Below are 117,684 nucleotides of genomic sequence, written 5' to 3'. Positions count from 1 at the left end.
AAGCCATTTTGGCTGAGGAGCAAGATAAAAATACTTCAAACAAACAAATCAATAAATGTATGCTGAATCAAAGTCCTCTAAGCTCCTCTATCCTTCCAATGACATCCCTAAGAGTGTGATGGGGCTTTTGTAAACCTTGGAGCCCACCGACCCCACCCAGCATGTTGCAACTTCCTGGAGGCAGAGGGGAAGGCAAAAAAGAACCCCTCCCTTATATTGAAGGGCTCTTGATGTGGAGGAGGCCCGGATCAAGGCCCTGGATACTGCCAAGCAAAAGGAGGACAAGTGCGGAGGGTTCTGAGAAATACATGTGGATCCATTTTGGATTGGCCCAGACTCCAGTGGGTCTGATCCAAAATGGATACATTAGGGTAGAGGTCATAGATCTGGTTCTGATGCCCCCCCCCCTTCAGATTTTAATGGGAACACTCTGATGGCTCAGTTTGGATATTTATTTACTTATTTATTTAATACAGGGGTGGGCAACTTGTGGCCCTCCAGATATTTTGGCCTATAATTCCCATCACCCCTAGCCAGCAAAACCAATGGTAATGGTTAATGGAAGTTGTAGGCCAAAACATCTGGAGGGCCTGAAGATGTCAACCCCTGATTTATAGGCTGCCCTATAACAGAGTTCTCAAGGTAGGTTACATCAATAGCTTGTGGTGAGATACTGGCCAATTTCTTGCTTGCCATTGCTTACGCGTGTATAAAATAAATGCATATTAGCATAAAGGGTCCCCTCTCAAGGACCTGAGAATAATTTCCCATGATGTCTCTGGCAAAGGTGCCATTCTAGCCACATAGAAGCAGTAAGGCAGGACTGTTAAGGCTTATGCGAGTCCTCTCTGGGGCCAGTCCACATTAGAGGACACACATCAGCCTCATTTGCTAATCATATTCTGAACTGTATTCACAGGTGTTTTGTTGATAAACTGCACTGTCACCTCTACTAACGTTTAGACAGCTGAACACACGAAAATGCACACATGCCGCCGCCGCCACCACCATCAGTGCTAGCACCAGGTTTTGAGGAGGCCCTGGACAAGACTTTCTCAGTTGACCTACCTGTTCCTTGTTGCCATGGTTGCCACCAACACCAGCTTATGCCCTTTCCAATCCTCACCACTGCCTAGAGCAGGGGTGGGCAACCTGTGGCCCTCCAGATGTTTTGGCCTACAACTCTCATCAGCCTTAGCCAGCATAAACAATGGTGAGAGATGATGGGAGTTGCAGGACAAATCATCTGGAGGGTCACAAGTTGATCATCCCTAGCCTAAAGGTAGAGGGGTGGCCATAAAAGCAAGTAATGACAGCAACGGTGACAACAAAGAGTAGTATTCCCTGTGGCTCACATGGTGAGGAAATGGCCTTCATGAATGTCCACTTCCCAGCATGTTCTGGGTTGCATGTACATTTTAAGGAATGCAGTACTAGGCCAAGGTAGGCATACTTGCCACACTGGAAACCTCATGGATAATTATGCCACAGCAAGGATCCCAGTATAACTGGGCCCTTATTCTGCAGGTTTCTAAGCTTAAAGAACAACCCAACCCCATTTACTGCTGTGGCTACTCATTTTTACTTACACAGGCATAATGCATTACTCACAAATGATGTTGGTGTGACATGTCAAGCATGATTAAAACCTTTTATTATGTTACAACACTATATGGTATATCACAGCCAACACATTTCCTCAGAACTACCTAGTTGCAATCATAGTCTTTAAAAGACAGCTCGACACATAGGTGACAAATAGGAAGGAAACTTCAAGTCTGGATGACACCCCCACCACCTCTCTCACACACACATACACTGAAAATCCAGCATTTTTGCCCGAGAAATTAGAAGTATAGCGGGCCCCCTTTTGCCCTAGTAGTTCAGTAGATTCTGTGTGGCTTTAAAGAGGCCAGCAGTGGGGCAGCTAATTTCCGCTCCCCTCTAACCCTCCTTCTCCTCCTCCAGCTGTGACTTTGTTGCTGGGCTCCTGTCTGGCAAGAATTTGGCTCTTCACCTTTATCCTTCAGAGTGTTTCTTCAAGAAGGTGGAAATATGTGGTGGTTTGCTCCCCTCCCTCCTCATGCTTCTCCAGTGTAATGAGCCCTTCTTCTCTTCAGTAGGAAGATAAAATGCTTTGGCTGAAAAAGAAAATGCTTCAGCAAGTAGCACAACAGCTCCTGTTTCTCTGTTCCAGTCCTGTCCACACCCTTTCCCTAGTCAAACACTCAGATGCTTATGGTCAGATAGTAACCAGGAAGTTTTTCTGAGGGCCTTGAAAAACAGGCAGAGGAAAAGGTAGCAGGCTCTTCCCTCTGTATCCAAGTAAACCCTGCCCAGTCAGAGACCCAGCAAGACAAAAACACTGAATGATACCCATGAATGAAGAGGCCTGATATAGAAGAGAGGGTCCACATCTCTTTAAAGCAAACTGGCATGGGGAGTTTTCACAGCTATGCTGCTTAGCTTGTCCAAATCTAGTTGCCTACAATGGCAGGCAACTAGATTTGCTTGTGGACAGTCTAGGGTGGATCACAGGGCAGAGGGCCTACACTGGTTTCCCTCTCCCCTAATATCAGGGGCGCAGAACCTCAGGCTCAGGGACCAAATACAGACCACCAGTGGTCCCAAAACAGCCCTTCAGGGGGTTCCCAAATGGCCCCACCCTTTCCTCTGGTTCCACCCCTTTTCCTCCAACCATCAATTGTTTGGTGGTTTCCCAGCTTTTGTGCCATTCCCCCCCACCCCCATTCTTAAAGGTTGAAATGCCTCTCCTAAAGCTTAATTGCTAGCAATGAGAGCTTTAAGCTACAATATGCTGGTGTTTTTTGGCATTAGCCCTGCCCCCTTTGCCCTGCCCACATAGGGATAGGGCCCCTGAGAGAATTCTACAAAATGGAATTTGGACCCTGGACTGAAAGAGGTTCAACAACACCCCTGCTTTACATGCTGTATTGCTCAGTACAGTGATGTCACAGGCATTGTCCTATCCAATAGGTGCTCACAATGCTGGTACAACATTCCAAAATAGGCACAAACCAGCTTAGCTGAACAACCACTATTTACCAAGAAGCAGTGTGAGGAGAGTCCTGGGGGAACAGCTGAGCCATGTGGACATGCCTAAGGGAAAAAGGGTGACCAGAAGACATGCAGAGGGTGCACTGGGAAACCTTAGAGGAGTCACATTGTGTTACGTGTCCTGTTTCATCACCTCTGGGAAGATCAGTAAAATCCAAGGGCAATGAACATGGAACAAAAGGCCGCCAGCAGGAGACTGCGTATCCAGTAGCAGAGAGCAGGATCCCAGGGAGCTGGTCAGAATTAGATAATATACAGGACCTGGGAGAGCTCCCAAGGAAGCAGATGTTGTCCCAATTAAGTATATAGTCATAACAACTTGCACTGGAGATAAATAGGTAGATAGACAGACGGACAGATAGATAGATATTCTTGGCTGCCACTGCTTCCCTTTTTATAAAAGGAGCTTATAAAAAGTTGTCTCATACACACACACACACACACACACGACATAAGTATTTGATAAATGATTATGAAATATATATGGTAATGTTTACTTCAGGTTTTGTCTCATGTATTGCATGTCTACTTAAAAGCAAATCCCACTGAATTGAATGGGATTTATTCCTAGGTAAGGGTGTATAGGATTGCAGCTTAAACCAGCTATGGGGGAAGCTGCATCTGAACAAGCCCATAGACATGAATGGTGTAAGGTGTAGCCTTTGTAACTGGCACCTCTAGCCTGCCCCGCCCCCTGCAAAAAAAATGTTACCAGATTTTGCATAGCTGAAGGCTCTGTCTGCTTTAAGCATTAGAGTATTAAATGAATTGTACCCTATACAAATAATAATAATAATTTGAAGATAACTGGTTTATTTAATAGAGGCCTATACTGGAAGAACTTTCAGTTTATAATGCCTCCAACAGAAAGAGTCAATGAATTTCCTGCCAGGTAGTGCATTTCCCCATTCTCCAACACATTTTTGTGGTGTGTGTATTGCTGTTTGCTAAGTGGATTAGGAGCTAGGACATAGTATTTACTTTTATCTGAATTGCATCAAGAATAGCTGGCCCCCTACCTGAAAGGAATGTCCCAATTAAATTACAAATGACATGTCCTAAGTGTAAGGACTGAAGACTGGTAGAGACAAACAAAGCATTCAGCCCCCTACTCAAGATTGGTGCATAGGGACACCTAGTGGATAAAACATGTTGGCTGAAGGTCTTTTAAAAATAACAACAGGTTTTTGTATGTCACCAATTTCTTGCTGCGCTTGTAAAATCTCTAAAATGTCATCCAGTCTGCCTTTCTTATGCAACAAGGAAGCAAGGCTTACAGGCTTCAAAAAGCTATGAATTGCTTAGTCATATTATGTCATCTGTTTGGATACATGAGGATAATTTTGAGCCATGTTTTTCTTTATTCAGTGTTTAGAACTGAGATTCTAGATAATGCTTTCTTTTCTTTGCCCTAAGCATCCAAACATCTCTGCACCTCAAGAAAACAACTGCAGAAAGAGAATTGTCAAGAGGAAACTTTTTGAGGATGGTGTGCTGATGTGAACTCCTGAAATGAGAGAGAATGTCTAGGGACTTATTCCCATCTCCACATGCAGGGATTATAGCGTTCAGCTCCATTTAATAATAATTGGCTTAATGTGAGTCAGCTATATCTGTGCAACAAGTTGGGACCCAAATGGTCCTTTAACTGCCCATTTTATATCTAGACCAGAAGAAACAGCTTGCAGAGTACAATATTAATTAATACCCTTCTAATGTAGTGTGGCATCTTCCAAGAAATGTTACGTAGGTAAAGCGTATGTGTTTGTAACGTGTGTACAATACAGTCTCATCCCCTGTGAGAAACAAACTAAGAGCCAGAATGGTGTAGTGGTTAGAGTGTTGGACTAGGATGTGGGAGATCTGGGTTCTAGTCCCCACTTGGCCATGAAGCTCACTGGATGACTTTAGGCCTCTCCCTGACTCAGCCTAACAGCATTGTTGTGAGGATAAAATGGAGAGAAGGATTATGTATGCTACTTTAGGTTCCTTGGAGGCCAGGTGGGATATAAATGTAGTAAATAATTCAGCTGCCTCTACTTTTACTTTAAAATGGGTTATTTCCACAGATCTTTGTAGATCTAGAGGCATTTTCACAGGTGACACCTATGTTAAACATGGCAGTGCCACTTGCTTTCCAAGGAATGATGTGTAGGATCTGGCTGCACTTAGGCACTCTGCTCCTCTGCATGTTTGCTTAGAAGTAAGTCCCACTGAGTTCAGAAGCACTTGCTCACAAATAAGTGTGCACAGGTTTGGACTGCTAGTTGAGAATGCAGCTCTTGTGACAGTTGTTGTTGTTCAGTCGTTCAGTTGTGTCCGACTCTTCGTGACCCCATGGACCATAGCACGCCAGGCCTTCCTGTCCTGCGCTCTCTCCCGGAGTGTGCTCAAGTTCATATTCATCGCATCGGTGATGCTATCTAGCCATCTCACCCTCTGCCGTCCCATTCTCCTTTTGCCTTCAGTCTTTCCCAGCATCAGGGTCTTTTCCAGTGAGTTTTCTCTTCGCATTAGGTGGCCAAAATATTGGAGCTTCAGCTTCATTATCTGTCCTTCAAATGAGCACTCAGGGTTGATTTCCTTTAGGATGGACTGATTTGACCTCCTTGCAGTCCAGGGGACTCGTAAGAGTCTTCTCCAGCACCACAGTTCGAAAGCATCAATTCTTCGGCGCTCAGCCTTCCTTATAGTCCAGCTCTCACAGCCATGCATTACTACTGGGAAAACCATAGCTTTGATTAGACGGACCTTTGTCGGCAAGGTGATGTCTCTGCTTCTTACTATGCTGTCTAGGTTGGCCATAGCTTTCCTCCCAAGGAGCAAGCGTCTTTTAATTTCATGGCTACAGTCACCGTCTGCGGTGATCTTGGAGCCCAAGAAAGTAAAATCTGTCACTGCTTCCATTTCTTCCCCTTCTATATGCCAGGAAGTGATGGGGCCAGATGCCATGATCTTCGTTTTTTTAATGTTGAGTTTCAAACCAGCTTTTGCACTCTCCTCTTTCACCCTCAACAAGAGGCTCTTGAGATCCTCTTCGCTTTCTGCCATTAGGGTGGTATCGTCTGCATATCGGAGGTTGTTGATAATTCTCCCAGCAATCTTAATTCCGACCTGTGATTCATCCAACCCGGCATTTCTCATGATGTACTCTGCATATAAGTTAAATAAGCAAGGTGACAATATGCAGCCTTGTCGTACTCCTTTCCCAATTTTGAACCAATCGGTTGTTCCATGTCTGGTTCTTACTGTTGCTTCTTGACCCTCGTACAGGTTTCTCAGGAGACAGGTAAGGTGGTCTGGTACTCCCATCACTTTAAGAATTTGCCACAGTTTGTTGTGATCCACACAATCAAAGGCTTTAGCGTAGTCAATGAAGCAGAAATAGACGTTTTTCTGGAATTCTCTTGCTTTCTCCATGATGCAGCGAATGTTGGCGATTTGATCTCTAGTTCCTCTGCCTCTTCTAAACCCAGCTTGTACTTCCGGTAGTTCTCGGTTCGCATACTGCTGAAGCCTAGCTTGTAGGATTTTGAGCATCACCTTGCTGGCATGTGAAATGAGCGCAATTGTGCGGTAGTTTGAACACTCTTTGGCGTTGCCCTTCTTTGGAATTGGAATGTAAACTGACCTTTTCCAGTCTTGTGGCCACTGTTGAGTGTTCCAGATTTGTTGGCATATTGAATGCAGCACTTGAACAGCATCATCTTTTAGGATTTTAAATAGCTCGGCTGGAATACTGTCATCTCCGCTAGCTTTGTTGTTACTAATGCTTCCTAAGGCCCACTTGACTTCACTCTCTAGGATGTCCGGCTCAAGTTCAGTGACTGCACTATCATGGCTATCAGGGACATTCAGATCTTTCCTGTATAGTTCTTCTGTGTATTCTTTCCACCTCTTCTTAATCTCATCTGCTTCTGTTAGGTCCCTGCCTTCTTTGTCCTTTATCATGCCCGTCTTTGCACAAAACGTTCCCTTGAGATCTCCAATTTTCTTGAAGAGATCTCTAGTCTTTCCCATTCTGTTGTTTTCCTCGATTTCTTTGCATTGTTCATTTAAGAAGGCCTTCTTGTCTCTCCTTGCTATTCTCTGGAAATCTGCATTCAGTTGGGTATATCTTCCCCTTTCTCCCTTGCTTTTCTCTGCCCTTCTTTCGTGAGCTACTTGTAAAGCCTCATCAGACAGCCACTTTGCTTTCTTGCATTTCTTTTTCTTTGGGATGGATTTCGTTGCTGCCTCCTGAACAATGTTACGGACCTCTGTCCATAGTTCCTCAGGCACTCTGTCTATCAGGTCTAATCCCTGAAATCTATTCCTCACCTCCACTGTATATTCATCAGGGATATGATTTAGGTCATACCTGAACAGTTTAGTGGTTTCCCCGACGTTCTTCAATTTAAGCCGAAATTTTGCAAGAAGCAGCTCATGATCTGAGCCACAGTCAGCTCCAGGTCTTGTTTTTACTGACTGTATGGAGCTTCTCCATCTTTGGCTGCAAAGGACATAATCAATCTGATTTCGATATTGCAAAAAGGAAACAAGACAGAACTGGATTCTTGAGACATACCCTTCAGCATCTGATGGGGGGAAAATAGAAATATTTCTGTAAGTAATGTGAACCAAGTATTATCAGGTAGTAATGAACAAGTTCCATCTTTAAGATCTAGTAGCATGCCCTTCTGAATAATTTTTGAAAATTATGTGTGAACATACTGGAAAGCTCATTTTTGCATTTAGATATTGTCTATAGTGTATAATTCTATTTTCATTCACCTTACAAATTACAAAATCCTTCACACTTTCAAAATACAGCACACACTAGCAATGTTCTGACATTATGTTCCCAAGTAATCTTATGGCACAATTCTATGCACGTTTAGACAGAAAAATAGTTCAACTCCCAGCATTCCCCAGGTTGGCTGGGAATGCTAGGAGTTGTAGGACTTCTTTCTGACAAAACATGCATAGGGCTGCACCCTTAACATATCTGTGATAGAGGTCATAGCCCTTTCTAGAATGCAAAGAGCTTTTAATATTTATATGGGTGGTATTTCCTCCAGGCAAATTGTTACAATTGCCAAAGAAGTCCAGGAACAAGGGGTGCTTCCAGAAGAGGTTTTTGTTGCGCCATTATCCTGCCACACTCACAGAAATCTACAGGGCGTCCAGACATTATCATTTCCCACTCATAACCCACCTGTGTTTTCCTGCTGCTGCTTCCGTTCTTTTTCTTACTGCAGACAATCCATTAAGGTAAGAAAGACTGAAATAGCTTCACAGTGCCTTCCAGTTGTTAGCGCTGGGCGCCCTCCATCTGGAAGGACTCAAGGCAGAATATAGGCAAACCTATATATAAGTCATGAACGTGAGAAAACAGGATCTGCATTTGTTAAATTACTTCAGTTAGAGGATATTCTTAAACCAGTGTACTCTGGTTTAAGAATTTAATTACAGTTGAGTAATTAAATATGGCTACAATCCTATACACATTTACCTAGGGGTAAGTCCCACTGATTTCAATGGGGCTTATTTCTGAGTAGACAGGTATAAGATTTCTCTGTAAATGCCTTGTATATCTTATCTGGCAGGTACACACACACTAAACCAAGGATGCTTTAAGTCTCGATGGCTGAAAGTGACTCAGGTTGCACAACCCCAGCCACAACTAGCTCCGCCCGTTTAGCGCCGTAACAAGCCGCCGCCGCCGCCATGGAGTGCCTCCCTCTCACGGCATCACACCTCCGCCCGAGATTCCTAAACTCGGCGGCGTTAGATGCCCCTCCCAATATGGCCGAAGTCTGAGGGTCTCCGGTTTGCCACATTCAAAAGAATCGCCGGCGTGCTAGAATACGCATGCGCGCTCCATCGTCCTTTTGTATTGCCGGGGCTTCGCGCATTCTCGACCCGCTCGAGAGGGCGCCTCTTCCGGTTTCAGGAGCTGCCGCTCCCAAGATGGCGGCCTTACCACATCGAGGAGGGCGGGGAATGAGGCGGAAGTGAAGGTGGGAAGTATTGACAGGAGCTAGAAGTGGGCGGCGGTGGCCTTTCCCGGGGAGTTGTTAGGGGGGTCTCTCTGGTGTCAGGATGATTCCCACGGAGGAGGCGTCTGCCCGGAGGAGGGAAATAGAAGAGAAGCTCAAGCAGGTGGGGTGGCGTTGGCTGGCTGGGTGGGTGGTGGTACGGCATTCTCTCCCGCTTCCCCCAGGACATTTTCCAGCACGCTGTTTTTCTGCCTCTGCTGTCGCCATCCTTTGGTCCCCCGTAATCTTATTTTTGGGGGGCGGGCGGACACCGGCAGCCGTGGGCGCCCCCTGCCTGGTTCACTGTCTTCATCAGAGATCACGAAATGGCGAAAGCTGCAATCCTATGCAGGTTTACCTGGGAGTGAACTCAGTGGGGCGCGCTTCCAAGTAAACACAGGATTGGGCCGCGAGTTCTTCCCCAAAAGGGGGAGAGGATGGGCTTGTTATAGCTTAAGACTGCCACTTTAAAAATACATACTAGCCCTATAAACCGCCTGCCTGCGTGACACATAGAAATATGGCAGATGAAGCTTTTCCTGATAGGATAAGCGAGGAGAAATTCTTCATCTACTCATTTTCTTCATGGTGGGCTACAGGAGCAGGACTGGAAATAAAGGTGGCAAACCCACTGTAGTGCTTCACTGATGTCCTCTGAAATGTTTGGAGGTAGCCCCAGGAGGCAGGGGAGCAGCCTCACACCCTGACAGGAGAGCATGCCTGTGCATTCTCCATAAGCTCTAGGGATGTTTAGCACAGAAAGCTTGCTTGGGTGGTCCTTGGTCTTTCTGGGGCTTCCTGTAACAGGTAATCCTGTCTTAACATTCTTGAATAGTTAGAGGGACACTGAACTCTAGAGAGTCTTATTTAAAGGGTGTCCTCCCCACCTCTGGAGTCCTCTTGAATCTCTCCTCGCTCTACAGAAAACTTTGCATTTATGGCCCTGAGTATATAGGGCCTACAATACTTTTTTCCCTGTAACCATTTGCGTCCTCTCTCTACTCAAGATGGCTAGAACTTCAATTCATTAATAACAAGACTATCTTGTTTAGCTTTTGCTGTTCTACAAGTGGTGTGATCTAAGGAGAGATTTGGAGGAAGTAAGAGAGGTGGCATCATGCAAGTGTTCTGGGAGGCAGTTCCAAGTATGTGGGATAGCAAGGGGAGGTCATTTGAGGGACCAGGAGACCTTGGAATGGTAGAGGATTGTGGAGGTGGAGGAACAAAGATAAGAGGGGGCAAGGCCACGGGGGGCTTTGAACATAAGGATCTTGGAGCAGACAGGAAGCTATTGTATGGTTTTAAGGGGGGTGTCACCTTGTCAGAGTGACAGGAAAGGTGAATTATTTTGGCAACAGAGTGGTGGATGGACATGAGAGGACCAAGGTGAGAAAATAAAACACTAGAGAAGAAAAGGTTGCGGTAGTCTAGGGGAGAGATGACCAGGGCATAGACCATTTTCTACTGGCATCTGGGATTGTTCTGAAATAGGTTTCTATTGGTGCTGAAAACTGTGGATTCATAGAATCATAGAATAGTAGGGTCGGAAGGGGCCTACAAAGCCATTGAGTCCAACCCCCTGCTCAATGCAGGAATCCAAGTCAGAGCATCCCTGACAGATGGCTGTCCAGCCTTGTCTTGAATGCCTCCAGTGTGGGACAGCCCACCACCTCCCTAGGTAATTGGTTCCATTGTCGTATTGCTCTAACAGTCAGGAAGTTTTTCCTGATGTTCAGCCGGAATCTGGCTTCCTGCAACTTGAGCCCATTATTCTGTGTCCTGCACTCTGGGATGATCAAGAAGAGATCCTGGCCTCCTTCTCTGGGAAAACCTTTCAAGTACTTGAAGAGTGCTATCCTATCTCTCCTCAGTCTTCTCAAGGCGAAACATGCCCACTTCTTTCAGTCTCTCTCCATAGGGCTTTGTTTCCAGCCCTCTGATCATCTTTGTTACCCTCCTCTGAACCCTCTCCAGCTTGTCTGCATCCTTCTTAAAGTGTGGTGCCCAGAACTGGACACAGTACTCCAGATGAGGCCTAACCAGTGCTGAGTAGAGGGGAACTAGTACTTCCCGGGATTTGGAAGCTATGCTTCTATTATTGCAGCCCAAAAGAGCATTTGCCTTTTTTGCAGCCACATCACATTGTTGGCTCATATTCAGCTTGTGATCGACAACAATTCCAAGATGTTTTTCGCTTGTCGTGTTGTTGAGCCACGTATCCCCCATCTTGTAACTGTGCATTTGGTTTCTTTTTCCTAGGTGCAGAACTTGGCATTTATCCCTGTTAAATGTCATTCTGTTGTTTTCTGCCCAGCGCTCCAGTCTATCCAGATCACTTTGAATTTTGTTTCTGTCTTCCAAAGTATTAGCTATCCCGCCCAATTTTGTGTCATCTGCAAATTTGATCAGCATTCCCTGCACCTCCTCCTCCAAGTCATTAATAAAAATGTTGAAGAGCACTGGGCCCAGGACTGAGCCCTGCAGTACCCCACTCGTTACCTCTCCCCAGTTTGAGTTTCAAAGGAAAGGAGTTTCAGTTTGAAACTGAAAGGAGTTTCAGTTTGAGATTCAAAGGAATTGTTTAGTGTGCTGGGGTTCAGCCCAAACCTCTGCCTTGTACTTAGTCTTTTGGGCAGGTTACTTTCCTTTGCCTGACTTCCCATGGCAGCCATTTTGTAGTGGTGCCCAGGACAGTTTATGAAATTGTCAGATGTGCCCACTACCAAAAAGGTTGTCTACCCCTGGTGTAATATGTCTTTCTCTCGCCCTTTCCCCAGATAGCCAAATCTGGGCTGTTAGATCCCCATCCAAGCTTCTGAGAGTTTATAGAAAATGCCACTACATTTACTGCTTATATAAACTGTATTATAAGTCAACATACGTTGGTTTTATAAATAATTACAGTTTACTGATAATATTGGTAAGTGTCTAATTAAGCCAAAAAATCTTGTACCATACTGAAAATACTTTACAACGGTATGAGAAATTATCCAGTTTAAAAGCTGCTTTTTAATTTTGTTTAAATGTAATGTCCAGATCTTGAAAACTTTAATTTACATTAAAATATTTGCAAATAATACATAGGGAGCAATCCTGTGTCCTCTAGGAGGGTGGCTGAGGGGCTGTAACAGGCTGTGGACCTCCCTCTCCATAGGCAGTGAAGGAGGTCGACAGGCAGAGGCCTCCCCATGTGCCAGTGGAAAGTTCTGCTGCCATCACTGTTCCAATGGCAATAGGGCCAGGAATAGGACATTCCAGGGGGGTGTTGGGGTCTTGGAGGAGACAGTGGATCCCTGGAATCCTGTCCCCTTGGTCTCCTTGACATGCCCAAAACAAAGCCCAGGAACTATGCCAGTGCATGAGTGGATATTTTTCCTCCTGTTGGTGTCAATGGGAGGGAAACAAAGAAGAAAGCCATGTGTGTGTCGGAAGGGGAAACACCCCCCCCACACACACACACACACACTGCTCTGGCCAGTGAGAGTTGGGAAGGCTTAGGAAATGGTTTTTGCTCTGGTAGGGATCCCCCACCTCCTCTCATAGGGTTGCTCAATTAAATAGTTAAAATTTTTCTGGGAGCTTACAAGTTTGGTAAGTATCTAGGAAAGTAAGTTTTGAAACTGATCAGTTCAGGGAACAGTGTGATTGATGTTGTGTTTTTCCCCCTTGCAATGACAGGAAGAAGAAACATTGTCTTTCATTAGAGAGAGTTTAGAAAAAAGTGACCAGCTCACAAAGAACATGGTAAGTTTATATAACCTATGCATTTTCTTTTAAACTGCAACAGAAGTCTCAGTTATTGTATTTTGGTTGATGGAACTGCAGACTAAAATACGTCAATGCAGGTAGTCTGTGCTGAAGGAAATGATTCTCGTTATCTGCATCAAATATTTCTGACTTTGATGTTTAGGTTTCCATTCTCTCGTCCTTTGAAAGCCGTCTGATGAAGCTGGAGAATTCAATTATCCCTGTACATAAGCAGACTGAAAATCTTCAGCGCCTGCAGGAGAATGTTGAAAAGACACTGTTCTGCTTGGATCACGTTATAAGTTACTACCATGTAGCAAAAGACACAGAGAAGATAGTAAAGGAAGGGTGAGTTGATCTGGTTCGCTCATAATGATAACCCCGGTTTTTTTAAAAAAACCCTGAGCTGTCGTGAACAAGCCGGCATGCTAGTTTATGCTACGTGATTGCTCCTGCTGCCAGTGGGAGCGGCTAAACAGCCCGGGGTTCCAACTCTGGCTTGTCAGGGGAACATCCCTGGGTTGCTTAGCCAGTCCTGCTGGCAGGAGAGCCAAGTGAGAGCAATTGAGTAGTGCAAACTAGTATGCTGGCTCATTCACAACACAACCAGGCATTCAGGATGCTCAAGATCTTTGTTAGGTCAGTTCTTCTTTTATTGTGTTTCTCTCTTGGTTTTACAAATGGTGGATGAAATAGAGAAATTAAGTGGAGACAGAATATAACAAAGATGGTATTGCCTTTATTAGGGAAGTAAACTTGGCAATAGTAAGGCTTTTACAGTTGTCTCTCAGCTTTAGAATGTTCTCTCTGAGCGGATACATCAGTGCACATCCTTCTAAAATTTGCGGGAGAAGTAGGGCACATCTTAAATACCACTGTTGCGGTCTAAAATAGATTATGATTTTTAAGCATTGTTATTTTATATATGTGTTTATTTTTAACAAGGTTTTATAGCTTGGATTGTTTTATGTTGTTTAGTGTTATTGTAAGCCCTGTGGAGCATAGGATGAAACAGGATAAAAATATATAAATAAAATTGTCAAGATATTTTGTTAGAGCCAAGTGAAATGGTAACCTGTTTTTTTGTGAGAACTTCAAATGGATGCTGTTATTTATTTTAGTCTTTGCCTACCACCTATCCATGCCCGTTGGTTGGATCCAGACTCAGTTGTGCTTAGAATATACCCACTTAAATAAATGAGACAAGTTAGTCATGATTAATGTAACCCCCTTTGATTTCAATGGGTCTGCTCTATAAGCATAACTAAACCTGGACCCAGCCAAATGTCTCAAAGGAAAGTTGGCAACCAAAGCTCATCACAAGGCAAGTAATGGTAAGCCATGAGTTAAATGTTGCTTGTTTGCTAACTGTGAGCTACAATGTATGCTGGCCATCCTTTCACTTCTGTACTTAAAACTCAGTGAGAGAAGTGCCAAATTATCTGTAGGCAAAAAAGGGAAATTACAGAATTATTTAGTGGTCTCTGCGGGGGAGAGGTGGTAAGCAGTTGCTTGTTCACGTAGCTTTTCTCAAGCCAGATGTATTTTGAATTGCAGCCCTACAGGGAGACTGGAAGAATATTTGGGCTGCATGGCTAAAATCCAGAAGGCTGTGGAATATTTCCAAGACAACAATCCTGATAGCCCAGAACTGAATAGAGTGGTATGTAATGTATTTGAGTGTCAGACTACTGACTAGAGCTTTATCTCTCTTCACACTTTCCTTGCTTTTTTAAATTTAGTTCACAGTAGACTTTGTTCCATCTGGAAGCAAATATCAATGCATCATAATGACCTAGTTCACACGTAATGATAACCTGGAGTACGGGTTGACAATTGGTTGAATTGTAGGTTGTCATTACATGCGAACCCTGCACTATGGTTTAACTATGGGTTGTTAACCACAAACAACTCAGAGTTCACAACCGAACAACAAACCATTGGTTCTCTTCCTGGGTTGTTCATGATTAAGAACTTATAGGTAAACAATAGTTCAGGGTTTGCATGTAATGACAACCCATACTCTGGGTTGTTGTTACAAGCGAACCAAGCCAATGGCTTTGAGGGTCATGATCTAAAAGAGTGTGTGTATATATCCTCATTTTTGAGAGCTTTTCTTGCAGAAAGGCCTCTGCAGATGCCACAAATTGTCTTTAAAACCCTGAGTTTTTAAAAAATGGTTTTGTACAAAAGCCTTTTAAATGGGAAATAGCACTCATGCACTATTTTATGAAGTACATGCAGTGTTTCCGTTCCCTTAAAAAAGCTCTTTGTGGCAAATACCCCAAATGCATTTTAAAGCAATTATTTTGAAGGAAAAATACTGCATATGCACCTGTGCCATTTCTCTTTATAAAGCTAAAAGCCCTCATGCCAAATCCCTAAACTGTTTTTGAAATTGCAAGGCGAAAGAGCAGTTTGGTCCTGTGGGAGCACCTTCTGAGAGGGAAGCAGACGGATTTGGATGCATGTGTAGATGGTGCAGTCGTGCTTCTGGACTGCAGCCAAACAGTGGAGCTGTGTCCTGGTATTTTATCATCTTCAAAGCATCTAATGTCTTTCCTATGTGTCATTTCAACCAGAAATCGTTGTTTGAAAGGGGGAAGGAGTCACTGGAATCTGAATTTCGTAGCCTAATGACCAGACATTCCAAACCAGTTCCACCAATCCTCATCCTGGATCTCATCACTATGGATGATGAATTGGAAACCCAGGAAGATGTGACTTTAGAACACCTCCCTGAAAGCGTCCTGCAGGACATAGTCCGCATATCTGGTTGGCTGGTGGAGTATGGGAGGAACCAAGGTAAATTGACTGAGAAACTTCTTATCCTTTTGTTTTAAGCTTCAGTTGAATGGCTAAGACCTTTTTATTTTTCCAGACTTTTAGCATGGATTAAACCTTAACCATTAAAGTTCTGTTTCTGTGGTTTTTATGCAGAATTTTTTTTATTCTGTTCTTGGTTTTACTGTATGAAACCAATCTTGGTAATTCAGGCTGTTTTTACTGTATTCTATATATTTTATGAACTTTTAAAAAAAGCTGCGTTGAGCTTATTTTATAAAGGAAAGTGGGCTATACATTTCTAAATTAAATAGATACATTTCATTGTTGCAAAACTGGGCCACCTGTAGCACCAATGGGCCATAAAGCATATGTCTTTTGCCTGTGCGCCCTTGTTAGATCCATAAACAACCCAGTTTTCATATTCCATTTCTAAACTTTATGGCAAGAAGACCATGTTTTTAAAAAGATGGTGGCAAAAAAGTTACACAACAAGAAACATGTTAAAAAGCCTTGAATTATGGACCAGCAACATCCTGTTCTGCGAGTGAAAGGGGAAACCGGTAAAATAGATTCCTTTTTGCCCTTCCCCGTTTTTCTTGTGGCCTTTTCTGTTGCCACTAGATAGAAATCTTTTTTTCTCTCCAGCTAACCTAATCAGACTGCATCCCTATTTTATCTAGGTCAATTATCCAAGCAATATCTTGCTGTGATTGGTTCAGCTCTCTTAGTCAGTTCTCCAGTTCCAGCTGCTCTGACCCTTTCTTTCCTCTAGGACTCTGGATGTTTTTCTGTCCTCTCCTTTCGCTCTGCTTTTCTTTCTCTTTGCCTTTGGTTAATGGGTAGGCAAACTTTCTGGGCTGTGAACGCATGTTGCAATTTGATAAACTGTCCTGGGCACCATCACAAAATGGCTGCCATCAGAGGTGTGGCAAAGGACAAGTAACCCACCCAAAAGACGGAGTACAAAGCAAAGGTGGGGTCTGAGCGCCAACACACTAAACAATTCCTTTGAACCCACAGTTTTAAACATCAGCAGAAACCTATCTCACAGCAATCCCAGCTGCTGGTAAGAAAACATGTTAATTTTTAAAAATCTGGGACTACTTTGTGTGCATGTGTGCATACACACACGTGCGCGCTTGCGAAATATCTAATCCCATAATATCCTAAAACCAAAACTAAATACAACAATGTAGAATAGTTCTGTCCCTTCACACCTGGATTCTTTATGGTCAAAGTTCATATACCATGATTATTTAATGGCTGATAATAGGTGCTTGCCATTTAACTGCTACAGGTGTGCAGTGCAATCCTATGCATGTGTACTCAGAATGAATTCCAACTATGTTCAATGGGACTTACTTGCCGGTAAATTTGCATAGGATTGCAGCTTTAGAATGCAATTGCTGCAGAATTAGTATGACCTATCCATGTGTAGTCAATGAAAGCCATGTTAATGAAATACATTCTATTATAATATTTGAATAAATCACGGTTATCATACTCATCAACCTACTTCTATTTATTTATTTCCCCAGGTGGTTCAGTTTGCTTGGGATAGTACATATGTAATGATAGTTATAATAGTTGATAGTTACAATAATGATATAATAATGCTAGTTCATATAATGAACTTCAGAAGTTCCTTATGAGAAAATGAGGTTGAATTTTTGGACGCTACTTTTTAAGAAGTATGTCATCTTCTACCTTCCAAAAGGTTCAGGACAATAACATGTTAAGGCACGCATGTTAAAATTAGGCTCATATTAACTTTCTAAAAAGCTAAGTGCTGTAGTGGTGGCTAAAGGCACAGTCCAAAGATGTGTGCACAAATCTGTTGTAATTTTAGCTGAGACTTCCTTGAAGCACCTAATCCCACTAAAATGGTCTTTTAAGCTCATCTTAAAGAGAAATTGTGATTTGGGAATTAAGCGCAATGGAGAGTTGCTTCAAGGGAATCTTGCCAAATTACTCTTATGGGTGTTTGGATGGCATATGTACATGTCTCTGGATTGTCTCTGAGTAAATATAATCCTCACTTGAATGAAAATGGCAAGGCTTCATGAATTCAATCATTCCATAGATTCTCACTGTTGTCAGAAGAAGGCAGAATTTTTGGAAATAAGGGTCTCTCACGTTTTGCTGAAGCAAGATAAAGTCTCCTGCTTTCTGGAACAAGAAGATGGTGACCTGCAGATAGCCATCAGCTTCTAAAAGCAAATACCTTTGTCAGGAAATGGGACTCTCACCCTTGTTAAAGCGAATGAGGGTTTTATGCATGATACCTTTGGTGCTTCTATCCAGTTCCTCTCAGGTTTTATTTTGTTTGTTCATGCTGGCCTTCCCCCATCCCCCGTTTGCCGTACAATGTGGTGGTTAAAGGGTGTAATGAAGTAACTAACATTTATTAATGTAACTGTAGAAATCTTAAGTGGACAAGCAAACATTTACAAGATTAGAGATTTTGAGTACAATCCTATTTAGTCCATTTACAAGTAAGTGCCATTAATTTCAATGGGGCTTACTCCCATGTATGTGTGTATAGGATTGCATCCTCAGGAAGTCACTGTCCACCAGCCGCTGAAGTCAGTGGGCCAGTTCACACAACTCGACAGCCTATCATGGATCAATTTACCCTTGAGGAGCTGTGGTGTGTGCCAGCCACCATTATGAATATGCAACCGCTGACCAGGGGTTGTCATATCATGTAAACCCAGCTGCCAGGGTTTATTTGAGGGCTAAACAACCCTTGTATAACCCACAGTCTGTCTTGGGGTTATGCAGGTTGTTTAGCCCTCAAATAACCCTTCACCCCACTCCACCCCGCATTGGGGGTTGCATATTCAGAACGGTGGGCAGCACGCACCACAGCGGCTCGAGGGTAAATTAGCCCATGATGTTGTGCAAACCAGGTCAGTGTAGCTAATGAGCTGCAATGTAGCTGCAGTTTAGCTAGCTAATTCTTTTTGAAGACAGTGCAACTTGCCAGCTTTTAAGTGCAATTGTGCCTATTTAATTTGCTTGTAGATCACACCATCTGGCAGGAATTTTCAAAGCGCTTGGAATCTAAGGCTTGGATTCAAGTAACTAGAAATCCACATGTATTATAAAAACCTGACAACCTAATACTTAGATCACTTATGGTGTCTATAGCAAAGCTACATTTTTTTAAAGCCTAGATCTTGTTTGTTTTTTGTAGCAGACAAGTATACCCATCTGGACAAGTTAATTTTTTTTCCTAGGTCTCATCTGTTGTTTTCCATCTGCAGTTATAATTCTATTGTGCACACTCTTGTGCGCTGAGCATGATATAGCCTCATTGATTTTTTCACCTCACTGGTTTGCAACCTTCATAATCCTCTATTCCCTGGGTGTTCTCGACTCCCATCTGAGTGAAGGATGGTTATTTCTCAGGTGATACTGCAAGCAGATGCAGGCTACGGTGAAATAAAAAATGAAAATGTGCTCTCTGTCCTGTGTAAAACTCCAGGTGAAACATTGGTGTGTGTCACTTCTTCATAATTGTAAACAGTATGTACTGTTCTTGAGTATTAATTGTGTTTATCTATACTATCTTGTAATAAAAGGGATGCAGAACCTCTTTCAGTTCAGGGGCCAAATTCCACTTTGGAGAAGCTTTCAGGGGCCACAGTCCAGTGATGGGCGGGGCCAAGGACAAAAGAGGCAGGGACAAAACATACCAGCCTATTTTAGCTTAAGGCCTATTTTAGCTATTAAAGCAACATCTCCAGCATCAGTGGCAAAGACGTGGGGTTGTGGTTAATTATGATGATCGCAACGTTTGTTTTTATGTGGTGTCGCTTTATGATGAATGGTAGTCATTATTGAGGTACCTGGCATATGATTAAAGCAGAAATTGATGTGTTCTCATGTTTGAACCTGGATTCAAATGTTGGCTCAGGTATTAGTGGCCTAGCGAATGGTCTGTTAGTACATGACATGGGTATTCTTTTTGGCCTCCAGCAGTGCCTAGATAAGAGGCCACCTTAGATCCATATATAGGCTGCCCTGAGCTCTTTAGATGAAGAGTGGAATACAAGTGTACGCTGGGGTAGGCCATGTATTCTCAGCCTCTTTTCCATTTTCAGAAAAGAAATATTAGCAATCTTGGCAGGGTTGTTATGAGAATGAATGAGATAAGAACTATAAAGCATTTGATTTCTTAAGGGGCTAGTTACACATTTAATGGAAGCACAGTGTTACAGAGGCCTGTAACACTTTTATCCAAAAGGAAAGTGGCTTTTGGAAGGAGAAGCCAGTTAAGGAAAAGAGGGGATGCTTAACCCTTCATATGCCTGCTCTTCCTCCACTCTAAATTTCCTTTATCCACAATGCTTTTCTTTTACAAAACCAGTATCAGGGCTCTGATATGCACAATTGCATGTAATATGTAGTTTGGCTATAAATTATAGAGTAAAATGTATTCTCTTTGAAATCACAGGTAGCTCATGGAAGCTTCTCATTGATCTGAAATAGGAACATGTAAAAACTATAAAGAATTTAAAATATGTTCCTCTGCCCCTGAACTCACTGAAACTCATTTACATGCATCATTCAAAGGTGAAATGTGTGCAAGACAAGTCAAAGGCCTTGGGAAGAATCCAGAGATCTTTCATCACCTTTCTTATCCTGGAATACATGTGTAAACAGTGCATGATCAGGTCTTTAGGTAGAAGGAGCCTATTGGCGGCTTCCAGGCATCCCTGTATCCCTTGCATGCTTTCCGGGCATCAGCTCTTTATCTTTCTCTGTCCCCAGCAGTCCAGCAGCAGGAGCAGCAGGAGCTGATGGTATCTTCAAGTCCAGTTTGGAGTGAGTAGGGGAGAGGGCAACTAGGAAAGTAGGAATAGGTAGAAATAGGGAAGAGGAAGCGTAGCTGAAAATGGGCGCAACTCTCTAGTGGGTGGAGAGACTGGGAATGAGGGTCAGGAGGGGAGACTGGTATGTGTTTATGGTTGTCATCGGAGGCAAGGGGAGGCTTTACATTTATATCCCGCCTTTTTCCTCCTTAAGGAACCCAAGGTGGCGTACATAATCCTCCTCCATTTTATCCTCACAACAACAACAACCTTGTGAGGTGGATTGGGCTGAGAGTCTGTGACTGGCCCAAAGTCACCCAGTGAGCTTCCATGGCTGAGTGGGGACTAGAAGCCAAATATCCTGACTCCCAGTTTAACACCCTAGCCACTACACCAAACTGGATGGTCCACGATTTCCCTACAACTTTATGGTTTCTTACTTGATCAGAGATCAAAAGACTAAGTTCACAGATGCAGTCGTAAATGAATACTCTCATTACACCCTGGAATTCTGCAGGAGGTGTAAGGTACAAAGGGGTAAGGCTGTTTCTAGGCTGACAGGTGACTCTTGAGTAAAAGATACATTCTGTTTGTGAGTTCTCAGTAAAAGGTAAACTGCTTTTTGCGGACTGCAGACTGATTTACCTCCAAAACCATATAGTTCCTAGGGTTTTGTTGCCTACAGCAACCCATTTCGCATATAACAGTGGCAAATCATGGGTTAATTAATCCATAATTTCCTGCAGCATTCCAGGCCATTTTAAATATTCAACCCCCGATCTGGTCAATCAGAGCTTTGTGCCATGACTTCCGGATCTGGACATTGTAGTTTAAGCATGGGTTAAAACCCCCACAGTTAACCTAAAAGCAAACCATGGGTTGTTTAACCCACAATTAACCTATAGTGTCTGGTTTGGATGTCATGTAGCAACGCCCAATCAGCCTGATTAGGGTTGAATATTCAAAAAGACTGCGGAACATGCCTGGCACATGCTGTGGCAAATTGTGGGTTAATTAACCCGCAAATTGTGGGTTAATTAACCCACAATTTGTTGCTTTTATATGCGAACACCCCCAATGAGAGTTATTCAGCTCTGGCCTGTAAACAAAAGAATTATTAAATGTATTTTTAAAAACATAGACATTTTGGCACACATTTTATCCTTAAAGCAGGTAGAACACATGCTTTTCATTCAGAAGATTCCCAGGTTCAGTCCTTTGGGGAACAAGCATGCAAGACCCATGAACTTGGAGAGCTGTCACCAGATGGGTAGACAGTATTCAGCTATATGGGCCAATTATCTGAACTGACTTTCTCTTTTAGAAATGAAGTACTGTGCCCATCTTCCCTTGGAGAATTTGTAAAGCATATAGCTTATGGAGCTGTGCCTGGACTGTGAGAGGGAGGTGTTCACTGGAGGGAGGGGGGTTGTGTCTAGAAGGGGGAGAGTTGTGGGGATGTATGCTTTTGATCAGGGGTGGTCAGAAGATACAGTTCCAGATGTTTGCTGGGTGACTGGCCAGATGGGCGATTAATACATTTAATAAATAAATAAAATGTTTGGACTTCAACTCCCAGGATCCCCTGCCACCATGGCCAATGGTCAAGAATGCTGGGAGTTGATGTTCCAGGCATCTGGATATCTACTTTCGGCCCACCCCTGCTCTAGAATATTTGTCAAGGGGATATACTCTAGAAAATTAGGGTAAGGAGAAATGGAAATGGTGTACAGTGCAATGAAACCATAGTCGGTTGCATGAACAAATCTGAAGAGAGACTATTGTTTTTATTCTGGTTTTATTATCATTCCAGAGAAGCAAGTGGCTAAACCAGAGCCTTCCATAGAATTATCCAGTTTGTTGTCATTGGAAAAAACACAGGGTCTTGTAGCACCTTAAAGACTAACACATTGTGGCATAAGCTTTTGTGGGATAGACCTATTTAGTCAGATGCATCCAGCAAAGTGGGTTTTGGCCCTCAAAAGCTTATGACCCTTTGGTTCTGCTACAGAAGACTAATAACACTAGCTTCCGGAATGTATCACTGGCAATACACCCAAACTGCTCTGGTGCTGCCTTCAGGGGCAAACTAGGCATTATGTGGGAGTTCCATGACTGGCACTCCCCATCTCTCTCTCTCTCCGCCCCCCTCTCAGAAATCAGCCATTGGTGAGCATGATTTGGGTAGGGGAATGGCAGAAGGGTTAGCCAGTTGCCTTTGTGCCATGGCCCCAATCCAGATTGTGTCTCCCCTGCCCCCTCCCTCAGCTGCTATTAATTGTGAGGGTGGGGGGAAATTAAGAACACAACGGTGTTTTTCTTTGTTAAAGCAGTGTGAAGTTTGGGACCATGGCAACTTAAGTTGGGGACTTGTCATCCCCTGCTCCACAGCCCCAATCCCTGTACTGCTTTTTAAGAAAGGGGTGGGGGGAGTGGGGAATTCCAGTCACAGAACTCCCACATAATGTGTAGCTTGACCATAATTCCTGGACGTACTGGTTTATTTGACCTGAGCTTTGTGAAGGTAGCAACCTGCTTGATCAGTTCAGTTGCATTGGATGAAGTAGGTTGTTTACATAAGCTCAGAAAAGTCAGTTTACTTCTAAGGTACCCCAGCAGTTAAGTATGCCTGCTGCTACAAAATTAACACAGTTGGCTACTATTCAGTGTGCCTGCTGCTACAAAATTAACACAGTTGGCTTCTGTTCTGAAATTACTACTATGAAATGGTAATTGCTGTATGTGATTATTCCAGTTTTTTTAACACAGGCAACAATTGGTGTCACATATTCAGGCAGCTGCATTTCCCTTACTCCAATAACTTACTTGGATCCTAAACTAGGAAGCCTCTCATAGTCTGAACTGAACCGTATGGACCTCTGCTGTGTGACTTGGTTTGTCCTTATTTTTCTTGTGGTGCAGGTTTTAACTGTCTATGTGAGGAGAAGCAGCTGCCAGCAGGAGCCCAGAGAGGAAGCCTAAAGAGAGAGCACAGAGCTACTTCCTACACCAGCATAGCTTCTAGGGAGAGCATTGTAGAGTGGTCATTCAGAGAATTAGGACACAACTGTAGTAAGTGCAGGAGACTCAAATTCAGAAAGCATCAGGGAGTACTGTAGAAGGCAAAATTACCTTTATGTTACCTGAAAAGAATTCTAGAGCTTTTTATGTAAAGTAAGTAGTCTTTAGAAATGGCAATTGCACTACAGTAGTAATCTTTAAAAACAAACACAACTCTTAGCCTCAAATGATTATTATTGGCTACTATTGTGATTTTCAATAATCTTTTCTTTCCTCTTTTTCTCTCTTTTTCCTTTCCTTTTATAAGCAGGGTTTTTACTGATGCAGTATCTACTGGTGGAGCCTCATGCTCACATGCATAAACCTTAAGATGCTTCAAGCATGCATTTTGGTGTATTGAAGACTGCTCTCTTTTCTTCTTGAATAACATTTATTTCAATTAAGTTAATACAGACAAGTTACCTGGCACAATACAACATTTATAATCTTATTGTTTGAGAGTATGATTTGTTTTTACAGTCAATAAGTGCTATCCAGTTTTGAAACAAAATTATTGAATGGTTTTTCTGTCATGTTATCTTTGTTCATATCAAAGGCGGTGGGAACTAAAAGAGTGTAAAGTTCGCTGCTTCATGTTGCGTGTGTTTCTCTTCCTAGACTTTATGAATGTTTACTACCAGATCCGTTCCAGCCAGTTGGACCGTTCTATCAAAGGGTTGAAGGAACATTTCCGGAAGAACAGCTCTTCCTCAGGAGTCCCATACTCCCCTGCCATTCAGAACAAGAGGAAAGACACGCCAACCAAAAAACCCATCAAAAGACCAGGTTAGTTCAGGATTTTAGGCACCAGTTCCTTGTCATGGCCTTGAAGATCCAAGCCTGGAAGCTTCACTTGCTTTTTAATCAGTCTGTTGCTCTGGGAGAGGGTTTCTCTTGGTTTTGTGATTGTTGTTTGATCCCACATTAGGTGGTCCTTCTAGAAGTTTCAATTTTAGTAGAATGCCAATAATCTTGTCATGCAGGTAGCCATGAAAAGCCCCTTACATAAAAGCCACGCGTTCACTGCTTTTTGTTTTTTTTAAATGAAGTCGTTGTATGGAAAATGATGGGTCGAGGAACACTCATTCCCTGGGCTAGTGCTAGCCAAGACTGATGCATTTCACGGGCCCTCATGGCCAGACTTGCTGTGTCTATTCCTGTCCTGACCAGGACCCCAGAAAGCTCTAGATCTTTGCTCTATGGGCACAGACAGAAGGGTTTTTTATTGCACAAAAAAACCTTGTACGACCAGTCCCAGTCAAAGTGTCTAGGACTCCCTAAGGGAAAATGGGCTCTGTTGTGATCATTGCTATGAACAAGCTATTTCCTCTACTTTCAGAGACTCTGCTGGCTAAAGAACATTAAGTTTCACCAAGCTCTCCTCTCCTCTCCTCTCCTCTCCTCTCCTCTCCCTCTCTGACTTCAGAGTTGTAGGTGTGTCTTGAGTGTGTTGCCACCTGTTGGTGATGTGGATCCACAATATAATGTCCCCCCGCTAAAAAAAACACTTAGCTGAGTTTTCTTCACAATAATTGCTCTGTGGAACATTTTATTTTAAGAGTTCCTGGATTTTCAGGTCTTATAGTATCTAAATGATTCTCCCACCAAAACAGTTCTCTTCAAACCTCCTTTTTCCAGAGTCTTGACTTTCTGTTAAGATTCTATTGCCATTTAGCTTCTGATCATTTTTTAATACAATGGGTGTAGAGCATAGCTCTTTACTGAACAGAAATGGTAAGCATTGGGCGGAGAGAGCAGTAATTACTGCAGCTATTTTATAGAAGCATCTTCCTGTATTTCAGCCAAATGAGTTCACAACATTGCTTGTAGTGTGCGGGGAAAAAATGAACTAATTTACAGGATGAAATTGAGAATTGTAAATGCTCTTATGCATAGAAGAAACAGACAAGTAGAAGGGTTGTAGAACAGTCAGAGATTGAGTTATAAGGCATGAAAATGGCATGTTGTAATTGTTTTGTGTCTTTTTTATTTTTTATTCTTCTGTGAATGACAGTCCTCATCCCAGGTAAAGTGTGTGTTCTGTGTGTCCCTTCTGCAGCTTTACAGTACTTTCTAAACTTCTGTGCACTAAGATGCCACTGCAGGCCTATTACTACTGCTAGCTAAAGGTGTGCTTGGCGTATTCCAAGGGGATATCTGCCCATGGAAGCCTCTAATGCTATGCAGGTGCATACAGGATTGCTACCGTGTCCTGGAGTTCTTCCTGAAAGCTGACCAGTACTGAGAGAAAGGGCAAGAAGATTTAGGCCAGATTTTTCAATTAAAATAATCTCCACTATCCATATGTGTGTACCTTGGTTAGACTATTGGACTTTCCCAAGCAAACAACCTATGCATGTTCAGACAGAAAAAAGGCCTTCAACTGCCAGCATTCACCAGCCAGCCAGGCTGAGAGTTGTAGGACTTTTTTCTGTCTAAATATGCATAGGATTGCACCCTTAATTTACTGAGCTAAAGATTTCCCTTTCCACTAAAGGCCTTTGTCTCTTTCCAAACCTGGGCTTGAAAGTGCTGCTTTGGCTAAGGTATACCAGTCTCTCTGGTATGTCAGGCAGTAGATTCAGTGAATTCAGCACCATTTGACTGCCTTTGACATTTCTGAGCTGGTAAATCATTATGGAAGGGTGAAGTGGAGGCGCAATTCAGTGGACCAAATGAAACTAATTCACATCCTTACAGAATTTTGTCAGGTGTGCTAACCCACTTGCTCATAGAACCTGTGATGCCAAATTGAATGAAACAATTGCTTCCCACATGCTGGATGTACTAAGTCTCCTAGTTATTTGAATTGGTGTGTTGGGCAGAAATCTGGGAAGTGATCAATCGGAACTAACAGTATGTGTCTGAAATAGACCTGCAGTGAAGCAAATCTTACAAAATAATGGCAAATAATTGTGCCTTCATAATTCTTTGGTAGATGGTTTTATTTCCCAGAAACTATTCAGCTTTCAAGGGCAGCTCTAATGGTGAAGTTCTAACATCTCCGTCAAAATTGCCACTCTTGGTTTCTTTTGTTGCAGTGTAATCATACCTTATTTTTTCTTTTTTTCTGTCTTGAATGATGGGCAAGGAAATAACTTCCATTTTCTGTGCCACTGCTTGACAAATTCATGTTAACTCCCACCCTCCTAGCCAGTTTTAAGTTTCTAGGTTGAGTTCCATGGTTTTAAAGGAAGGATATGTCAGCACTACGTATCTCATGCAGTGAGTGAGTTAAATTGACATAATTGCACAACTTGTAGGCCAAAACATCTGAAGGACCATAACTCCCATGATCCCTCACCATTGGCTATATTGGCTAGGGATGATAGGAGTTGTAGGTCAAAGCATCTGTAGGGCCACAGGTTGCCCACCCCTGATTTAAAACTACCCTCAGAGTCCCAGGAAGCAAATATCTGCGGGAGGGGGGAACGCTACAAAACTATTATATTCAAGGATGCAAATGATAAATCCCCACCCAAACATAGCTGGGTTTGGGCATAATTTACCTTTTTAATATATGGACAAAGCTGTTGTGCCCCATACCTCTGTACCCTGCTTATGGTCAAAGTAGGTACTTAAAAGGCTCTTCTAGCACTCCAAACAAAATATCCTTCTTGTTGTTGAGGCATTAATCTCATCAAGGACAGTTTCTAATGTAAATAAATTACAAGCTGACACATTCAGCACCTTCAAGGAACTCGGTCAATGTATAACTACGTTATCAACTCAGGAATAGTGCCATCAAAGAGGTTAGATGCATTTTTTTGTTTGTTTCATACCAGGAACAAAGCTGACAGGTGGGCCCCAAGTAAAGAGAGAACTTTGCAGTGGAGTGACTCTTACAATAAAAGCCTTCTAGGTCATTGTACTAATAGAATTCTCTGCTGATCCATTCTGAAAATACATTTCTTCCTGAAGAAATGAGCTAGAGCAGGGGTGCAGAACCTTAGGCCTGCGGGGCAAATCTGGCCTGCCAAGGTTGTCCAGAAGGCCACACCCCCTTCCACATGCCCCATTTCCTTTCCACCAACCACAGATCATTTGGTGGTTTCCCAGTTTTTGTGCATTCTCCCCACCCTCCAACCCCAGTCATTCTAAAAGGTTGGAATGCCTCTCCTAAGGCTTAGTTTCTGGCAGTAAAGGCTTTAAGCTAAAATATGCTGGTGTTTGGGGTATTCTGTCCCCACCCCTTTTGCTTCTGGCCCTGCCCACCAGTGGAATGTGGCCCACGAGAGTTTCTCCAAAATGGAATTTGGCCCTCAGGCAGAAAGAGGTTCTGCATCCCTGAATTAGAGTTTCCTTTCTCGCTGAGCTGGCAACAAGTAGTCTAGATGTTTCCAAGTCCATCTTTTGGCCGCTAACCCACAATACAAGCAACACTGGGTTAATATCTTCCAGGATGCTTGCAATGAGATAGTGCTGTAAGTTTAGAAGCAACAGCCTGTTCCTCTTCTCCCTGTTTGATCACTGCCTCTACCTTTGAATGTGATGCCTTCATTAGTAACCACCATGCTGTCCCACTTGGTTCACAAGCGCCTAATCAGGAGAAATAAATCTAGAACAAAGGCATTTGGCTTCGAATAGAATCCATCAAGGCCTAATTAGGATGCTAAGTACTCTGCTGTTCAGTTGCACTGAATTAATACCCAGCAGCACTTGGTGCCTCTGGAGGTAAACATGGTTAATTGTTCTTATGCAAATTGGAAGAGGATGTTGAGACGTGCAGGGTCCTTATCTGTAGAGAGCATGGAGGACTAACATTGTAGTCTTGCATTGGGAATAGCTCACACTAATGCTTGCTGCATACATAGTAGCTAAACCCATATTGATGTTACCCACAGAAATAAGGATGCTAATTTCAATTATGCCTGAGTTCCTCAGAACCTGGGTGGCTTTTCATGTAACCTTTTACAGTGGCAAAGCTCAATGAAGTAGCATTGGTAACTTGGTTTTGGGAATTCTAGAAGCGTGGGTCTTTTACATGGTTCAGAAAACTTTAAAATTGTTTCATAGCTTGAAGGGTTTCTTCAAAGTTTAATTTAGTGAAACCTGCTAGCATTGCTTTCAGGTGCAAAGCTTATCAAGACATCTTCTGGACAGTTTGTGGTCTTGATACTGTTCCACTGTAATAATCCAAACCTCAAGCAATGTTTAAGAATGGAGGAAATGAAGAAGTGTTTGGATTTTTTAATTCCCCGCAACCACTTGCAAAATGTAGATTATAGCATTGTTTAAAGTGCTCTAAATATTTTTCCCATGATTATGACAACCCATTTATGATTTCCCCCAAAATACTGTTTTAAAATTTATTTTATATGGCTCCAAATTCCATTTGGCTAAGTATAGGTTCAGCATAGATTCTACACTATCTATTAATTTTCTTGCTGCTAACCAATTAACTTCAAGATTTTTAAGTATCTGATGGCTATCAAAAGGCATCTTCTTTGCACTACTGTCATTATCTGTCATTGCGATTAAGAAGAGGTGGAAAGAATACACAGAAGAACTATACAGGAAAGATCTGAATGTCCCTGATAGCCATGATAGTGCGGTCACTGAACTTGAGCCGGACATCCTAGAGAGTGAAGTCAAGCGGGCCTTAGGAAGCATTACTAACAACAAAGCTAGCGGACATGACAGTATTCCAGCTGAGCTATTTAAAATCCTAAAAGATGATGCTGTTAAAGTGCTGCACTCAATATGCCAACAGATTTGGAACACTCCACAGTGGCAACAAGACTGGAAAAGGTCAGTTTACATTCCAATTCCAAAGAAGGGCAATGCCAAAGAGTGTTCGAACTACCGTACAATTGCACTCATTTCACATGCCAGCAAGGTTATGCTCAAAATCCTACAAGCTAGGCTTCAGCAGTATGTGTACCAAGAACTACTGCAAGTACAAGCTGGGTTTCAAAGAGGCAGAGGAACTAGAGGTCAAATCACCAACATTCGCTGGATCATGGAGAAAGCAAGAGAATTCCAGAAAAACATCTATTTCTGCTTCATTGACTACGCTAAAGCCTTTGATTGTGTGGATCACAACAAACTGTGGCCAATTCTTAAAGAGATGGGAGTACCAGACCACCTTACCTGTCTCCTGAGAAACCTGTACAAGGGTCAAGAAGCAACAGTAAGAACTGGACATGGAACAACTGATTGGTTCAAAATTGGGAAAGGAGTACGACAAGGCTGCATACTGTCGCCCTGCTTATTTAACTTATATGCAGAGTACATCATGAGAAACACCGGGTTGGATGAATCACAGGTCGGAATTAAGATTGCCGGGAGAATTATCAACAACCTCAGATATGCAGACGATACCACCCTAATGGCAGAAAGCGAAGAAGACCTAAAGAGCCTGTTGTTGAGGGTGAAAGTGGAGAGTGCCAAAGCTGGTTTGAAACTCAGCATTAAAAAAACGAAGATCATGGCATCTGGCCCCATCACTTCCTGGCATATAGAAGGGGAAGAAATGGAAGCAGTGACAGATTTTATTTTCTTGGGCTCCAAGATCACCACAGACGGTGACTGTAGCCATGAAATTAAAAGACGCTTGCTCCTTGGGAGGAAAGCTATGGCCAACCTAGACAGCATAGTAAGAAGCAGAGACATCACCTTGCCGACAAAGGTCCGTATAATGAAAGCTATGGTTTTCCCAGTAGTAACGTATGGCTGAGAGAGCTGGACTATAAGGAAGGCTGAGCGCCGAAGAATCGATGCTTTCGAACTGTGGTGCTGGAGAAGACTCGAGTCCCCTGGACTGCAAGGAGGTCCAGTCAGTCAATCCTAAAGGAAATCAACCCTGACTGCTCATTGGAAGGACAGATACTGAAGCTGAAGCTCAAATATTTTGGCCACCGAATGCGAAGAGAAAACTCCCTGGAAAAGACCCTGATCCTGGGAAAGACTGAAGGCAAAAGGAGAAGGGGACAGCAGAGGATGAGATGGCTAGATAGCATCACCGATGCAATGAATATGAACTTGAGCACACTCCAGAGGACAAGAAGGTCCATGGAGTCATGAAGAGTCGGACACGACTTAATGACTGAACAACAATAACATTATCTGTCCATATGTTGGCATTGGTTGAATCATGCAATGATATTCTTGCCACATTGACGCAACTTGTTTGGGGAGATTTCTGCTGCCCTAGTTCTTTTCCTGAATACCATTATGTCGAATTGCCATCTGTAGCACATATCAGAGGCTACATTGCCTTCTGTGGGATATGCTGTGCATGTATGCCCCATTGTAGGCTTACAAAATTTTAGGTGAACCTTGGGGCCAAATACTCTCACGTTTAGTAAAGTGCATTCCATTGGTACAAGGGACGCTTAGTACTATCAGCAACGTAATCGCTTGCAGTAGTGACAAGGGTGCCTGTTCCACCACTATTCTATTGCAGCACATAAAGTGCAATTGCACCATAGTACCTGTTCTAAATGGGGTATGCTGTAACTGTGAACTTTTAAATCAGCAATAGCACATACGATGTTGCAACCTCAGGAAGGTCTGGGTGTCCGGGTTGGGCTATTTGGTTGTTTTTTGAGCAAAACTGCAGGGTGTTTTAGTGATCTATTTTTTAAAAAATCAGTTTGTCTATTTTTTCCTATTGGAAAGGTCATAGAGCTCTTTATACCTTTCCAGTTTTTTTTTTCCTGTTCCTTGGTTGTGTCTACAGTGGTTGTATGTCTGATGTGCTGAAGCAACAGTTACACTCTTGGTGTATGTATGTGGGGTTTGTGTACTCCTGATTCTATTATTTTGCTTTGTTGCATGTTCACTAATACTTTCTCATGTAAAACTGAGGTTTGTTTGTGGACCGACATTTTAACGCTTTCTCTTGTGCTTTTTTCAGTGTTTCTTAGTTGCAGCATCCTGCTTCAGCTACAGTTTAATGCTGTCTTTTTCTTTCTTTTTTTAATCCACTTTTGTGGTGTAATTGATGTGTATTCAGAAGTACAGAGCCCTAGGGTGGGGGAGGGAAATAGATTGACCTTTAGTCCTTCTTTCATTTTACTGTTCAGAAAGGGGGTTGGAACAGAGATGGGCTGTGCAATTAGCTCCTTGCTTCTCTTGTCTTTGGCTCTAACTGTTCTACAAAGATAGAGCTTTCTCTTTGCTTTACCTTCTTGTTAGAATCCTGATCTAGCTGTGGTGAGAATGCTCAGAAATAACACACAGTCTGTAATTATTTCTGTGGTCTACGGATCCCTTACGTGCCCATTGAAGATAAACCACTGTGGAATCTGGTGGATTTCGAGGATTCAGTAGGTAGTGATCTCTCATATAAAACAAGGCTATATACCCTCTCTATTCTTCTCAGTACTGATTTAGAATGTCAAGGCTAAACATTTCACATTTCATAACAATTGGAAAAAACATTCTAAAAAACCCCCACATACAATAATGGAAGATGTCTGAATTTGCCTAACTTCAGACAGTGAATACAATGTGGATGGTGCAGAAACAACAACCCCTTTTGTGTGACAGGGGCTCTCTTCTATTTGTAAAGGACAGCCATGAGGAATAGGTAGATTATATCCCATGCTTGCGCTCACAGACCTTGGGGCAGGTGGAATGGGTAATCTCCGTGATGTAAGTAGTTCCTGCTTTCAGACATTTGTATCCTGCGTTTTCTCAAGATTCAAAGCAACTAACAAGAACATAAAAACAATACCCCCACACACAAAATAACTAAACAAAATAAAGATAGAAAATATATATTAAGAACAAAAATAATCGGCAGGGAATAAAAATCAACAGAAACAGGAAAGAGCAAGGATTAATCCTTCAGTCGATGCAGTCTTGTCGGCCTCCCCCAACAGCCTCCCTGAAGTGCCACATCTTAATGCAATAGTGAGACCAACTTCAAGATTGGGGGAGGGGGGTTTGGACTCGATGGTCTTGTAGGCCCCTTCCAACCCTACTGTTCTATGATTCTCTGAAGCCAAGCTGGCTTCCCTGGGAAGGACGCTCCATGATATCAGCATCCCAGGAAAAAGGCCCTGCCCTTTGGATTCACCTGTGTAATCTCAGCTGGTGGTAAAGGAACCCAGCGAGGACCTCTGATGTTGATCGGAGTACACAGGAGCCTGCATGGAACCCACACCACACTGTTGTTTTCTGTGGCAATCATGCTGCTTCTCTAATGTGTGAAGGTCACCTTTATTCAGAATTTATGTATTTATTTATATATCCTTTTTCATATATCCTCTGTTATCCCAGGCCTTGGTGGTTTGCAAAACATACAAATAACGTACAAAATAAAATCAATTTATCACCAAAATAGATTTAAAACAATATTAGTACAACCAGCATTATGTATTATTACTTTGCATGGAATTCTAGGTCCATGTGACTGTTAATTGCCTATATTCCTTAAAAAAATATGAATATACCATGTTACTATTCATTACTAAAGCTTGACAAAAATAATACTGTCAAAATGATTATTCCATGATTTGTATTTATTGATCTGGAAAATCTTAAATATATAATTGAAATAGAGGATTTTGGTGGCCTCAGCAGCATTTGAAAGCAAATTAACATGGCTAGAGTTCTTCAGTCTCTCAAAGGGAATCAGTGACTACATTACAGGGCACACAACTGGGCATTTCTGAGTGTGTGTATATACAGAGCATTCTCACTTTGGGGCAGCACTACTGTGCTAGGTTTGATTGACAAGGCACTGGTGGAGGGTTGCTTGGTGTTTTGTTTCTCATTCATTTCCAAGGTCTCTTTGTCTCTTCTCTCTTGTGGCTCTGGTGACAGGCACGATCCGTAAGGCTCAGAATCTTCTGAAACAGTATTCTCAGCAATGTCTAGATGGGAAAAAGGGGGCCTCTAACCTCATTCCTATGGAAGGTAATCACTTCTCTCTCACTATCACTCTTGGGTTCTAATTTGGGTATTGGTCTTCCTTTCATATCCAAGGTTTCTGTTAGCCTTTAGCCCCACTGCTGATATCTATTCAGGTTGTACAAGAAATAACCTGGGTTTTTTGGGACTCAAAACAGCATGAAGAGCAAAGAGATGGATACAAAAGATAGGCTAACTCATACTAACTCATTACATTTATTTATTTATTTATTCATTCATTCATTCATTCATTTTATTAACATTTATATACTGTCTTATTTGTTAAAAAGCTATCAAGGCTGTGTACAGCAATTTAAAACAATAAACCCTTAAAATAATTTTAAAAAACCAAGAACATTAAAAACAGCAAAGCATCAAAATATTTAAACTACATAATTTAAAAGGCTACATTAAAATGTTATATAGTTCCGAAGAGTTGTGGGCCACCTAAATTAAGGGCAGTCTTATCTGTGATGCAGTTTGACTGGCTAACAGAAGTTATGTGGTAGCTTGGTGACCTGTCCTTCCATGTTCTGTCCTTGTTCACTTCCATCTTGGAAGGTAGTAGCCCTTTCAACCTTGATCAGATTGGAATTGTTAACCTGAGGTACAACATCCTGCTGTCCCTTCCTCCTTTTAGGGGAGTACATATGGAAATAAAGGCAGCAGTGTCAAAATGATGGTTGCACTTGCTTTTGACTCTCAGCCATGCATTATGTCCATAACTTTATCCTGCTTGAAACTGCTACTACTGCTGTGGTGTTCAAAGAAGGGGTGCTAGATTGGGTTGCCAGGAAAATGCTTGTAAAGGTCTGTCGAGCAAATAAAACCCGAAGTGACAAGCACTCGTGCTGTGATGGTCCCGGAAAAACCACTCCTTCTGTTAATGCCCGCTGACATCTCGCTAGGTCACGAGCATGATTTACGAGTTAAGCACCTTTCCGATGCCCTGGCTGACAAGCACGGGCCAGCTTCTGGTAAGTACCATATCAAAACGTAAGCTGGCTAATTTAACTCTTTCTTTCTTTTTAGTGTTTCTTGCGCTATTCTCTTAAGACACTTTCAGATGAAGAATTTTTTCCGGAACCTGTGTGCCTAACACCTGCAAGCCACACAGTGACTGTGCTGATCCCTGTGCGCATCCCTGCCAGTCTAAAAGACATCCTGGGGGCTAGCAGGGTCAACGTGGATGGTACAATGCCAATGAGCAACCACTGTCTATATTTGTTGGGGCCTCTTTCTCCTTGGGTCACTCTTGTCTCCTTCCCCCAGCCAAGTTTAATCTTACAGTCCTAAACTACTAAAGGGGAGACTGCTACCTGGACACCTTCTTAGGTAGTTCCTTCCTGCTTGGGGATTCCAGAATCTTGGGTATTAATATTTTCCACTCTTCATTTCAGTGAAGCCTATTCCTGGTGTTTTACACATGGCTATCTCTAATGTGTAATTTCTCCAAATATCCACCTTGGGGTGAGCGGTGGATGGATATACATGGCTTCTCAGTTGCACATAGAACTGAGCAGATTCTAGGTTCCCACAGTGCCAGTAGGAAGATATAAGAAGAATTGGAACAAAACATCTCCGCCCTGCCTAGTGTCTTCAAAGCCCATATTTTAATAGTATTTGTGAGCATTCCTTTTTCAAACTCAAGTTGTAACTTCCCTCAGAATGCAGCCTAGTGGCTAGCAGAGACTATCTGGGGAAGATGGTAATATGCTGTCCAGAATTGGGCATGATGATATGCTGAAGACATGAAATGCTCTAGCAGAGCAAGGTTTTTGAGAAGCTTTCTGCTGGTGTTAACTGAAAGCCTGTCCTTGTCCCCATCCCACAATGTCATAAAGTTTCAGTGTCATTGTACTGAGGGATGGTGCCCCTGAAGTCCTAAGTTTCCAGGTCCATCACCAGGTAAAGCCAGTTGTCCCTCAGTCCAAAATATAGTATAGCCCGATGATGTGGACAGGACCCTTTGAGAAGTGTGTACTGGAGCCTTGAACTTCCTAACTTATAAAAACAGCCAGAGCGGACTGGCTCAATGGAAAGGTGGAGTGGTGAATGCCTTTTTACAACAAAGTATGATCCCATCTTGTCTAAAAGAAGCAGTGGTGAGACCTTTGTTTAAAAAACAAAACAAAAAAACCACTCCCTGAATCCCACTGAATTGGATAATTTCCTGCCAGTCTCCAATATTCCATTTTTAGGCAAGGTGTTAGAATATGGGTTGGCATGTCAGGTCCAAGGGTTTCTGGATGAGGTGGATTATCTAGATCCATTTAAATTTGGCTTCAGACCTGGTTATGGGATAGAGACTGCTTTAGCTGCCTTGGTGGACAATCAGTGTCAGAAACTGGATAGCAGGAGCCTGTCCCTGTTGGTTCTGCTGGACCTCTGTCGTCAACCATAGCATCCTTCTGAAGCAACATTCTGGGATGGGACTTAGACGTACTGTAGTGCAATGGTTCCAGTCCTTGGGGGTGTGATTTCAGAAGGTAGTGCTGGGGGACTCCTGTTTGACACCCTGGCCATTAGCCTGTGATGTCCCTCAGGGTTCCATTGTGTCCCCCATGCTATTTAGCATATACCAGAAACCCCTGGGAGAAGTGTCCAGAGTTTGGGGGTTTGGTGCCTTCTCAGTGGCTGCTCCCAAGCTCTGAAACTCACTTCCAAGGGAGGCTAGATTAGCTTCCTCTCTGTTGTCCCACCTCCATCAGTCAAATATCTTTTTATATAGGTGGGACTTTGACATGAAAGCTGGTCTGCTGCTGGAGGAATTTTTAATGGATTGGGTGCTGTTTATTTCTTTTATTGTTGTGGTTTTAATGCATTTGTTTTTATATTTTTAATTACATTTTTGTTTTAATCTCAGTTTTATTATTGTTAGCCACCTTGAGTGCCATTTTTGGTGGACAGTCGGGATATAAATTTAATACATAAAATAAATAGCCCGCTCTCAGCTGAAAGACTGGTTATTCCAGCACTTTGAAGACATACTGAGTTCTTGTGGCATGAAGAAATTTTAAGGCATTGTCTTGGTTATTAGCTAAAGTATGGTTTTTATTCCTGTACCTCATTGGGCATCATTGTGGGAATGGAGTGTGCTACTAAATCAAGGCTATCCGAGACCCTATTCTGTGTCACAGATGATGTTGCACTGTTAATTTTAGAAATGGGATGCTGGGTTAGGATACTCAATAAGGGTGTCTTTATAGAGAGCTCACAAATGATAAGGCAATTTAAGTTTTTTAACTAGCACTTTCAGCTTATTAAACAAATGTTGATTGATACTCCTTAATCAAATTGAACGTTTTAATTCCTAAATGTTAAACTAGATGAGCAAGAGGACAGATTCTTTGCAAGTTGGAATACTTTAGCAGAAAGCCTTTTAAACAAAGACACAAGTTAATCAACAGTATGGACATTTACTCTAATTGAAGAAGGTGCAAGTGAATGTGCGTTGAATCATTCACATTCCTCCTTCCTTTCCACACCTGCACGTAGGTGCTTAGAACACTTACCCCTTTTCTACTACCTACTAAATGTTGACCTAGTTGTATCCTGTCAAGAAGAGTGTGAAATTCCTCATTTGTACCCCCAGATGCAAAATGTATTTACTTTGGCAAATTTACTCTATGGGCAGGCATATGGTATTTTGTACAGTGTGAAGACAATGTGCCAGGTGCAAGCTGTTCCACTCCATATGAAAGCCACAGGTGTGTTTATAAGTCATGTAGCTAAAGGAAACTGACATACTATATTCATATGCAATCCCCACAGGGAGGGATGACATGTTGGACATGGAGATTGATGCATACATTCACTGTGTTAGTGCCTTCATCAAACTGGCCCAGAGCGAGTACCAGCTTCTGACGGAAATCATCCCAGAACACCACCAGAAGAAGACATTTGACTCTCTCATCCAGGTCCTTTTAAAACTTAGCATGGCTCCTTCCTTTGGCTGTTGTGCAAAATCCAATGGTCACTTCTCTAACTCACCCAAAAATTTGTTTTGCTGTAGGAGTCTTTAGACAATCTGATGATAGAGGGTGACAACATTGTCTCGGCAGCCCGGAAAGCCATCATACGTCATGATTACTCAGCTGTGCTCACTATCTTCCCCATCCTGAGGCACTTGAAGCAGACAAAGCCAGAGTTTGATCAAGTTTTACAGGTAACTGGTCAGCAATAAAAACTCGGTGTTGCAAAACTTGGCCATGTACAATCGAGGTGCAGAACCCCATTATTTGTGGCAGGAACAAGGCCTCAGAGAGGGTTTGGTAGCAGCTGGAAATTGTGGCAGGGTGAAGACCAATTCACAACACAGATGTCTGGAAGCGAAAGAGAAGTAGCTAAGACTAAAATGGAAATGGACACTCAAGACTAGTAAATGGAACAGAAGATCAAAGGAGACAGTCCACAGGAAGCAGGAGCTGAAGTCAAGCAAGAGCTCTGGTTGGTGTGGGATGAGACCTCTGGACAGATCTGAGAGTTGGTAAGGTGAAGGTTACACAAAGATGCACAGAATTTGATAGAGATCTCTTATTCTTCAGAACTCTTCTTCAAACGCTCCAACAATATGGTCATTCAAGATAGCTCACAATAAAACACTAGACCTACCAAAATCAGCATAAAACAGAACTCATGTGCCAACCTGAATTTTAAAAAGTTTTGACGTACTACCTAAAAGAGTATGAAGAGGGTGTCCTAGGAGAGGTATAACTCCACAGCAGAGATGACCCTATTCTGGGTCTCATTTAGACTGACTTAATGAACAGACAGAAACTGGGGAAAGGCTGCCTCTGCAAATCTTCAAGGTCAGTATAAGTATAGGCAGCGCCTTGAATTGTGGCCACAAGACAATAGGTGATCAGGGCAAATTTAGGAATACTGGTGGTATGCTTTCTCCTGCTCACAGGGGCACAGCTATACTTTTCACTATCTGAAACTTCCATACAGTTTTTATAGATATTCTATATAGAGCACACTGCAATAATCAATCTAATCACGACATTACAAAGGCAGGTATGAGAGTAGCATGAACCTTATTGAGGGTACATTTCAACACAAATTTATTTATTTATTTATTTATTAGATTTATTAGCCACCCATCTTGCTGGATACTCAGCCACTCTAGGCGGCATACAATACTAATAACATGAAATACAATGAATTTACATGATCCACTGAACAAAACAACACTACTCTAAAAAACCCTAACCAACCCCAAATGCCTTCCTGAACAGCCAGGTTTTTAAAGCCCGGCAGAAGCTCATCAAAGAGGGGGCATGACAGAGGTCACTAGGGAGGGAATTCCACAGAGTGGAGGCCACCACAGAAAAGGCCTTCTCCCTAGTCCTTACCAGCCTAGCTGCCCTGGCTGATGGGACAGAAAGAAGGCCTACCGAGGCTGATCTCATTGAGTGGCATCCCTGGTGTTGTTGGAGGAGCTCCTTAAGATAGGTCGGGCCGGAACTATATAGGGTTTAAAAGGTCAATGCCAACACCTTGAATTGGGCCCAGAAAACAACTGGTAACCAGTGCAACACCTTCAGCACTAGAGTGATGTGATGGCTGCCTTTAATGAGGCGGGCCACTGTGTTCTGCACCAGCTGCAACTTCCAAACCATCTTCAAGGGTAACCCCACAAAGACCGCATTACAGTAGTCTAGGCAAGAGGAGACCAGGACATGAACTACTGATGGGAGCAGATGGTTAGGGAGATAGGGGCGCATCCGCCATATCAGATGGAGTTGGCACAGCGCTGCCTGGCTCATGGCTGACATCTGAGCCTCCATGGACAGCTAGGAGTCTAAAATGACCCTCAGACTGCTGACCTGGTCCTTCAGGGGTAGCTGCACCCCATTAAACACCAGGTCATAGAATCATAGAATAGTAGGGTTGGAAGGGGCCTACAAGGCCATCGAGTCCAACCCCCTGCTCAATGCAGGAATCCAAGTCAGAGCATCCCTGACAGATGGCTGTCCAGCCTCGTCTTGAATGCCTGCAGTGTGGGAGAGCCCGCCACCTCCCTAGGTAATTGGTTCCATTGTCGTATTGCTCTAACAGGAAGTTTTTCCTAATGTTCGGCTGGAATCTGGCTTTCTGTAACTTGAGCCCATTATTCCGTGTCCTGCACTCTGGGGTGATGGAGAAGAGATCCTGGCCTTCCTCTCTGTGACAGCCTTTCAAGTACTTGAAGAGCGCTATCATCTCTCCCCTCAGTCTTCTCTTCTCAAGGCTAAACATGCCCACTTCTTTCAGTCTCTCTCCATAGGGCTTTGTTTCCAGCCCTCTGATCATCTTTGTTGCCCTCCTCTGAACCCTCTCCAGTTTGTCTGCATCCTTCTTAAAGTGTGGTGCCCAGAACTGGACACAGTACTCCAGATGAGGCCTAACCAGTGCTGAGTAGAGGGGAACTAGTACTTCCCGGGATTTGGAAGCTATGCTTCTATTAATGCAGCCCAAAAGAGCATTTGCCTTTTTTGCAGCCACATCACATTGTTGGCTCATATTCAGCTTGTGATCGACAACAATTCCAAGATCTTTCTCGCTTGTAGTGTTGTTGAGCCACGTATCCCCCATCTTGTAACTGTGCATTTGGTTTCTTTTTCCTAGGTGCAGAACTTGGCATTTATCCCTGTTAAATGTCATTCTGTTGTTTTCTGCCCAGCGCTCCAGTCTATCCAGATCACTTTGAATTTTGTTTCTGTCTTCCAAAGTATTAGCTATCCCGCCCAATTTTGTGTCATCTGCAAATCTGATCAGCATTCCCTGCACCTCCTCCTCCAAGTCATTAATACAAATGTTGAAGAGCATTTTTGAAGACTGAGCCCTGCGGTACCCCACTCGTTACCTCTCCCCAGTTGGAGAAGGTCCCATTAATAAGCACTCTTTGAGTCCGTTTCTGCAGCCAACTGTAGATCCACCAGATCGTTGTTTCATCTCGCCCACTTTGAGCTAGTTTGCTCATCAGGATATCATGGGGCACTTTGTCGAAAGCTTTGCTGAAGTCGAGGTATATGATGTCTACAGCATTCCCACGGTCTACAAGGGAGGCTACTTGATCAAAAAATGAGATCAGATTTGTCTAGCAGGACTTGTTTTTGACAAATCCATGTTGGCTTCGAGTAATCACGGCATTGTTGTCAAGGTGCTTCCAGATGGATTGCTTTATGATCTGCTCCAGAATTTTCCGAGGGATTGATGTCAGACTGACTGGTCTGTAGTTCCCAGGTTCCTCCCTCTTACCCTTTTTGAAGATAGGGACAACATTAGCCCTCCTCCAGTCATCTGGCACTTCCCCCGTCCTCCATGATTTCTCAAAGAGAATAGACAGCGGTTCTGAGAGTTCTTCTGCCAGTTCCTTTATTACTCTAGGATATTTTTATTTTATTTTAGGATTTATTACTCTAGGATGCAGGTCATCTGGCCCTGGAGATTTGAACTCATTCAAAGTCATTAGGTGTTCCTTGACCATATGCCTATTGATCTCAATCTGCAATCCTGCCCCTTCAGCCTGCACTTCGCCTTTGCCAGGGGGTCATAGACCCTCTTTTGGGAGAAGAAGATCAACATCCCTCAATCTCCCCTTGAGATTGGGGAATTTGTGCATGACCAGTTGGGAATAGACAAAAGACAGGAACAGCTGCTTAATTAGATTTGTCCCTAGCCAGTAGCAGGAAGGCTCTCTTGAGTCTCAGGTTACTAAATTAGTGGGGGTGGACTGGGGAGCCCAAATAGCATAATGGGAAGTGCATTAATGCACTCACATTAACAGCTCAGGCAGGAAGTTTAGCAACTCAGAGGATTGTACCTTAGCTCTTGAGCAGCCGGAAAACATGGACAATGTCGCTTGAAGCAACAACCTCTATGTCTGGCAACTGTCATTGCACACAACTGCAGATTTTGTTACAACTGGAGATGGGACAGCTCAGCTGGATCTTACATTCTGGCATTCCCATGGCTTTGTTTGGTGTGTGCTTGAAAAAATCAGTTTATTATCAGATTTGAAGATTATAATCCTTCTGGACAGCAAGTTTTGTTCCCTCTGTCAAGAGCACACACTGTGCCCAGCAGTGTGTTCAGGAGGGAAGGTTGAGTTTTACTTGGCTAACAGAATTGTGAGTGATTTCCTGTGTGTTCAGTGGCGATAGTAGCCAGCTTTCTTTCCCTCTTGGGCTTGTCTCATGTGCTGTACTGGGTATTTCAGGGCACTGCAGCCAGCACTAAGAACAAGCTGCCAAGCCTCATAACTTCAATGGAGACCACAGGAGCCAAGGCTCTGGAGGATTTTGCAGACAACATCAAGGTAACTTGTCTCTCTGCTGGTTATCTCTGTAGTCACTCAGAGTAGTTCAAGAGACCTGTGCAAATGTCCCATTAATTAATACTTTTTTTAGGATGTAGAATCCTAGAAGGTGTTGTGGGAAGAAGGAAGAAAGAACTGACCTCCTTGCATTTAGAATGTGTGTTCCTAACTAAACTGATTTGATCATATGTCTTAACAGGGAATATTGCCAGCCATATAGGAGAGTCCACAGAATGTTTGGAAATGTTCACAAATCATTTGGTTGAGAAAGAGCACTAGTTATTGATGGACCAAATACAATGGCAATGGAGACTGCTTAAAATTTGCTTTTGTCCAACCATCTGTTTTTGCAGTCACCAGTAGGTGGTGCTTTTGGCCTTCAGGGCTGTGGAAGTACACATGTTGTTCAGAAAACATAACAACAAGATGTGGATAGTTATATGCCATACACATTTTTAACCATCCACCAGATCTGTTTTTTCTCCCTAGAACAATCCTGACAAGGAGTACAATATGCCAAAAGATGGAACAGTGCACGAACTCACCAGCAATGTATGTAAAGCCAATTCAGAATGTTCCTTGGTAAAATCAATCCAGTGACTTCACCTGCCTTTTGTTTTTCTTTGTCATAAAAGGGTCGTAGTCCTCAGGGCCAGCCCTGTCATTAGACAGAGTGAAGCAGCTACTTCAGATGGCTGATCTTCGGTGTCCAAATGGCTAGTTATTTAATTTATTGTATTTTTACAGCCAGGCAGGGCCACCTTGAGAAGGGAGTTGAGTAGGGCAGCTGCACTGGGTGCCAAATGGTGGGGACCCCAAATGATCCCAAGGTGGTGGTGGCTCCACCTCCTCCTCATAGCTGGTGCTGGAAGGGCCATATCCACATGCCCCACCATTGCTGGCGGGAGGGCCACGTGTGCCCTGCCACTCCAGTTCTCTGGAGCAGCGGACCTATGCCTAGCTCTGAGGGGTTCTTACAGCGAGGCATTGGCCTCTCCAGTGCTCCAGAGAGGAAATGTACAGCAGGAGAGCACCTGGCACAGCTCTCTGGAGTGCCACCCACCTGATGCCTAACTCTGTGAACCAGTACTTGGCTGAGAACAGGTTAGAAGAGACAGAAGAACAGTTCTGCCTGCCCCTCCAGATGCTATGTTGGCTAGGGAGGAGGAAACACAGCCAAAATAGAAGCTGCCCCATCCCTTCTCTTTTCTTCCCATGTGACCACTTTTCATATGTACAGTCTCTGAGCCGTATAGTTCAGAATATATGGGTATCTGTCAGGCTTCTGGAGACTGCTGTAGCTAGGTGTCACATGGAATTTTCTCTTGGGAGTCCCTCCTTTTGCAGCATTTTCTGCATTTTCTATCCTCTGATTACATTGCAAGCCAAGCGACCTCAGAAAAGCACACTCTGGGGGGCAGGTTGCTGGCTCTGTACCTGTTTGTACAACAATCTAGGGCTCAGTCACAAGCAGTTTTCTGGGGTTTTCCAAAGTTTCAACCACGTATCTCAAAGACCTAGCCTACTGATCAACATGGGACTATGCATGCTCAGGCCTTGAAGCCCTCTTCAGGCACAGAAGGGGTAAGAGTATACAACGTCAGCCTGTTTTGATTGGCAACCTTGGAATTGGGCAGGCCTGGTATAAATACTAGGAGCCCTTGCATTCAACCTTTGCTTGCTCTTCAGAGTGGTGCCTTCTGCTTGCTGTGCTTCAGGCTACAGATGCCAGTTTTTCCATCTCAAATTCCCAGCTCCAGCAAATGTCCTGAGGGGTGGGGGAGCACACATCCTCCAGGACCAGATTTGAGTAAGGCTGCTGCCTTATCTTGATGGGGCTTGCCTCTGAGCAGTAACCTCCCTCTCTTGTTGCTTGTCACCTTGCCTAGCATTGCCAGGTCTTCATCAGAGATGGTGCTTGTCAATTTAAACATTCAGAAGCTCTGAGAAAGGGATGCAGCTGCTTCCCTGCCTGCTCTATGCACCTGCTGTGGGGCAAAACTAGTGCAGCAGGAGAGGAAGGTGAGCAAAGCACTAGTGGATCCAGAAGGGGTAGGAATCACAGTGGCTATATTGTTTCTCAGTGTCTGAGTTTTTAAAAGGGCAGGCACCATTTCCAAATGAAGACCTGGCAACTTGAGAGAAGACTACCGTGGAGGTGACATGATAGGCAAGTAGTATCGAAGCAAACGCTCATGGAGGATTGTCCCTGAGCAGTTGTGCTCACACTTGAGTGGAGGATGGGTGACTGACCTGTTGCTTGGGGGACAGTCAAGAATGTAAACAGACCCTTTAACCTCAGTTGCTTGCCATAGAGAAAGCCATTTCTGCTTTATATCGAGTCCAGAACTATGTGGCATTCATGACTGCACTCATAAAGGGCTGTTTTTAGGTGATACTAATATATCTTCGAGGCCAAGTACTATATATTTTCTGTTTTCCCAGGGAACTTATATCCTTGCATAGTGGTCTGGTGAAGAATATCTGGACTATTTTAAACAAAATGGAGGGTAACCAATGGATTTCCTTTTTTAATTCTCCCTCCTCTTTATAGGCCATTCTCTTCCTGCAGCAGTTGCTGGATTTTCAGGAAACTGCAGGTGCCATGCTGGCATCCCAAGGTACTCATATAGGGCTCCTTCAATACAAGAACGCCTTCCTGGGCACACTTGCTTTGCTTGCTTTGCAGTCAAACCTCCTTAACAAGGGTGTAACTCGTTCATGACTCACTGCCTCAGCAGTCTACTTTGATCTGGCCCAGCAAAAAGCCACAGCCATCTAAGGAGTTATAAAGTAGCTCAGAGGGATGCCTCTGGCTTTCTTATCAGCCTGTATGTGTGCTGTGAGCTCTGTGGTCCTTGAAACCTACAGACAAAGGGTGGATTGTGAAATAGTTCATCTCCAAAGAGCAATAGCTTTCAGTGAGAAGAGAAGTTCTCAAGTGCTTATCCTCGTATGAATGGGTTGTTTACTGGCTTCATGACCCAATCATCGTCATAATATGGAGTATTCATTTGATTCTGGGCCAGCTTCTTTTGGTGGAAGAGTGTAAGCTTATGAAATCCAGAGAGCTTTTACTTCTGATAAAATGAGAAGCAACTTCTCTGATTTTACTTTATGTGAAGTCTGAAGTACACAGACCAGTTACTTCACATCACAGACTGAAGGTATATAATGCAGCTGTTGATAATAATCTAGGAAGAGGGTTTTTACCTAATAATTACAATGTTTATGTTCCCAGGCCTATCTAGGTATGCAGTGACATATCAATGTAAGGCAGTCAAATTTTCTGTGTTGATGTTACTTTTAAAAAGGTAACACAATTTTTGAGATGATTGTCTTGAAAGGGAGCACCAGTTTGTCCAGTCAGGTCCATGCTAAGAAGGTTTAACTGTGCAAACTGCATCTTGCATGTGTTCATCTGTCCTTAACCGCTGCCTGAATAGTACTCGAAACATGGCCCATTTCTGTGGCTGACTTGTTGGCGGCCCTTCTTCATGCCTCCTTTGCCTGCTAAAACTGGTTATGGGCAAAGACAGTGGTGGAGCGAACTCTTTCATTGGCCAAAGGAGTGGCAATTCATTGCCACTGGAGATAGCAAAGAAGCTATCTCACATCTGCAATTCAGTTTTGTGACTTTTCGGCAGCAAAACCTAGCAGCAGCCATTGCACCCAAGTGGTAGTCAACTGTGGACATACTCAATTTTAACATCCAGGCTACAATCCTATACCCACCTACTTGGGAGTAAACCCCACTGAACTCAGTGGGACTTACTTCTGAGTAGACACATGTAGGCTTGCACTGCCTAAGCAGGAGTGGCTCCTGTCTGCTGAACCCATAGTGCTCTGTGTTGGTATCTTCTGCTTTGTTCTTGAAGGTATGGTTGTCTCTAACCTGTCTTTTTGCACTTTGCATTTCTTTCCTTCTCTCTCTCTCTTTTCTTCCTATCCTTTTATCTCAACTCTGCCTTAAATTTTATAGTTCTTGGGGACACATACAATATTCCTTTAGATCCCAGAGGTAAGCAGTAGTAAAACTTGTACTACCCACATGCATAGCTAATACTGCTCTCTTTTTTGCATCTGGTTATGTATTCGTTTGTTTTTAACCATACTCAATAAAAGCCTGCCTGTTTCAATTATGTGAAAATATCTGGATGTAAAGTATCAGTGATAGTGGTTGGTTTTCCCCCCTAAGCTTATAACTGGTATACCTGTTCATTTCCATGGAGGCTAGATGTTTGTAAAGCAGCACAAAGCTCTCAGTGGTTCTTGATGACAATGGTAGACCACTCATTCGTGATCTTAATAGTTGCTTCTCGTAATGTGGTTTGCCCTTGGGCAAACTACATATTACACACACATGTATATAAAGATGCCCCAAGAGCCATTTTTGTTCTAAGAAATAAACTGTGATTTTGAACAGGAAAGTGGGGAGGTTGTTGCCATTTTTCTGCTCCAGATTGCTCACCCTCCAGCTGTCTTTCTCCCTGAGGGGTACTAGTTATGTGCCTTCAACTGGAACCCCACAAAATGAGGCGAGCAAAGTGCTGTGTAACAACCATACATGCCTGAATCAGCTGACACATGAGCAGATCTAGATGTGTCTGTAAGCAAGGCAATTGGAAGTTCACTGTATCAAGAATCCATTGTTCAAAACAGTATTTTAGTTGTGTCTTAGCTCTCAGAAAAGCAGAGCTCCTTCTGTATCCCAAGGGTTAAAGAATTCTGCTCCCCAGTCCCCACCCTCAGCCAGGACACTTCTCCGGAGCGCAGGGAAATAACTGATACTGAGGTGGTTGTGCTCAGATGTGAAGCCTGTGTTCACTGGTTCTCAAGGGCGACTGTGCAGAAGGTGCATCTGCTGGCTTGGTCTTTAAAAATACAGAAACCTACTTTGGCCCAGGAATTGGTGATTCTCTGTAGGAGACATTTTGTAGTTGAACAGGCTTAGTTGGTATTGCTTGCCAACACAGATATTAGCATTCATACAAGTCAAATCTTTTGAGAACCTATCTTGTTCATGTGATGGAAACCTTTGATATTCTCTTCCTACCCTAGAAAGCTTTACCTGATGCCCACTGAAGTTGAATGACTGATTGCATTAACATTGAAATAACAGCACAAATAATTTTCATGGTTCTCAAAAAGGATATTTTAGTTTATCCTAATGAGAATATCTCATTCTGAAACAGATTTGGGGATGGGGGTTAACTGGTCACTTTCTGTGAAACAATGCTCACAATATCTGAACTTGGTAAGATTTCTGTGGAGTAGTTCGTAAGGGTAAGATACCCCTACTCTGCAGTTCAGGGAGACAAAGGTTCAAACTGAAAGTAATTCTATTCTCATTTGCACAAAATATTCAGAGATAAATTTAGGGCAGCCTTTCTCAACCTTGGGTCCCAAGATGTTGTTGGATTACAAACAACTCTCTTCATCCCTAGCCAACAACATCTGGGGATCTAAGGTTGGGAAAGGCTGTTCTAGAATGAAACAGAGATGATGATTTGCTCTCATGGTAAGTCCAAGATCAAATATTTTAGCTGATCTTATAGAAACAAAAGTTGCTTGAGCAGGAGACAAACTAGCCACATATAGACTATAAAATGGTATATATTAACTGATTTTATCCTCATTCACTTTCAGAGACCAGCTCTTCAGCCAGTAGCTACAGTTCTGAATTCAGTAGACGGCTACTCAGCACTTACATCTGTGAGTAACCCTTCACAAAGTTACTAGCTATTTCCTTCTGGTAGGCTACAATCCTGTGCACACTTACCCGGGAGTAAGCCCATTGGATACAGTGCGATTTACTTTGCAGTAAACATGCATAAGATTGTGCTCATTGTTGCTTATTCTGCTAATGGTGTTGAGAAGTGGGGAAGTGTTTCATTTTACTACAATGTGCTACAGGGAATGCCCATTGAAACCTAGTTTAGATCATATTATTCAGAGATTGCCCTAAAATTGGATTGGATTATTAGAATTATTATTAGAATATATCTGTATTATTAGACTATATCTAGGACTTTTATAGTAGATTTTTCCATAATTTCTTTTTAAAGCAACATAAAACAAACTGAGCAAATCTCGGGCTTCGTTTGATCCACTATATAGTCTTAGTTAGATGGCAAACACAGTGGGTTACTGCTGCTTAAAAACTGACAATTCATCTCTCATTATGTGTGGAATAACTCCCTCAATCAAGGAAAAGAAAATGTAAGCAGCTGTCTTTAAAAAATATGTGGTAATTTTTGTTAATTAAATGTTAAAGTTATCCCACAGTTGAGAAACTGTTTTTCAGGATCATCTTCATTAAGATTTTGGGTGCTTCCAGACAAGGTTTTTATTGTGCAATCACCCTGTCTCATTTGAGGAATTTTGCAGGGGTCCACATGACCTCACCTTCCACTTGTAACCCTCCCGTGTTTTCCCACTGCTTCTTCCATCTTTTTTTTCTTTCCACAAAAAATGTGTTGAGGAGAAGACAGAATAGCTGCACAATGTCTTTTGATAGTTAGTACAAAGGGTACTCAAGAAATACCCTTTGTAAGATGTAAATGAATTAAAATTTAACCAACCAGTTAAAGTGAGTTGCATAGGTAAACTATGTATAGCTTTAATATCTCCGTCAAACCGGAGATCTTTAGAGTTGTCTCTTTCCTCCTATTCATGCATTCTTTCTATTAAGGCAAAGTTCTGGGCAACTTACAACTAAACCTTCTCAGTAAGTCCAAGGTTTACGAAGACCCAGCTTTAAGTGCCATCTTCCTGCATAACAACTACAATTATATTCTCAAGTCCCTTGAAAAGTAAGTACATGAATGTCGCTCACATTCGCAGTGTATGCTGGGAGTCTGGAATTTCTGCCAATGCAGCTCTGACTTGTGCTCATAAGCTTCTCATTTCTTCTGCAGAGCATAGTTTATACGCTATTTTATCTACTTTCATGCTTTGTTCCACTTCAGAAAGGGCCCTTTGAAGTCAGTCATTCCTTCTATAAACATTGTCTTGCATAAGGCAATGGAAAATAAAAGCAACCTGGAGGGCTGTATTAGGCTGTTTCATCTTGTCAGCAGGCTCTTCCTCTGGAGAGCACTTCCCAATAAATCCAGGGAGTCATTTCCTCCTGGCTGCTTTTGTGCATTCAAAGGCTAGTCTCTCACAAACTCAGGAAAACAGCTATCGAAATGACTCCGTTATAGTTTTACATTTCTGTGGATTGTCTAGCCTAGTACTTTATACTTGAACTTTTCTACTTGACTGGGCCATAGAATGATATGCAGTTAATGGTAATTCAGAGTATAGTGTGCCACAAGAGGCCAAAGCACACTACCATAGGGGAGGTGCACAGGACACCTTTGTTCAGACAAAACCAGCTGGTCCAGGTGGAAATGGATGAATACCACATGCTGCAGGGGAAAGTGAAAAATGCCAGCCAGTCTGCCCTTGTAATTGTAGTGGCAGGGTCCTCCTAACCTGCAGTCTGGTAATCAGATGGGCCAAGGTGCTCAAAATTCCAAGGCCTTGGAGCCCTGTACTCAAATTTTTGTATATGGACACACAACCTATTACTTCTGCATCCCCCAAAACTGCCTCTCTGGCCGTGAACTTCCATAGCCCTTGTTGCTATTGATTCTCCTTTGCCTTGGTCACCAACTGAGTCTTCTCCCACTGCCCCAAATGTACCCAGATAACCACTTCTTTCCCATCTATCTCCTGCCACATTCCCAGTGCCGTCAGCTCTTGGGGTGCTTTGATCCCAGTGTGTCTGGGGGATGAAAAGTTGAGTCTCTTGAGATCCTAGTGTACAAGCACGCCTGCATTAATTTTTAATGTTCTGTTAATTTTTTTAAACCTGCCTGGAAGTCACAGCTTCACAATTTTACACCTAAGTTACTTATTTATGATATTTAAGATTTAAAACCATCTTAGGTTAATCCCCGAGTACGCACGCAAACGCATCCATCAAAAACACTGAAGGAAAATATCCTTAGCAATTCAACAGCAGCCCATATTTTATCCCATATGGTATTCCGCCTTCACTATTAATACTCTCTTCAGGGGAGAAAAAAGTTGTGTGTTAGGGTGTAGCTTGGTCAGCTTGATCCTGACCAGAAAGAGGCTACTACTGAAACACTGGATGATAATGAATGATACCCCATATTTTTATCCAGCTGAGTGTAATTGTTTTTTCAGATAAAGGTCCACATATGGCAACTGGATTTTTTTTCTGGTGAGATCCTTTGCTGTTCTCCATAGCACAGAGAAAGCGAAGATCTCCCAGACCTTGTGCTGACTTTGGAAAGACTAAAAAAGCAGTGAGACATCTTGGTGCTTTCCAAGTCTTTCTGAAGTCAATGCAAAGTCTGATTGCTCCCACACCCTGGTCCATGCTTGGGGGATGGAGAGGAACCCCTCTGACCTTGTGATAAGCCTTGGAGAGGCTTGGGAAAGTAGTGAGACACATAGTTGCTTCCTAGTCCTTTCTGATGCTGAGAATGGCAGGGACATACCCACAGCTCAAAGCTGGGGAGGAGAGCTGGAACTTCCACCCTCAGTTGCACTGGCTCTCAGAGATGCTTGGAGCACCTGTGAAGCTCAGCATAATGTCATGGCCAAGAGCCCTCCCCTTCCCCATGGGACAGCGTCAGCAGCAAGAACAAATTTTGGCTGGCTTCCAAGGCCAGCCCAAATGTGCAAACTAAAAAAAGACTTCTTTTTTTTTTAACGACTTGAAACTGCATCCTACTGTATAGGCAGAAAGGTGGTGCTGCTGCTTTATGGACTCACTGTTTAGTTAGCACTCCTTCTCCTTCGTCTTAGGTCTGAACTAATCCAGTTGGTGGCTGTGACGCAGAAGACAGCAGAAAGGTCATACAGAGAACACATTGAGCACCAGATCCTGACATATCAGCACAGGTCAGAAGAACCCACCTGGTCATTTCCCACTAGAGTCCACATTTCAGTGCTATAATCAAACTCCAATGCTCACGTGAAGAGGGTTTATAGCAGAAGTTGATAAAAGCAGGCAAAGTCAATTTGTCCTTCTTGAAAATGTTCTTCCAGAAAAAGGATTTAGTTGGATTCTAGTTCTGATTTTAAGCAACAAATTCTTTTCCTACAGCTTGCGTTCTGTAGGGCATACTATCCTTTCTAGAGTTCAGCTCAGCACAATCACTGCCTAAGGTATTTACTGAGAGCAGAATATGCTGACAAAAAGGGAGGCTAACCTGAGGCACATTCTCCATGTTGTTTAATTGAAAATGTCTGTTATGTATATCTGTGTACATATCAAATGTCTATTGAGAAGTAGCAAAGAGGCTACCTTTGCATATGAAGTGGGTGTTCAGGAGGTGGGGAGCTGAAATGAGATCTACACTCTGCATAATGAGCAGATTTTGAAGACCAGCTGCAAGTTTGGAGATGCAAACCAAACCTAGCATGCAGCAATGTTTCTGACCCAATTTGCAGTTGGTTTTAAGGAACAGAAGTGGCAAAAGCCAGTCCCTGCCCTTTTTCTGCATCCATATTAGGGCTGCCATGTAGGAAATAGCCTAACACAGGGGTAGGCATTGTGCCCCCAGACACCTTTATTGGCACTTGCCAATGTACCCTACCTCACTCACTTAAAAATAATAAGAATTAACACTTTTTCTTACCGGCAGCTGGGATTGCTGTGTAATAAATTTCTGTTGGTTCTGAAAACTGTGGGTTCCAATGAGTTGTTTGGGGTCTTAGAACTGAGACCCCACCCCTGCCTTGTACTCAGTCTTTTGGGCAGGTGAATTGTCCTTTTGCCACACCTCCCATGCCACCCACTTTTCAGCTATTCCTGGTGGTGGCGAGGCGAGTTTCTCAAATTGCCAAATGTGCCCCATCCCAAAAAGGTTGCCTACCCTTTGCCGAGCAAAGAACATGGGCTGCTTAAAGGCGCACATTCTCCTGTACCCCGGATGTACAAATGGAGTAGTGCTTGAAGCAAAACATACTGGGGGAGAGAGAGTTAGATCTGGTCCATTTGGATTCGCTGATCTGATCTTGGAACATATAGCACAGAAATTTCTCATTTGGAATTTTACTTTTTATTTGTTTAATGCTGATGGAGATCCTGTCTAGTTTGCCTACCCTTCTTCATGTCTATTTCAGCTGGCTAAAAGTAACAGATTACATCTCAGACAAAAACTTCCCTGTTTTCCAACCTGGAGTCAAGGTGAGAATGCTTGAAATGTAGCTATATTTGTTGGGAAATTGGAAAGTATATTCACCCCCCCAAACTCAGGTTAGGCCCAAACTACATGCGGCACTGAATGTGTGTAATCATTTAGTGTGTACATTTTGTTCTTTAAATATCAGCTGGGAAGGTGCAAGTGCGCAGAGATGCATTGACTATAATCTTTAGCTGCTGCTGGGTTGTTGCTGTTTTGAAAAATGTATTTTTCATATGTTCTGTAAATGTATAAGTCACCTTATGAGGGCAATACACCCTGAAAAGTGAGTTAAAAATCGTTTAAATAATATTATTACAGAAGCGTGAGTACTGTTTGATTGCTTGCTAAGCAAGTGCATGTCTGTAAGGCCTGTATAGCCTTCCGAGGAATGTGTAGGGCTCAGCACCTATCAAAGTGCTCCCAATTGGTCAAGAAGCAATTTGAACAACATCACTGGCAATTAGTCTGAGAGGAAGAAAATAACCAGGAGATCTCCTTTTTCTTAATCTTCCACAGCTCAAAGACAAGGAGAGGCAGATGATCAAGGAACGCTTTAAGGTAATTGGCTATCCGATACCAGGCAAATGTTCTTGCTCCTGGCTGGCTGGCTGGCTGGCTGGCTGGCTGGCTGGCTGTCTTCCTTCCTTCCTTCCTTCCTTCCTTCCTTCCTTCCTTCCTTTTCTATTTGCTATTCAGCTTCAGATGTGCTTAAAATAATCTTCTCTTTGGGAAAGGGCTTTAATGATGGCCTGGAGGAGCTGTGTAAAATCCAGAAGGCTTGGGCTATCCCCGACACAGAACAGAGGGACAAAATCCGGCAAGCTCAGAAAACCATTGTGCAAGAGACGTACGCTGCCTTCCTAAGCAGGTGATGTCTTGTACTGCAAAGACCTCTTCTATTTGTTCAGAGAGAGCTTGGACAGGCAGGCAAAGCTTTCAAAGGTGTCTTCCTGAGCTCCGGTTTTCAAAGCCATCCCTGTTGTCTGGGAAACATACTATTTGGTTACACGTGTCTTTGGGTGGGTCAAAGAGCCAGAGTTTTGTGCACAAAACATTTTTAAAAATTATTATTATTTTATTTATATCCCGCCTTTTTTCCTCTTGCAAGGAACCCAACCATATATTCTGTGGTTGTAGTTTAGCCTGCATCATACCAATCTCTCAGTGCTTGGGATAAACACAGTGATTCCTTTTCTCTTTGGCCTTGCTGTGTGGTAGACTTTCAAATGCTTATAGTGATTGGATAGAGATGGTGACAGAACTGGAATGGATGATATTGCACAAGCGGGATATGCAAGAAAATGGTGCAGTGTGGAGTGCTGCTGTTCAAGATTCCAGCCACTCCATATCATTGCCCTTCCCTGGTTTTCTGGGGTTCCCCCCCCCCATTACCCCAACAATCAGTCAGCATTCTGCTCCCACTGAGCATGCTCAGTCCTCATTGGGTTGTTTTGGAGGGATTGGAGGGCAGAAGTGTTCTTAAGGTTTTTTGTACTTCTGCAAATGTAGAGGTTTCCCTGAGGATGCTGATACCACTGCCTTGTGCATGGCTGGGGTGCTTTGGGCTACATACGGCTCAGCACCTGGAGGACTGAGATGGCTCTTGGTATAAATGCTATTGTGAGGATGATGCTCTGGTGGTTGGTGAAGAAGGGGAGGGCAGCTGTGGAGTGAGACATCCTCTCTGTGCTCATCACACACGACTTCGCTTTGTTTTTGCCTTGGCAGATATGGCAATGTGCCCTTTACCAAGAACCCTGAGAAATACATTAAATATAGAGTGGAGCAGGTGGGTGAGATGATTGAGAAGCTGTTCGACACGTCAGCATGACCTGCCTGCCTGCATATTGGTGCTTTCATAGTCCTCTTTCCCAGTCCGCTGTTGAAGGCCATGGGTTATGCTTGTATTTATCAAATTTATAAACTCCTAAGAACATGATTTATGGTTTGTCCAATTTTTTCCAAGATCATAGGTAACAGCTGAAATCTCCCTTGGTGTAGTGCAAGTTTGTGTGGGTTTGTATGTGTGTGTGTTTCTGAAATAGTGATATGTGAGAAATTCTGTCTGCATAGGGTTACATCCTTTTGTATAATGTGCACACAAACTGACCTTATGACAAAGGATAAGCTATGTGCTCTGCACTGTTTCTGACCTGTTTTAGTGTTTTGTTAACCATCCAGAGAGCTTCAGCTATTGAACAGTATAGAAATGTAATAAATAAATACAATAAATCCTGTGTAAGCTTACCCCCACCCCTAGCTTTCATTTTTAAAATTAATTTTAAACTTATAAAACTATGCAAACACAAGTAACAATCCAGCAACTGATCAGATGGATATTCTTTTCAGTCTGGTACAATTAGTGAATTCCTTATTGTTTAAAAACCTGTCTCATCATTTTGCTCTGTTTCTTCCAGCCCAATGTATATTTCCATAAATTATCATGTATTGTTGGTGGTTTCAGTCTGTTGTTCTTTTCATTTACATATCAGCTTTCATTTTTTTAAAAACAAGTGCTGGCCCAATTTCTTTGTCTTTTTTGCCTTTTTTTAATCTAAAGACTCTTGCATGCCCCATTAAAATTAATGGTTCAAGAGGGGAAAGCTGAGAGAAGAACAATGTCTTATCTACCTCAGGCTTGCTTCAACTGTACAGGGAAATAAAAGGAAAGATTCCATTTTGGTTGATGCTGCTGGAGACTTAAACGGAGTATATTCCTGAAGGGCAAATAATTGAAAGGAGAAGAGAGGGTAATTGGACACCCCATCCCTTCTTCATGGAGGCCGTTGCGAAGACTCTTCCTCGTATCCCATCTCTGGGGCAAGGAGCCAGGGTAGGTCTGTTTAGGCTGCCTGGAGGCAATCATGTGTATTGCACATCAATTTCTGTACATTTATTTAAAGCGAGATCCTGCAGTTCATCTTCAAAGCCTTGGGGGGCTGTGATGTATCATCATTTCCCCTCCTGTGACTACTATAACATCACCACTCCTCATAAATATCAGTACAACACCAAATACTAATTCTAGCTCCAGAGTTTCACTACCTCTATATTCTCTCAACTTCTTCCTTGAGGTAATACCTTAGATCAAGTGTGTGTGTGGAAGGAATACATCAACTTAACCTAAGCAACCACTTTATTAGGATGCTGCCACCACCTTCCTCCTCACAAGGAGAGAACCTTCAATTTCTGTGTGGGTATAGATCCCTAGACTTTGGCCTATTTCTTTCATAGTTCCATTTAACTATCTGGTAACAAATGAGACCAAGAATGGCATGCTTTGAAAGAACAAATTAAAAACAAAACTTTATTTGCATGGTATAAGATGTTTCAATGCAGTTTGAGGTTTATGTGGTAAAAATTCTTGTTTCAAGTTTTTATTAATTTCTTACCTACTCTACCCTTTCTAATAATAATAATAATAATAATAATAATACATCAAAATAATCAATATACCTCCCTCCACCTCCCAGGGGAATCTAACCACTCGTAAAGCTAGAGCCCACCACCCCAATCCTACCCCTCAGAAAGCCCATCCCTATCTAACCTCTAAAGAAAAACCAAGTGCCTGTTATTTCCTCTTTCTCCCAACTGAAAAAGCAACAGCCAATCAGGAGACACCATTTAAATCTGAGCACTCTAACTCCCCCTCCCCCCTACTTGCCACAGCCTCTACGAGAAAATATATGTTAGAATCAAGCAAATAAACATTAAAATACCATTTCATAACAGGGCCTTTTTTTTTTGCAAAGGAACTTCTATACCTGGTTCAGCATTTAAGTACTGATCCAAAAGCACCTGGAAACTTTCCTGATGTAAGGAGATCTAATATTGTGTCAGACAATTATGTGTTGATAGTATCTTGATTCATGCTAATGCGACAGCCCAGGTCTGTCCCTTTTTTATTTCCATTTTCCCTGTAGACAAGTGAAGGTTGTGTATGGGCTTGGCTCAGAATACTGTATATGTAGTCCATAGAGTGCTCATAAAGCATGTCTGATTCTCTGAAAAATGTCCCATGGAGACATGCCTTAAGATGTATCCAAGGGTACCTGGGTAGTAGTGATTTGTATCATAATCTCTGTTGGGATCACTACATGGGAAGTATATAGTCTTCCCCAATATGGTGCCCTCCAGATGTTTTGGACTTCAACTCCCATCATCCCCAGCTAGTGGTCAGGAATGTGGGAGTTGTAGTCCCAAATTTCTGGAGGGCACCACATTGGGAAAGGCTGGTATATGGCTTTCTACTTCAGTTACAGCTCTTTGCTCCACAGAGTAATTTATCAGTGGGAGATTCAAGAGTATTCTTTTCACAATCTTCTTTGCAGTGCAGTTGCTCCTGAGTGCCTGGAGATTCAAGATAACTGTTAACTGTAGGGTTGTTTTAATGGCATTCACTGAAGGATTGGAAAGGTCCACAGGCAGTTTCTGTAGATGCTGAGTGTTTTTACTGGAAATGGTAATGCATCTTCAAATGGCAAGCTACAGGTATGGGAATTTTATTGGATTGTTCTTTTTAAACTGATGGATTATAATGCTCTGTTTCTTGAAAAAAAAAAGTCCAGTCAATTGATTTCTCTAAATGGCATCAGGAGCATGAATGCCACCAAAGCAGGGGGGCTTTTAGCAACAGTCTGGTTTTCCTATACGTTTAGGACAGTTATTCAAGCACAACCTGTGAAACCTTCTTGAGGAGAAACAAAGTTTCTACCTCTCTCTTCAGATAACTCAGATTTGGTAGAGTCCTGGTTTTTCATCTTTGTGTACCTCTGCATTGCTCTCAGTATTTGCTCTAGCTAGCTCCTGAGTCATGGCTGCTCAGTTTTCTTTTGGACAGGTGAGCTAAGATCAAATTGTTCACTTAATCCCTCTTGCTATTCTATCAGAGCATCAATTAAAGGCATCACCTGTACTCTTTATTCTTCTTTTAGTGTACACTGCCCTTTTATTAGAAAAGGCAGATCAGGGATGGGTAGGGGAAATAGTACACACACAAGTTAAACTGTAATTGGAGAGCCACGAAGGCTGAAAAGGAGCACATATTCCAGTACCTGTATTTTAATTTCAGCTGCTGGTGGGAGACCAGTATTACCAAGTGAGTATAAGCTGGCTGAGTTTGTTGGGAATAGGATAGCACTTAGTCTCCTTGAAGAGAGTAATCCTGGCTGCTGTTCTGCAGGGCTAGGATTTGACTAATTCTGAAACACAAATACTTCTAGTTTAAAAAGTTCCTGCCATGGCATGTAAGAATGAAGGGGTGGATGCTTGAATATCTAATCAGCCCTGACCGTTGTCTTGGCCCTAAAGTTTGCCCTCAGCCTAAACTCTTACATCCCTTGTGATCCCAAGGCTTATGCAGCTCCTAGAGATAAAAGCCAAAATGTTAAATAACAGCACTGGCAGAGGTGTCCAGAATCAATCCCTGTTAGCTACAGGTGATGGCCAAAAGCATTTATTTATGTGCAATAGTTACAGACTTTGTTCCTATAGAAAATTATGCGTAGATGATTTACAATTTAAAATAAAAACATAACCCACACACAATAGAAAAACCATACCATAGAACAGAATCTAAAATGACATAAAACAATATCTCCTGTAATCCCTGAATGCCTGACAGAATGAAACCATTTTCACTAATCAGCAAAATAAGATTAGGGTAAATCACCCACCGGAAAACATTTGCTCTCAGATAGGAACTGGTCAATTGATCTCTGCATTAATCGGGAGGAGTGGTTATTTGTGTAATGTGCACTAGTCCTGAGCCATTAGAGAACAAAATCTATTTTCCACAAATATTTAAATCAAAGCAAATTATGCTAATAGAGGATGGCCAAACAGAGGATGATGGCCAAGTATGAAACCAAACCATTATCCTCCTTGTCCCCATTTGATTCCTTTTAAATGGTCTTCTCCAGGAGGCTTCTCAGATGCACATTTCCAAAAGAACCAGAGTGCTGCAAACAGGAAATGAAATATAACAACCAGTCCTAAGTATATGAAGAAGAAGAGCCTGTCCAAAGCCGCAGAAGCTTGCTTGTGATGTGATAACTCTTCATTTGCCCCACAGTCTACAGAGTAAAGAAGGAAAATGTAACAAATGAATTCTAAGCTTGTAGGTTCTATAGGGTGAACAGTATTTGAGCAGAAATTCAAATGATCTCTTACACAAACATGCATGGGTGATAAGTCACAGAAGACCAAATAAATAGAATCTGAGATCCAACCAAAAGGTATATCTGAAATATTATTGCAGAAATAGGCATCTTGGTGCTCTCCAGATGTTTTGGACTGCAGCTCTCATAAACCATGCCCATTGGCCATACTGGCTGGGGCTTATGGAGCTATAGTCCAAAACAACTGGAAGGCATCAGGTTGCTTATTCCTGTATTATTGAGTGACCTTGACAGAATACACAGGTGCTATTTGATGAGCTGAGTTCAAACCACTTTAAGGTATTTGTTAATATGTTCTTAATTCTGTTTAGTGTGGATTCAAAACCTTTTTCAAGCACTGATGTTTGGGCCCAAATTCTGCAATAAAGAAATTGTGCCTGTAATCAGAATTCAGAAATGAATGGGCTTGAAAAATTCTGAATGTAGGAGTCCTCTTGCTTGAAGTGTTTTTTCCCCCTCTTTGTTGGGGTAGAAGTTTGCTTGGGGAGATAATTAAAAGAGAGCTGTCATATCTTCAGGCTTCAAGGTAAGAACAGGGTGTATATTTGGGACTGTCACAGGCCACATCTGTCTTCTGTTGACATTCAGAAACACTTTCGCAGTATTATGGCAAAGTTTGGAGTGAGGAGAGTAGTCCAGCTAACAATTAATTACAAATAGTTGTCACCCCACTCTTTGGGCCAAGGACTTGTGGCTTACATTCAAACCATAAACCACATCATTAAAAATAAAACAGCAACACCAGAACAGAGTGAGCATAAAAAGAAAAAAGATAAGGCTTCAGGTTTTTAACAAAGTATTTGACAGTAGACTGCCTTCCTCCCAAACAGCTTTAAGTGGACCATCGCCTTTTCTGCATCAGGATTTTGTGTCGCTAGACTGAAAGTGTCTTAATAGTCACCTTGCTTCAAAATGTCACACTTCTAGCTTATTCATTCCTCTTCACTTACCACTCATTGCAGGATCTTTTGTATCTTCTGGATGATAGCGTTGGTCTTTAGGTAATGTAATGGCAATTTTAGCCTTTTTCCCTCGAAATCTACAGGTCAGCCAGAGATCGATGTTGTCAGCAACCAGCTTTGTCACCAATATGGTCTCAATTGCACTAAGGAATAGTAACACCAGGAGACCAGTATAATAATAACCTGGAGGTTGGAAGAAGGAAGAAATTAACTGTTGTTCACCAGTTGCCAAAAATACTAGTATATTTTAGTTTAAAGCCATTACTATCGGTAACTAAGCCTTAGGAAAGGCATTTCAACCTTTTACAATGAGGAAAAACTTGCAAAGCTGGGGAACCATCAAATGATTGGCCATTGGGGAAAGCGGTGGGGCCAGGGGAAGCAGCCAGAGCCATCTCAGGAACCCTGGTGGGCCAGATTTGGCTCACAGGTGGGGGTTCCGCACCCCTGCATTACAGTGACTGAGCTCACTTGACACAACAACCCATAATGGGCAGCCAGCTATGATGGGTTGTCGTGTTGTTTGAACCTGGCACGCTTTGTGCGGGGTGACTTAATTTTCATGAACAAGCCACCCTAACAACCCATGGGTTGTTCAGACCATGATGGGTTGTCGTGACATCCCAACCCAGGACAGCAATTTTATCATGGGCTGCCGGGATTGGCTAGAGAGTCACTCAGCAAGAACAGCAAAAAACCCTGCAGCTCTTCGCAGTCTTGCCCGTGCTGCTTACAGCCTCCCTTGCCAGCGACTGCCCCCCCACTGATGCCCAAATGGCCCTTTGGAGGGATCGTCACTTGTTTGCCACCATTTTTTCTCCAGTCCCCCAGAATTGCGCAAATTTGTTTGTCATTTCCCCCCCAGGTTTATCACAAGTGTGCAAGAGAAGGTATGTGTGGCCGACTGGCCAGACTACACATATCGGTCAATTTCCTTGTATGTTTCAGCAGTCAAAGGGAGCACCTAAGGGGAGCAGGAAACATACAAAGAAACTCATATGGTGAGACTGCATATAGGCAAATTTGCGCACAGTTGCCAAGGGTCAGGGAAGAAATAATACTAAGGGAGAGGAGAAACCCATTTGCATAATTGAGAAGTACCGAAAAAGGGGGGGGGAAGCAAAAGTGCACCAAGAGGGGGGAACACAATATCTCCCACTTAGCAATGTAGTCATCTCACTTTTAAGAGTTGACCTGACACTTGTCAGTATCCTGCTCCCATTCACCACTACCCCAAATCTCCAGCAAGTCCAGAAAGGAGAGATATTGGCTCCCCCCACCCCACTTTTTGTGGCTCCTTTTCAGAGCAGTTACTGCTGCGGTTACTGCATTTTTCCCTGATAGTTTTTAAAAAAACCCTTAGAAGCCAGCTGCATGGGATGGAGTGAATGGGCCCTGGGGGGGGGGTATTTACTGCTGGTGCAGGCAGCCCATTTGCTCTGTCCCATTCAGCCACCCCCAAGTTTTTTTTTGTTTTTTTTTAACTGTAGGAAATATTTGCGCAAATTAAAAGGCTGGGAAGTAAATGGAGGGGAACTTGGTGCAAATGTAGAAGCTTGGCAGTAAAAGGAGAAATTTGCACAGCTGCAGTAACTCCTGTGACAAGGAGACACGAAAAGGGGAAGAGCCAATGTTTCCCCTTTCTGGACTTGCTGGAGACTTGGGGGAGTGTTGAATGGGAGCAGGACATTGACAAGTGCCAGTTCAACACTTAGAAGCAAGAGTACTAGTATTGTTCCCCCCCCCCCCGCCGCCTTTGGCAACCGTGCGCAAATTAGCCTATCTGCAGTCTCGCCTTGTCAATTTCCTTGTATGTTCCCTACTCTACTTTGGTGTGCCTTTTGACAGCTGAAACACACAAGGAAATTGACTAGGCAAGACTACACATACCAGACAGCTGCAAGTGCACTCTTGCACACTTGTGATAGACCAGGCAAAATAATAATAATTTTAAAATTATGAACACACTTCTGCAATTCTGAGGGACAGAATAAAAAAAGCAAACACATTTGTATAGTCCCAAAGCACTGGGGGAGGGGGGGAATGATGGTGAATGAAAGGAGTAGTACTTGGAGCAGGGAGGGGGCCAGGACAAGGAGACAAGATGGGTTCTGCTGCAAAGGACACTGGGATACATGCTGAAGCAGGCTGGTGGGGGGAAGAAAGGGAAGAATAAGCCACAGTAAGCCCAATTGTATGTTGGGCATACAATGGGTTCCGCAAACAACTCACCCAGTGTGGCTTATTCACAGGGTGGCTTAGCACGATGTGTGAACCATCCCATTATGTGTTTTTCCACCCCACATAACTGGCTGCCACTATTACAGAGAATAGTTGTATTGGGGAGGAATCTCAACACAGGTGGCAGCCCCCTGTTTGCAATGTGATTCTGCTGCTTGATGCTTTTTGGCATAATTGACTTACTGAGCAGAGGACTGCAGGAAGATGACCCTGGTAGGGAGCCAACCACTGAGGAGTGGAACACCAGGTATGCAAGTAACAAGGTGATCATGTATGACAGCCTGTTCTGGAGTGGGATAAGGAAGCCACAGAGATCAGCTAGTACAAGTGCAATACTCGGCACGATCAGAGAAAGGATGGTTCGCATTCCTGTGTTTTCTAGATTTATCTGGAAAAAAATACCAGAGTTCATGGTAAAAGGAAAGAGTATTTGAGCCTCTATGGGTTCCACTTGGACATTGGTAGGACACATTGTATTTCTTTCATCAGTCTCCCTATAATGAATACCAAATTAAACAAACAAGCTTTTGCACTTGCTAACTGTCATGAAAGACACCCTATTATCAAAGAAAGAAGTCTAAAGTGACATTAGGAAAGTTGAACAAAATTAAAACATAATTTCCACAAGTCAAGTGAATAAACATTCTCTCTGATCATTCTGATCAAATCTGATCATTCACTCCAATAAATACAGAAAGAAAGAAAGTTGACTAAAAGCAGACATATGCCCAGGCCTGCCCTGAATGGTCACAGATGAACATTTTTGTCATGAAAATGAGGCCCTAGAAAGGCTGCAATAGTGTACTTTTTGGCACACCAGTTCGCCTCCTATTTGTTACCCCTCTGGGTAAGCTGCTTCAGTGCCATTCTTCTTTGCAACGTGATTGCAGCTGATCATGATGTGAACGTGACTGAGAGCATTTGTATACCAGCCTAAAATCACACGACTTTACCAGAGCTTTCTGCTTCCTTTTTAAACGCAGGATCACGAAAGGCTCCCTTTACACATGCGTCCCTTCCTCCTCCCCCCCCCCCGTTATCTGCATATCCTATGTGTTTCATTATACAGCCACTAGATGGTGCTGTGGTCTAGCTCCTCTTATTGCAGGATTTCCTCTTTTCACAAGGGAACTCATTATAGGGATGTACGAAACCCACTTACCTTTTCGCGGAATCTTTCGCGGTGGGGGGGGATGGGGGGGAGGCGATCCAGTCCTCCCCCCCGGAATCCTTGATGGCCGGCTCCGCTCCGCAGCCAGGCCGCAGAGCAGCCAGCCAAGGCCGGCCACAGCTGGATTTCTGGCCCCAGATGGGCTGCTGAGGATGCAAATGGCAGCCGCTGTAGCGGCCGCCATTTGCATCCAGCCAGGCAGCTATGATAGGCTCTGTAAGAATTTACATAGCCTATCATGGCTAACCCCCCCACCAAAAAAAACCCAGCGTACGCAAATGGCGGCGGCTATGGCGGCCGCCATTTGCGTTCCCTATTTTTCGCCTATTTATCTTACGTAAATATTTACGTAAGATAAAACGGCGAAAAAAAGGGGAACGCAAATCGCATAGTGGGCACTATTTGCGTTCCTTCATTTTTCTCCGTTCTAGCCTACATAAATATTTACGTAGGCTAAAACAGCGAATAAAAAAGGAATGCAAATAGCGCCCACTGTGCTATTTGCGTTCTCCTTTTTTTCCACCATAATAGTCTACCTAAATATTTACGTTGACTAAAACGGCAAAAAATAAGGAACGCAAATGGTGGCCGCCATAGCCGCCACCATTTGCGTACGCCGGTGTTTTTTTTTTTACCCAGATGTGATAGTCTATGTAAGTGTTTATGTAGCCTATCACATCTGAGTAAAAAAAAAAAAGACCAGACTGCAAATGGTGGCCGCAGCAGCTGGTTGAAAGACCAGCCGCTGCTGCCATCCGGAACATCCGTCCCAGCTAAGTCTCATCCCGGGGGGGATCCGTGGGGGGGTGGGGGGGTGGCAGGCCATTCCGCCATGGATTTCGGGGGGCCAAATGCCAGTGCATTCGGCCTCACTGAAATCCATAGCGGAATTCTCCGCCATTCCTAGAACTCAACATGCTGTAATTTGATAGCTCATTATCTCCAATCTTTTAAAAAATGGGATAAAGGTCATTTAGTGCAGGAGATGCCCGGGAGGTTGATGTCATGTAAAGGACCTGCAGACTTCTGTGAGTAACCAGTCTCAATCACAGGATAAAAGCCCTGTGTGGAGAAGCCCAGAGTATCAAATAGCCAATCAGATTTGGCATTGTGACAGTATCACTGAAGGCCGATGTAGCAAATTCAGAGTGAGGGCAAGGCTTCCTCTGTCACACTGAAATCAATTTGGATAGGCCACAGGTGGAACGCAACTGCCAATATAGTCGCAGCCACCATCTAGACACCACCCAGGCAAGTTGGTGGGCAAGGGAGAGAGACGCTCCTGTCAGTTAAGTAAGATGGCCAAAACTTTGTTTCTGTTCAGAGCCCCCTAAAATTGCCAAAAGTTGGGGGGGGGGACTTTTTTACTGCTTGCAAACAGGACTGCCATGTCAGGGGTTAGTTTTAACTCATCCCTAGATATAACTGGCAGAATAGATAAAATGGAAATAATGCAGTGTAGTGCTAAGAAACAGAGATGGGAATCAAAGTCCTGATTCAAGTCTTCCCTCTGTGATGAATGCAGCAGGTAGCCTTAGGTAAGCCACACCCTCTCAGCCTCAGCCTTACATCTGCAAATACAGGGACAATAATATAGACTTGCCATACAAGATTATTCTAAGTACTGGCAAAGGTGTATGTGACGTGCTTAGATAGCCCTCAAATGCCAAGTTTGTATGACAATGACAATAATAGAAAGAAGTTCCTTAAATAAAGTTAACCTTCTCAAGTAGGCCATTGGATCCTTGGGTAGGTGAGCCCCTTTTCAGTAGCTTACACTGGTTCACTTGCCCTCTCCCTTGCCCACACTATCATGATGGGCAGGTACATGAGGAGGAGAAGGAAGCGGGGCAACCTGCCTTGTGGGACAGGTGGATGCACACCTCACGTTTTGAGGAATAAGCCCTGGGTCCCTCCTGTGACTGTAAGATAACTCTTTGAGCTTAGTCTAGGTTATCTTCATGGATCAGAACTTTCATTTCCATCTACTCATCCCAGGGACAGGGAGGCTGTGGACCTCTTGAACCAATGTTTGGAATGGATGAGCTTGGGAATGGATGAGAGCAAACATGCTAAAACTTAATCCAGACAAGATGGAGCTACTGTATGTAAGGAAACCAACTACTCTGGATGGAGGCTTGCAGGTGGTCCTAGACAGGGTTGTACAGTTTGGGAGTTCTCCTGGACTTGGCACTAACTGGGGAAGTTCAGTTGGTGGTGGCAGCCAGGTATGTTTTTTACCAGCTTAAGCTTGTATGTCAACCATGACGCTCTCTGGAGAAGATGGGCCTTCTTTCAGTTATCCATGCTTTAGTACAGGGATGGGCCCTCCAGATGTTTTGGCCTACTACTACCACCAGCCCTCACCACTGGCTGTTCTGGCTAGGGCTGATGAGAGTTGTAGACAAAAATATCTGGAGGGCCACATATTTCCCACCCCTGCTGTAGTGGCAATCTATAATCTCTTCTACGCAGGCTTGTCTTCAAAGACTTTTTGAAAATGACAGCTGGCACAAAATGCAGCTACTCAAGTATTGGTATGTCTCTGTATGCCAGTTGCTGGGGAACATGAGAGGAGGGTGCTGTTGTACTCCTGCTTGCAGGCTTCCCATGGACATCTGGTTGGCCACTGTGGGAATAGCACATTGGACTAGATAGGCCTTGGTCTGATCCAGCTTGGCTGGATCCTTCTGTTCTTAGTAGGTGCTAGGAGCTCAGGTCATACGACACATGTATTGTACCAATGGCACGGTTTGCCAGTGTGTTTTTGGGTCCAATTTAAAGTGCTGGTATTAGCCTTTAAAGCCCTAAACAGTTTGGGTCCAGGTTAAAGGGCTATCTTTACCACTACCAACCAGCCTACTCTGAGGCCAACATTGTGCTCGCCTGTTAAGAGCAATTAGGCTGGTGGCCATGAGGGGAAGGGCCTTCTTGGTAGTGGCCCCTAATTGTGGAAGTCTTTTCCAATTGATGTCCACCAGACCACATCATTATAGGCCTTCCAGCAGGTCCTAAAACCTCCCATTTACCTTGACTTATAAGTATATGATTCTACTGGGGCTACTGTGCATCTGGCAATGTCTGGTTTTAACAATTAGTTTTGATTATTATAGTTTTGTTATGTGTTTTACTTTTAAATTTTGTTATGTGCTGCTTTGGGAGGGTTTACCCTAAAAGGCACCTTATAAACCTTTTAAATACTTTTTTTTAAATTCCTTTTGCTCTGGCTAAGCAACCCCATAGTATTTTATATGACCCACCAGACATTCACTTTATCATTTCCAGTTCAACAGGGTTGAAGCATATGTTGTGAAACTGCCACCCACAACCAATCAGCTGGGAGGACAGGACCCAGCAAAGAAACCATTCATGCACTTGCCTGAATTATAGTCCAAGTCATCTCCTTACCATCACTATGAAGCAAGGCTGTGGGCTATTCCTTTGGCTTGTGATGTTTACACCCATGACGAGATATTCACGCTTTACATTCAGAATTTCATTTACAACGGAGACCTTGAATTCCAGCTCACTGACTTGAAAGAGTCATTAAAAAAAAATTAAGACACATTCTTGGGACATTTCAGCAAAAGAGACCTTTTAGGAGTGTTATTAATTAGCTACCCACGCTCCAATGGAAGAAATTGTTGCTAAGCTGAAAAGAGACTGAAGAGCCATTGAAGTGTTGAGAGACCAGGGCCTCATCTACACAGTCGATTTAGTGCAGCGTGAGAGCACATAAGGGTTGTTTGCAACAGATGACGCTGTCGCCAATGCACAGCAACCTGGCAGCTTCCCTCTGGAAAAGTCCTTTTCGTGCATCTTTTCCTCTTAAATGCGGCTCCCATGCGGTTCCGCTGCAGTGTGCCCCTTCCCCTCATATTAAATCTGGGCATGCCTCTGTGACCTGGCTGTGACCTGTCAGTGACATGGCCAAGGGGTGGGGCCACCCCTTCCCCCCCTTCGCCCCCTTCCCTCTTTTTCTCCATTCGCAGTAGGGCACTTTTGGACACAAGCTTTCTTTCCCACTTAGCACTACTTCGCGCCACTTCATCCTATCGCAGTAGTACTGTTTTCCCATTCACAATATGTATATTCACAAATCTGTAAGCCGCTTTACCCATTCACATAGCGCAGTAGCTGCTTCACCCATTTAGATTATATATATCCTGTTTTTCCCATTCATAATAATGCAGTAGCAGTTTCAATAATTCAGAATAGCGCAGTAGCTGCTTTACCCTTTCACAATACTTTGCCTGTTTTTCCCATTCATAATAGTTCAGTGGCACTGTTTCTATCATTCAGAAAAGTGAAGCAGCTGCTTTACCCATTCAGATTGTGTAGCCTGTTTTTCCCATTCACAATAGTGCAGTTTCAAGCACTGACAGTACTGCAGTAGCTGTTTACCCAGTCATAGTATGTAGCCTGTTTTACCCATTCATAATAGTGCAGTAGTGCTGTTTCAAGTATTCACAGTAGCGCAGTAGCTGCTTCACCCATTCAGATTATATAGCCTGTTTTTCCCATTCACAATAGCACCATGTCTTTTAATCTTTCACAATATTCCTATGTTGGATGAGAGAGGAGAGGTGTGGAGTAAACTGGAAAGATAGGAAAGATTCCTCCTGTGCAAGCACCAGGTCATTACTGACCCCTAGAGGGACGCCGCTTGTGCTGGCGTTTTCGTGGCAGACTATAGCGGGGTGGTTTGCCACTGCCTGCCCCAGTCGTGACTACCTTTCCCCCCAGCAAGCTGGGTACTCATTTTACCGACCTCGGAAGGATGGAGGACTGAGTTGACCTGAGTCGGCTACCTGGGACCCAGCTTCCGCTGGGATCGATCTCAGGTCGTGGGGAGAGTTTTGGTTGCAACACTGCCACCTACCACTCTGCGCCACATGAGGCTCAATCGGAGTAAACTACAGGAGCTTAATTCAATGCTTCCAGTAAACTTCCTGTGCAGGGGACCACGGACAGGGGTAGGGAACAAGCTTCTCTCATTTGCAGAGCAGCACTTATGGGGTTGATGATATTCAGTTCTACTCCACCCACCCAATCCTGAAGTATGGGGGTTTCAAGTGCTGCATGACCCATGAAAGCAGGTTTTTAGGTAGTGTATAAGGACAAGGGCTCTGCTTTTCTTGCTTCATGTGCACCTGACAGACCAAAGCGATTTCATGAAAATCCAGATAGAACCAGAAAGTGCTTCTCATTCCGTTTCCATATAGATTGGGCCCAGCTCTTTTCCATGACAGAATGCCTTAAATCCAAGCCATCCCTAACGTATACTTTTCTTAGGCCTAACTTCATACATTTCTATCAGAGGCTGTGAAAATTCTCATATGGGATGTGTGTGTTTTTTACTTGGTAACTGGCAATTTCAAACAAAACCTTTCTAAATTAAAAAGAGGTGACATAAGTGCTGTGTGGGAACTTCAAACTAAATATGTGAACCAGCACCTGTTAAGGGCCATTCCGCAGGCTGACTAGAAGGACAAGGGCTATGGAGGGAGGAGCTGGGATTTGGGGGTGAGGAAGTGATTCCGCAGGTTGTAGTAGCAGCAATGTTGCTACTTTCTTCCAGGGAACTCAGGTTTGTGGCCACTGTAACTTAGCAACCTGTCTGGTCTTCCCAAATGCTGGTAGCAACTTCTTGGTCTAACTTGCTGCTGCCAGCATAAGCGCCAACATAGAGATGACCCTGAGCAGGTTGCGAAGCCTACGGCTTGAAAGGCTCCATTTGCATTCTAAATGGTGGTTCTCCCGTGCCCAAATCTGTAAGTTGTGGAGAATGTGCATAAACTGACAGCATGAGAAGGACATTTTGTACATAGCCCAACTGACAGGCAGTCCTTCCAAGCGATGCTAAAGAATGTACACAAGCCAACAATGTCAGCTGCGAATGATGAACAGTGGCTGGTCAATGTGCGTATTCTTCACTTGAGAGATATGCACATTGCCTGGGCAATGGATAAACTTTATGTGTAAACCACTTGGCAGTTGTCCATATTAGCAGCCAGTGTGTGACAAAGTCTGTCAGTGCTGTCAGCTCGTGCACTTCCTTCATGCCTTCACCACCAGCCAACTTGAATTCAGCCCAGCAAACAAGCGTAACCCTTGTTAGCCTGGGATGGAGACTGCGTGGCCCTGCAGATGTTGTCGCAACTCCCACATCCTTCACCATTGGCTATGCTGCTTGGGACTGATGGGAGTTGCAGTCTAACAAAATCTGGAGGGCCACATGTTCCCCACGCCTGTTGTAAGCCCAAACTGGTACTGTGTGCAGTGGCAGCAGGAATAAAGTGAAAGACCTCCGAAGGACCTTGGACCTGTACCAGTATCCAAAATGTATCTAAGAAGGGACACTTCGAGAGTTTGGCTTGCGGGACTTGAACAGAGTGCTGTTCTGTGCATGAGAACTAGCTTCCTTGCATTGTCCTGTATATGCAGACATCTTGCCTACCTTTGTTGGCCAGAGAGAAGAAGCTCAAAATGCAGTCGGTGCTATCACGAGGATAGTAAAAGAGATCAAAGTTGCAGTTGCTGTCAATGCGCAGAGGGAGCTGAAACTCTGCTTTCCCATCACTGTACAGCACCACATAAGGTGATTCAGTCTGCCATTGAACGTCAAACCTTCAGTAGGAGAAAGGTGGTGTGAGAGAAGAGTGTTGCTTGTCGCAACGTTATACTCTTCTCTGCAATTTTGAAACCTCACCATGGAGTTATCAGGCCAGAGAAGGTGCTTGTACTTCCTTCTCAAGGCCCTTGGAAGCTCTTTACCAAGGAGGGTCCTCAGACCTCTGTTGTTTGCTGATGCTGCTCTGGCATCTGATGGGGCATCTACTAGGAAGACTACCTGCACTCTCCCTTAGCAATAGGGACAAAGGAAGGGTGACCGTAATTGCTTGCAACTGCGCCATGCATGTGTGCCATCCAATTGCTGGAGGCTCCAAGGGACAATTTCATGCTTCATAAACCACATACTCAGAAGCGAGGACAGTAAGAACATTTTGAAGACCCCACAATACTGCTGTTTCACACTTGAATCCAATCAGGCTTTGCAAATGAAGTGGAGAACTGAACACTGTATAAAACTGTCTCGAATACAGAGTCTTACAGTTCACTAATACTCAACTGCAGCAGACCTGTGACTTCAAATACAGGTTAGTCCTGATCATGCTTTAAGCTAGGGGTGGGGTGCCATGATGGGCGCCCTTTGCCACTTTAACGTGTACCTCCACATTAGAGATGATTGGGGCACACTGATGTTTGGGTCCGCCATGGGTCTGTTGACATCACACCTAGTTTGGGTCTAAGGGCCAAACTACATATTACGTGGTTGATGCTTTTTCTTTTTTTTAAGGTGTGCTTTAAACTGCCATGCCATCCTTTACTTTGAATTAAACGCAGCTGTGGGGCCCCAAGCTAGCCATGCTCCTGATCCCTATCAGAGCCCCACACAGGTTTCCTGCTGAAAATCACCACCTCCCCCAGCTGCTATTTCCCCCCAGAGGAGCTGTTTGCAGCTCCTTTGGAGGCAAGTGGCATTTGGGGTGGACGTTTGACAGGAAACCAACTTGGCCCTCCATCTGGGTCAGGAGTATGTCAGGGCCCCCTGCAGCTGCTTTTTCTTCAAAATAAAAGTGTCCCATATAAGCAGGCTCTTTTTTTCCATTCTATGTCTGGAAAAGGGATGGCATACAGGTAGCAGGCTGCGGAAATCGAATTAGCTCCAATTAAGTATCTATTTATTGGGTAATTAATAGGTCCTTTAGCAGTGATAAAAGCATAGCTCCAATTAGCTATCTTAATTTTGCTGCTTCCTTTTCTGAGAGCAGGTCCACTCCCCCACCTCCACCTTTGCCTCTGAAAAGTGAGCATTTTGGTCACCTGGGGAAGTGAATACAGGGTCACGGACAGCACTAGACCCCCCAGGCCAAGTCCAGGGCCCAACAGCCCAGAGGGAGCAATGGGCCCCCAAACACTTTGACTCGGGTGGTAGTGGCAGAAGCGTTGGATGGGTGAGGGGGGCAGCAGAAAGGAGAAGACAGGAGAAGTGGGGGGGTCGCAGAGAAGAAGATGGGAGAAGAGGCCAGTGTGGGTGGGGGAAGGAAATCTCGAGGGAGAGGAGCAAGAGAAAAGGAAATACAGGTAGTGAGAGGAGGAAAGGATGATGAAATCTCCCCAAAATGGCAAAAATTACATCTGCACCCCCAGACCTGGGGGAAAAATTACGAATGCGCCTGTGAATACGAAAAGGTTGCCTACCCCTGGTCTAACTGAAGCGCCATTTATTTCAATGGGTCTACTCTAGTTAGGATTAACATTGGATACAGCCCTGGTGTCAGGATTGAGCCCAGGCAGTCTGGTTTGAGTTTGGACTCTGATTCATATTCGGAGACGGAGCTAGAAGAAGCCCAGCAGAGACAGGGTGTAGTGGAGGAAATTCCCCAAGACTCCCCAGGAACCAGCGAAGAATGTGCCCGGGGGCTTTTTGAGGAGGAGGGCCAGGCTCAGAGACCATCTCCCCACCCCACGCCCATAGGAGCCCAGCCCCTGTCGAGGGCAGGGTGAACATCGGGATTGACAGATGCCAGAGCCTGCCACAGAGTTAAGTGTTTGGAGCTGGGACAAGGTGGGAAGGATCTCATCTGATTGGCTGCCTGTCAGAAGTTGGGCCAGGAGGGACCTTCATGAAGGGAGGAGACCAGAAAGAGCCAGCCGAGCAGGACGGGAAACCCATCCCTTTGAGCTGAAAGGCAACTGCCCTGCCTTCAGTAGCTCTCTTACCAAAAGATTTATTTTGCTAATTAGGCCTAGAGGACAGCTCCTAGCTTTTGTAGTTGCTTCAGAAGAGGTGCTATTGGCTGAATAAAGAGTTTATTCAGGAGTCTCGGTTGCCTAGGGCTTGGAATCCCTGACACCTGTGTGGCTGAACAAGGATGGCATGGTCAGCTTTCTAGTACTTAGACCAGCTTCTCCTCACTCACCTTTGATAATATCTCTCCCTCTCTCTAAGTATGGTAAGAGCATAAAGTGTGAAAGGGGGAGGAGTGGAATCCAGACAAGGCATTTATGTTTAGGTTACGGTTTTTCAGTATGTTATTACACTCTTCTGTGTTCACAGAGAATGAGACTCTTGTCAGTGGGTACGTGGGCCAAGACAGAGATGGTGTGACAGCTGCTCTATGTACAAAGCTATACAGCTTCCTGCCTTGGTGAAGATGGATGCTTTATGGAGGGATTAGGCAAATTTATGGAAGGGGGCACATTCAGAACATTCCATATTCAGAAGCAGCAATGCCTCTGCTGACTTGCTGGGGAGGCAAGTCTCGGGATGGCTTTGGCCCTCTTGCTCTGCAGGTGAGCTTCCCGGGGCCATCTGCCAGGCTACTGCTGGAGATAAGAGTGCTGGACAAGACAGGCCTTTGGTAGGGCAGCCACTTACACATCACCAAAAAAGAGGACAGCAATTTGTATAACTTTTGCATATGCCAATTTATATGTACAAACCACAAATTGAGAAATAATAATTACAATTTAAATAGAAATACAATACATCTCACCATGGGGGGGGGGAAGACTGTGACCAGGTGACCTGTGTGCCTGCTCAGTCTGCTGTCAGGTGCTAACTCTTGATGGGCAGTTTCAAAGCCCCTGCTCTCCCTTCACATGGTTCTTTGACTTTAAACCAGACTTTGATTGGGGAGACCATCAAAGAGAGGACACCTTCAAACAAAAGACTCTCCTCTATAACATAGGACAGCTGGCCACTCTAGCCTTTGGTCTGGTCCAGCATAAGCTGCTCTTTTCATATTCCCTATGCCTTTGCAGGGGCAGACACTAGGGAAACCCTCAGAACAGCCCAACAGTTTCTTTCCCTTACCTTTTATGTGTATGTTTTCCGGTGCTACTTACGCTTCTTGAACTGTGTGGGATGGAGTCCACACTGAACTCCAGGGCACGGTGATGGTGCTGAAGGGGAACTCTGTGTCATCCCAAACCAGCCCTTGATTGTACCATGACTGAGAAATTCAGTAAAAGAAAGCATTACTCTTGTCTCTCCCCACCCAAGCCCTTTCCAAGCTCAGGTCTAAGTGAAACTAACCATCTCACGGATATGGCCACGCTGTGTTAGCCGCTAAGTGGCTCAGATAAAGTAAGCTCAGCACGGCTGTTACACCATGCTCTATGCCATTGATCTTCAACATGTGGGTTGAGATCAACAACTGGTTTGCAGGCAGACCCAAGGTGAGCTGCACTACAACATTTTATTTTTTAAAAAAGTGGGGAAAGATGGGGAGAAGGAGAAAATGAGGTTATTATAGGTTTATAGATGTTTCACTGTCATAGCTTCTCCCCACATATCCTAGGAATAGTAATTCACAGTGCTAAGATTGACGTTAGAGAGCTCTTACTCCTACCCTAACTACAGTTTCCAGGATTCCCCAGGGAGAAGGAATTACTATTAAACCGGTGCATTTGCAGTCTAGATCTACCTTGAGAGAGACAGTAAGTAGGAAGAGGATCATGTCTATTAAAAAATTGAAACTGGTCCCATGTTGGAGGTTGGGGTTATATGTGGGTCCTGAGTCTGAAAAAAAAAAAAAAAGATTACTGACCTAGCCAGAGGGTGGGGGTAGGGGGCACAGACACATTATTTGTGCATTTGACTGTGACAATGGAGCCTCTCTCCCTTCCTTCAAAGCCCCTCCATCTCTTATTATTTCCCAGTTAACTGATAAGACCAAGCAATACCTGATGCAAGACCAAGACAGATGAGATAGTGTATTTCAAGATGTCCTATGGAAAAATAATTCAAGATCACTTTTCCTTCCAAGCTTTATTCGTTCTCTCATGCACGGGCGTGCACACACGCGCATGCATACACAATTTATTCCTTTATAAAAATCCACATTGTAAAATTCATACAATAGCATACAAGAAATCTCAAGGCAGACGGTCCCCCCACCAAACCCATCCTTTTTATATAGGCTAAGAAGCCCTGTTGTTGCTACGTTGTTATTATTTATTTTATTTATAAACCACCCTTCCTCTCAATGGAGCCCAGGATGGTACACAACATAATAAAATTACAGAATTTATACATAATTGAAAACACCAACCATAATAATAAACTAAAAATATAGGTCAACACAGCTCTGGTCCCCTAATTCTTTCCATAGCAGAACCTGGGAGCAATCGAAACTCAGTTTCATCTTGGCTTTATTTATTTATTTATTTATTTATTTGCTTGCTATATTTTTGAGCATAGTCCTTGCTTTGGGGCAGAATGGCAGTTTGTATGTGTTTAAAAGCTATCATACATACCACATTTAGCACATTGGACATCACCACTGTGATATTCACCAGAAGGGGATTGGTCCCATTTCTGGGCATCTGGTACAGGGTGTATGTATCCAGCAGTGATTCTAAAAGCTTCTTTCCCAAAGATGTGGAGGAATTTTGCCAAGTTGTCTGAGGCATGGCTGCTAAAAGCAAAACACAGAATACCCCATTTCAGGGCAAATCGCTTTCACAATATTCTCCAGCTCAAACCAAATATTGATATGTTTGAGCTGTAAATGTGGAGGATATTTGCATCAATTATAAGTTTAATCAATATTACACTCCCAGTTCTAAGATAGGAGTAACGGTTTTCCTATACTGGGGCTATTTGCTTTCTCCACAGTTCTTTTTAACTTGCCTATAGGTCAAGCCGTACCCTAACCCCAGTTGTCTTTTTTGTTGTCCTTTTCAAGAGCTAAGCTTTTCACATTCATATTTAGTCTTTCTGTGACTAACATTTTTAACAACTAAAATATCTAAACAACTTAGGGCACAATCCTATGCATGTCTAGACAGAAAAAAAGTCCTACAACTCCCAGCATTCCCCACACAGCCATTTCTGTCTAAACATGCATAGGATTGTGCTTTTAATTATTAAAAATGGCTCTATAGTTAGACTAGTTGAATGGAAAGCAGACGCCCATCCATTAGACTGTATATGTCTTCAAGGTAAAGGGGAGATTCATCCTACCTACAAACAAGAGGAGGAAGTTCAGACAGGTTCTCATCAAGTTCATTTTTTTTTTTTTTTGTTAGGCCCTGCAACATGAAGGCAGGAGAACAGGCCTTAATATAATTCAATTCAAGGTGCTGAGGTAAAGTCGGTACTGGAACGTCAGAAGAACTCTCTAACCGCACAGCTTGACATTATACTTCATTCCCTTCTTCGTAATTTATTGCTGTGAAGTTTGATAGTTGCTTGCCTTGTATATGAAATAACATTCAAAGCAACTTAGAAAATACTAAATAATAAAGTATAACAATGAATAAAAAAACAACAAAACATCTAAAACCTTAAAACATTAGTATAGTAAAGTATCCAAAGAAGCACAAAAGACAGAAAATCATTTAACAAGTCATCACGAATGCTAAGAAATAGGCTTGCCAGCCAAGAAGCTGAATATATCTCCTGCTGGATCTCCTGGGCAAGAGTATATTATACGGTACATCCCCACACAGGGGGAAAAAATTACTCTGTGCTCCATAGATCTCACCTCAGTAAATGGGAGAATACTGATCAAGTACTTTCTTCCTACATCATCCAGAAATATGCAGCTCTTGGAAATAGCATGTGAAGTGGGCAAGGGAGAAAACTCCAGCTATTCTCTGATCCACCCTGTCCCTTGAAGGTAAGAAGGTCCTATTTATTTTATGTATATCCTGCCTTTCTACCAAAAAATGATACTCAAGGAGGCTAACAATAAAATCCACATTAAAAAACAAAATCTTAATTAAAATATAACATAAAAACAATTACATTTTTGATAGGGCCTAACTGAAGCTCAGACTTGAGGCTTAACCACAGGCATATAGTTCAGCAAAAGCTGCTCCATTCTATAAATGCTTTGCAGCCACAGACTCTACCAGGCAATAGGGCCACCCAGGGAAGCTGCTATCAACATGCCGTGATCTGCCCTACCTGCAGAAGATGCCACTGTATTTGGATCAGGCACAGCATGAGGTAAGGAAGGACCCAAGAGTTGCAGAACATGTTTTCTATATAGTCTGGTTACAGTAATGTCATCCCCCATGCTTCACAGTCATTTGCATATAACCAAACAGTACACCGTGGTTATCTTTTTACCCAACAGCTGTCCCTTGAAAGTTAACTTCCTGGGCTTTCATTGCCTTCCCAACAATAACAGCCCATTATTAAATACACAATAATGTGTGTGTGTGTGTGTGTGTGTGTGAGAGAGAGAGAGAGAGAGAGAGAGAGAGAGAGAGAGTTTGTTTAAAGGGCAAATTATCATAAAGGAAACTATAGTCTGAATTCTCTGCATCACTAATCAAACAAGCCAACACCTCATTCATTGTTTGTTTAGATGGTGCTCCCCGTACCCGGCTTCAGACACCAGCTACTTTGGGGGAAATAAAGTACAGTTTACATCTCAGTGGTTATTTCCAGCCAGTGAAGGGTTAAACATTGACTCAGTTGGCTACAAGGACCTGTTCTGATTTAGAACAGCTTTAAAATGTTTAGAAAAAGTGGAGCAATTCTAGTGAGTGTGAAACTATGTGTAATTAAAATAGACACATGTTTGTTTTTTATTTAAAAGATTTACAACCCAGTTTGCAAAAACCCAAGGTGGTGAAGAAATCATGCAAACGTAAAACCATTATAGAACAAAACAATAACAATTAAAAAACAGCACAATACAAAATTTGTTCATAGAACAAAAGAAAAAGTCTACCAAATGCTGGCTTAAAAAAAAAAAAAAACCCAGCAAAGATGTGGATTTCCGCATGTCATGGGAAGCTGCCTTATACCGCGTCAGACTGCTGGTCCATCTAGCCCAGTACTGTTGACACTAACTGAAAATGAACAACTCTTTCCTAACTCTGCCTGGAGAAGCTGGGGATCGAACCTGGGACTTCCTGCATACAAAGCAAGTGCTCTACCACTGAGCTATGGCCCCTCAATTCCAGAGCTTAGGAACTGCCTGCCATAAGGGCTGCTGCTATTCTTGCTTGTCTCAAAAAAAGGGGCAATAAGCAGTGCCAGTGACCAAACCGCAGTTGGCACCTGCATAGTTGGCAACTGTGCAGTTGGTGCCTGGGGATGTGTTGGACAAAACAACCTTGTTTGAGCAGGAGATTGTCTTAGGTTCTTGGTCCTGCTTTAGGAGGCACAGTATGTTACTTGAGGGAAGTTGTAAGTCTTATCTCACCACTGAGGAGGAATGTGATAGCACTTTTCAAGTACTTAAAAGGGTTATCACACAGAAGAAGGCCAAAGCCTGTTCTCTATTATCCAAGTCTGTAGGACACAAAATAATGGGCTTAAGTTACTGGAAGGCAGATTTCAGTTGAACATCAGGAAAAACTTCCTCACAAATAATAGAACCAACTGCCTAGGGAATTCTTGGTCTCTGTTGCTGGAGCTATTCAAGTACAGACTGGACAGCCATCTCTCAGGGATGCTTTGAACTGGACTCCTGCGTGGAGCAGGGGGTTGGACTCAAAGACCTAAATGGCCCCTTCCAACTCTTACAGTTCTATGATTCTATGGAAGATCCAGTTTCAAAACTCAGGTGTGTGAGAACATGTTAGTGAGAGAGAAGAGGCTTAGCATAGATGGCTACCTACCCGGGATGGCTTAATTCAGATCCCTTCTCCCCTCCCTCACACCATTGCTCTGATAATACTTAGCATTTATATAGCGCTTTAGATAACAAATGGGGTATCTTATTCTGCCCCTTACAACCATCCAAGGTAGGTTAGTATTATTATCTCTACACTGCAGATAGGAGGACTGAGGCTGGGACAGTGACTTGCTTAAGTCTGCTTAGCAAGTTCATGGCAGAGGCAAGATGTGAACCAGGGATCTTTCTGATTCACAGCTCAGTCACCAAGGCTGCAAAGCTGGGCACACGTCCCTGGGAAGAAGACTCCATTGCACACGACTGAACAGTTCTGAGTAAACAGGCATAGGATTGCTCTGTCAGGCAGGATGTTACTCTAGCGCTACAGCACAATGCAAATCTACACAACACTGGTTTTGCAATAGCCAAACCCAAGCACTGAGAAATTGTTTTGCAAAAGGTTTTGTTCAAACCCAGTACTAGCTAATAAACGAGGAACAGCTTGATGCAGAGCAAAAGCCAAAGGTGCAGGGTTGTATCACGGACGGAAGGCCCAGCGCCAATGGGAAATAATTAGCAGACTATTCTGCTGCTTTCCATACTGTGTGAGGAGACAGTACATTGCAGAATAAATGGAGAGCTCTTGGAGAAAATGGATTTCGGTAGTTGCTGAAGACGGCCATTATCTAGCTGTGCCCAATCAACAAAGAGCACTCGTAAACATCCTGTGATGCTGTCATATTTCTCACTTTTAGGACTCTCATTTTATGCCCTCCTAATTGTTTAGCAGTTGCACAAAGGCAAGGTTATCTCTTTTATGAGACTATCATCAGTTGGTAGAAGGGCATTAAGGGCATGCAGGCTGAGCAAAAAGAATGCCCCCCTCCCCACAAAGTGTCCGCTTCTGGCTTGAGTATTTTACAAGACTCATGAGAAATATCAACAGATCTTGTGTGTGGATGATTGATACTGCCTATTTTGTCATGAATTCAAAATGTTGTAATGTTATTGAAATGAACCATTTATTTGGATTGCTATATTATGCCTTGAGATAAACTGGTATGAGAGTTTCTATTGTAATGATGCTTTGATATATGTATTCCTGTTCTTGTATTGCTGTTCTCATCTTGTGAGCCACTGTGGGCACACTTGTGTGGAAACTGACATACAAATTTAATAATAATAATAATAATAATAATAATAATAATTTCTTTTTGAGATTGGGAAGCATCTTTCTCAGTTTTGTAGGTGTTTTTCTGTTTAATAATTACTGATGTCATTGCAGGCACATTCCAAGTAGCACTTTGCTGCAGGCTTATTGCTGGAGGAATCCTCAGTATGAAATTCCCATTTTCTCTGCTGTCATTTCAAGTTCAAGCCACTTCGGGTATTGCTGGAAGCGTTAGCAATAGTCATGAATAAAAGGGGACTAATATTAAAAGGGGGAGGGAAGTGCGTTCAGTTGCAGGATTAGCAATTATATTTGCCCTCTTGGACACAAATGGCTTGCTAAGCATGGCCTTATTGAGTGTAGGGTCCCACACATGCCTTTTCTAACATTCCCTGTTCAGAGTATGAAGTAGGAGAGGTGGGTATCATTACTCTGGGAGAGTGTATATTGGGGAAATAAGAGGGCCACCAGGAACACAGTAAAGCAGTGCTCCAAAATCTGCATTGGCTTCCTATAGTCTTCCGAGTATGATTAAAGTTCTGGATAACCTACGGTCATGGCCCCTAACCCTGGATCACACAGTGCTCTGAAGAAGACTCAGATGAGGATGAAGTTCAGGTCATTTTCCATGGGGGAGAACCTTCAGTAGTTTCTCTTGTGCCCTCCTGGCACATGGACATGGCCCTACCACCATTCTTGGGCTCCAAGGACAAGCCCGCAGCAGCCCTTGAATCTCCAGGTTGCCTACCTCTGTCCTAGGCCTTACAGCAGCCAAAGATGCAAAATCAGACAAGGAAAATAGCTGGCTCCTCCAAAGAGGTGGGGCCTAATATAAGGCCCCTGATAGCTTCAGCTCCTTGTGGAAGCAGCATCTTTCCGTAGCTCAGCCAGTAGGACCTACGGGGAGATTTCCACGGTCCTGATTTCTTTTTCAAGTGACCTGCCTTTTTTGTTGCTATTTTGCTTTGACCTGCAAGCCCCAGCAGAACAGCATACCTGCAAATCCTGGGCCTCTTCTCCCAGCGAGTCTTATATACTGCCTCTTCCACTTATGACCCACAAAGTACCATCTCTTCATGATACCATCCATCAGCATGCCAGGTTCAGTCAGCAAGGATATATAGAGAAGAACATAGTCTGTATAAGGCAGCTCCATATTAGACCATGTAACCTTATATTGTCGACTCTGGATAACAGCAGCTCTCCAGAGACCCAACCTGAGGTCTTTCCCCATCCTCTGCTACGTGACCCTTGTAACTGGAGATGCTATGGATGGAAGCTGAGGCCTTCCGCATGCAAGGCTGGTGCTCTACCACTGTGCTACCCCTGCAACCCCCAGCATCTGCCTCTCCAACTATGGAGCTCCCTCCTGCTACAGACTTGTCAAAGTTCCTGTCTGAGCATTTTTTGGATGCACTGAAAGACCTCAGCTTTCAGGTTGGACTGGCCTTTGGGTCAGAAAAGTATGGGGAAATTTCACCCAGCTACTTGAAATCTTACTCCTTTTTGTTGCAGGTTTTTGCATTTGTTATTCACTCCAGGCCTTTGGAATGGGGTGAGCTATAAATTTAAATGAATGTATAAAAGCTGAAGCAGAGTAGCTAACCATGGAAGTACAATCTGATGTCATTACAGTGGTGGAATTAACATAAATATGAAAGCAAAATACTGGAAAAGAGCCCATTTACCGACAGCTGATGAACACTACAGAAAAATTGGGTACGTGATATTCATGCCAAACACTTCAGCCATGTTAAAAGTTCACCATGGGGATGATGGCAGGTTGAATTTAAAGAAGTTGGGGGAATTCGGGGGCAAGTGAACATTAAATATCCTACAGAATGCAATGAACTTTGATTATAGGAGGACATTGTTTTGCCAAGATACAGAATTTTGGGATGATTTATTTACTAAAAAATATTTTTGGATATACATACATTTATATACCTATACTTTTGTGATGAGCTATGTTTGTGGTCTTTCTTTGGAGTGTGTGGTGAGGAGGAGACCACCTGGAGTATGGAATGTTAAGGTAAGTGGTGGAGGGAGTTGGAGGGGGCATGAAATGACAGTTGGGGGGAATTTTGTCAGTTGCGGGGGGAGGGAATCAACTGGATAGGAATGAGTTTAAAGTAGGAGATTACTAGTTCTAATCCCAAATTAGATTTACTGTGAAATAGTTTTCATTGTTCCACAAATAAATCCTGCATCATTGTCGATCAAGCCCACTCTTAAAGAGTTGAAACACCTACTTTGATGCCTCCACCTAGGCAGTGTTGTTAGCATAGTAAGACTGTGTCATTTCTTTTCACATGCATTGCTAGCAAAGTCTTTTTGTGATTTTTGGTATTTGTAAAAAAAACAATCACCACCACAATAAAATGAATGCATCTAAAAGAAAAATGGATTCTTCAGGTTTCTACTTGTCATACATGTGTTGAAGGCACAGAAGCCCTTCCAGAAAACGGCTGAGAACCCCGTGCCACCTAAGGAGGCCATGTGCAAAGGAGGACAAGGTGCCTTCTCCTTAAATAACTGTGTGGCTGTAGAAATTTCAGCAGCTGCAGCCTGCAGCTCTCCTCACCCCATATAACAAGTTGCATTGACCAGAATTCCTCCTCTTCACACATCCATTCAAGAAGCAGGAGCCCTGTTCTCTTTTGCATCTGGCTCAGCCTATATTTACACCCAGGTCCCCATTTCCAGCCAAGTCCAGCTTTTGCAGCCAGGGACTGGCTTGGAATCTCCCATATTCTGACTATGGCTTCCTCTGACCTAGACATTTCAACTTTGGCCTCCTGGTCTATCATTTGCTTATCCCTTTAGCTGATTCTTCCAGACCCTTCACTACTATTGGATCTGCTTTTGTCCACAGTGGTGCAATTAGGTAATTTTAGACTCTGGACTTGGAGGTCTTATGTGCCTGTGTTTTAGATCAGGAGTGCAGAACCTTTTAAAGGTGGGGAGTGAATTGCCAGGTCCACTGCAAGCTGGGTGGTGTCAGTGGGTGTGCCCATGCCCGCAACATTTTTATCCCATCCCTTTTTTTTCCTGTTTCCCACCTTGGTGTTGGGAGAGGCACAGAATTCCATGCTTCTCCCAGCACGGAGAAAGGGACTTGGCTGGCACTGGGAGGAGCTGAGTCTTCCTGGAGCTTCGCATGGTGCCCCATGAATCTACTCTTCCAGGAATAACAGCTGTTCTTCCTACCACCAGCAGAGTCCCTGCATCCCAGCTGTTATCTCAGCTCTCAGGTTGGAGATAACAGTGGGGAAACCTGGGGGGGGATTCCTACAGGGGGCGGGGGTTCCTGGAGGAACCTTAGGCGGCTTCATGGGCCATATGGTGGAGCCCATCAGCCCAGATTAGACCCCTGGGCTTGGGGTTTTATACCCCTGCTTTATATGTATTATATCCCTTACTTCAAAATGTGGTAAGTCAGCCCTGCTGCTGCATTTGCCGGCCCACCAGCTGATTCTGCTGACTGGGGCCCTGGGCTTCTGCCTCAAAGGTATGCTCTGACAGCACCATTGCCTGCTCAAAAATATATCAGGCCTTTCTCCATCAGAGAATTGTTCACACGCCAGTCCTCAGATCTATTGATGCAACTCCATTGTTATTAATTCTGTTGCTAAGTGTTTATTAATTTTAGATGTGTTTATAACAAAGAGAAGGAAACAAGCCTCCTTCCAATTTTCCTCTCTAGAGGGCTCAATAGTCAGGTAAATTGTTTCTGCACTAAACTGGCACTTCAGACCAGTCCCACATGGAACATCTGGCGAAGAACAGATAATGAATTATTGTTTGGTGTGAGCTGTTTAGGATGGATTGCAGCTGGGCAAGCAGAGAGCATGTGCGGCCCTTTTTTTTAAGCTCTGCAGCAGTGGAAGGCAATTAAGCCGCAGTTTTCCTGGCCTTGGTCCCCTTTCCTTAACCTCATGTGGTGCAAAACAACAATCCTGCATATTCCATATTCCGGTAGGAGACGGTGATTCCGGTAGGAGACAGTGACACGGTGTCATCCCTTGCCGCCGGAGAGCCACTCGTGAGGAGCTCCTGTGGTTGCTGCAACTGGGAATCCCTGCCTGTGAATCATTAGGGACAATTCTGCTTCAAGCAGGCATATTCGCAGCACAGAGCCACCACCCCGGGGCGATCAGCTCATCCTAATCTCTTCCAGCTGGTGGGTTGACAGGTGAACACGCTGGCCTTTCACAGCTAGGCTCTGCTCCCCCAGCACAGCCAGCAAGATGCTATGCCTCTCTCCCTCTCTTTCATCAGTTAGCCTTGACTACAGCAGCAGTTGCTTATTTAGGGGTTTTGCCTGATCATCTATGTGGGGGAAGGCTCACCCTTCCCTGGCCAATCTTAGGGTGTAATATTTAAAAAAAAATAAAAATAAATGGCCACTGATGATTCCAGAGCAGGAGGTGTTCCGAGTGAAGCTTTGCCACCATGCAGAGGTGAGCAACATGTGGTCCTCCAGATGTTTTGGCCCACACCCCCCATCAGTCCTAGCCAAAATAGGTAGTGGAGAGGGATCGTGGGGGTTGTAAGCCAAAACATCTGGAGGGCCCCAAGTTGCCCAGCCCTGCCATCAAAAATGTATTTCTGATTATGTCAAAGAGTTTATTTTCGTCCCTGGTGCGGATTAAGCTAGAACAGCCATCCCTGCATGTTGTTTTCATCTCTCACATTATTGCTCCTTCTTCTTAGCCACTTATTTTCTCCCTTTGTGAATCTCTGAATGTTATTTTCCATTTTGGACAATTATTTTGCATTATGAAGAGGTGGGACAGAATTGTTCACAGGCCTTGAAATCATGTTTTGGCTGGATAGCACTGTTTCCCCTTGGCTTAACTCCACAGTCCTGTTTTTTTTTTTTCTGGAGCAACAGGTATGTGCGTGTGTGAGATGCGTGCGTTTTCTGGCCAGTGTGGCTGTCCAGTGCACGTTCCTGGCACCACATCTGGCTCATGTCCATTGGTCAAAGAAGGGAGCCTTTTAGTATTTTGTCCAAACAATATTTTTACTGGAAGCCTTTCATTTCAGGGGACATCAGTTTCCTTCTAAATATATATTTAATAATGCTTTTTGTGGTTGCAATTAAACAAAGTGGGACCTGTCACGGGTAGAAATGTTTAGATTCAGAACCAGTTGAATTGCTTCCAGAACATGCATTCACTAAGTATTGCTGGGCTTTGAAATATGAAACACTAGCAAACAATGCACAGAAGGCCATGGTGGTTGGGGATGATGGGAATTATAGTCCAGCACATTTAGATGGTACCAGGTTGGGGAAGGCTGCTTTACACTTTTGCTGAGAATATCCTGGAAAAGAGAGACTAACAGCACAATCCTGTCTGTGTCGGCTCCGAAGGACGTTCCATTGAGTTCAATGGGGCACACTTCCATGTAAGTCCGTATGAGATTGCAGCCTAAACCGAGGGCACTGAGCAAAGACCCTGCTTGTCAAATACACCCAGAGAAAATGCTTTGCCTACAGCTCAGGATGGTTTTCCTAGCTCAAAGCAACAGATGGGCCACTGACTGGCATTTAATCCCATTGCTCCACTCTGTGTTCAAGGCAGAAGTCTGTCTGCACATTAAGCTCCAAGCCATTGGGGAAGGCTCTGGAAATTGGCAATGAGCTTCGGCACCTTGATTCTTCACTACCTTTAATTGGACATTAAGCATTGGAAAGAGCATTAATGGCAGGTCAGTGAGCTGCATGACAATGTTTTGCTTTGTGGCACCTGGTGTCTCTTATCCCTGTTTCTTCACATATTAGCTAAGGCTGTTTACACCAAGAAAATGCTCACCTGGTGGAACACGATTTCCCTTGGAGGATAGAAATGTGGAAGAGGCCTAGGGTGCTTAATACCTTCCCAGGGTTAGCTGTTACATTCTCTAAGTAGCTAACCATGTAATACAGTGGATTCACATTCAGTCCTTAGGCCGAAGTTGATCTATGCTTGAAACAAAGCCCTCAAAGTATTTCTACACTCTGGCCTGGGTAGTGTGGAGTTGCATGGCCTCAAGTTGCTATGGGTGGTGGCAGGAGCTCCTCAAAAGGATCAGGGCTGTGGTTGAGTGTCAGACATGAAGGGATTTAAGCACATTTGGGGCCAGTTCAAATATTCACCAGCTGACAAGGGTTCCCTTTTAGAAGAAACCTGAAAAGAGAGAGTTTCTAGGTACCCTGAAGAGCTCAAATCAACAAACTCAGATGTGTAAAGTGAAATATGGAAGAAGAAGAAGAAGAAGAAGAAGGATTATTATTATTATTATTATTATTATTATAAACAATATTAACATATTTAAAATGTGTTAATATTTTTTATAATAATAATATTAATAATTTTAAAAATCATCAGGATTCTTCTCCCAGGGCAGTTGGTGAAAGATGGCCCCGATGGCAGGGCTGGAAGAGAAGGTGTCTTGTATCATCCTCATCTCCCTCCCTCTCTCTCCAGGGGCTGTCTCCATGAGTGATTTACTCCGAGCTGGCTGTGTTTGGAGGTCATTAGGGATACATGATGTCATGGCCATCCAGCAGCCACCCCGGAGCTTATCATGGAAAACCAGATTTCCTGAGACTGCTTGAAGTCCGATTCTTTTCCTTAAGTCGGGTTCTCTTTGGTATAGTTGCTGAGTGCCCCAACCCCCGCATTGACCTCAGGTATGCTAGCCCCGCCCAGGGGTGTGCCTTTCACCGTGACCCCAGTCAAGGGGTGTTTTCTGTGTGTTTCCCGTCCATTCACAAACCAATTAGTGTCTACTCAGAAGTACTCATTGTGATCAATGAGGCTTGTCCTCTGAATGCCCACATCAGGATTCACAGAGATCCCCGTCAATTGAAATGGCAGTTTAAAGCATAAATCCCCTAAAGTCTGTAAAGCAGAATCTCGAGGCTCCGATTCTCAGTTGTTTGGTTTATTGCCTTAGGAAGTAACTACCTCACACCTTCATTATAGAGATCCTGCGCAGCATCGTGTTAGAAAGGGGCCTGGTTTCTCATTCCTATGGGCCCCCCCATCTTTCCCAGCACAAGCATATGTGTGTCTACTCAGAAGTAACCCCCATTGTGCTCATTGAGCCTTGTTCCTGAAATGCAGGTGCATCTGGAGCTTCCGGGGAAAGGAGAAAGGTAGTGGGCGGGGGGAGCCTCTCCTATTGATTGAGCAGCCCCTGCCAGTCAGATGACATTCACTCCAACCCCACCAGGAAGTATGTTCTGTGAAGCAATTTTTACTGGTGTGGAGCCCTCGGTTGTGGAGCCCTGCATGGACCAAAGTGCAGCAAAGCTGATTCCTTTAAAAAAATCCATTACTCCTCCATTCACTTCTCCTTGCATTGTCGTGGAGACAGGGTCCCTTCACAAACCAATTAGTGTCTACTACTAATCCTTTGCACGGGGCAGTTGATAGTAGAGGGCCCTGTGGCGGGGGCGGGGAAGTACAGCTGGGGCTGGCTCTGAGGTCTTCTCCCTCTGCCTCCCCCTAACTGCAAATAGCGTACTAACAGATTTTACTTTGTATAGGTATTGTAGTTGGAATTGTTTTTAATAATGTATTTAAATGTGATTTTAACATTTATACATGAACCGCTTAGAGATTTTATTAGATTAACGGTATAGAAGCATCACTAATAGGAAAGGACCAAGTTCAAAACAAATTGCAGTTTAAATATCAAATAATCTGGCTTCTGTTTTCTTTTGTTCTTTAACTTGTGTCAGTCTTCCCCAACGCAGAACCCTCCAGACTACAATCCCCATCATCCTGAGCCAGCATTGCCAAAGACCAAAGGGATTCTCTTGGGAGTTGTAGCCCAGCACATCTGCAGGGCACCTAGTTGGGGAAGGCTGACTTTTGTAGGCAAAATCCTTCCATTGCTTTTGTGAAGACTTCTTAACTTTTTTGGCTCTGTCCTGCTTTTAATCCCCCCGTTTTAAGCTTTGCTCGCAGTGCAAATAGCAACTGGGGAGGTGGTTTTTGTTGGGATCATGGCAAAGGGGCCAGGGTTAAGCTCTCCCTCTCCACCTCATGGTCCAGTTGCAGCTCGCCTCTTCCCCTTCCACAGCTGCTATTTACATTTTTAAATGTGCACATTAAGTAATTAACAATATTTATATACTGCTCCACCTCAAAAGATTTTGAAGCAGTGAACAGCAAAGATTGTAACTGTACTTCAGGGTGAGAGTGTCCCTGTCTTGCCTGTAATAATTGTATTCAGAGTGAGAGTGTCCCTGTCCTGCTTTTCTCAACCTTGAACATTTTGGACTGGAGGAAAGGAGATTACCAGTTAATGTGGACCAATCAATATCTCAATGGCTATATTGGCTAGGGATGATGGGAGTTGTAATTCAACACCACTGGATGGCACCAGGTTGGGGACAGTTGGTCTAGAGCAAGTGAGAACTGGTGATATAAAACAAGGAAAATTATTACTCAGGTTATTTGTAAGTTTTACTCAAGGCTTGCTCATAGTCTGTTTATTTACAGATTGATCGTATGGGAAATGAGCACACACACAAATACAAAGTCTGGGCTCTGGACCAAAATGGGCCTGTGTGAGGAATGGAGGTGGACTCTCTAACGCCGGCCCTCCCCATATTTTACTGACTTCAGTGGAATCTCTAGGTCAAGGGTGGGCACCTTCTAGGCCTGGGGAGCTGCATTGCACCCCTCCCTTGAAATCCCACTGATTCTGCTAGGAAACCAGGCAGGCAGGGAGCGTGTGCCTGCTTTCCCAGCAAATTGGGCTCCTGACAGCCTGCCAAACAGCTCTTTGGCGAACTGTCAGGAGCACCATTCTGCAGAAAGACAGCATACATGCGGGGAGCCATCACTACACATCCTGTTTCTCTGCAGAAACAGTGATTGTGCTGGGAAACCTAGTGTGTGGGAGTGCGTGCCCTCCTTCCCGGCACAATCGGGCTCTTGGCAGCCCAGCAAAGGGCAGTTTGGCAGGCAGCTGGGAGACTAATTCTGCTGGAAGAGAGGGTGTCCACCTCCCCACACACCCTGTCTCCCAGCAGAATCGCTGGGGTTTGAGGGGATGGCAGCAACGGCAGCAGAGACCAGGTGGGGGCTGCACAAACAGCCATGGCGGGCTGCATTTTGCCCACCCCTGCTCAGACATGTGTGATTTTCCGTCATGATGGGGTGCACAGGCATATGCGTTTCTTTTTGCCTGTATCGACTGTACCATTGGGATTGTGGGGGTGAGGGTGAGGGTGAAGGTGAGGGTGAGCGTGGCAGTGCCATGTCTGCGGACGTCAAGTTTTCACTTGCCCCTTAGCAGGGAGTTACTAGCACTCCCTGAGCACCAACGAGTGCATGTTAACCTGGCTCCCCTCACGATGGCAGCTGATACAACCATCTCGGCTTCTGAGGTTCACCCACTCTTTTTCTAGCTGCACCAGTAGGTCTGATCGTTCTGCACAACAGTGGGATGCTAAATGAGCAGCAGCCTTCAATGACACAGAGGCAGAGAAGCACTTCAGGAGAACAGCACTGCAAAGTGGCTTCCTGGGGTGTGTCTGATTGTTGAGCATATGTCACCGGCAGGAGGTCATAGAAACATTAATCCAATCCCTCTGTTTCTTTTTGGTGACCAAAGTGAGCAAAATGCCAGTCCTTCCAGTCCAGTCCAGGTGGCTTGAAGCAGCCATTTCCTGCAAGGTGTACTTTAGTTACAGATGCTTTGGAGGGGGACATCTAGCTCATTTTCCTCCAAATAATATTTGGATAGGTCAGAATAAGTTCATCAAACAATGCCTATACTCTGGCTAACAGTGTCATCCTGTCCTCAACTTGTGCTGGCTGGGACGTGCTGGGAGTTGTAGGACTTTTTCGTCTAAACATGCATAGGGGCGCGCTGTAAGTCACTTTACACTGCCAGGGCCTGAAGATGCATTAGTACCAAGGAGTGCAGAGGAACCTGACCACATTATGCCAAGGTTGTACCAACATTATGCTGATGCTAGTGACTACTGCCACAGTAGAACTATTAGACTGCCGTGCCCATCGAGAAAAATCCATATTTTAACATCTGTAATGGCACCAGTAACAGTAGACCTTGCTTCATCTTTTTAATTGTTTTAAGAATTGTACAATAAAACAATCTAATAAACCCTACCCAAGCTATAATCTCTGAATCTATATTTTGTTCATTCATTCATCCATCCATCCATCCATCCATCTCTCTCTCTCTCTCTCTCTCTTTACATTTATACATGCCTTCCCACACTTGTGTGGTTATTGAATTTGCCAAGAAACGTTTCCAGAGCTATGCATTCATTCCTAGATATACAGAGAGGGGAAAAAAGATAAGGGTATCTCACAGTTATCACCAATGAATTCAAGACATAGCTTGCCACTATATTTTAGACCCTTTTAAAACTACAAAATCCACCCAGTGGAAGGCATTTTTGTTGTTCTGGATTAACTGTCTCCTGACTCTGGGTTCTGCTCAGAACCTGTCTACACTTTGTAACACTGATCTATCAGCTAAATTGCTTTTCTGTGTTTGTCCGTTGATAGCCCCCGGAACATGTGAGCATTCTCAAGCCCCGGACACCACATAGATAATGTAATTTCAAAGTGCTTGCATCTAAGTCCACTTATTCACAGTTTAGTCCATCCCCCCACCCCTCACCAGGATGTGCTTTTAATCTCTTTTAAGTCTTAGTCCCTAGAAAGAAGTACCAAAGTACCATCGCCCCTGTATATGGGGCCTATGTTACCAACAGGAAGATATCCCTCTTTCTCTCCCCTTCCTCACCAAGGGAAACTTTGAACTTGAATGGGAGAAAATAAGTGGGTGGCATTTAAGACCACAGTGGCATTTCACACACTGGAGTTCCAATGTGAGTTTTTTTTTTAAAGTTGATTCTGCAAGCCTGGATGCCCAAAACATTAAGTGCTTTTGAGGATCAGAGCCTAAATAACCTGACAAATCTTTTGTACAGATTTGTACAGCTGTGTGCAACTACCATAATAAATGCAAAAAAGAAAAAAAAGAAACCCAGCCAGAGCATTAACCTCCATATAATGGGCTTGTCATTGCACATGTTACTCCCACAACATAATCAGCAGATTAATTCCATCACATCAGATGACCAAGGTAACGTTTGATGTGTCTGTTTGCTACTGAGATTAATGAAGGCCCATTTGTTGATAAAAGCATTTCAGAGATGTGAATGCCTTTTGAGTTCAGGAGCAACCAGCAAAACCTTTTTTTTTAAAAAAATGCTTCTAATAAATGGATTCTTTTTTTGGTATAATAATGCTTTTTAGTACTACCCATGGCAGAAAGATAACAAAGCTTGTCAAAAGGTTTGGGAGATGTTATCCACATATTTACAGTAGCATCTCATAGTGTTTTCTTTCCATCTAGCAGTACCACTAAAAGGATGGTCATTTACACTGAGAGCACTGTAATGATTCTGCTAAATCATTTTAAAAATTAATTTAAGTTATGAAACATTAACAGAGCTGTGGGTCTGACTCAGTGTGTAAGGCAGTTTCCTTGTTTTTGTTTTAGGAACCAATCCATAATATAACTAGAATTCATTATCATGGGATATTATAGTCCAAATATGAGGGTCCCGGACCTCATGACTTGTTAGCAAGGGCAGCCTATAACCAGCAAGAGCAGGTCTCCTAGCTGCTCAGACCAGTGAGGAAGTATGATCCAGAAGCTTTTATAGAGGTTGAGAAACACCATCTGGCCTCCTGACGCAAAGAAGCCTCAGTGGGTGGTCTCTCTGCTGTTTCCTCCGTTCACCAGAATGAGTGGTGCGCACAGGTTGAATCCTTGCCTGTCATCTAGTTCAAGGCAGGTTGCAGTCATGAGTCCTGATAATGATAATGGTGGTGGTCATGGTGATGGGAGTCTCAATGCTGGTTTCTTTCACACACATGTGAGCTCTCTCTTTTCCATCATGTCAAACTGTGGATAAATGAAGTGCACTCCTTATATTATGCTTGATTTCCCATTTGTGTGTTGATGGAAGGAAAGCTAAACAGAAATAAGGTAAATCCAGTTCACTAAGTGTTCCCTTTGCTTTTAATGGATGCATGCCATTGTCTGTCTATTTGTTTTATATCCCTCTTTCTATCAAGACAGCGAACAAAATAAAAATAGCACAAAATGCTTTCAAAACAAAAAATATTCTAATATATATAAGACATTGCATAAGTTCTGATGTAAGCATCACACCATGAAAACTCAAATCTCAACTACTGTGAAAATGTAAACTTCCAAAAAGCTTTTAATCTAGGACTTTTCTACATGAGGCTTTTAATCTGCCACTTTACTGAGGCCTCTGCTTCTGGATTCTTTGTGGGTTTAAGACTGAATCCTCTACACATGTTTTTTTCCCAGGGGTTTTCCTTCTCTGCCTTTCTATATGTTCCACTACATAACCTCTAGGTGGTGCTGTGGTACAGGAAATTGCGCAATACACTAGGATTTCATGCTGCTATTCCCAGACTTTCCCTGATAGGAACACCCCCCCCCCCACTAAAATGGTTGCAAAGAACGGGAGAACCCCTGGAGGAGGATGGCATCATGTAAAGCACCTGCAAGCTACCATAAGTGAGGAATCATGAGTGCACAATACATGTCTCCTGTAAAAAGGCTCATAAGCCTGGTCTGAAAGCTGGATACCTTTTAAGGCGTGAGGATGCAGGCCAGGGTCATGTCCCAGAGGGCCTGGCCCCTCAGGGTCATTCCATGCCCTCTCCCTGAGTTCCAAGGCCTGCCCTTCCTTCCTCAACAAGCTGGGTTGGGATTCAGACCATAGGGGTCCTAGGTGACACTCCCTGAAGCTTCCCAACAATATGGTATTTTCTTGTGGCCGCATGAAATGATGACAAGCACTGCAAGCGCCCAAAGGTGAAACCCCCACGCACTGTGCTGTATCCTGGTGAAGGGGAATGCTCTAGCGATAAAGTTTGATCACATGAAACCATCTTTTTCAACACAGACGTTTCTTCAATGAAAAGCTAATCTCACTTTTTCACTCCGTATCTCCAAATTTCTGCTGGATGTATATGAACTAAGCCAGATTACATGCAGCTAACATAGTCATATCAAATGTTTGTGCATGTGCATTAGTGTCTATTTAATCCAGACAGACAGCCATCCCTTTAGCCACATTTCAGCACTACTGTGTTCCCAAGATGGCTTACAGCATAAAAACATGAACTGATTTTTTTTTAATAAACAGTGGTCTTCTTTCATATACAAGTCACATTATTTCAATTGGCTGAGCATGCACATGCACGTGCAATACCACATGCCCCCATATCTGAAAATGACCAATATGTATTTGTTCATATGGGGATTGGGTGCCCATGTGAAAAGTGCAAAACAGTATGTTGCCACTGCACCACGATGCAGGCAGGCTGGAAATACCACCCATGAGGAAGAAATGGCAACACAAACAAAGGGGGGTAAGTGCAAGAGAGCACCTCAGTTCATGGGTGGTGGAGAGAGCTCAGGGGAGCGGATGATGACAACTGTGGCAAAGGAGAAATTTGTTTGAAAATACATCAATAGATTCTGCCTTGGAGCTGGCAACCTCTTAAGGCAGCTGTTTCCTTGGATACTAAGACTCAGTGCAGGGCCCACTCATCAGCAATTTACCACCAGCTTTTCTATTGGTTTCTTGGCTCCTTTTTATTTAGAGCTTAAGGAACATTAATCAACACTCCTGGTTTCCATGATGCAGCCACTTAGGTCCTGTCAGGCATGCTCTTCTGAAATCAGAACCCAACCTCTAAATTGGTGTGCTTTCGTGAAATCACAACCCACCCACAACTCCTTTTCCCCAGCCAGCTCCGGGGCCTGATTGAGCTTCTCAGGCTGTGACTCAGTCCTGGGGTGACTTTTAATACACAAGGGCAGAAGTAGATTATCCAGCTTTCAAGTTGCCATCTTAACTCCAGCTGCCTCCAGGCCTGCCTCTCAACTTTCGGTCTGGAAATGTCAACTAATCCAGAATGTGGCAGGGATTCTTGACTAGATCCATGGAGCATTGGGAGCACATGACTCCCCTGGTGGAACAGTTTTGTTGGCTTCCAGTTAGGGTGGCCGTGTCCTACTTTACAGAGAACAGTCACTGTTTGAAGGGCTTTCAGTGGCTAATTTGCTCCCTTGCTGTTGGCCTGCCCCATTGTTTGTAGGAAGCTACTTTTAATCCTTCCCTGGTATGGATGACTCTTCTGGAAAATTTATTTTGGCTCGGAAGCTGTTCTGCAGGAAGCTGTCTTAAAACATTTTTGTGCTCATTTGTCTGACCAACTCTCTGTGACATTTCTGATTTTTAGCTGTGTGACTGTATTGCCTGTTTTTGCTCTCTCGATAATAGTGTTGATAAGAAGTTGCATCCAACTTCTTTGTTGCACCTACGGAACATATACTGCTGGTGAAACTTGACTTCTGTGTCCTCCCCTCCCCCACCCACAACAGCTCCCCACATGCCCTCCAAGTCTCCTCTGGAGGGTCCCTAACCCTCTGGAGCACTTTTGGAGGGTGCATTGGGTGCTGTTTCACCAGTGGTATCCTTCCAATGGTGAAATAATGATTCTGGATCCAAGCTGTTATTGTTTGCATTTGTCTGAAATCTTGTCAGCTGTTTCAGACATTTTATGTTTAAATAAATAAATAGCTTCTATCATTTCATCAAACCAGGCAAAGGTCCAGAGTATGAGCGGTGGGCCACAATCCTCAAAGAAGCATGTCCACATCTTCAGGTTGCACAAGCTGAAAAGCATCCAAGAAAACCTAATCAGATAGTGTCCTGGTTGCATCCATCTCTGATGGTCAAGCATATGGTGTTCTCATTGGAAAGAATGAGAATTATTTTATCTGCAAAACACAATGCAAACTGGCCGCAGTTTGGCCCTTGGAGGGATTTATCAGTTGGTTATCCAAACTTCTTGCAACAGACTCTTTGCTACTCAAAAGAACTCTACTGGCTGGCATACTGCAGACACAACGGTGACAAAGTAGTAGTCTCACCACGGCCATCATACTTTAGAGTAAGCCCTATAATGGTTTCCTACCTGCGTTCAGTCATGCTCATCATGACTCTTCTGTCATGTGTACTCTACTCATCAGTCCAATCATTTCATGGCCCACAGCTCTATGGCATACCAGGGAGCTGACGTGGCTCTATGACTGGGGTGAGGACATTTGGGAGCAGTTGTATCAACAGCAGGCTAGGCTGGTGGATCCCATTTCAGTAGGGCAGAGCTTCTATTTTGGGTTTTAGTTACAACCAGCCAGAAGTCTAAAGGAGCTATCCAAGGTTCTGAACCCTATTCCCAAAATGGGTCCAGTACCTTGGATAGCTCCATCAGACTCCTGGCTGGTTGAAACTAAAACCCAGAATGGAAATCCACCCCACCAAAACAGGATCCGCCAGCCTCCCATGATCAACAGTCCAAGTAATCTCCCCTTCCCATGCAGAGGTCAGGGTCTCTGCAAAACTGCTGACTAAAGCTGCAGGAAAATCCCCCAAGACCTGAGGAAACCTTCAGGGTCTATCAGTCTCTGGGGGCAGACTGTAAGAACTGGTCCTCTACCCCTGTGGGAGTTACAGGTAGTAACATGATCAATCTGAAACAGGTAATAATCTCTCCATGATAATGGAGTCTTCACTAGCTCTTCTATCAACAGATCATTTCCCCCTAACTCAGTACAGAAGACACAATTGATGGGAGACAATTCATTCAAAAATTACACAACAATTCAATGCATCATTTCCCAATCCTTAATCTGCAAATTGGTCTGCCAACAAAGCCCCCCCTCAAAATCAATTAAGAGAGCAAAAATTATTCCCTTCCCCCCCAACCCATTACTCTTCCAATCCCCAAAGAGACAAACTAGCCCAACAGCCTTTCAACCTCCAAATGATTAACCAAATAACAGCCTCTCAATTTCCAATAATCCATATAACACCAATACCTACAAACATGTATGTTACCTTATGTACGATCAAGTACACGTTGTTTGGCCCTTGTTCTGCCCTGAAGTCATGACCCTGCACCAGCCCGTAGGTGAGTAACATAGCCGTGGAAGCCATGCCCCTGCTCTCACTAGCTTTGTTGGGCGGACCTGTTTTGGGCTGCTCTGGACACTGGTGTTGCAGTCTCTATGGTGATATCATTGGCTGGCTGATCCTGCAAACACTTGTGGGCAAACGGGAAGCCTGGGGAAGCTGCTGTTTTCAAAGCGTCTTTGTCCTGTTCCTGCCCATGCTGTTTCCTCCTACTGCTCTTCAATCAATTGGTGACTGACTTATGCAATTTGTCTTGCACTTCACTTCAGCTCTACTCTGTGGTCTGGAATGATCACAAAGGCAATTATTATCAAAGGTTCTACATGATTTCAAGAGCAAATCTGGCACTGGATTTTCCCACATGATCACACTATTCCCCTGGCTTTCAAGGTACCTCACTTACCTCCCATCTACCTCCAGTCCAGATGTGTCATCCCCGGGGCAGCAAGAGTGCAAACAAAACCTAAGACTGGTGCAATATTATCTGTTCTTCAGAAAACTGGGACTTGCTTCCTGTCCAGTTTTGAACCAGCTCTGTTCCTTTCAAACCAGTTCAACACCAGTTTGGTGTTTGGAGCTTTGGGGTCTGTTTGCTCTTTTTCCACCTTATGATAGCCAACGAATCCTATAAAATTATGATGTAACACTGAAGTAAAACTGATTGATTGATTGATTTGCTGTACCATGCAATAGCCGAAGCTCTCTGGGTGGTTCACAACAATTCAACAAAAAATACAAACAACATGATACAACATTACATAATAAACATTATGATAAAACATAGTCTAAAAAATTTAACATTCAAAATCAGAAACAATTTAAACAGCTAAAAACAATTCCAATAAATAATTTCAATAGCAGACCCACTCCAGATCTAGACCTTGATAACAGACCTGTTCAATAACAGACCTGCTCAAGCCCCATCATATGCCATTAAATGCCTGGGAGCAGAAATGAAACAGTCGGTTAAGTATCGTGCAAGTGAGCAGTGTTTTGTTCTCCCAACTCTCTTGGAGAAGTTACACCTCTGCAAGCAGCCCCCTTGTGAAGCAGCAGGAAGGGAGACAGGGGAATGAAAGTTCAGCTGTAAGGAACATTTTTGAGAGACTCAAGTACTTTTACTTCATGGTACTTGAAAAAATCAGTTCCTTCTGAAGAGGTTCTGAGCAGTCGAATTGCTACGTGGAATTATGGTCCCAAGGTTTGGCCCAATTGCTCATCAGAATTGCAAAGCTGGGTCAAACTGACATGTTGCCCATTCCACTCAAGTGTGTGCAAATTCCCCAGTTGCGTCCCCAAGGGAATCAATGCCCCCTGAGCAATGCCAAGTTCCATAATCCTCCAAAAAGAAAAAAAGAAGGCTAAGGATAGAATGTTAATTATAGATATACCAAAGCCATAAGATACGATGAGAGTTCCCTTATTATATCAGATTAAGGCCATTTTGCAGGGGTGGGCAACATAAGAAGAGCCCTGCTGGAGCAGACCAAGGGTCCATCTAGTCCAGCATTCTGTTCACACAGCGGCCGACCAGCTGCCCACAGGACCCCACAAGCAGGGCATGAGCACAACAGCGCCCTCCCACCCATGTTCCCCAGCAACTGGTGTACGTAGGCTCACTGCCTCTGGTACTGGAGGTAGCACGCAGCCCTCAGGCCGAGCAGCCATCGATAGCCTTCTCCTCCAGGAATTTGTCCAGCCCCCTTTTAAAGCCATCCAAGGTGGTGGCCATCACTGCATCCTGTAGTAGCGAGTTCCATAGTTTGACTGTGTGAAGAAGCACTCCATTGTTGGACGGCAATTCCCATCATCCCTCACCATTGGCTGGGGCCCTCCAGAAGCTGGGTAAAGAACTTTTTATTTCCCCAGGCTTTTTAGTCTTTCCCGTTAAAAAAAAAAAAAGCATCCGTGCGTTTTAACTGCACTGCTGCTGACTTTTCCCTTGGCTTAGCTGGCAGCGGGAGGAGCAGCGGCTCCTCTCTGTGCCAGTCGAGCCCCTGGCTTCATGTGGCGCATGTTGTCCCCATGGTGGCTGTGTGCACTCCAGGGGGCCACGTGCACCGGCCAAGTCCACCACTGCCTGCTTTCCTGCTGCTATCTCTGAGCTCAGGTCAGTGGGGGTTCTTTCAGGGGGTGGGGCTCAGAGGTCAAGCCCTGGAGGAACCCAAGGAGGCTCCATGGGTGGAAACAGAGCCTCCATGGGCCAGATTACCTCCATAGGCTGGAGGTTCTGCATTCCTGGCATCAGTCGTGCCCTGTGGAGGTCGCCAAGGCCCAAGGCCCTGGTTTCTGCCGTTCCTGGCATTGTAGAGGCGAGCTTGGAGGTCTGGCCTGTGGATCCAGGTCCTGTCCCAGTTCCTGTACATGAGCCATCATCTGAGGGCAGGTTCACACCAGAGTCCTGTGATGGGGCTGGCAACAGCTCATGATACCTGGGAACACCAGACCATGATACCAATTCCCCATCAACTCTCAGTCCATGCAATACAGGAGACTGTGTGCCCCTTCTTTGTGTTGCTGAACAGTGCTGGGAAGGGAAAGACAGGAGAATGCGACAACACGACAACCCACTGTTTTTTACACATTTTTTTTCTTCTGAATATGATTATGAATATAATATAATTATATAATTATATAATATATATATATATATATATATATATAAATATATATATATATATATATATATATATATATATAATATAATTATCTGTTCCCACGTTCCCTTGCTTCTCTTCTTTGGAGGCTGAGAGCAGGCTCATTTGTCATATGATAAAAGTCCTTTATCAAATCTATTACATCAAGATGATATTGGCTACTTGAGTTGCCATAACGATCATGAACAGAGAAGCTAAACTACTGCTAGAACAGTTCCCCCCAACTTGGCGCCCTCCCAGATGTGTGGGACTACAGCTCCCATAATCCCCAGCCAAGATAGCCCATGACAGTGCTGGTTTTTATTCATTCATTCATTCATTCATTCATCCATCCATTCATTCATTACATTTCCATACCACTCAGTAGCTGAAGCTCATTGGGGAGTTCAGAAAAAAAACGTAAATCCATAATATACAATAGCATAATAGAATGTAATATGCAAACATTAAAAAGTCTAAGACAGAATAAATCTAGAGTAATAAGCGGACTATGACTAGATGGTACTTCTGTGCAGACATTGCTATGTTGGAGGACTGAGGCCTACTACCTCCTCTTTAGATCCTTGTTCATCGTGGCTTATGAAATCAGCCAGAATTGGGCTGGATACATGGACCTCCAAGGTGGTTAATGCCTTCTTGAGGGACGGTGAGGTTCTGGAAGTGGTGAAACCCTTACTAAAGAAAGCAAATCTAGATTCTTTTGGATATCTACCGCCCTGTGTCTAATTTGCCCTTCTTGGGCAAGGTGCTGGAGTGTGTGGTGTCTTCACAACTCCAAGCAGTGTTGATAGGGATGGCGGAGAATTTCTCCACGAATCTCGGGGAGGCCGAATGCCAATGCATTCGGCCCCCCGAAATTGGTGAAATTCTCCGCCACCCGCCCGCCACCCCACCCCCGGGATGGGACTTACCTCCTTCAAATGTCCCTCTCGGTGGCGGGTCCCGGCGGCGGTTCAGCGGGTGCGGGGGCGGCGGCCGGTCTTTCGACTGGCCGCCGCCGCCATTACAAAGTAAATGTAAAAAAAAACCCAAAACCACACACGTGATAGGCTATGTAACGATTTACGTAGCCTATCACGGCTAGATTTGCAAAGTCAGCCATGATAGGTTACGTAAATTGTTACGTAGCCTATCACGGGTGACTTTGGGGGGGGGAAAGCACGTACGCAAATGGCGGCGCCCATGGGCGCCGCCATTGCGTTCCTTATTTGGGCCCGGGTAGTCTACGTAAAGATTTACGTAGACTACTGCGAAAATAAGGGCAACGCTATTTGCGTTGCCCTTATTTTCACCGTAGTCTACGTAAATCTTTACGTAGACTACCCGGGCCCAAATAAGGAACGCAAATGGCGGCGCCCATGGGCGCCGCCATTTGCGTACGTGCTTTTTTTTTTTCAGAGTCACCCGTGATAGGCTACGTAACGATTTACGTAGCCTATCACGGCTGACTTTGCAAATCTAGCCGTGATAGGCTACGTAAATCATTACGTAGCCTATCACGTGTGTGTGTGGTTTTTTTTTTTACATTTACTTTTTTATTTCGTGGCCTGGGAGATGGGGCGCTTCTCCCCAGCCTGAATTTCAGCAGCGAGGGATGGGGCGCCTCCCCCTCGGCCCGAATTTCGGCCGGGCGAGGCGGGGCGCCTCCCCCCTGGCCTGAACTTCGGGGGGAGAACCGAAGCGCCTCCCCCCCACCGCGAAGCAAGCTGCGGAACCAGGTAAGGGACTTTCGTCCATCCTTAGTGTTGGATGATATTGATTACTTAGATCCATTCCAGTCAGGTTTCAAACCTAGTTATGGGACAGAAACAGCCTTGGTCATCCTGGCTGATGATTTACACTGGGGAATGGATGGGGGGAGTGCAATCCTGTTGGTTCTTCTTGACTTCTCAGCTGCATTTGATACCATTGACCATTATATCCTTCTAGATTGCTTATCTGGGTTGGGCTTGGGAGGCACAGTTTTAGATCATCTCTACACCAGCCTAAAATTTCGCATTAAAAATGCAGCTTTGTGCTTCTGTTTTAAATGCAGGATCACAACGGACTCCCTTTACATGCGCTTCCTCCCCCACTTCCCTCCCGTTTTCCCTTTATCTGAGTCTTCCATATGTTTCATTGGTCTTGCTCCTCTAATTGCAGCTTTTCCTTATTCATGGAGGGAACTCAAGCAGGCTAATTTGATAGCTAATTCTCTCCGAACTATTTAAAAACAGAATAAAAGTCATTTAGTGTTATTGATAGGAAGCATTATAAACGTAGACACAGGAACAACCGGCTCTGGTTACAAGAGGGTTTAATGGGGGAGATTAGCTGATGCAGAGAGACATTAGTTTCTCAGAACCTCAGAAGAGGAGGTGGAATCAAAGAGACAAGGACTGTAAGGGGCTTTTACTTATGGGGTGTAGATGAGAGATTTTGCTGATCATTAGTTCATATAGACATCTGGTATGTCTCCAACTAACAAAACTGTTCCATGAAATTGTACTGCAAAAATAATGTTGGGGGGAAATGTTTCGGAGAGACTTGCTGCTAGAATCCACAATAGTAATTTGCTAGGTTTACATACAGAGTATGAGCATTTCTACATGAGGCTTTTATCCCGCACCTTTACCGGGGCTTCTGTTTCCTGATTGGGGGGGGGGGATTATGCTCGGCTCCTTTACATGTGCTTTTTTCTGGCGGGTTTCTTTCTCTGACATTCTATATGTTTCATTATACAGCCACTAGATAGTGCTGTGGTATAGTGGAATTGTGCAAATATACGAGAGCTTCATAGCACTGTTCAGGATATACCAGACTTTCCTCGATCCAAAAAACCCTGTGATAATGGTTGCAAAGCATGGGAGGGGCCCTGGAAGATGACAAGGTTGTGTAATGGCCCCGCAAGCTACCATGAGTGAGCAACTACCAAGCGCACAATAAAAGCCTTGTGTAGAAAGGCTGTGTGGCGCTTTGAGTGAACTAGGAACATAGGAAGCTGCTTTATACTGAATCAGATGATTGGTCCATCTAGCTCAATATTGTTGACACTGACTGGCGAACCCAATGCTATTGTGGAAACAGGTCAGTAATGGAGCTGAAGTAAGCTGAAAAAGTCGGACTATAACCAGTCTCAGAAAAAGTGGTTCTTCCCTGATAAAATGCGGGGCTGGTGCCGAATGGCCATGATGTTATGGAAACACAGAGACCTCACCACACAACCAGGTTGGAGTAAATAGCTGGTGGAAACACAGCCCTGGAGATGCCAGGGATCAAACCTGGGACCTTCTGCATGCGAAGCAGGTGCTCTACCATTGAGCTACAGAACTGTTTCTGCATTTATTGCCATCCATCAGATACTGTAGGTATAGTCTCTCCAAATAAGGAGCAAGGCAGGTCTTGAATATTCTTGCTTATTCCTTTCCACCTAGAAGAAAAAATCTCAAAATAGGGACTTTGCTGCCAATCTTGCTTTTATTGATAAAATTCAGCAAACCGCTCCTGCTACTGTTAAACACAATGCAAAAATAAACAGATGACTAGTATTTGCTCTAGCATCTCCAACGTGACAATTGGATATATTTCTGAATGTTAAGCATAAATGGAGATTTCAGTTCATTGAACCTCAAGTCCAAAACATACTGAGAATTACCTTCTGCCGCAAATTGCACAAATGGCATCATGGTGAAAATGAAATATGTCCACCAGGCATGCCCTGGTGGCCTCATGATTCATAAAAAGAGTTATGCAAATTGTATTATCTCTGTAAATAAAATATACAAATTCGTTGTAACATACCACTACATTATTATTTGTGTCCAATGACCCCAGAGGGCTGAAAATTTGTTCAGATGTCCTCATGAGCCCAGCCATATCAAAAAGTTACCCTATGCACTAACGACATTGCCCAAGTAATTGGAATCATGGGATTGGATCCAGATTTGGTCACACTTAGAGTAGACCCATTAAAATCAATGAGAAATTAGTCATGAGTAGGTCAAGTCCCATTTATTTCAGTGGTTCTACTCTAATTTAGTGGTATGACTAAATTTGGATCCAACCCCTAATGTTGTCCTAGAAACCTTTATTTTCTTTTAACACCAAAGGCCCCAACCAAATCTACTCTGATAGTGCTAGGCTCTGTACAATTCTATCCCAAAACATGGATTTTGTCCCCAGTAAACTCACATTCCCAAAGACAGAAGATGTTGGGATTATACTGCGTTATATGACATAGACAGAACTCTTATTATACAAACTTCAGTTATAACCAAAGGCTTGTTATCCAAATACTTCATGATATATATTGAATTTTATGTCATATCCCAGTGTTTACGGTCTTCAGATTATCAAAATGCCTTACATGTTTTCTCAGCCATTTGGGTGAATGAGGTTGACTGTACACACAATTTCAGTAAACACGTAATACACGTTGGCAACATCTTATTATACAAAATCAAAAAGCACCAGCCATCCACCTGCATTCTTTCAGTCTCTGCCATTATAACATGATTGATTTCTTGTAGACATTATGGCAGAAGTAGGGCCTGTGGAGAAAACAACCTGAAACTCCAGGAAAGCAAATCCAGCAAACAAATGAGCAAATCCATTGACTGGCTGTTGCTGCTGCTGCTGTCAGTGGGGAGCACATCACCAAACACAATTTTTTTGGAAGCCTAATCCTGTGTGATTAAAAGCACAATCATGTGCATGTATACTCAGAAATAAATCCCATTGGGTTCAACTGGGCTAACTCCTGACTAAGTGTACACAGGGTGCAGCCCAAGGTAACACAGATGGGCAATGCAAATAGGTTTTATGGACAAATCACTGTGATCTTTTAGATGGAGAAACTAAGCATAAAATAGAGGATTCCTAAACCCAACTATGGACTTTATTCCAAACCTGCCAGAGCCAGACTGGGGGCCTGAGTGGTGGGGCCTGAATCTAGATCTGTAGAGTGCACTCCTAGTTCAGCTTATTGCCCACAGTCAGCAGCTTATGCTAGAGGATGGAAGCTGGAACCTACAGCAAGCAAAATACCTAGCTCTTGATGTATATAGAGGCCTAGCCTATCTAGAGGATTCACCCTGCCTGCAATCAAAAGGGCTGATATTGCATACTCCTGTTCCCTTCTACACCTGATGGGATCTCTGAGGCTTGAGCACAGACAGTCCATGGTAATTCATCTAGCTGCTATCTCAGATTCTGAGATTCCTGACTCAAGCCCCAAAGTCCCTCACACAGTCCCATTCTCTGGTATGGTTGCCATCCTCATCTCAGAATCTTAGAGTTGGAAGAGACATTGGGGGTCAACTACTCTAACCCCCTGCTCAGTGTATCCCATAAGCCACATAGCTGCCTTGGGCCACACAGATCCAGGTTCTTGCCAACAACCTGGTGACCAATTCCTAGGGCTTCCTATAACAAACTGGTGAGTCCAGATCCACAATATGGTGGTTGCTTGGCTTGTTGTTGTTCAGTCATTCAGTCGTGTCCGACTCTTCGTGACCCCATGGACCATAGCACGCCAGGCCTTCCTGTCCTGCGCTCTCTCCCGGAGTGTGCTCAAGTTCATATTCATTGCATCGGTGATGCTATCTAGCCATCTCATCCTCTGCCGTCCCCTTCTCCTTTTGCCTTCAGTCTTTCCCAGCGTCAGGGTCTTTTCCAGAGAGTTTTCTCTTCGCATTAGGTGGCCAAAATATTTGAGCTTCAGCTTCAGTATCTGTCCTTCCAATGAGCACTCAGGGTTGATTTCCTTTAGGATTGACTGATTTGACCTCCTTGCAGTCTGCACTAACATCACCTCATGCTCAGTGTGGTGTGAGCTTTGCCACATAGAGTTTTCCGCAGCACATTAGCTTCTGGCATATAGGCTACTTTGGGAGCAACGAATAGAATATATGGATCATTGGCTTGAACCATCGGTCAGTTCTTACATTTTTAAATCCCATCTTATGTTCTTAAAACCAAACATCCTTAGGTCCAAATCCTCACTGTGTTCCAGGAATTCATCCTTCGACTAGAGCCTCCTGCGCAGAGAAAAAGCACTGCTCTAAGTGACATTGAAAGTGATGAAAGATTTGGCAACTTTCTCTTGGCGACTCAGCTGTTCTGTCTCTCCCCATGTCTGGATTGGGATCTGACAGCAGCTGGAAGCCCTGGCGTGGGTGGGCTCACTGACATGGATCACCTCCGTCAGATCGGCCTCCAAGGTACTAGCTGTGTGGGTCACCTGCGCCACATGGACCTTGTTGGCCACTCTTTTGTGCAAGAGGCAACTGAAGATCTTCTTGAATCCCTTGCGAAAATGCTTGGATACCAGAGCATAGACAATGGGGTTGACACAAGAGTTGGCATATGAAATCAGGTGAGAGAGAATCCTAAGTACATAGGTAGCATTGTTCAGTGGGAAATAGCCAAACCAAAAACAGAGGATGACCAGGTGATGGGGCAGCCAGCAAAGGCAGAACAGAACAGCCACAATGATGATCATCCGGGTGACCTTGCGCTTGCCCTTCTTGGAATCAGACATGTCTTTAATGGGGTCCACCGAAGTCCAGAGGTAACAGATGGTCCTCAGGTAGGTGAGGCTCAGAATCAACACTGGAATGACATAGCTGAAGACGAAAGTGCAAAGGTCCATAATCTTGCGTTGAGGGATTTTCCAGATGGGATGGCAGACAGTAACATTGGCTATCTGGAACTCCTGATAGTAACTGATGTAAGGTCCAGAGAAGATCAAGGAAAGGCCCCAGATGAGACAAATGGCTGTGACAGCATTTCTAGGAGTTCTTAGTTCTCTTGAATGCAAAGGGTACCGTATAGCCAAATACCTAGGAAGACAAAAGGAAAAGCAAGACAAGGCCATGATACTGAGGTTGTGATACTATTTTTTTTAAATCTGGAAAAGCTGTATCTGAGGAGAATCCTAAGTTAGCAGGCAGCAATTACAATGATAAATGCAATTGTTAGAGTAACATCTTGAATGAAGGAGTTATGGCTGGTGGTTTTTCATTGTGAGAATGGGAAGATGCTTGTGATGATTGCAGAGTTTGCCATCATACAACCAAGCTCCTTAACAAGCCCCTTCCTTCTGGAGAAGCTGCTTAAGTAACTTGGAATATTGCATGGGGAAAAGAAGTGATGATGCAGTGAGGAGGAGCAGTGGGGAAAAGTCTTAGGGAGGAGAGAACAGCAGAGATGTTGCGCCTCAGGGTTGAAGGCGAAATCCAGCCTGCCTGTGATCCCAGTCTGGCCTTTCAGGATTCCCCATATGGCCATGTCCCCTTCCTCTGGCTCCATCTGTCCCCTGAACATATATCGTATGTTTTTTCCCGGGTTTTGTGTGTGTCATCCCCCCACTCATTCTGAAAGGTTGATCTGCCTCTCCTAAGGCTTGATTACTAGCAGTAAGGGCGTTGAGATAAAGTATGCTGGCATTTGGGGCCTGTCTTTTTTGCCTTTGGCCCTGCCCCATTTTGCCTTCAGCCCCACCCACCATTGGAATGCAGCCCCCCCCCCCCGCTGCCCCCAAGCTCCTCTGAAATGGAATTCATCCCTCGGGCTGAAAGAGCGTCAGCGTCAAAGGGTGTGGGCAGAGGCCTCTTGTAAGACAAACTTTCATGCCATGCTGGGAGAGGCCCTGCTTCTCTCAAAGTGCTGCCTCATGTGCTGCATCTGGCCTGGGCGGCACCTCTTCCTAAGCAAGTCACAGTGAGGCAGAGGTTTCTGGGGTTTGTCTCCTTCTGCCCTGGGAAGCGGGTCTGTCAACATCTTCAGTGGCTGGGGGGAACCTTCTCTGGCTAAGCTTCTGGCATGCATATGCTGAGAACTTGCTGGGGGTGGGAGAATCTGGCTCCCAGTTATTGGAAGCTGGGCTGGGGAAGTCAGCCCCCCCACACACACACATGTAGGAAAAGCCAGTTTGTCCAACCTTGAATTCAAAACATAGTTGCTGTCATATTTTTTGTTTGTTGTTGTCAGCCACCTGGAGAACGTATTGCCATAGGGTGAGATATATTTTTAATAAATGAATGAATGAATGAATGAATGAATGAAATCAATGAATAAGGGAGACTAGAGAGACTGCATATCAGAGGGGGGAGATGGATTGCAGCACAGCCCTTCCCTCTACTTACACTGGCTGGTGCCAGGGGTACACACTAGCATAGCAGCACCACAGCGATGTCTACGCCACTCTGCCACCGGAGAGTGCAAGAGTGAGGGTGACAAGGGTTTTGTGGAGGAAGAGCAGGACGTAGTCAGAATCCTACATTCTCCCAGATCGTGCCGTTGGTGACAGCATAACTTCCGGTGGTATAACAACTCACACCAAAAGAAGTGGTGTAAGTTAAAGCACTCCCACTGAAGTCAACGGAGAAGCAAAAAAGTACTGCGTCCCCACTCCTCTGGCTGCATTTCCACAGCTGAAACAGAGCAGAGGATTCCTCCTAACTCAGCAGCCAATGACGGCAGGCCAAGAGCAGGATTTAAATAACAGGGAACACATCTCAGAAAACAGGCTGTTCCACATGGGGCTACATCACTTTGTAATCATGCCTGGAGAACTTAAGAGCATTGAAATGGGAACTTTGGTGGTGAAAAGGCACTTGGCACTCAAAGGGAGAACACTACATGCAAACAACAAACTCCAGCACTTGTCTTCTCAGAACCCGTAGAGCTTCATAGCACTGTGGTGCCTTTCTGTCTGCTGGGTGATGCTTTTTATGTGAGGCAGGACAGTGAGACATCACAAGTCCTGTTCAGACAACAGTGCTCCTACAGTGAACAGGCTCACGTATATGATGGGACCAGGCTTCACCCTCTGCTACATGTGTGTTCAAGCGCATGTCTGCAGTGTGCCTACGAGTACAAGTGTACTTATACAGACAATGCTGCAAACAATCAGGAATCCTGAAAAAGCAGATTTCTCTGTCATGTGAAACACTGCGAACTCTCATACACTTGCATGCGTGTAGTCACCCTGCCCTTGTTTGCATGAATGCATGTGCGCTGCAGTGTGTGTGGGGGGAGGGGGGTGCCTACCACCTCCCCATCATCATTTGTACATTCATTGTACAAGCCCTGTTGCCTGAACAAGGCTATGGAGTGGTGTTGTGCTCTTGCCATACATGGACTGGTTCTTTCTCTGCCTGGCTACACTGTGTACATTGGTGGTGCACCATGCTGTGGGTATTGGTGGTGTTGCTGTGCATAGTCTGGTCATGCCTGTCAGTCACGTTGCTCTCTTCTCTGTTGTTTAAAGCCATATCGTTTTGCTGTTGACTTTGCTTATTGGGAGCGCACAGAATCCCATCTACGGATGCTTCCAGATGAGAGTTTTACTGGGCAATCGCCTGCCTCCTTCATGGAATTTTATAGGGGTCCAAACATCGTTGTAACCTTCCCATATTTTCCCACTGCGTCTTCTGTCTGTCTGGTTTTTTTTTTACCACAGAAAATCCATTAAGGAAGAAAAGAGGCAATAACTGCACTATGTCTTTTGACAGTTGGCATTCAGAGCACAGTGGAAGCACCCTGTATCACACAGATGTTACATCCATGGCAATTGGGTTGCTCCGTTAGTTTTAGAAACTTGCCAAGCCACTTGGCAATTTTTAAGATAAAAGATCTTATAGCCTTATCTGAAAATACTTTATGGCCACTTAGCACAGATGCCCATGGATATTCAGAGAGGGTGGGAGGGGAGTTCTCCCATTTCTGCAGGGGAATGCAGTTGGTACTATTTTTGTGTTCTCTTTGGCCTGGTCACCTGAATTTAAAGGAATTTGTTTTTCTCTTATCAAAAAATGTAGTACTGCTTATTCCATTCATTTTATCCAAAAGCTTTCCCTTCTTAATGTGTTAAGTTTTATTATGGCAGACAAATATCTCTACTCTATCACTTTATTTGTATGCCTATAATATGATTTGATTATTTGGTTTGACCTGGGACTTTGTGAAGCACAAAAGTATCTTAATTTTTCTGTTGCTCTCTTCTTATCCCTGTTCTGTCTTAAACTGGTTCCTCCTGCTCTCTGGTTGGGACACACACTATAATGTCTGGACATTGTGTGAGACATATATTGTTCTTTATTTATATCCATTTATAATATGAATGTAAAACCTACATCGGCCCATATGCACGTGTGCCTTGCACATGCCTCTTCTACTTTCTGTCCACATTAACAATGGTCACAAGTTTGCCTGAGCAGCATGACAGGTGCTCCAAGGAAATTTCAGCCACATTCAGTTTGTCTCCTCCTGCAGAGTAGCACAGCTACTTTGCTGTAATGTGTCCCTCTAAATTTAATGGTATGAAATGTGGTTTATGAATGCGTTTCTATTCTGTGATAATACATCAGTTTCCTATACTGTCAGATATATAGTCTCATACTAAACCATAAGTGCGGGAAGCATAAACAATACAAAGATTCTGTAGGAGAATCCTTTTACAATCTGTTGGTGTTTTTTTAGCACACACAAACATGTAATATATATGGATGATACTGACATATTTGCATGAGCATGCATCATACAGCTACAGTTGCCAGACAACTAGGACTAGCTGAGGCTCTCCGTTGAGTACACTTGTAATGGCAAATACAGGCTTGCCCCCACATGATGTGTGAAGCTACTCTAAGTAAAGCAGCATCCTACACTGGACCAACTATAGCTATTTTTTAATGTTTCAAACACACTCATCCCAATGCAGCAACATAGATCTGCAAGCAGAAATAAGTTTCTAATCACTGATTCCTTGGCTGAATTAGAAACTGCATGTGCAGACTGGATATGCATCTGGATACACATCTGTGATGCATGTCAAGATGTGATACAGCTAACGCAAATCCTACCTGCATTGCAGGGTGTAAATGGGGGTCTGTCTTCCCATCTCTCTTGCAATGTGGGTGAGCGGAAATTTGCATCCCCACCATCTCAGGCTTCTTGTTGTGCATAACTACCTATGGGTTGGGATTGCCCATTTCTTCATTCTTCTCTTTCTTCTTCAGAGAAAAACAAAAAAAGAGTTTGTTCTATGTCCAACATAGCGGTTATCCATCTGGGAATTCTTAGTAACCTAGAAGCAAAATCAATTTTGGTTTTTGCTCTACATACCTATATAGGTATGGGTACATTTTGCAACAACTACTTGGTTCAATAAAAGCCGTAATAAAAATGCTTAGCATTGATATAGTGTTGTTGTTTTTTAATATTCAAAGCGCTTCACAATGCACTATATAATCCTTACAACAACCCCAGAAAGTAAGGCAGTATTATTATCATAATCCCTATATTGCCAATGGAGAGTTGCGGCTAAGAGAAAGTGGCTTGCCTTAAAGCCACCTAGTGAGTTCATGGCTGAGGTGAGTCTCGAACACAGAACTTCTGGGCACGCCACAGCCTCACATTCTTAACCACTCCATTGTTTCACCTGTCCTCTGACACTCATTCTATAATATTGCTATGGCTACAGACACTCCGATGCTGACAATATTCACATTTCAGTTCATCTGGACTTATTTGTTCCAGATGCACCTTTCTAGAACGCACCTGTCTCTGGTTTGGGACATGATCCATCAGGAAGAGGCTATATGGACAATTCTTCCATACTGCAGGGTATTTGACTAGATAGCCCCTCTAATGGTATCATTCTGTTACCTTCCTTTGTCTGGGCAAAGTTTTCTTTCAGGATCTGTCATCTTGAATTTATGAAATGTCAGGTATATTGATGGAATAATGACAACAACAATACCTTCAGTTTAATGGAGTCATTCAGGACTTTTATGCTCTCCCTACAGTGCTATAAGACAAAGTTTTGCATACATGCCGGGAAGTGGGAGAGATGGAATTATTACAGGTTGCAGAGTAATTTGTGAGACTCTGAAATTACATGATGATGCTTAGTTAAAGTCCAAACTCCCTCCCCTCCCCACTTGCCTGCTCACCTGTCTAGGGATACGGTTGTGAGGGTGAAGCTGCTGGCATACATAGTCAGGTAGATGAAAAAGTGCACAGCTTTGCACATGAGGGGCCCAAAGATCCAGTCATCCAGGGTGTAGATAGTGGCCTGGAAGGGCACGCAGAAGACAATAAAACACAGGTCGGCCACTCCCAGGTTGAGAATGAAGAGGTTGGTGGTATTGTTAACTTGCCCATTCCTCAGCAGCACAGCCAGCACCAAAGAGTTACCCACTGTGCCTACCAGGAACATCAAAGAATACACCAGGGGAATGATGATAGATACTAGCTGCCAACTGTTGCTCTCACTGCTACCTGAAGAGTTTAGCTGGGGCAATGATCTGTTCATCTTGGAAGCAAGATGCATCCTCTAGTTCGGGAAGAGAAGATGGAGAAAGGATTCTTTACCAGACTGGGTTAGTCAGGAGTAGGCAAATCACCTCCATGTACAGATCGCTTCCAGAGAAAACTTCTTTTCTGAGAAGTGGTCGCCTTCATAGCAGATCGTTTGGGCAGCCGCAATCCTGCCTGTAATCCTTCAAGTCAACTCAGGTTCCATTCACAGACTCTGGGCTTCTGTCCGTCAGCAAGTTTAAAATGTCCTGTTGAAACTCTGCGTTTCTTTTCCTTGGTAGCAAACAGTGCTGGAATGTCTTTCAGGCTGCTGCCTGTTCTCCAACAGAAAACACTGTCCACCGTCACCCTGGGAGGTGCACGAAGCCAAAGGACTAAACTTCTTCTCACTTGCACTTACTGGCAGTTTAATAGCCCCGTGCTGAGCCCATCGTGCTTGGTGTGCTCTGAATCCTACTTCATGGTATTCACAAGGAACGACTGATATAGTCAAGCCTGCCCCTTGTTTCCAGGGAGACAAACAGCCAAAATAAAAGTAGCGGTGTCTATGGAAACACAGTCCCCTCCCCACGTACAAACGACACATGTTGACCACTTTGGATTGTTTCAAAGCCTGGGGTTTGCCCATGTGCTTTAAGTGAGAAGAAAAGGATTGCTTTGGTTTAGTGAATTTTTTCAGAGGATAAATGATCGTTCTTCACTGATAACTTCATACGGGAGTGGGATGAACAGTAGCTTGCCCCACCTCTAGTGAGTCAGGAAAGGAGCAAAAAGCGGAGAGTTCTCTCTTCCCAGACACTTTAAGACCTTCTGAGCTGGAGCAGGTCTTAAAATATGTTAACAGGCCCCCAAATATTTCAGCAGGCCCCTACCACATGGGGCCTATTTAAATATTTTCCACATTGCTCCACTGTGGTGATTCCTATGAGTGTGGCAGATGAAAAATGTGTCCTTGTGCTCGTGCTAATCTCCCTCAGCAGTGGGACATGTGCTCCCAGGAACACAGGCTGCAGGAGGTATGGGGCCCACTGGGATGCGGCTGGAGTGCAGCGTTTCAGGGGCGGGGGGAGAGATTCTGAAGAAACCTAGCAGGGAGGTGGGCAGAAAGAATCCAGCCAATAAAGCTGGATTAGCCTGGAAAGCCTTACATGCAAGTTCTCTGCTGCTTAGGCAAAGGCACAGGCCAGACTGGGAAGCTTTTATAGAGTACCTAGGCCAAGGGGAACCAACAGAATGCCCAGGAGGGTGAACTGTACTGGAATGTGAAAGGACATGAGAACTGTCCCAGTATTCTCTCTGCAGCTGTATCTGGGGACCTGCCAGGTGAGGTCATACGTTCCTCCAAGTAGCTGTCCCCCCCGGGGGGGGGCAGTAAATGCCTGGGCTGGCCCATGGAGACTACCTGAAGTTGCTTGAACACAGCTTAAATATACATATATTTAAGAAGTATTCCATATCCACAAGTAGGCTTGAAGTTGCTCCACACGGCAGCAGTCTTCATGGAGCGATTTCCTCCACTTCATCACAGATGGAGGTTTTTGTCCATTTCTCATGGTGAGCCTCTGAACGTGAGCTGCTCACTATGCAGAGACAGCTGCTACACGGAGCAACTTAAAGCAGCCTCCAAATGGTGGCTGTAACATGAGCATCAATCTTAGCCAGGACTACAATGTAGACAAAAATGTTCCAAAGGGACAAACATGGAATTTCTTCCACCCAATTAGGTATCATTCTTAAGGTGTGAACTGGCTGGTGCTTGTTCAGGGTTCCCAAGACTTCCAAGCCATATAATGCCCATGACAGACCACTTTGATCCATTGCCAACCCACGCAGCACATACAGGGAATGCAGTGCTATGAGAAACCCAATGCCATGTCATGATGTCACATCTTTTTCCAAGCAGTGCTTATTGTGCATAGGACACTGCCTTCGGTCTAATTGTCCATCTAATTCAGTATTGTCTACACACTGATTGGCAGTGATTCTCCAGAGTCTCTGGTAGGGGAGGGTCTTTCTGATCCCCCACTACCTTTTCCTTTGAATTGGGAGATGCCAGGCACTGAACCTGGACTTCCTTCATGCAAGGCAAGTGTTTTACCATTGAGCTATGGTCCCTCCATATGCACGCCCTTCTTATATCCCAAAGCACCAAACCAGAAGCATGGGGAAGTCCCATACAGATACACAGGGCCGTCCCAAAACATTTTGCTGTCTGACACAGAGCAGCAAATGGCTCCCCCACCCACCCAAGAGTCATAGTATCCAAAGCCAGTCAAGTTATTTTGGTACATGAGGCAGAACATCCCATAAACATCTCTCCCCATCCCTGGCAGTAGAAATACAACAATAACAAAGCAAATAACTAACGATTGGCTGCCCTTTTATGACACCCCAAATCTGCTGCCTGAGGTGACTGCCTCACTCTGCCTCATGGTAGGGCCGGTTCTGCAGATGCATCCTCATATCAGTCTTGCCTCTGTTTAGACAGGGTGAGGCTGCCCTACAGCTGCTAATGTCCACTGGTCTGGTGCAGGGTGCTATCTACTTTGTGGAGAGAAGGAAGTTAATGCTGTTGGCTCATAGAATGGAAGAAAGGAAAGGCCAGCTCTAGCCAAGGATAGCTACTTGGACTCTCACAGAATGCAACTGGCACTTCCTGCCTCAGTCCTTGCTTCCTAAACCAGACCAAAACGTCTGGCAATGTCATGTCAGCAGTGCCACTGGACAGGCCCACTTTCCAATCTGGCAGGTACTCCTTCCAGCAAAAAATTTACAGGGCTCCCTGGAAGCTCTGAAGCTTTTTTGTACTTCATTTTCAATTATCTTAATTTTTGTGCTGAGAGAAGTGCCTGAACTGCAGTTGGCAGGCCCCAGTTCCTGAGCAAACCCTCTGGGGAAACTGTGTTGGTCAGACCAAAAGCAGCACACAAGGCACTGTTCCTCCCATTTACAGGCACTCCTCTCAGCCTTTTGTTCCACTCTGGGAGGGGTGTCAATGGGCTCATTATCACCTTGAGAAGCTGGACCTCCCTCCAGTCAAGCTATTCAGGAGCCCTAAGAGCAGCAATGTCACAGCTGGCTGGGTAGGAACATTTGAAACTGCCTTGGTCCATCTAGCCCAGTACTGTCGACACTGACTGGCAGCAGCTCTCCAAGATTTCGGACAGGAGTTTTTCCCAGCCCTACCTGGAGACATCGGGGGAGGGGAGGTTGAACCTGGGACTTTCTGCACACAAGGATGAGTTTTACCACTAAGCTATGACCCTGAAGTATAGGCAGTGCTCTGGCCTACAAACAGCTTGGCCAGAAAGGAATCGATCTCTGAAGCTGAAGAAGTTGGCCTGCACTTCTTTCTTCTTAAGGTGCCGTCTCCTATTGGAGGTTAGCTATCATTGCAACTACTTTCATTTTTTACCCCACTGCTCTGAATAATTATATAGAAGTACAGCTAAACCTAAACCTTAATTCCCTCAAATTCTTTAACCATGATGTTAATCTTCCCATTGATCTTTTTCCTTCAATTTTCCCTTGCATAATAAGTTGTGAGTATGGTGTATTTTTCACCACTGATAATATGACCAAGTTATGGTAATTTTCTTCTCTTGATGGTATTTATTAGTTCTATTTATTTGCTTACTCTGCATAGTATGTTCTCAGGCCACTAAATAAGCATACCCCTGACACAGGGCAGCAGATGGGTCAGTACAGGTATGAGGCAGAGAAATGGATTTCGAATGGCTCAGCTGAAGAAAATCATGGGCATTAGTCAGGTAGTGGCTATAGCGGTCATGATACTGCAGTGAGGAAGGCACTGGGAAACCACCGCATTAAATATCCCTAGTACAATCATTATGGCTAGAATGTGGCTTGCACTGACATATTGCGAACTTTTATTGAACTGCGGATAGCCAGTGTGGTACAGTGGATAGAGGCATGTAATACTTGATTGTGGAAGACATATTCAGATTCCTGGTTTGGCTATAAAGTTGCCTGGATCTCCTAATCTAACCTAAGACATACTGTTATTATGAGGCTATGGTTTCATCCAATTCTTCTTTGAATCTAGCAGGGAAATATATGTCAGCTCCATGCACTTCTAAAAGAAATATTGCACAAGTACCTTATGGGCCATGGAACATGAAATCACAAAGGGAACATTCATGGAGGAAGCAATCCTTTCGCTCCCATCATCCAACAATACGGTATCAAGGGTTTGCAGATATCCACGGTGCAGCATGCATCCATCTTCTTTTATAGGATCTATAAAAGCGAAAAGGTTCTCAGGAACAGCAGCAAAGGCCCTTGTGGATTTAGAGGAGCTGCATAGAAACAAGAGAAGTGATACAAGACAAATGAGCTGGAGCAGAATTTTAATAATTCTTTATTAATATTAAAGTGCATTTCCTCCAGGCAGAAGAAAGGAATGGATGCGTGTGATGTGCCACTCTCATTTTGAAATGAAATGTACACAGTCTTCCAAACATATTAATCAAAGCAGCAATTATGTGTGCGGGATGCATTTTACTGGGCAGAATAAAATCCCTCCCATCAGCTCAAAAAATGAAGATCAGATTAAAAAAATACATCTTGTGAAAAAAAATACAGGAAGACTCATGAGGCGAAAAGCTGATGAAAATAAGATGAACAATTGGGGGTCTGTGAACATTTGTGAGGGGAGCAATCCCCCCTGATGGTTTTAGTAGCAAAGGGGTACTGAAAAAAAATTTTTTGAAGGGAGAATGGGGCTCCAGTGATATATGCCACTGAGCACACATCCTTGGAGCTTTTTGGCAGTGAAGGGGCAGACCTCTTCGCTACCAAAAGGGTCCTTTTGCAGGGAACTGCCCACTGGGAAGACTGCTGCAATAGCCCAAGAACTGTCAGAATGCAGTAATGCCTCTCTCCATAGGAGTCATTCTGTCTGGCAGCCCCTTGTGTTGGCTGTTACTCAGGTCCCTTTCGGGGTTCAAATGCTGGGAGCAGAGGGCTTATAAGGAAGCCATGGAATGGAATGGTTCACAACCAGGCCTGTCTATCCTTGAGGGCAGAATGTTTTGCTGCCTGGAGTCTGAGATGCAGGCACTTGTGCTGACAAAGCAGAGGTCAAGCCATGAAACAATGAACCAGTATGAGGAAGTTACAACATTTGTTACTCCTTCAGCCAGCAGCTCCATGAGTCTGGAATGTTCGCTCGTATCTTGATAAGACCTAGGGTAACATCACCTACCTAAAACAATGAGAAACTGTCCCTGCAGGTTTCTGCCCCCTCCCCGCAACATGTTGTTCACCAGTCCAGAACCAAATTTCCAGTTAGCAACTAGGGAAAAGACCCAATCAAAAAGCAGAAAAATTGAGGGGTGTCAGAGGATTAAAGAAAGCAACTGCACCCTGTTCGGGAAAAAAAACAACAGGCTGCGGTTGCTTTCTTTGATCCCCTGACAACCCTCCATTTTTCTGCTTTTTGATTGGCTCTTTTGAGAAGAAACTCTGCTCCCTCTGCTACAGGGGATATTCTCTGATAGGATGAGGGAAGCATGCATGCTCCATGCTCAGTCAAGGCAGCTTTGGTGGAGAGGATGGGGACTGCCAGTCCCCTTCGTTGCAGACTTTTAGGAAAGTGCTGAAGACTTACTTGTTTTCTCTGGTCTTCCCCTGATTATGTGTGGATTGTAGGTGAAATTGTGTTGCAAGTTTTGTCGAATGCTGGTGTTTATTTGTGTGTGCGTGTGGAACGTTTGTTGTTTTATTAAACCATCAATTTTCATTATATGAATGTTATTGTTTTATGCCGCCTTGGGAAGACTCCTGCCCTGAAAGGTGGTCTAGAAATATTTTAAATAGATAAATAAAAAAGTGCCCTGCTATTATCCTACAAGGGTAGGGAGGAATCTCTACCAGTGGTCCTTACCTTCCCCCTCTATTAAGCACAGAGGACATAAGCACGGAGGGACTTTCACTTTAGAATAGATGGATGTATAAAGGATGAGAATAAATAATTCTAGATTGACACGAACAAGAAAGGAGCGGGGCGAGGCGGGGGGGAATAAATGCAAGCTGAAACTTTTGGATCAAAACTGGTGTTAAAATGTCACTGGCAGGGGGATTTAATCGAAATCTTGGTTTAAGTTAAAACGCTATTAGATAGGGAAAAAATGAATCCAATATACTCCTTAAAGCAGAAAAATTAATGAGTGTTAGCAGCAGACATGAATAATACTGAGCAATATTTAGCCCACGGGCTGTATTCATCCTCCCTGCACTCTTGTTGGAATTCTGGCAGTATCAGTCTTTTTCCGACTGAGATCCTCTCACATACACATATTTTAAACACGTTTGCTGAATTTGCACGACACAACAACCCGTCCTATAAAATAAGCCATGCACTGTGGGCTGTTGTCTGAACGACCCATGGTGAGCCCGACAGATGATCAGGCTCACTGTGGGTTGTTCTGCTCCTCCTTCCCCCAGTCCTCCAGCCAGCTCTGCCCAGTTTCCCAGGAGACTTGGCGGCAGAACCCATCTGGTCTGCCACCAAGCCCCCCATCCCTGCTCCAATCATGACCCCGGTCACAGTCAGAGCCTTTAATTTCTTTTTTTGTTTTTTGCGCATAAACAGGGCCAGAATCCCCACCCCCGCATTTTCCCAGACCCAGGGAATATGCGCAAAAGCTCCTTTTTCTTTTTAATTTTTTTTAGCGGGTTTTCAGAGTTGTCCAAAATATACAGGGTTGCCTTGCCTGAAGTCTTGTATGCTTGAGCTGTCAAACATACAAGGTAAACAGGCAAGGCTACACTGTATATAGGCTGGTTTGACAGCCTTTGACAGTTGGCAGGTAGAGAAATGGGATGTAGATCATCCCTTTAGCAAGGGGATCCCCAGGATTCAAAGGGCTGCCCTGCTTCGAATCTCCACTTGTCCAAGTCCCCTGTATCAGTTTTTCATACAAAAGTGCACACCATCCTTTTTTGCTCCCAAACACAAGGAAATATCCAAGGCAGGTTAGGTTAAACAGTCAGAAATTTATTAGAGCACCACACAGCTGTGGGAGTCAGCCAAGAGCTGAGTCTGATCAAAAAGAAAAACAGGGCATCGTTATACATACTGAAACTTGGAGAACAAAGAAAACACACTACACACGCTCAGAAACCAATTAGTATTCAGTAGCAGTCTTATCAGTACAGCTACATTATTATCCCTTACTTCTAAGGTCTTGAGCTACTCCTTAAAGAGAATTTCCTGCCTATAATGAGCAACTCACAATTACCTTCTCATTGTCAAACACACATAATGGTTTTCCAATCCCATCATGCAGCTGGGTTGGCTGCTTGAACCAAACTACTCAAGAGGCCTAGTCAGGCCTACTTTCACAATCCCCCCTTTGAGCCTATCAGGTTCACCATCTATGCTTGTATTGTTATCAGTTATTCAATCTCTTTACTGCCGTCTTCCTGTTCTTTTTACATTTCTCTTTGTATTCTACTATCTGGGGCAGTTTAGCTTTATGTATAGTTTTTGTAAGGAATTTGGTACAACATTTAATCAAAGCAATGATCACATGGAACAAAACAATATAAACAACAATTATGCTTATGATTGCACATCTTGCTCGGTGGCTGTTTCTGGTAGATCTAGGTAATAGGGTTTAATCATTTTAGTCTCATTTCGTGGGACTGGGATCATTGGTACGCTTCTATGAGCATGGACTGGCACATGGCTGCAGATCTAGCAGTTGGATTCATTCAAGTCTACTTGAATCTGGTTCACTACTTTCAGGAAAGTGTTCTTTGCTTTCATGCAACTAAAGATGTCAAGCAGGATGCAGGTGGGCCACATCATGAAAATATGTCTCTGGTGGAGGCTGAGACAACTCTTTCTTCACTAACAGGAGCTGAGGTCGCTGCTAGTCTTATGCTCACCTCGCCAGCAAATGGTTGGCTCACTACTAGTACTTTAGAGGTGGCTATTTTGTAATCCAGAGGAGGCCAAAGTGCCAAAAGTCTAAGAAGATCTCACACAATAGCAGGAAAAAGGGCAACAAGCCAGTATCACGATGGCAACCAGAGATGTTCTTCTCTTCCGGGACCAAAATGACTCAAAGGGCTGATGAACTCTGTTAGGGCACATCTAGCATTGTCTGGTTCTGGGGCACGTCGTCTCCAGGGGGCAACACTTTCATAGAATCTTAAAATAGTAGGGTTGGAAGGGGCCTATAACACCATTGAGTCCAACCCCCTGCTCAATGCAGGAATCTAAGTCAAAGCTTTCTTGCAGTGGTATGTAGGAATCCAGGTAGGCTGTCTTTGCAGCTTCAAGCGGTGTGGGGGGTCAACAGCACCTGAGGGGATCTTTTCCCATGAGACCCAAGGAAAGACTCC

The 117,684-nt window shown here is 43.9% G+C and overlaps 3 protein-coding genes and 1 long non-coding RNA gene across 13 annotated transcripts; 1 reads left to right on the top strand and 3 right to left on the bottom strand.

Moving 5' to 3' along the window:
- Nucleotides 1–1,621: 1,621 nt before the first annotated feature.
- On the bottom strand, nt 1,622–8,867 carry LOC146354096 (uncharacterized). The gene is made up of 4 exons (XR_014788301.1): nt 8,573–8,867; nt 8,276–8,424; nt 7,439–7,655; nt 1,622–2,141 (listed from the first exon to the last, which is right to left on the bottom strand). It is a non-coding gene; the product is annotated as an uncharacterized LOC146354096 (long non-coding RNA).
- Nucleotides 8,868–9,089: 222 nt separating this feature from the next.
- Nucleotides 9,090–53,834, top strand: EXOC7 (exocyst complex component 7). Of its 10 annotated transcripts, XM_084838169.1 has the most exons (22): nt 9,090–9,222; nt 12,777–12,842; nt 13,009–13,193; nt 14,403–14,508; nt 15,428–15,650; nt 24,131–24,298; nt 25,527–25,538; nt 33,290–33,382; nt 34,285–34,353; nt 37,151–37,296; nt 37,392–37,544; nt 41,583–41,681; nt 42,171–42,233; nt 44,236–44,302; nt 45,664–45,702; nt 47,331–47,396; nt 48,376–48,496; nt 50,511–50,606; nt 51,834–51,897; nt 52,412–52,453; nt 52,630–52,763; nt 53,624–53,834. In XM_084838169.1, the coding sequence occupies exons 1-22, from the start codon at nt 9,163–9,165 to the stop codon at nt 53,724–53,726; spliced, it is 2,175 nt and encodes a 724-aa protein (XP_084694295.1). In that variant the 5' UTR covers nt 9,090–9,162; the 3' UTR covers nt 53,727–53,834. The 10 variants fall into 10 exon arrangements, with proteins under 10 accessions (XP_084694295.1, XP_084694296.1, XP_084694286.1 ...); XM_084838170.1 differs by lacking the exon at nt 34,285–34,353; XM_084838160.1 differs by lacking the exons at nt 25,527–25,538; nt 34,285–34,353; nt 45,664–45,702 and adding exons at nt 20,412–20,465; nt 23,375–23,524.
- A 3,500-nt stretch (nt 53,835–57,334) lies between these two features.
- ZACN (zinc activated ion channel) lies at nt 57,335–76,351 on the bottom strand. The gene is made up of 10 exons (XM_084838172.1): nt 76,285–76,351; nt 75,009–75,136; nt 73,777–73,937; nt 73,204–73,248; nt 72,364–72,470; nt 68,909–69,078; nt 65,857–65,981; nt 61,461–61,665; nt 59,025–59,219; nt 57,335–57,969 (listed from the first exon to the last, which is right to left on the bottom strand). The coding sequence occupies exons 3-10, from the start codon at nt 73,930–73,932 to the stop codon at nt 57,770–57,772; spliced, it is 1,203 nt and encodes a 400-aa protein (XP_084694298.1). The 5' UTR covers nt 73,933–73,937; nt 75,009–75,136; nt 76,285–76,351; the 3' UTR covers nt 57,335–57,769.
- Nucleotides 76,352–100,445: 24,094 nt separating this feature from the next.
- GALR2 (galanin receptor 2) lies at nt 100,446–109,766 on the bottom strand. The gene is made up of 2 exons (XM_084838159.1): nt 108,942–109,766; nt 100,446–103,826 (listed from the first exon to the last, which is right to left on the bottom strand). Exons 1-2 carry the CDS (start codon nt 109,319–109,321, stop codon nt 103,046–103,048), a joined length of 1,161 nt encoding a protein of 386 aa, XP_084694285.1. The 5' UTR covers nt 109,322–109,766; the 3' UTR covers nt 100,446–103,045.
- Between the last annotated feature and the right edge of the window lie 7,918 nt (nt 109,767–117,684).

Source organism: Heloderma suspectum, chromosome 2 (assembly GCF_057233095.1).
Source record: "Heloderma suspectum isolate Gila_16-S chromosome 2, 16-S_ref, whole genome shotgun sequence".
Taxonomy (NCBI): domain Eukaryota; kingdom Metazoa; phylum Chordata; class Lepidosauria; order Squamata; family Helodermatidae; genus Heloderma; species Heloderma suspectum.
The sequence above is the reverse complement of the archived record's forward strand: the minus strand, read 5'-3'. Positions and strand labels throughout refer to the sequence as shown.

Excerpts from the sequence above, each read along its gene's own strand:
- EXOC7 (XM_084838160.1), top strand. The coding sequence starts at position 9,163 with ATGATTCCCACGGAGGAGGCGTCTGCCCGGAGGAGGGAAATAGAAGAG. Across the intron at positions 23,525-24,130 it reads AGAATTAGGACACAACTGTA|ACTTTATGAATGTTTACTAC; the intron begins GTAAGTGCAGGA and ends TTCTCTTCCTAG. Across the intron at positions 51,898-52,411 it reads TTTTCCAACCTGGAGTCAAG|CTCAAAGACAAGGAGAGGCA; the intron begins GTGAGAATGCTT and ends AATCTTCCACAG.
- ZACN (XM_084838172.1), bottom strand. The coding sequence starts at position 73,932 with ATGCCTCAGACAACTTGGCAAAATTCCTCCACATCTTTGGGAAAGAAG. Across the intron at positions 72,471-73,203 it reads CTGTCTTGGTCTTGCATCAG|TCATGGTACAATCAAGGGCT; the intron begins GTATTGCTTGGT and ends TGAATTTCTCAG. Across the intron at positions 61,666-65,856 it reads AGCCTTGCTTCATAGTGATG|ATAAATCTAGAAAACACAGG; the intron begins GTAAGGAGATGA and ends ATTTTTTTCCAG.
- GALR2 (XM_084838159.1), bottom strand. The coding sequence starts at position 109,321 with ATGCATCTTGCTTCCAAGATGAACAGATCATTGCCCCAGCTAAACTCT. Across the intron at positions 103,827-108,941 it reads ACAACCGTATCCCTAGACAG|GTATTTGGCTATACGGTACC; the intron begins GTGAGCAGGCAA and ends TTGTCTTCCTAG.